At 45.6% G+C, this 113,267-nt stretch overlaps 1 protein-coding gene across 11 annotated transcripts; it reads left to right on the top strand.

The window, feature by feature from the left end:
- Positions 1–679: 679 nt before the first annotated feature.
- On the top strand, positions 680–80,968 carry LOC136629129 (zinc finger protein 585A-like). Of its 11 annotated transcripts, none has more exons than XM_066605270.1 (12): positions 795–918; positions 43,682–44,007; positions 50,477–50,580; positions 50,776–50,955; positions 51,038–51,161; positions 51,244–51,308; positions 62,046–62,148; positions 62,389–62,480; positions 62,567–62,642; positions 62,746–62,843; positions 63,870–63,972; positions 78,382–80,968. In XM_066605270.1, exons 3-12 carry the CDS (start codon positions 50,485–50,487, stop codon positions 79,644–79,646), a joined length of 2,202 nt encoding a protein of 733 aa, XP_066461367.1. In that variant the 5' UTR covers positions 795–918; positions 43,682–44,007; positions 50,477–50,484; the 3' UTR covers positions 79,647–80,968. The 11 variants fall into 11 exon arrangements, with proteins under 11 accessions (XP_066461373.1, XP_066461367.1, XP_066461370.1 ...); XM_066605273.1 differs by lacking the exon at positions 795–918 and adding an exon at positions 40,107–40,737 and having other exon boundaries at positions 63,882–63,972; XM_066605267.1 differs by lacking the exon at positions 795–918 and adding an exon at positions 40,108–40,394.
- The last annotated feature ends 32,299 nt before the right edge of the window (positions 80,969–113,267 follow it).

Below are 113,267 nucleotides of genomic sequence, written 5' to 3'. Positions count from 1 at the left end.
CCTAGGGGGGTGAAGGAACAGGACCCTCCGACCAGGAGGGGGCAGCATCCTCACACAGAGGAAGAGGAATCCTGTGTGTGAAGGACCGTAAACCTCTGACCAGGAGGGGGCAGCATCCTCACACAGAGAAATCCTGGGGGATGAAGGATCGATCACATCTGACCAGGAGGGGGCAGCATCCTCACACATAGGAAGAGAAATCCTGGGGGATGAAGGATCAAGCAAATCTGACCATGAGGGGGCAGCATTCTCAAATAGAGGAAGAGGAATCCTGGCAGCAACAAGACCAAGTCTTCCTACATTCCGTCCCAGCAGCCTTCTCTTCTTCTCTGCCCACAGAACTACATTATTAGTTAGCCCCTCCCCTTACAGTCATGTGACCGCAAATCATGTGACTTCCTGTACTCAGACTTCCTAGGAGTCCCTTCATTCCAGCACCTACCCTGATACAGGTAAAGGAGGTTTGTGAGACCTTCTGCCATCAGCAGGCCTTATGATGGGACCTCATGAAGGAGCCGGCGCCCCCTGGTGGATGATAGGACTCGCTGCTGGAAGTTACCAGCAGTAACCCTTTTACTGCCTGAGAGGTGACATGTGCTCCTCACACAGCAGGGGGGACAATTAGGAGTTTAAGGGTTAATCACTGTAGAGAACCAATAGGGGCTGTGAGGAAGGGGCCCACTGAGGGATCTCAGACAGATGGCAGCTCAGGGGCTTTCTGCAGTGACAGGAAGAAGGCAGCACGTTGTCATCTGTAGGTCGGTGTGAGTCTCCCACACAGGGAAGCGCCGTCTATGGAGAGCAGCGCCATTGTTTATTACATTCACTGCAAGTCAGAAGTTGTAGAAGAGGAGAAAAACCTGCGGAACGTCCGGAGCGAACGCAGAAATTGTAGGGAGCAACACGGAGGATCCGTCGGTGAGCGACATAACTCTATCTGCCATCTAGACCATAGAAGACGTGTGTGATGTCACCTGTCACTATTATGTCACTACTGTCACCACTATCTGATGTCACCGGTCACTATTCTGTCACTACCGTCACCACTATCTGATGTCACCGGTCACTATTATGTCACTACTGTCACCACTATCTGATGTCACCGGTCACTATTCTGTCACTACTGTCACCGCTATCTGATGTCACCTGTCACTATTATGTCACTACTGTCACCACTATCTGATGTCACCTGTCACTATTCTGTCACTACTGTCACCACTATCTGATGTCACCTGTCACTATTCTGTCACTACTGTCACCACTATCTGATGTCACCGGTCACTATTCTGTCACTACCGTTACCACTATCTGATGTCACCGGTCACTATTATGTCACTACTGTCACCACTATCTTATGTCACCTGTCACTATTCTGTCACTACTGTCCCCACTATCTTATGTCACCTGTCACTATTCTGTCATTACTGTCACCACTATCTGATGTCACCGGTCACTATTCTGTCACTACCGTCACCACTATCTGATGTCACCTGTCACTATTCTGTCACTACCGTCACCACTATCTGATGTCACTATTCTGTCACTACCGTCACTACTATCTTATGTCACCAGTCACTATTCTGTCACTACTGTCACCACTATCTGATGTCACCTGTCACTATTTTGTCACTACCGTCACCACTATCTGATGTCACCTGTCACTATTCTGTCACTACCGTCACCACTATCTGATGTCACTATTCTGTCACTACCGTCACTACTATCTTATGTCACCGGTCACTATTCTGTCACTACTGTCACCACTATCTGATGTCACCTGTCACTATTCTGTCACTACTGTCACCACTATCTGATGTCACCGGTCACTATTCTGTCACTACCGTCACCACTATCTGATGTCACCTGTCACTATTCTGTCACCACTATCTGATGTCACCGGTCACTATTCTGTCACTACCGTCACCACTATGTGATGTCACCGGTCACTATTCTGTAACTTACGTTCACCACTATCTGATGTCACCGGTCACTATTCTGTCACTACCGTCGCCACTATCTTATGTCACCTGTCACTATTCTGTAACTTACGTTCACCACTATCTGATGTCACCGGTCACTATTCTGTCACTACTGTCACCACTATCTGATGTCACCGGTCACTATTCTGTCACTACTGTCACCACTATCTGATGTCACCGGTCACTATTCTGTCACTACTGTCACCACTATCTGATGTCACTATACTGTCACTACTGTCACCACTATCTGATGTCACTGGTCACTATTCTGTCACTACTGTCACCACTATTTGATGTCACCGGTCACTATTCTGTCACTACCGTCGCCACTATCTGATGTCATCTGTCACTACTGTCACCACTATCTGATGTCACCTGTCACTATTCTGTCACTACTGTCACCACTGTCTGATGTCACCGGTCACTATTCTGTCACTACCGTCACCACTATCTTATGTCATCTGTCACTACTGTCTCTATCTTATGTCACCTGTCACTAACCTAGAGCTTTCATGTGGGGCCGCGGACAGTGACTCCCAGTCGCGTGATTTCTGTTATCTAATGGATAACAGCGATCACATCAGGGGAGCTGAAGCTACTCCCCTCCCTCCTCTATGATGTCTTGCGTCGATTTGGTCCAAAAAGAAAAAGATGATTTGGCCCGATGGACATCGGCGATCACGGAAAAGTATTGTTTTATTTTAAAAAGTGAAATAAAGTAAAAGTTTCATCTTTCCTCCCTGATCAGATCCGTGAGAGGAGATGAAAATACTCACCTAATGTCCCCTGAAACCTCCGATACTACCGGGCACCACCTCTGATCTGCGCATCCCCCAACAAAATAGCAGCGCATGCGCAGTAGAAGTGTATGCCAAAGTGACTTTGGCATAGTAACCAGCAGGGACCACAGTGGTTGGTCCTTTCCAACATGGATGGCTGTGATATACCCATCACTGCAATCCCTGTGATTTGTGTAATAACTACAGCACTGGATTAGTCCCGTGTATCTCTAGCCCATCACCAAGAGAGTTTATGAGAGGGCAGAGATAGGGGCGATTTTCCAAAAATTGGCCTGCTCATTAAGTTGCAAAAAAGCCTGGTCACTAAGAGGTTAAAAATGTTTGCACTATTTTGTCCATGAAAATGCCATCCATTATTGTTAGTGGGATCTGTCTAGTGTCGTCTACGTTTGGCACTTGCTGGATAAGCCGGTTCCATCATTTTGCTTGTTGAGCTTTGAGGTCAGAACCTGTCAGGAGGATTCTGCTGCCCGATGTCATACATACATCTTAACACGCATGTACATTGCAGATATCTATATTGTGCTCTAAAACACGGCAGAGCTTCAGAGGAAACACTGGAAAAAGCAGCTCTGAACTTCGAGAAGAGTCAGTGGGGCGGTCACTGCTGACTTCTCCTGCCTGGGTCGGCTATCAGTCCAACTGATCTGGGTGAGGAGAACCCTGTCAGGATTTTGTGCTGTCTGATTGGCTACAGCAGTCACATGTCCTGGTCAGCAGCAACCAGGAAGGACACAGGGGTTGTGAAGCAATTTTAAGTAATGCAAAAACACTTTTAAATGTTTCCCCTTATTATCTCCAGTAAACTTATTCTATAGTTTTGTTTTTTGTAGTTTTTGTATTGGTTCGTATTCCTTTCATTCAGATCCCTACATGATTGATTCATCAAAGATGGAGAAGGAGAGAAACAAGATGGTGAAGAATGTATTAAATCTCACCCTAGAGATACTCGCCCAGCTTACTGGAGAGGTGAGAGATTCTGATGATGTCACATTACATCATTCTTATCAATGGTAATAACAGATGACGTCACTGGAGAGGGGAGAGATTCTGATGATGTCACATTACATCATTCTTATCAATGGTAATAACAGATGACGCCACTGGAGAGGTGAGAGATTCTGATGATGTCACATTACATCATTCTTATCAATGATAATAACAGATGATGTCACTGGGGAGGGGAGAGATTCTGATGATGTCACATTACATCACTCTTAGCAATGGTAATAACAGATGACGTCACTGGAGGGATGATGGAAATGTCTGTAGTGATATTTATTAATGTCTCCTCATATACAGGATTACACAGCAGTGAAGAAGACCTCTAGTGATGGCTGTCGGGCCCCTGTGTGTGATGGATGGGGAAGACCCCTGAGCCCAATCAAAGGGCCCCCACCTTACTCCCTGATACATGAGGACATCAATGTCCAGAAGATTCTAGAACTCGCCAACAAGATGATTGAGCTGCTGACTGGAGAGGTGACGCTGCTGGGAATGCTGGGACATTATACAGTAACAGCACTGGAGGCTCCTGGGTAATGACTGTATATTGTGTTGTCAGGTTCCTATAAGGTGTCAGGATGTCGCTGTCTATTTTTCTATGGAGGAGTGGAAGTATTTAGAAGGACACAAGGATCTGTACGAGGACACCATGATGGAGACCCGCCAGCCGCTCACATCGCCAGGTAATAGACATATTTAGCAGGATTGTATCTGGGGAGAAGTGGGCATGTGCCCCTGGCAAGTGAAGCAAGTGTTACCAGCCGGCCATCCTGAAAACTGTTAGTTGGATTAGTGGAGCCACCCACTATACAATTTTTGATTAAAGCAATACATATCTACTGATTGCTGATATGCAAACATCCCGGTCATAGAGTGACGCTAGTCAGTAACTAATTGCAAAAGTAAGTGCACCCCTATGTAATGTAACTTCCCAATGAAATTTGGCGCAATAAGAGCACCCCTATTCAGGACCAAAAGAATGCTCGTGCCAAATTTCACGCTTTTTATGATACCGGGAAGTAACATTACATAGGGGTGCACTTACTTTTGCAAATAGCATTGAATAATCGAGTTGTGATCCCTTTACTTTTCCTATTTAGGACCTAAAGAATGCTCCTGCCAAATTTCATGTTTGTACATCGGGAAACGTACGATGTTGTACAAGTGTGAGATTTGGCGCAAGCATTCTTATTAAATTAATTTCTAATATTATATTTTATAAAGTTTTCCGTACATTTAATGGGGCCATTAAAAATCCTGCTTGTCTGTCAAATAAAACAAGCTCTCATACAGCTTTGTTAGCAGAACAAAAAGCACTTGTCCTTGGGCGGTGGGGATGAAGAATAGCTGCTGGAGTTATTAGACCCCGAACAGACTCTTTAGGATGAATAGAACCCCCAACACACAATGCCATCGCTCTCAGGCACCTAACACTAACTTTAACCACTTGATGTGGAGCTGCCCGATGGAATACCCCTGGATGGAGGTTACAGACTTCCTGGGACAACTATTAGGGTGCCACTTTAACCAACCCCACTGAATGTCTGCTAGGTATACTGGGTGAAGAACAGTGGCAATTCCATACCCGTATCCTTAGTGAGGTGCTGTTTCTGGCCATAAGGCTGTTTCGTTGCGCTGGATGAATAGGAGGCCCCCGACGCTCCCCCAATGGCAGAATCTGGTCAATTCAATTCTTGCATATGAAAAAATAGTGTAGAAAAATAGAAAGGGCCCAGATAACTCCTATAAAATCAGTGGAATTTGGTGCGGCTCGTCAACCTCGACCCACATGCAAAACACATTTGAGCGAATGGTGGACCTAATGAGGTCCTCGACCCTCCCAGGTACCATTTAGTTGTAATGTTATACTGTGTACACTGTCATACAGAACTGTAAACTCTCTGTATACTTGAACCATGTTATTCTCAGGTTTGTTAATGAGGAATATGATTTGCTATGTTCTTTTATTCCTCAATAAAATGAGTTTTAAAAAATGGCTGTAGGAAGGGGTTAAAGGGAACCTGTCAGGAGGATTCTGCTGCCCGATGTCACACATACATCACCACACGCATGTACATTGCAGACATCTATATTGTGCTCTAAAACACTGCAGCGCTTCAGAGAAAACAATGTAAAAAGCAGCTCTGAACTTGGAGGAGAGTCAGTGGGGCGGTCGCTGCCGACTTCTCCCTGCCTGGGTCGGCTATCAGTCCAACTGATCCCGGTGAGGAAAACCTTGTCAGGATTTTGTGTTGCCTGTAGTTCGCACTTCATAAAACTCTGGCAGGTTCCTTTTAATATCTCCTTAAATCGGTTTCCCCATGACATGCCTCTGTCCTTCCTGGTTGCTGCTGACCAGGACATGTGACTGCTTCAGCCAATCACTGGCCATAGCACTGACCTTTTATAGCCAGTGATTGGCTGCAGCAGTCACATGTCCTGGTCAGCAGCAATCAGGAAGGACACAGGGGTTGTAAAGCAATTTGTAAGTAACGGGAAAACCCTCTTAAATGTTTCCCCTTATTATCTCCAGTAAATTTATTCTGATGTTGTCTTTTTGTGATTTTTACATTGTCTCATATTCCTTACATTCAGGTTCCTTTATAATCGATTCATCAAAGAAGGAGCAGGACAGAAACAAGATGGCGAAGAGTGTATTAAATCTCACCCTAGAGATACTCTTCCAGCTAAATGGGGAGGTGAGGGATTCTGATGATGTCACATTACATCATTCATATCTATGGTGATAATACATGGTGTTACTGGAGAGATGATGGAATGTCTGCAGTGATATTTATTACTGCCTCTCCATATACAGCATTACACGGTAGTGAAGAAGACCTCTAGTGATGGCAGTCGGGTCCCTGCATGTGATGAAATGGAAAATCACCTGAGCCCAATCACAAGGCCTCCACCTCACCCCCTGATACATGAGGACATCAATGTACAGGAGATTCTAGAACTCACCAACAAGATGATTGAGCTGCTGACTGGAGAGGTGACGCTGCAGGGAATGCTGGGACATTATACAGTAACAGCACTGGAGGCTTCTGGGTGATGACTGTATATTGTGTTGTCAGGTTCCTATAAGGTGTCAGGATGTCGCTGTCTATTTCTCCATGGAGGAGTGGGAGTATTTAGAAGGACACAAGGATCTGTACAAGGACGCCATGATGGAGCCCCGCCAGCCGCTCCCATCACCAGGTAATAGACAGGACTAAATACACGGGTACTTTATTATCTGTATGTAAAGAATGACTTCAGTGTCCGTCTGTGTTTCCTGCAGTTCCATCCAGTAAGAGAAGCCCACCAGAGAGATGTCCCCGTCCTCTTCTTCCACAGGACCACCAGGTATGTGGAGATGTCCCTCTGATCTGTAGCAGGCTGTGAAGCTCTTGTCATCAGTCTTATTAGATGTCTTCTCCTTGTGTGATGAGGCCGGTGGAGATGGCAGGATTACCGCTGACCAAAAACATTAGATCAATTGTGTCAAATTCATTGTCAGTAAGGGCCACATCAGCATTATAGTTGCCTTCAAAGGGCTTATGGTAATTGTAAGACTGTGAATGAGGTAGCAGGCCTGATTTGGCCTGGGACCTTTAGTTTGTGTGTGCATTAAATGAATGCCTTGGGGAAAGAATGATCAAGGTCCGCTTTTGCTAAAACTTGATCATTATTTGAAAGTTTCACAACTCAACAAGCCGAAAGTAAACACTGAAATTGAAATTTCTAAAGATGAAAACATGGCTAGAAGTTATATAATTTAAAAAATGTTTTTATCTTTTCCTTAAAGGGGTTGTCCCGAGGCAGCAAGTGGGTCTATACACTTCTGCATGGCCATAATAATGCACTTTGTAATGTACATTGTGCATTAATTATGAGCCATACAGAAGTTATAAAAAGTTTTATACTTACCTGCTCCGTTGCTGGCGTCCTCGTCTCCATGGTGCCGACTAATTTACGCCCTCCGATGGCCAAATTAGCCGCGCTTGCGCAGTCCGGGTCTTCTCCTCTTCTCTATGGGGCTCCGTGTAGCTCCGTGTAGCTCCGCCCCGTCACGTGCCGATTCCAGCCAATCAGGAGGCTGGAATCGGCAATGGACCGCACAGAAGCCCTGCGGTCCATGAAGACAGAGGATCCCGGCGGCCATCTTCAGCAGGTGAGTATGAAGACGCCGGACCGCCGGGATTCAGGTAAGCGCTGTGCGGGTGGTTTTTTTAACCCCTGCATCGGGGTTGTCTCGCGCCGAACGGGGGGGGGGTTTAAAAAAAAAAAAAACCCGTTTCGGCGCGGGACATCTCCTTTAAAGCATTACTTCGGCAAAAAAAAACATTTTTCTTCCCTCTACCCCTCATCATGATGTTAATGAGGTGTCATCGAGCCGCCATCTAATATCTATATCCGGCTTTTAGACCTGCAGCTATGTGGCTGTCAGAGTAGTTAGAGCATAACTCAGTCAGACAAGAGGCTTCCCACTTTACCTTCTATGGACAGTTAGTCAAAATAATGTCACACAGATATATGTTGAGGTTAATTAAGTACTAGGTGTTTAAAGAATTGGTTTAAAATGATGTTGAGAAGGCTGAACTTTTTTTTAATTCCTATTTTTCATCTATTTTCCCTCAAGAAAGTAGATGTAACATCAACTTATCTTCCCTGTGCTATTGGAGGAATAAAATAATGCAGGCTATCCAAGTAGAGAGATGATGAGGGAACATTTAGCTAAATGAAATAAATTCAAGTCTCCAGGTTCAGATGAACTACATCCTAGGATACTAAAGGAAGCCACAGATGTAACTGCTGAACCACTCGCCGTAATATTTGAAAAATCCTGGAGAACAGGATGAGTCCCAGAAGACTGGAGAAGGGCAAATTTCGTCCCTGCCTTCAAAAAACAGAATTACATACCCCCGGGTAACTACAGGCCTGTGAGCCTAACTTACATACCAAGAAAGATCTTTGAACAAATTATTAAAAACCATATATGCAAGAACTTGGATGAGAATTAAGTAATTCACCAGAGCCAGCATGGGTTTGTAACAAACCAATCATACGAGACTAATTTAATTTCCTTCTATGACACAATCACAGACTGGGCTAATCAGGGAAATACGGTAGATAAAGTATCCTGACTTTAGCAAAGCATTTCACAAAATGACCAACTATAGAATGAACAAGGCAACTGTTAGGTGGATTCACAACTAACTGAGTGATCACACTCAAAGAGTGGTCATGAATGGGTGCACATACAATTGGAAGAATGTCTCAATTTGGGTGCCACAAAGCTCTGTCCTGGGCCTAGGGTTTTTCAACATTTTAAAAAATGATATAGAGTAGAGAATTGAGGGAAAACTGATCAAATATCTCAAAGACAAAGTTAGGAGGCATAGCTAACTGAACAGAGAGAAAGAAGATTCGAAAAGATCTAAACAAGCTTTAACAGTGAGCAGGAACTTACAGAATAGTGTTTAACAGGGAGAAATGCATAGCACAAATGAAAAAAGCACATACAGAATAGAAGTAATTGGACTAAGCAGCAGCACATGTGAAAAAGACATGGGTATACTAATAGATCACATACTGAGCATGAGTCAACAGTGTGTTGCAGCAGCAAAATAGGCAAAGACAATTCTGGGATGGATTAAGAGGAGCATAGAGTCTAGATCACTTGAGGTAATTGTACTCCTTTATACTTCCTTGGTCTGATCTCATCTGGAATCCCGTGTTCAGTTCTGGGTACCCCAATTTAAAAAAGTCATCAATAAACTGAAGCAAGTTCAGAGACGAGCTATCAGGATGGTGAGCAGTCTGGGTATGATAGAATTTCTTTGCAGTCTTCCTTAGTACCTCTAGCTGTAAACTGTAGGTCACTACTAGAAGCACACGCCCATTTTTTTCTTTCTCTGTGTATTGGAGTAGTTGATTCCTGGGTATCCTGGTGGCTCTGGTGATTTGGTCATCAATTGAGGTGGGATTGTAGCCCTGATTTTAAAATGTCTTTTTGAGATTGTGTAAGCGTTCCTCTCTGTCTGTTGAGTTGGAGGAGATCCGGTGTTATCTGATGGCCTGGCTATAGACGATGGACTATTTGATGTGCTTAGGATTGCAACTGTCCCATCTTAAGGTATATGGGCCGATCTTTTGATGTTCGGTATATGGATGTCTGTTTGAAATTTCTATGGTGGTGTCCAAAAAGTGGATCTCTGTATAAGAGTAGCTTAATGTCAGGCTTATTGGGGGGGAGGGGAATGCATTGAATCTCATGGAATTTTATTAGTTCTTGTTCAGTGTTGGTCCAGATGATTATGATGTCATCAATGTAGCAGAAGTAGGTTTGCTGAGGCAGGAGGCCAGAAAGTCACTCCCCAGTTTTGCCATGAAAAGGTTGGCATATTCTGGTGCCATTCTACTGCCCATGGCAGCTCCAATGAGTTGCAGGAATATCTCTTTGCCAAAGAAGAAATAATTATGTGTGAGGATGAATCTTGTGAGTTGTAACAACGATTCAGAGGCAACCCTATTGGCCTTAAGGTGTGCCTGGCAGGCAGGCAGTCCATCTTTGCATGGGATGTTAGAATATAAGTACTCCACATCCATGGTGACCTACAATTCACAGCTAGAGGTACTAAGAAAAACTGCTAAGAAACTCCAGGCACTTCTGAATGACTTTTAGAAGCTCCTTGCTGGCATTAGGAATCAGAGCGATTGTTCTACAGTTTCCAATCCTTGACATCGCCCTTCTTAGGCAGGGAGATGAAAACTGGTCTTTTCTAATGCTTTGGCCATATACAGGTCCTCCAGATTGTCCGGCATAGTGTTGTTAGTGCGGCTCTACAATGACTCTACTGATGCCAGATACTTTGCTGTCTGGTAGCTGCCTCCTCACCCACTTTACTTCCCAGCAGGTCTGGTTCCAGATCCTCTTCGGCCCCATGTTCCTCTGGGTGGTCACTGCGAGCATATAGTTTTTCTTTATAGTCTTTCCATCTCTTCTTGATGTTTTGCTGGTCACCGATTTCATTCCTATCGTGGTCATATTGCTGCTTGGCGGTAAGAGAAAGGCTTCTTCACCTGTTTCCCAATGGCAAATAATTCCCTGATGTGACCCTTCTTATAGGCTAATTCAAGGTTCATTTATAGGGTGTTCAGGAAATTTTTGTTGTCTTTGCTGTCTTCTCTTTGGAAGCTCTACTTGTGCTTCATTGATTACACTAAGGCTTTTGTCTGCATTGAGCATCATAAGATTTGAAAAGCACTAAGGGAGGTAGGAGTACCAGCACACCTGATCACGTTGCTCAGGTCCCTCTACAGCAATCAAAAAGCCACAGTGAGAACCAACTATGGGGATACAGAATGGTTCAAGATCAAAAAGGGCACAGGACAAGGATGCATCCTCTCTCCTTTTTTTCTTCAACCTCTATGTGAAAGTTACCATGAGGCCGTTGTATTATCAGGGTGTTGGGCTCAAAATTGATAGAAGAACCATCAGTAATCTAAGGTACGCAGATGATACAACTCTGGTAGCTGAGACAGTGAAGCATGTGAAACTCTGATTTTAAAGCTAAAATAAGAAAGTAAAAAAGCTGGGACTTCACCTGAACATCAACAAAAAAAAGATCGTGCCCACTGCCATCAAGGAAGTCCACATAAAGGTCAACAACCAGGAAATTGAAGCAGTTAATGGTTTTTTATTACTTGGGTCTCTTATTGATCATAGTGGCAGCTTGGCAGGTTAAATAAAACCTTGATTAGCACTGTGTGTCTCATTAGATTTGAGCACTATTTATATGCAGGAAACCCTAACCAGACTAATCACTAACCAGACTGTCACTTCTGCATTTCACTGGGGTTAGAACATAAGACAATTTTCTTCGACCTCTGAATGACCCAGGGTGATAATCCTAGTTCATTGCATAAGGACATACAACTTCACATTGGTAGTCACAGTGCCCAATTAGAAATGTCATTACTCGGCCTTCCCCAAGGACCCCAATCCTGTATCATAATTGAGAACCATGGACACCTGTAAGACCCTCGTGGTCAAGCCACCAGAAAGCTACTGGTTAGTCTTTGCTCTCATTGACCAGCATCATTGTGTTCAGCTTATCTCAATCAATGTCACATTCATATGTCTAAAAGAGCACATAAAGAAATAATAGGTCTCACTTTCCGGCAGGAGACGCTGCCTCCTTTCTCTGAATTCCCACCCCTGTCCAAATCTCCAAGTCTCTTGAAGAAGGGAAGAAAAATTGACCCCAGTGACAATGGCACTCACTGTCCGTTTTTCTTTCCTCTATTCCTGAGGACACATGGAACACCGCTTTGGGCAGAGAGAGATAAAGCTAAAGGAATCTCTTGGGAACCTTCAAATAATGTCATTGTAGTAAGAACATAACCCACTGGGACAAGAGGATTCCTATTGGACCTTCTGTAGACAACTAACTCTGGAACAAACCAAAATAACTTCACAGACATATGGTGGGGATAAGTAAGCTCTGAATTATATTATAATAATGTCAGAAAATAAAGAATTCCTTACCTGGTTCTTCTCATGACTAAGAATTAACTAGGAAGATATTGAAAGTGAAGGAAATGTTTACATCATTGAACGATTAAAGGGGTTATCCAGTTACAGAACAGCATCCCTTTAATAGGGCTATGTGTAATATAAAATAATAAACTGAGTGGTACTTACCCCTCCATCACCACTGGGATCCAATGCTGCAGCCCCGCTGTGGTCCTGGCATTTGTTGTGCTATCACAGGAAGTCGGGTAATCGTTGCAGCCAATCGGAGGCTGCAGAGTCACGTTCCCGAACTCCTGGCTTCATGGCACTCAGATTGCGAGTGTCTATGCTTGAAGGATGATGCTTGGACCAGCTTTTTGAAGTTTGACTTGCAGATGACCTCTAAGTCAAACTTCATGAAGCTGGTGACAGAATCCCTTGAAGGAGCTGATGTAGTCTAAAAAGGGCATCCACTGTGACATGACTGATAACTGCTGCTGTCAGGTCATTTTTGGCCATACATTTAAAGGTGATGGTAAAGCAGCATGTAGGAACCCAATAATTCTTCAAAGAATGTTCATGATAAAATCCAAGTTTTTATTTTTAGATCCAATACATCAACGCTTCAGCCGGCACACGGGGGACGGGTCAGAGTGTGTTTATTGTGGGGCAGCTGAAATTGTTTCTATTTTTGCATTAAGGTCATTTTTAGTCGTTATGATGATTAGTGATCTTTTCTGGTCATGTAAAACCTTCCACACGACTTCTCCAACCGTCTGCTGACTTTTACAATATTTGTCTCACAGCTTTTGTATCCGGATGAAGATCTGACCAATATTAATACTACAGAGACAAATGTGAGGGGCGATCAGCGGTGTAAAGAGGGGATTCCTACAGGTAACCGCCCAGGTGAGTAGTAACCACTAAATACAGCAGAGTGGAGTCACAGATTCTCCTCGGTCAGCGGCTGCAGATAGTTGTGTAGATTTATAAGCTCTGGGATCTGTCAGTTTCCGCTATATATTCCCCCATCCAGCCAGAGTACAAACTAAATATGGATGAAGTGTGATACCGTTATAGGTGATATCACAGGATGGGCATTTACGGCACGGACATGAAACACCCCTATGTGAGCGGGAACTACTATTTATTATATGAGGTCTATACTGATAAGGGAGAAATGGTTTTCCAGCTCCAGTACTAAGGGTCCTTTTACACTGACTGACTCTTAATCTGATGTAACCAGCACTGATCACAATACCGAAGATGGAGTCCAAACAAAAGTAGAGTGCCCAGCTGCACTCACACCTTGACCCAATAAGGAAGGGGGGGGGATTTTTTGGGAGAAAAGTATGCAGAGCCAACCAGGGAGCTGTGAACCTTCAACTCCTAAATTGTAGTAAAATAGAGAGTGTGCTGTGGCAGCATAAATGGTTATAGGGATTTCGTTAAAGCAAAAAAAACTTTATTGTTCCAATAGTCAAATATATAGGCAACGTTTCAACCTTCCAGATCTCTTTGCAGCGGCTATCTGTCTGTTAAATACCGAAGATGGAGACATAGACCTTGATGAATAAATAAATCGTGTTATTTGTATAGCCAACTTATTCCGCAGTGCTTTCAGGTAATTTAGTACAAGCTGGATACTATTAACATGGACATGATAAAACTCCCAGCATGTCCTATTCTGGTTTGATTCATGGACCAGAATCGGACATGCAATGTCTACTGCCTGCCAGCATGGGGCAGCACACAGTCCATATGTGTCCATGCGATGTCCAATCTGAGTTCTCGGGCACAACTCGCACTCAGCGACTATATTTCCTCTTTATATGACCAGTTTCAGACGAGCACATTAACCCCTTAGTGACCAAGCCTGTTTTCATCTTAATGACCAGGTCAAATTTTGGAAATCTGATATAGTAACATAGTATGTAAGGCTGAATGAAGACAATATCCATCTAGTCCAGCCTGTTTATCCTCCTATGTTGTTGATCCAGAGGAAGGCAAAAAAAACCCAAGAGGCAGGAGCCAATTAGCCCCTTTGGAGGAAAAATTCCTTCCCGACTCCCTAATGGCAATCAGACTAATCCCTGATCAACCTCTAATAGTTCCTATCTGCCTGTATACCCGGATTAACAAATAACCTAAGATTTATATCCTGTAATATCCTTTCCCTCCAGAAAGACATCTAGTCCCTTTTAAACTCCTCTATGGATTTTGCCATCACCACATCCTCAGGCAGAGATTTCCAGTCTTACTTCTCTTACAGTAAAGAACCCTTTTCTGTGTTGGCGATAAAATCGTCGCAGTCCTGGGTGTAAACAGATTGTGGGAGAGATCCTTGTATTGTCCCCTCATGTATTTATACATAGTTATTTGATCACCTCTTAGCCAACTTTTTTCCAGGGTAAATAATCCCAATTTTGATAGTCTCTCTGGGTATTCCAGTCCCGTCATTCCATGTATTAGTTTAGTTGCCCTTCTTTGAACCCCCTCCAGCACTGTAACATCTTTCCTGAGCACCGGTGACCAGAACTGTACACAGTATTCCATGTGAGGCCTGACAAGTGCCTTATATAGTGGAAGAATAATGTCCTTTGCCCCTATACCTCTTTTTTATTTTTTTAACTTGTATTTTATTAAGGTTTTACAATTTTACAACAAAGTGGTAGACATTTCGCTGAAAAGTGGTACAGTCATGCAGATTTACAATAAGCAGTGTCTACAATGAAATGGAGGAGACTGAGGGGATGCACACCAGAGAGCCTTTAGCATGGTGTTTTTTGTAGTATCTCAGCTCAGTCTTAATTTGCAGTATTCATTAAGAGAAACAGTGTATAGAATAATCGGCCTGGCCAGGGCCCAACTTGGTGATGTAGAAGGGGTTGGAGAACATGAGGGGTAGACAAGGTAGGGGAGGTGACGAGGGGGGGGGTGGTGACAGGGACAGCTTGGGTGTTTCCCGCGGGGCGAAGATTGCCAGAGACAGTCCTGGTCCATGTGTTTTGCTACAGTGTAGCTTTCAGTTGGTTGAGAAGGTTTTCCCCTTTTTATTGTTTTGTTTGTTTATTTCCCTCTCTATTTCGTAACTCTTATAGTGAGGGCAGGAACCTATTGTTTTGTGAGGGAAGTGAATATTCCAACCATGGGGACCATATTTTTAGGAATTTTTCGTGTTTGTCAGATAAGATGGAGGTTAGTTTTTCATTTGTTAGGTACCAGTCTAGTCTACGTTTAACTTCGGTGAAGTCTAACGAGGCTTTTTGCCATGAGTGTGCAATTACCTGCTTCGTGGCTAGGAAGAAAAAGGATATTAGTTTTCTGGAGTCAGAAGGGATGTTATTTATACGTTTGTTTAGGAGGGCCTCCCAGGGGTCCTTGCGGATGTTGTAGTTTGTAACTGAGTATATTAGAGAGTAGACTCTAATCCAAAGCCTTTTCACTCTAGGACAAGTCCACCAGATATGAAGCATGTCTCCTGAGGTTAAACATCCACGAAAGCAGTTGGGAGACCTTCCGGGGATCGCGTGGGCAACGCGATCTGGGGTTAGATACCAGCGGAATAGGACTTTAAAGGATGTTTCCATCATTAATATGTTTCTAGCGCTACTGTTGGTGGCGTCCCATATCTGGGCCCATTCCTCCTCTGAGAGGGTTTTTCCGAGATCTCTTTCCCATCGGGTTGTATATGGGAGTTGTGTTCGGAAGGAGGAATGTATTAGATCTGAGTAGATCGTTGATATGAGGCCTTTCGCATGTGGGTTTTTGTAGCAATGTCTTTCAAATGGTGTTAAGGTTAGTGGGGAGTCTACGTTTTTGAGAAGAGTGGAAATAAAGTGTTTTATTTGCAAATACCGGAAATACCGGAAGATTTCCGATGATGGTATTTTGTGCCTTTCTTGTAATGAGGGGAAAGAAATTGGTCCATTTGCCGTATATAGTTGGTATACTTTAGTGAGACCTGACATTGTCCAGTTTGCGAATGATTGTGGCGACTCCTTGCCTGGTAAGAACATAGGGTTGCGTATTAGTGGCGCAAGGGGTAAGTGGGGAGATATCAATTTCCCCGAGTATTTTATGGAGTCCCATATGTGGAGGGAGTGGTTGACTATTGGGTTAGTGATTGTTGGTCTATATTTGGGAGGGGTCCATAGCAGGGCGTCTATTGTGAGGGGGTGTATTTCCGTGGCCTCCAGGGATACCCATAGTGGGGTGTTGTGAGTAGAATGAAAAAGGGCCACTTGGGCCGCCTGGTAGTATTTTAAATAGTTTGGGACTCCCAGACCTCCTCTCCATCTGTGTCTGTATAAGGTGGATCGTGTTACTCTCGGGATCGTTCCGTTCCACACAAATCGGAGGGATATTAGTTGGAGAGTCTTTAGTAGGTGGCCAGGTACTCGAATCGGGAGTGCTCGAAAGTAGTATAGTAGTTTAGGAAGGAGTGTCATTTTCAATGCGTTAACTCTTCCTATCCAAGAAATGTGATAGCGACTCCAGCTTTCCAGAAGTATCCTCATCTTACGGAGGAGAGGGATATAGTTTTGGCCATATAGAGATGCGTAATCGTTCGTTAGTTGGATGCCCAGGTAGCCCAAGGAGCCCGTCGCCCACTGGAAGGGGAAGTTCCCCTGGAGTGTGTTTAATGTTTCGGGGGGTAAAGTAAGATTGTATACTTTTGATTTAGTTTGGTTAATGGTTAAACCCGATATTGACCCGAATCTGGATAACTCTTGCATAAGGTTAGGTAGGAAGATGTGGGGGGAAGTTATTAGCATGAGTAGGTCATCAGCAAACATTGAGAGTTTGTGATGAACTGAAGCTATTTCAATTCCTTTTATGTTTGTGTTGTTTCGAATTTTGATGGCTAATGCTTCCATGGCCATGATAAAGAGTAAGGGGGATAGTGGGCAGCCCTGGCGAGTCCCCCGGTAGATCCGGAATGTATCCGAGCAAAAGACTCGGTAGCGTTCGGAGGCTTTAGGGTGAGTATATAGTGACCGGATCCAGGAGAGGAACCCGCCCGGGAGCCCCCAGTGTTCAAGGGTCGAGAACAGAAAGTCCCAACTCAGTGTGTCAAAAGCTTTGTTGATGTCGAGGGATAAGAGCATCGCTGGGATTTTTCTAGTCCTGCAAAGGTGTGTGAGGTGAGTGATTCTTCTGATGCTGTCAGGGGCTTGTCGACCAGGGACGAAACCTACTTGGTCTCCTCCTATTATTGAGGGGAGGGCTGTGTTCAGGCGTTCCACAAGAATTTTCGTAAGGATTTTTACGTCGACATTTATTAAAGATATGGGACGATAGTTTTGAATGTTTAGTGGGTCTTTATCTGGTTTCGGTATCATAGATATTGTGGCCAGTAGAGCTGTTTGGCCGACGTGGTTACCTTCCTTTATTGCATTGAAGTAGTTTACTAGGTGGGGGGTTAGGATTGGAGAAAAAATTCTTATAGCATGGGGCGGAAAAGCCGTCTGGGCCTGGTCGTTTGCTGCTCTTAATTGTTTTGATGACGTTTATCACTTCTTCGTGGGTGATCTCAGAAGCTAAGTGTTCAAGAGTTGTTGTCTTTAGTCTGGGGAAGGATATTTCTTGTAGGTAAGAAGTAATTTCTTCTTGTGGGATGGCGTGTTGTTGGGAGTAAAGTTTCTTTAGAAATTTTTGAAACTCTTGAGTTATAGTAATTGGGTTGGCCGTTATTGTATTTTGGTTTGTGCGTAGTTTGTAGAATGATGTTGTGTCTGGTTGTGTACGTAGTCTACGTGCTAGTGGCGTAGTGGGTTTGTTGTTAAAGACGTAAAACCGTTGGCGTGACCATCGTAGTTTCCTTTCTATTATGTCTGTAAGGCAGAGGTCTAGTTCAGTTTTGGCGCGTGAGAGTGCCTGAAGGTTTTTTTTAGTTGGGTGTTTTTTGGCAGTTTCTTCTAATTGAGAGACTTGTTGTTCTAGTTTTAGTTGTAATGCTAGGCGTTCTCGTTTACGGCGTGCTGCCATTTGTATCAAATGGCCTCGTATGACTACTTTATGGGCCTCCCAGAGGGAGACAGGAGAGGAGACGGAAGGGCTATTTATTTGGAAGTATTCTTCCATTTGTGGCCTTAGTAAGTTTATTATTTCGGGCATTGAGATAAGGGAGTCGTTAAGGGTCCAAGATGTGTTTGTGGGTTTAGACTAGAGATGAGCGAACGTACTCGGATAAGCACTACTCGTCCGAGTAATGTGCTTTATCCGAGTACCGCTGTACTCGGGGCTAAAGATTCGGGGAGCGCCGCGGAGCGGGGAGCTGCAGGGAAGAGCGGGAAGGAACGGAGGGGAGATCTTTCTCTCCTTCTCTCCCGCCCGCTCTCCCCTGCTCCCCGCCGCAACTCACCTGTCAGCAGCGGCGCTCCCCGAATCTTTAGCCCCGACTACAGCGGTACTCGGATAAAGCACATTACTCGGACGAGTAGTGCTTATCCGAGTACGTTCGCTCATCTCTAGTTTAGACATTAGGGAATTGCAAGAGATGGACATTGGGCTGTGATCTGACCAGCGGACTGAAAGTATTTTTGATTGTGGTATTTGAGGCGTGAATGTGTCAGGAACCAGGATATGGTCTATTCTTCTATAAAGTGAGTGTGGGGCTGAAAAGTGTGTGTAGTCCTTTGTGGTTGGGTTTACTTCTCTCCAAATATCCACAAGGCGGTTTTGTTGGAGGAGGGATTTAAATTTTTGGGAAATGGAGTGCTGGGGTATTAGTGATTGAGTTGGAAGAGTGGTGGAGTTCCTATCCAGATCCGGGTAAACTATACAGTTTGAGTCTCCGCAGAGAATGACAGTGCCTATTTTAATGCTTTCCACTATTTCAAATAGTTTTGTGAAGAATTGAATTTGCCTCGAGTTTGGGGCGTAGTAGGAGACTAAGGTTGTTGGTACGTCTTGAATAGAGCCTGTTAAGATTAAGTAACGGCCGTCAGGGTCCGTGGTTGTTGAGGAGTGTGAGAAAGGGACTGATCTGCTGAAGCAGATAGTTACTCCTTTTGTTTTAGTAGATGCATTTGCTGAATAAAATGTTGGGTATTGGGGGGATAGGTAGCGTGGTGCTGAATTGGGGGAAAAATGGGTTTCCTGTAAGCAGACTATATCTGCTCGTTTGGTCTTATAGTATCGAAATGCCTTTGAGCGTTTCTGAGGGGAGTTAAATCCTTGGACATTATGGGATATTATTTTTAAATCCATGGCAAATAGTGAGATTTATACCTAAAAAAAGCTGTCTCAGGGTCTCCACCCCGCGGGAGAGGGGGTCGGGGGGAGGAGGGGGGGGGGAGAACATACAGGTAATGGCCAACTGTTGACATTTGTTTTAAGGGTTGTAGGCTTCGCTGTCTTAATGGCAGCATGCCGAAAGAGTCTCATATTTTCGGGTGGTTTTCAGAGGTGTAGCCACATCGACTCTGAGAACGGGTGGGTTATGAAGTAATAGTTCTTGGGGAGAGATGGTTCAAGTGGACCTAGTGGGAGGTTAGGGGGTGATGGTGTGGGAAAAGTGATATTAATAGATAAATAAAGTGGGGAGAAGGAGGAGGGGATTAATAAAAATAATTAAAAAAAAGGGGGGGGGGCAGGAGGGGTAATTCACAGATATATTACGGTTACTTGCGTCTGTGCTTCATTTTCGTGGAGTCCTTGTCGGTCAGCTGTGTTGGTCTCAAGGGATTGTTGAATTCTTTCTCTTGTTTTCGGAGGTGGGCCTTGAGGATGATGGTGAGGTTGGTGGTAAGTCTGTGGAGTTCGGTTGTGGTGGTTGTTGGATGTTAAAATCTTTAAAGCATCGTCGGGCTCCTTCTGGTGATAGTATCGGGTGTACTTTATCTTGGTAAGAGAAAGTCAATTTAAATGGAAATCCCCATCTATATTGTATTTTTTCTCTTTGTAGAATTTGTAGGTAGGGCTTAAGTGCTTTCCTTTTCGAGAGAGTTGAGGGGGCCAAATCTGGATATAGTTGGTAGTCGAATCCTTGGAAGACTAGTTTGTGGGAGGAACGAGCTGCGCGCATTATTTGTTCCTTAGTGCGGTGAAAATGGAGCTTGAGCACTACGTCTCTGGGAGGCCCGTTAGGGTTTGGTGGTCTCAGGGCTCTATGGATTCTGTCAAATTCCAGTCTGTCGATTGAAATGTTGGGGCAGAGCTCTTGGAATAGTGCAGTTATTGTTGATTGAAGATCTTTTATCGATTCAGGGACTCCACGGATCCGTATATTATCGCGACGAGCTCTGTTTTCTGCTTCTTCTAGTTTGTCATGTAGATAGTGAATTTCATCATGGAGCTGTTCTATGTCTTTTTCATGGGATTCAAGAACTACGGTGGCGTTGTCCATCCTATCTTCGAGGGCGATTGTTCTTTGGCTGAGTTCTCGAATTTCTCCAGAGAGCTTTGTTGTTATTTCTGAAGAGGTCTTGGACAGTTCTTTTTGTAGCAGTGATTCTATCTGAGTTAAAAGATTTTCTGGGATATTGGGCATAGGGCTCGTTGTAGAGCTTCGGTTCGGGTTTGGATCTCCGCTGCTTGGTTGTGATAAGTTTTGTGAATCCTCTATTGAAGAGCGGGAGTTTTCATCTGAGGAAGCAGAGATGTCTTGTGATTTTGAAGGTTTTTTTGTGCTCGTTTGTGGGGGTAGGGAATTTTTCCCCTGTCTGGTTTGTGTTTGCGTGGGGCGCATGATTGCGCTATTAATGGCTTTCTTCTCTCTCGTCTTTTTCTCTCTCCCTCCCTTTCTGTTCAGGATGTTGGTGATGATTTTTGGGTCCACTTGACGGTTTAGCCACCGTGTAGAGTCTTGTGTGGCTAAGGGTGCATTAAAAGGAGGTCATCCTTTTTGCTCCTAAGTGTCTTATTTCTTCTTTCCTCCTTTTCTTTTCTCCTACTCCCTCTTTGTCACCCCCTCCTTCCGATGGGATGTGTGCAGCGCTCTGTTTGTGTAGCGCGTGTGGCGTTTGACGTTATTGCTGGAGTTAGGGAGGTCTTTATATATAAGTTGTAGTGATTGTGTCTTTTCTTCTGGCAGTGCTGTTCACGACCACTTGGTGGCAGCAGAGTCCAAATCTTGTGCGATTCAGTATAGGACTGTTTGAGTAAAGTGGATTTGTGTTGTTGGTTGTTATCTCTGAGTTCAGGAGAGGTCGTTAATAGAGGTGGTGGGGGACTCCTACTGCTGTGGACCGTATGCAGAGTTTCTGTTGTAATAGTAAAGTCCTCTAATCAGGGGGGGGGGGGGGGGGTTGGTTGTCCCAGGAGGGAATGTGTCTCTTAGCAGTTTGCCTTCTTAGATTTGTTGTGTTGTGGGCTCTGCTGTGTGGGGTGTAGCAGAGTTGAAAAGGGCTCACCCAAGTCGTTCTAGGAGTCCTATATCAGCTTTCAGCAGAGTTTGTTGCTGTGCCTTTACTGTAAAGTGTTGCTCCTTTGTAAAGTCGGGGTATTCACACGGCTTACAGGAGCGCCTCCGCCCGCGGAGGGGGGGTTAATGGCGTCTTCGTCTCTGACAAGGGGCCAGGGGGGTCTGTGGCTTAGTTGTTATTGCTTGTAGGGTGATATTCTGTCCCCACTGATTATCTTAACCGTGAGGCTAGAGTAGTGTCCCTGGCTCTGCCGTCAGCCGAGAGTCGCGGGAGAGCAGGCTCCAGAGGCGCGCGCCGCCTCACCGGCCTTGTACAGTCGTCGGGGCTCCCGCCGCCGGTTGTATGGTAGATGCAGTGTGCAAGCGGGCGTTGTCTGCTCCGTAGAGGTCGGTAGCAGTTGCCCGGCGGACCCCGCTGTTGGTTTAGGGAGCGCGGACACTTTTTCCCGCCGTCAGCGGCGTGACGTGGTCTGCAGGCCGCAACAAGCCGCCGGCTTTTTCCTCCTCTCTGCTGGTGTCTCGTCTGCCGGTCGTCTTCTCAGACTGCTCTCCGGTGTTCCGGTGAGTAGCTGTTTGCTCTGTGGTGGGAGTTTAGTTGTCTGGGGTGACTGGATGGTTCGGGTATCTCACTTTGTGCAGGAGCTCTGGTGAAACACGTCCGCCATGAAGGAAAGTCAGGACACGCCTCCAGTTTTCTTAATTGTTTAGGGGTGATTCTTTTCTCTTTGTTGTAATACAAAGGATTGTAAAGGAGTGTAGACTTCTGTGAGCCTTGATGGATTTACTGGGGGCCTGTAGTACGTCGGGCTGCCAGTAGGTGGTGGTGTTGTTTCACAGAAGCTGCAGAGATCTGCACGGCGCAGCCCCTATGTTTACTGGAAAGCCTCGGTTTGTGGCTCACTAGCCTAGTCTCTGAGGGGGTATCTGAGTTGCTGGAAGGAGGTAGGGGTGCCTTTTTTCTCAGGCTTTGTTGTGCAGTTTATGTCCCCTGTGATCCCTCCTTTGTTATCCTCCGTGCTTGTTCTCCCTCCTCCTCCCCGTATCCTACCTCCTGCTGTCTCTGCCGGGTCTTCTCCTCCTCCACCTCGTGCAGGGGGGAGCTGGGCTTCTTTTCCAGTTGCCACAGGTCTCTTGCTGGTGGTACCTGGTGAGCAGGGGCACTTCCCGGCCGTTCTTCTCCACTTCCGGTCGCGGCCCCTCTCCACTTCCGGTCTCGGCACCTCTCCTACTCTAGCCCGCGGCTTCAGGCCTGCCTGCGGGCCGAGATTTTTTTCTACCACGGAACCGGCCGTGGGTGGGCTCAAACTGTTCCTCTCGGCGAGGTGGAGTGAATCGCCGGGTCCTCAGGTGTCTCTCGACGGTGTGTCGCCCCAAAACAGCCGCTGAAGTCGCCGGGTGCAGAGGAGTGCTGGTGTATGCGACTGCTCTCCTCTCCCGCCAGGCCACCGCCCCTATACCTCTTTTAATGCACCCCTAGACTTTATTAGCTTTTGCAGCAGCTGACTGGCATTGGTTACTCCAGTTTAATCTGCAATCCACTAGTACTCCCAGGTCTTTTTCCATCTCACTTTTCCCTAGCAGTACCCCATTTAGTGTATATTGGTGACATCCGTTTCTCCTCCCCATGTGCATAACTTTACATTTTTCAACACTGAACTTCATTTGCCATTTTTCTGCCCAAGCCCCCAGCTTATCTAGGTCCATTTGTAGCTGTACATTGTCCTTCATTGCATTGATTAAATTGTATAATTTTGTGTTATCTGCAAATATTGATATTTTACTGTGCAGCCCCTCTATCAGGTCGTTGATAAATATATTGAACAGAATGGGGCCTAATACTGAACCCTGTGGCACCCCACTAGTGACGGTAGCCCAATCAGAGTATGAACCATTTATTACCACCCTCTGCTTTCTATCTCTGAGCCAATTCTTTACCCATATACACATGTTTTCACCCAATCCGAGCTGTCTCATTTTATATATCAGCCTATTATGCGGCACAGAGTCAAATGCTTTAGAGAAGTCCAGATATACAAGTTCAATAGACTCTCCCAGGTCCAGCCTAGAGCTTACGTCATCGTAGAAGCTGATCAGATTGGTCTGACATGATCGACCCTTCATGAACCCATGCTGGTTATACCGTTGTTCTCCCTGAGGTACTCTTCGATGGCATCTCTCAGGAAGCCCTCGAATATTTTTCCAGTTACTTAAGTGAGACTTACCGGCCTGTAGATACCAGGCTCACTTTTGGACCCCTTTTTGTAAATGCGCCAATCCAATGGTACAACCCCGGTCTTGATAATATACACAAATATTAGATATAGCGGCCTAGCTAGGACATCACTTAGTTCCCTTAGTATCCTTGGGTGTATTCCATCTGGGCCTGGCGATTTTATCAATTTTAATCTTTAACCGATTCTGCACCTCCTTCTGCGTTAGGTATGAGATATTTTGTGAGGGGCTCATTTTATTCCACTGCATGTGGCATTTCCTTTTCGTTTGTGAATACGCTTGAAAATAAACTATTTAATAGGGTTGCCTTCCCTCCATCATCTTTAATGATTTCTCCTGCATTATTTGTTAAAGGGCGAGTGCTCTCAGTGCAAATCCTTTTGCTGTTAATATATTTGAAAAATAGTTTGGGGTTGTTTTTGCTCTCTTTGGCGATCAGTCTTTCTGCCTCCTCCTTACCAATTTTGATCTTATCTTTGCATATTTTGCTTTTTTCCTTGTACGATTTTAGTGCTTCTTCGCTGCCTTGTTGCTTTAGTAGTTTGAACGCTTTCTTTTTTTCATTTATTGCCCCCCTTACCGTCTTGTCGAGCCACATTAGTTTCCTTTCACTTGAAGTTCTTTTCTTTTAAAAGGGAATGAACTGCTCACATGAGGTGATTAGGATACTTTTAATCTTTCCCCATTTGTCCTCTGTACTGATATTTTTGAGGATGTTGTCCCAATTAATGTTGCTGATAGTTCTAAGCTGATCAAATTTTGCTTTACTAAAGTTTAGTTTATTTGTCGCTTCCTGATAAGGCTTCTTATTGAATGACAGCTGGAAGTTGATTATATTGTGGTCACTGTTCCTCAAGTGCCCCTCAACCTGTACCCCTTTATTCGGTCCGGTTTGTTATTATTCGGTCCAGTTTGTTAAACATGTGTCACTTTTACATAGAATAACTCCGTAAAGGTTATACATATCCAAGTGATTCTTACATTGTTTTTTCGCCACATATTGTACTTTAATTAGGCGGTAAAAATAGAGCGATAGTGCAAACATAATATAGAAGTCTTTGGTGATATAGTTTCCATCTATTTACTTTATTCTGGATGCACATTTCGGGTTTCTTTTTAACCATTTAGGATATGTACAAATTTAAAGGGGTTGTCCCGCGGCAGCAAGTGGGTCTATACACTTCTGTATGGCCATATTAATGCACTTTGTAATGTACATTGTGCATTAATTATGAGCCATACAGAAGTTATAAGAAGTTTTTCACTTACCTGCTCCGTTGCTAGCGTCCTCGTTCCCATGGAGCCGACTAATTTTCGGCAGCTAATGGCCAAATTAGCCGCGCTTGCGCAGTCCGGGTCCTCTTCTTTTCTGAATGGGGCCGCTCGTGCAGGATGCCGCCTCCGTGTAGCTCCGCCCCGTCACATGCTGATTCCAGCCAATCAGGAGGCTGGAATCGGCAATGGACCGCACAGAAGCCCTGCGGTCCACCGAGGGAGAAGATCCCGGCGGCCATCTTCCGCAGGTAAGTAAGAAGTCACCGGAGCACGGGGATTCAGGTAAGCACTATCCTGTTTTTTGTGTAAACCCCTGCATCGGGGTTGTCTCGCGCCAAACGGGGGGGGGGGGGGGGAGGGGGGTTGAAAAAAAAAAAAAACCGTTTCGGCGCGGGACAACCCCTTTAACATTAATTATTAACATTTTGAGGAATATTTTGTTTTCCCACACCAAGCAAAGCAACGGCTCATAGGTAACAGAATGATAGATACCCATTTAAAAAAATACACATCTTAATGTAGTCACTGAGGGGTGTCACGAGTATTTTGACAAAAAAAGTTACTTTACAGGAATTAATGCAATTTAAAAGGAGAAAAAATAAAATTTGATAGTTTTGCAAATATGTCATTTTAAAGACAGGATTTTTTTCTATAGTGCACATGAAAACGAGGATTTGCACCCCAAAATGGATACCTCTGTTGGTTTTGTGTTCAAAAACATACCCATTGTGGCACTCATCTTATGTCTGTATGCACAATGAGGCCCAAACTGAAAGCAGCAGCCGGTGGTTTTCAGAACAGACATTTTGCTTGAAGGGGATTTAGGCCCTATAGCATACCTGTATGGCCCTTGAGCTGCCAAAATGACAAAAGACCCCCACAAATTACCCCATTTTCAAAACCAGACCCCTTGTCGAATTCATCTAGGGGTGTACTGCATATTTTGACCACACAGTTTTTGAATGATTCGAAGCAAAGCAGAAGGAAAAAATTATGACTTTGTTTTTTTGGCAGTTGTGTCATCTTTTTTGTAGAGCACACATATGAATGACGACTTGCACCCCAAAATGGATACCCCCATTTGTCCCGTGTTCAGAAACATACCCTTTGGAGCCCAAACCGAACAGAGCATCAAAATTTAACTGTCTTTTAACTTTTACGTGATCGCCATTATCCATTGGATAATGGCAATCACGTGACCGGAAACTGCTCACCGTGGCCCTCGGTCATTGCACCAGGCTCTTGGCTACGTTTAATAGCCAGGAGCAAGGATATTTTACATTCCCCGGGCCCTCCTCGGCTTCTGCGCTTGCGCTCACCATTTTGGCGATGGGCACATGCGCCATAGCTGAAAAAAGGTCCACGGTTAAAGATACCAACGGACGGCATCGCCACAGGTAAGTAATTTCACCTCCCTTCACGGTTCGGATCCGTCACGGGAGGGGAAACTTTGTTTTTTTTTTCTTTTACGTGATTGCCGTTATCCATTAGATACCAGCAATCACATGAGCAATAACTGTGTACTGCGGACCCCCAGAACCCGGGGTAAGGTTCGCGGATAAGGCCCCCGGATTTAGGTACCTAATTTCATCTCTGTTCACGGATATGATCCATAAAGGGAGCTGAAAGAATTTTTCTATTTTTTTTAAACTTTTTTTTTTACTTTTACATGCTTGCTGTTATTCATTGGATAACAGTGATCATGAGACCGTGAACCGCTTACAGTGGCTGCCAGTGACAGCTCCATGCTCTCGGCTACTCAGACTAGCAGGGAGTTTTTACATTTCCCGGGCCTCCCGACCCTCTGCGTGTGCACATGACGTAATTACGTTTGGTGCGCATGCGCAGATGCCATTGTCAGGTTCTGCAGGACCAGAACATTACGGGAAATTATGGAGAATGGGGAGAGTATCGTCAGCTCCCCTAACGGATTCGAACCATAAGGGGAGCTGAAACTTTAACTTTTTTTTTTGTTTTAATTGACTTTAATGCGATCGCCGGTATCCACTGGATACCAGCAATCATGTGACCGAGGAGGGCTTCCCGCAGCCCCCATGACAGCTCCAGATTGTTGGCTACCTCCGGTAACCGACAGGATCGAGATATCACATCCAGAGCCTGTGGGGTTTTAAACCCCAGAGGAAGAATATTTTTACACCCTCGGGGATTAAAGCCCAGCAAAACAGGATGTAGAAAGGCAATGGGGTGGTCACTAAGGGGTTAAGGGCACATTTTTACAGATGTGTCCCAGCCCGACTGCAGGTCTACTGACCAGAACTTGCAACGTCACAGGGAACTATGAAGTGAGCAGTCTGCGAGTAGAAGCAGGGGCAGTCAAAGAACCCAAAAAGCCCCAGAGCAAAACTCCGAATGTCACCCCCCCACACACTGGGATAAATATATAATATAGTATTTTCATCTCTCTGGGCCCATACTGCCACTAAGGTTTCTTGCAGCCAAAACTTGCTTCAGCCTACTCTACCTATCAAGCTGCTGCTGCAACCACTAGTGAACTTTTCAGTGCCCCCTCCAGTAATATGCCCCTAGTCTCACTAAGTAATAGTGCCCCCCGTTGTGATTTCACCTTATGTACTGGTAATAGTGCCTCCTGCTGTGAACCCAGTTAGTAATGTGACTTCCTCTGAGGCTCTAATCAGTGGTGTAACTAAAGTCCTACGGGCCCAAGAGCAAACTTTAAACACCAAAAGATATGTTCATTCATGTCCATCTGCAAGTGGTTCCATCATCTTTCCATGTTGCAGAAATGGCTGAACTCTATCTGGATGGAATATACTATTTTTGTAGCTTTGGCTCTGAGATCTACCGGGGACAGGAACCCGGGGCTTGTGGAGAACTCTGCTGCAAGTTTTTTTTTTTAAGACCCTTTTTCAGATCCCTCAGGACACGTATATCATTGGTGGAAACCAACCAGAGTTAGTTACTTGTAAGTCCCAATTCACATCTGTAGTTTTTTGGTGATGTTTTCTGCACTGACAATTGCTTGGTCTTTAAGTGAGCTGCAAACCAAGCGACTTCAACAATTGAGCGATTCTCACTCACCTGCTCTGTCAGAACCCATGTTTACATAGGCCAACATTTATCCATAATGACTCTTTTGAATGATTACTCTGGTGACTGTCAGCCTGTGTAAAAACACCCTTAGATGATGATTACATTTTGCTACATATTTGTATAGAAATGTTATAAAATATCAGTATCATTTATAAGGTTTATAGTATTAAAGAATACTTGGCTTTCTTCCTGGCAGATAACGGTACCGAGAGCTCAGAGGGACGTCTGACATCTGCAGATTGCGAAAAAGAGGATTGTGGTATCACACCAGATACATATGAAAAACCTGCCATTATCCCAGATATCTCCTCAGCCCTTCACAGCAAAGATCCATCATCTGGTCATCCTATACAGATTTCATCTTCTGATTCATTCCAGACTAGTGAAAGTCACAGAAGGGGAGAACATCAAGGAGCTTGTACAGGAAAGAAGCCATATTCATGTAAAGAATGTGGAAAACGTTACCGTGTTAAATCACATCTTGTTAGACATCAGAGAACTCACACAGGGGAGAGGCCGTTTTCATGTTCAGAATGTGGGAAATGTTTTGCAAGGAAATCAGTCCTTAGTATTCATCAGAGAAGTCACACAGTAGAAAAGCCGTTTTCATGTTCAGAATGTGGGAAATGTTTTGCAGGGAAATCAACCCTTGTTACACATCAGAGAATTCACACAGGAGAGAAGCCGTTTGTATGTTCAGAATGTGGGAACTGTTTTACAGATAGAAAAACTCTTGTTAGACATCAGAGGGTTCACACAGGAGAGAAGCCGTTTTCTTGTTCAGAATGTGGGAAATGTTTTTCAGCGCGGTCAGCCTTTGTTAGACATCAGAGAATGCACACAGGAGTGAAGCCGTTCTCTTGTTCACAATGTGGGAAATGTTTTGTACGGAAATCACATCTTGTTACACATCAGAGAAGTCACACAGGAGAGAAACCGTTTTCTTGTTCAGTATGTGGGAAATGTTTCACAGGTAAATCAGCACTTGTTACACATCAGAGAAGTCACACAGGAGAGAAACAGTTTTCTTGTTCAGAATGTGGGAAATGTCTTTCAGGGAAAACAGCCCTTGTTTATCATCAGAGAAGTCACACAGGAGAGAAACCTTTTTCCTGTTCAGAATGTGGGAAATGTTTTTCAGGGAAAACAGCCCTTGTTACACATCAGAGAAGTCACACTGGAGAGAAGCCGTTTTCTTGTTCAGAATGTGGGAAATGTTATGCAGGGAAATCAGACCTTGTTAAACATCAGAGAAGTCACACAGGAGAGAAGCTGGTTTCTTGTTCAGAATGTGGGAAATGTTTTGCAGGTAAATCAAACCTTGTTAAACATCAGAGAAGTCACACGGGAGAGAAGCCGTTTTCTTGTTCAGAATGTGGGAAATGTTTTGCAGGTAAATCAAACCTTGTTAAACATCAGAGAAGTCACACAGGAGAGAAGCCGTTTTCTTGTTCAGAATGTGGGAAATGTTTTGTAACTAAATCAGTCCTTGTTAATCATCAGAAAAGTCACACAGGAGAGAAGCCGTTTTCTTGTTCAGAATGTGGGAAATGTTATGCAGGGAAATCAGACCTTGTTAAACATCAGAGAAGTCACACAGGAGAGAAGCCGTTTTCTTGTTCAGAATGTGGGAAATGTTATGCAGGGAAATCAGACCTTGTTAAACATCAGAGAAGTCACACAGGAGAGAAGCCGTTTTCTTGTTCAGAATGTGGGAAATGTTATGCACGTAAATCACATTTACTGCGACATCAAAAAGTTCACACAGGAGAGAAACCGTTTTTTTAGCCTGTTTTGTCAAACCAAACAAAGAAGGTAAAAAGTAATGTGACATGTCATACAGAAGAAAAGAGAAATAATTTAGAGGACTAAGGCCTCATGTCCATGGAGAAATTCTGGTCTGCACGGATTTCCCATGCAGAATCCCGCAGCGGGTCCCTCCTGCCTCGCAGGCATGAGGCCAAGTAATCCGATAGACTTACCTGTCGGGACGCTACGGGTCTCCCCTCCGTCACAGTCGGACCTTTTTTCTTCGGCCCGGTGGATGTGCTCGGCACGCCGGCAGCGTGTCACACGTAAGCACCGCGCAAATTCTTATTTACTTATACTCCTGCTTTTCCGCGGTTCCGCAGCACAGCACAAATACAACTGCAGGTGTGCTGCGGGACCAGACGGCTTCCATAAGCTTCAATGGAAGCCACACGAGACGTCCGTGCGGAAAACCCACAGAAAATGGAGCATGCTGCAGGTGCTTTACCCTACATGCGATCCGCGCGCCAGGGAAAAATTATATTCGCAGGTATTTAATTACCTGCGGGTGTCCAATGATTCCCTATGGGCGTGGATCGCGTGTACAGGACACCCGCAAAGATTTCTTAATTCTATTTTGCCCGTGGACATTAGGCCTTAGTGATGAATTTGAAATGTATGTAATTACCAATAAACATCTGTTATCCAGAAACAAATAGCATCCAGATAACCCGCCTTTATATCAGCCGTGTACATAGAATATTTCACACAGATACATATAACTGCGTCTCTAAACTTGTTTCTAACTGTTGATAAAAGTTTACTTCTATAACTTACATGTTTGTGTTTGGGCCGATCTTTCTTCTTCCTTTAGATGATGTTTCCTCAGAACTGATGGAGATGAAGGAGAGCTGGTACCCATTATGTGTATAAGTAGTGGGGGGTGGAAATCACACTGCGGATCCCGGTCTTTGTGGAATTTGTTAGGACATTTTTTTGGTTTTGAGAATGATCCTTTCATAGATAATAACCATGAGAACCGTATTCCACCACTGAGCCCAGCAAGGGCTTCTCCCCTCCATCTCATCACTATAGGGTCATATACTAGGAAGAGTCGCACACAGTAGTATACAGCTGTGATCACATGGGAAAGGTGCTACAACTTCAGTGTAACATATCAGACTTTATTTATACAGGACTATACAACTTGGGGCACACAGGCCAATAAAACAAAACCTCCACCTGTTTCACATTCAGGTGAGTTCCTAACATGCCAGATTTCAGATAAGTGGCAACTTGGGAAAGCTGGTGATATGGACTATTGTGCCGTACCGACTCTTCCAAGTTACAACTTATGTATAAAACTCTTGGCTCACTTGACATCTGACGAGCTGTGATTTAAGAGGTCACCTGAGTTTGAAAGGCATAGGTGGTTGGTCTTAATGGGTTGTGCACCCCAAGTTTTAATCCTGTATATATAAGGTCTGATATTTTAGAATGAAGCTGATTAATGTTTTCTATGTGTGTTACGTTGTCGGAGTACCGGTTTGCATTCTTGGATGGATTGAGGCCGATTACTATAATTGAGATCTTTGTATAATTTACATTACAACAGAAACTCCAGACAGGTGTGAATACCTGGATAGGACCAGATTACCAGCATTAAATCCACATCCGTATCTTTTGTCTGACATTATGATGTGGGAGTCTGCTCATTGACTACGCTTTTCTTTTTTCCTATTTTACTTTGCAAAACAGAAAAAAATTGGTCTCATTTTCCCGCATTTTAGCTGATGCTGTTTTTAGCATTTGTTATGGAACCCCAAGATGGAAATACATAGCGTGGATGAACATGCAGTGAACCTGGAAGCCTTACCCTCACTGCTCCGCCTCTTCATATGCTAATCACTTTCAGTTAGACCATGAATAGGTGATTGCTCGTTCCCCCAGGTACTGCAGTCTCAGGGCTTTTCCTAATTCACTAAACTCACCAATTGCTACACTCTTCCCTAAGCACTGTCTGGCAGTCCATCAGAGTTCCATTGGGTGAGTATAAGGATCTGATGAGTAACAGTGGTAGCCGCAGGCCTGGCAAAGCCTCTAAAGTCAGGTAGAAGCATGGCCTAATAGATTGCATGTTAGTTTTACCCTGGCAGGTAATAATGTTTTGAAATACTGTGAATTCTAAGGCATTATATAAGCAATCAAAGGAGTGCGGCTTCTAGCTCCTTAGCAGCATAAGAAAAGAAAAAGTTGGTAACATGTTGACTAACCCTGAAGAGGTAGCTCAGATTTTCTATAACTATTTTGAAGACCTCTACAGAGCAGACCCTTCTAACACCCAAGACATAGACACCTTTCAAGACAGAGTTGACTGCCTAAACTCACAACAGACCAAACACTGGTTACTGAAGTACAGGAGGAAGAGGTTCGTAGGGCAATAGCAACATCAAAAGCGAGAAAAACACCAGAACCTGGCGGCTTCTCAGGGGCATATTGCAAAGTACTTCCAATAGACCTAGTACCGACCATTACTAAGCTTTACGATGCAATATACTTGCAAGGGAAACAAATAAATGACTTTGGGACTTCCAGAACCATTTTATTCCCCAAATCACGATGCTGAGAAGGCTTTTGACAAAATGGCATGGCCTTTCCTATACACAACACTCGAATGTCGTAATTTTGGACAAACTCTTATGAATTATGTAACCTCAATGCACACAGATGCCACCACTAATCTTACCATCAATTGACTTAACACGCCGACAGTCGACTTGTTCCGGGGGGCTCATCCGGGATGCCCACTTTTGCTACTTCTTTTTGACCTGTCCATAGACCCCCTACTCTGCCACTTAACACCTACGACACTCTTAACAGGCATCCAATATGCTGAGCTAGAAATAAAAGTAGAGGCATTCGCCAATGACCTACTTTTGATTATTAGCAACCCAAAGGATGTATTGACACCGCTAATACAGGAAATAGAGAATATTGGCAAACTCCCAGACTATACTTTAAACCTAAACAAAGCTTAAGCACTGCTACTTAAAGGACCAACAAAACCTCTGTGGAAGACCCAATACCCATTTTTATGGGGAAAAAACTCCATACAATTCCTGGGAATACATGTCACTAGACACCCCTGCAGACTATATAAAACCTAGAACCTTACATAAAAAATCTGGAAACAACTTTAAGCTATTGGAAACATTTCTCACTATCCTTGGTAAGAGCTAACCTCTTAAAAATGGTGGAGTTCCCTTGATTGCTATACCTCTTCCACTCCTTACCTATGTTCTTAAAACCAGAAGATGAGAAAATAATCAATTCTCTATATAGAAATTTTATGTGGGGCGGAAAAGGGCAACACCTAACTTGTAAAATATTACAAAAACACAAGTGTAACGGAGGCATCAGTTTGCCCCACATAAGACTATAACCTTGCGTCACAAGTTCGTGTCATCTAAGAGTGGATATACTCCCAGTCAAACTTCACAAATCTAACCTTAAAACAGAAGATATCTGCCCCCACATGATTGCAGAACATCCTCCACCTCCCATATACAAAAATACCAGAAACCATTAGCAATAACCCCGATGTTTACCGCATGGAAGGCATGGAGCAGACTGCTTCATTACAACCACACATCTCGTATATCCCCCTATATGTTCCTCATAAAAAAACCAAATTTTCAAAATTACAGCCCATATAGGATTTTTCACGATTGGCACACCGGGGGAAATCGATTAAATAGACAAATTATTATACAAAAAGGAAAAATGTATCCTGTCCTACGAAGAGATAAGGCAAAAATTCCCTGAACTGCCAATGCCAATCTTTTCTTATCTACAGGCGAGGCATTATGTCCAACAACTTTTACCAGAATTCCAAGACTTTGGGATATGATGGGAAACACCTGGATCACTAAACCAATGACTACACGGGGGTTGATCTCTAGATTGTACAGATTAATTCGCAATATGCGAAAATTAAATGATGTTGATTCTGGAGTTAGGAAGTGGTCCATGGATGCTCCAGATCTGATCCCAGTGGCGATTTTAGAATCTATGTCATCTGCTCATAAGTATTTACCCTTAACCAGAAATGAGACTGCAGCTAACCCATAGATCCTACCTAACTCCTGTGAAGGGACATCATATGGCCATATATACCACCCCAAACTGCTTTAAATGTAAAGTACCAAATGCAAACTTGTACCACTTTCTATGGTCTTGCCCCCTAATACAGGCCTTCTTGTCACAGATCCATAACTATACCACAAGACACCTGACAAATATTTGCCCGCAAGAACCTCTCTGGGCGATTTTTGGCCATTTAGATAATAATTGTCGATGTTCATTGGGGGCGTGCAAACTGTTACACTTCATAGTGGCAGCAGGTCTGAAGGCTATCTTGCAGATGTGGTTGCAGCCAACAGCACCTCCTTTCAAACTATTTTTGAATTAATTGGCCTTTCAATTTCAAATGGACTGGACCGAAGCATCACTCTTTAAAGACAGAATGGTACGGTCCATTTTCATGACATGGGGCAGCTTTATTCAGATGCTTCCACAGAGAATCAGGGATAGACTGAAAAATTGTTTCTATTATACATGCTGATTTCAGGGACAACTGAGGTTGGGGGAATCACCCCTATTAGGGAGTTCTAAATGCTTGGCTGATGCCGGGAGGGGTTTCCGCGTCTATGTACCATATTTCCAGAATAAAGTCCAACAATTCAATCTTCTTTATTATTTTTGATACAAACATACCGGGATGGGACGTCTGGAAAGACAAATAGAACTGCTTCCCCTCCGTTTTATGGAAGGGAGACGCACATTAACTTTGTGGCAATAGCTGGTCTGGCTTATTGTTCGTTGTTTTTTTGTTTTTTATTTAAAAATCTGATCCTACTTCTGAAATGTCTACAGATCTCTTTATTGTATCACCCAACCAACAGCGCAAACTAAGCAAGCGCCGATGAATGGACCCTATCTACTACCATAATTTTGCAGAGACAATTATTTTAATGTCACATGTTGTTTTGATGTATGTTTTGGAAAAGTTTAATAAAAACATTTTTTAAAAAAAGGAAAAAGTTGAAGTTCAATAAAACAAAATTGTTTTTTTTTTTTTACATTTTATGAAATGTTTGGTTTTTTAAAAAGTGTGGCAACCTGGGAGTTACTCGTTTACAGTATTGCCATCTTTTCCATTCTGGATGGTTGGCACCACGTACATAAAGGCTCAGGAAACTCAAATCTCTTTAAACTCTAACTTCCACCAGCTTTATTCCACATCAGAGCAAACACTTGTGGTACATACAATGATTTCAGGTTTTACAACCCACTGGGAGTCTGTCATTATTCCTATCTGGGGATGTCTATAGGCTGTCGTCCTCTGTTCAGACCATGTGACGAGCCCAAACTGGTCCAAGCCAGACCTCAGGCTCCAAATTCCTGATGCTGCCTCAGCAGCCCCTCTCTCTGGCTAGCAGCCAGCTTTCCCCTGAGTGTGGCAGGAACTAATCCTTTTTTCCCCAGTCGTCTCCACGACAGCACCACCTGAGATAGCCTCCTCCTGGTTGGACAGGAACACACCGAGAGCTTAAAAAGCTGCCCCCTCTCCCACCTTCCTCAGTGTCTTCCTGTCCTGCCAAGAGGCAGGATCCCCAAGAGGTGCTGGTGGAAACGCCAGCATGAAGGTACTCACAGCGGATCAGAGGGCAGTGGGTCAGCCTGTCCTCCCTTCCAGACGAGCGGCTCCCGGGATGCCACACGGGGTGGTTCCCCCATGCCAGGTTCCTCCCGCGGCGGACCATGAGGGGTGCAAAGCAGGGGCTTCAGCTCTCCTCCTCCGTCGGCTGTACATAGGACCGGGAGCGGCGCTCTCAGAGTCCCTTTGACGCGCGTCGGAGGGGGCGGGGTGCCACGTCACGTGACCCGAACGCAATGTCATCGCGTAGGCGGCACCGGGTGTGAGGAGGGGGCGGGGCTTGGAGGCGCCAAATTTGAAAAGATTATAAAAAGGAACCTGAGAGAAGATAAACTCGAACAGGTAAGCCATTGCTATTAGGCTGGCTTGTATTGCTCCAAGGTGTCTGCAGAACTGGTTGACAGATGAATGCTCCAGCACTGGGCATCGCTGAGTATTCAGCTACAGCGGGGGCTGTAAGTAGCCAGTGGGGCAAAAATTTTATGCAAAAATCCAATGTATAGTGTTTGGAATGTTGCATCCTTATCCGCAAAAAAACTCGTTTGTCTGCCAGGGGGATAAAAAAAGACGCCCCTCCCAGAACAAAACCCAAAATATGTGCAAGGTGCGGATTGAGACTGCCAGCTAAGTACGAGAGGCCTCTATGCAAGGCATGCGTAGCCAGGCTGGTTAAAGAGGAATCGGGGATTTCTGGAAGATGTCAGGAAGCTGGTCAAGGAGGAAGTTCGGTCAGCTCTGACATCGCAAATAGCGCCACCAGCGGGGGCACTCAGGGCTAAGCACCAGAAAAGGGCGTATAGCCCGGAAGAATTTTCAGACTCTGAAAAGAAGCTCAATCGGAATGGAGCTGGAAGAACCAGCGCCCGAAGAGTCCTCAGATGAAGAAGATTATAAGAAATATCTATTTCATCAGGAAAACCTAGCAGAGCTCATTAAGCCGGTCAGGGCTACACTCAAAATGCACTTTTTCACTGAAGCAGGAGAATCTACTAGATAGTTTAGATATAGAATTTTCACGGTTTAGGATTCTATGCAGCTTAAAATGTAACTTTTAATAAATATCCACTCAAAGCTTAAAGTAGACTTAAGAAAGACGGTTTACAAGAGTTCTCTCTATTCTCTGCAATCGTCCATCATTCTATATGTTCAGAATATTGACAGGATTTGGTAAATATAGGGGCGCATGGCATTCATATATTTATATGCGGGCAATGGTGTTTCTATCGCCTCCGAGGTCTATTTAGGTCCTTACTAGAGATGAGCGAGCGTACTCGGAAAAGCACTACTCGCTCGAGTAATTTGCTTTATCCGAGTATCGCTGTGCTCGTCCCTGAAGATTCGGGTGCCGCTGCGGCTGACAGGTGAGTCGCAGCGGGGAGCAGGGGAGAGCGGGCGGGAGAGAGGGAGAGAAAGATCTTACCTCCGTTCCTCCCCGCTCTCCCCGCTCCGTGCCGGCACCCGAATCTTCAGGGACGAGCACAGCGATACTCGGATAAAGCCAATTACTCGAGCGAGTAGTGCTTTTCCGAGTACGCTCGCTCATCTCTAGACCTGATTTATTACTGAGCATTCCAAACTCTCTAAAGCACTAAATGCATTTGTGTATATGGGAACAGAACACGGACATTCTTGTACAGGTATATGCAGCATATTTCCGGTTTCCTGCAGCCTTTGTGGTCTATCAGTCACTCTTCTGCTACTGCACACGTGCGACTGTTGTGATGGTGTTTTTAGATACCATCCATTTGGCTGTCGCAAACATTTGCTGTGATTGGCTACGATATGTCAGAGAGAGAATTCTGAGTCACTATGACTTTATGCAAATAAGGGAGATGGAACAATACCTCTGCAGTGCCACCTATTGGAAGGCAGTATTCCTGCGAGTCATTGTTAGACTCTTTTTACAAGCCTTGTAATAACAACTGGGAATTGAAAGCCAAGCCAGAATCCATACACAGACAGCTGTTTCAGGTTATTTGCCCCTTATCAGTGTGCAGTAGGTTTATAGCTTGGCTACAGACAGGGCTGTGACGTGGGTCAGCAACGACTTGTATGCCATTTCATTGGCCACATGGTGGCTATTGCACCTGCCTTCCACCTTTATTATGTCCTGTTAGAAGCTGGACTTCAGCTATAGCTCCTGTAGGGCTTATTCCGATGACGGTATATCGGCCGGGTATTAACGCCGGCCAATATACGGCGTCCCTCTCTGCAGGGGGAGGAGGCTGGAAGAGCCAGGAGCAGGAACTGAGCTCCCCCGCCCCCTCTCTACAGCCTCTCCGCCCCTCTGCACTATTTGCAATGAGAGAAGGCGGAGCCGGGCGGAGCTAAATTCTGATGTAAACGAACGGATAATCCAGGTTCATTTGTTTAGAAGAGCGAAAGTGCGCGATAATCGTTCAGTCTGACTGCGAGGCGATGGAACGGAGAACAAGCATTGATCGCTGTTCGCTCATTTCCTGCAGGTATAAAGGGTTAATCAGCGCTCGGTCGCTCCGTCTCACTTATACGGCGAATGTGAAACACGGAACGATTCTGAAGGATTTCTGGTTGAACGGCCAGCGATGTATCTGCCGGTATAAAAGGCCCTTAGATAAGAGTCCTTTACTGCAGCCGGATCTACACTGAGGACACAGGAGGATACTAAATCCTGGGGGGTGAAGGACTGGGACCCTCCGACCAGGAGGGGGCAGCATCCTCACACAGAGGAAGAGGAATCCTGGGGAGTGAAGCATCGGGACCCTCCGACCAGGAGGGGGCAGCATCCTCACACAGAGGAAGAGAAATCCTCGGGGGTGAAGGACCGGGACCCTCCGACCAGGAGGGGGCAGCATCCTCACACAGAGGAAGAGAAATCCTGGGGGGTAAAGGACTGGGACCCTCCGACCAAGAGGGGGCAGCATCCTCACACAGAGGAAGAGGAATCCTGGGGGGTGAAGGACCGGGACCCTCCGACCAGGAGGGGGCAGCATCCTCACACAGAGGAAGAGGAATCCTGGGGGGTGAAGGACCGGGACCCTCCGACCAGGAGGGGGCAGCATCCTCACACACAGGAAGAGGAATCCTGGGGGGCGAAGGACCGGGACCCTCCGACCAGGAGGGGGCAGCATCCTCACACACAGGAAGAGGAATCCTGGGGGGGTGAAGGACCGGGACCCTCCGACTAGGAGGTGGCAGCATCCTCACACACAGGAAGAGGGATCCTGGGGGGTGAAGGACCGGGACCCTCCGACCAGGAGGGGGCAGCATCCTCACACAGAGGAAGAGGAATCCTGGGGGGTGAAGGACCGGGACCCTCCGACCAGGAGGGGGCAGCATCCTCACACACAGGAAGAGGAATCCTGGGGGGTGAAGGACCGGGACCCTCCGACCAGGAGGGGGCAGCATCCTCACACACAGGAAGAGGAATCCTGGGGGGGTGAAGGACCGGGACCCTCCGACTAGGAGGTGGCAGCATCCTCACACACAGGAAGAGGAATCCTGGGGGGTGAAGGACCGGGACCCTCCGACCAGGAGGGGGCAGCATCCTCACACACAGGAAGAGGAATCCTGGGGGGTGAAGGATTGGGACCCTCCGACCAGGAGGGGGCAGCATCCTCACACAGAGGAATCCTGGGGGTGAAGGACCGGGACCCTCCGACCAGGAGGGGGCAGCATCCTCACACAGAGGAAGAGGAATCCTGGGGGGTGAAGGACCGGGACTCTCCGATCAGGAGGGGGCAGCATCCTCACACAGAGGAAGAGGAATCCTGGGGGGTGAAGGACCGGGACCCTCCAACCAGGAGGGGGCAGCATCCTCACACAGAGGAAGAGGAATCCTGGGGGGTGAAGGACCAGGACCCTCCGACCAGGAGGGGGCAGCATCCTCAGACAGAGGAAGAGGAATCCTGGGGAATGAAGGACCAGGACCCTCCGACCAGGAGGTGGCAGCATCCTCACATAGGGGAAGAGGAATCCTGGGGGTAAAGAATCGGGACCCTCCGACCAGGAGGGGGCAGCATCCTCACACAGAGGAAGAGGAATCCTGGGTGGTGAAGGACTGGGACCATCTGACCAGGAGGGGGCAGCATCCTCACATAGAGGAAGAGGAATCCTGGGGGGTGAAGGACCGGGACCCTCCGACCAGGAGGGGGCAGCACCCTCACACACAGGAAGAGAGATCCTGGGTGTGAAGGACTGGGACCCTCTGACCAGGAGGGGGCAGCATCCTCACACAGAGGAAGAGGAATCCTGGGGGATGAAGGACCGGGACCCTCCGACCAGGAGGGGGCAGCATTCTCACACAGAAGAGGAATACTGGGGGGTGAAGAACTGGGACCCTCTGACCAGTAGGGGGCAGCATCCTCACACAGAGGAAGAGGAATCCTGGGGGCGGCAAGACCAAGTCTTCTCCCATTCCAGTCACAGCCCTCGCAGAATCCTCCTTTTCTCCTCTCTCCAGAGAACTGTATTAGTAAGCTCCTCCCCTTCTGTCATGTGACCTCAGACCATGTGACTTCCGGTCCTCAGACCTCCTAGGAGCCCCTCCATTCCAGCATCTACCCCGGTGGAGGTACAGGAGGGTTGCGAGATCTTCTGCCATCAGCAGACCGTATGATGGGACCTCATGAAGGAGCCGGCGCCCCCTGGTGGATGATGGGACTCGCTGCTGGAAGTTACCAGCTGTAACCCTTTCACTGCCTGAGAGGTGACATGTGCTCCTCACACAGCAGGGGGGACAATTAGGAGTTTAGGGGTTAATCACTGTAACCCTGTACTGGCCACTGAGTCCTATAGGGGCTGTGAGGAAGGGGCCCACTGAGGGATCTCCGACGGCAGCTCAGGGGCTTTCTGCAGTGACAGGAAGAAGGCGGCACGTTGTCATCTGTAGGTCGGTGTGAGTCTCCCACACAGGGAAGCGCCGTCTATGGAGAGCAGCGCCATTGTTTATTACAGTCACTGCAATTCAGAAGTTGTAGAAGAGGAGAAAAACCTGCGGAACGTCCGGAGCGAACGCAGAAATTGTAGGGAGAAACACGGAGGATCCGTCGGTGAGCGACATAACTCTATCCGCCATCTAGACCATAGAAGACGTGTGTGATGTCACCAGTCACTATTATGTCACTACTGTCACCACTATCTGATGTCACCGGTCACTATTATGTCACTACTGTCACCACTATCTGATGTCACCTGTCACTATTATGTCACTACTGTCACCACTATCTGATGTCACCAGTCACTATTCTGTCACTACTGTCACCGCTATCTGATGTCACCGGTCACTATTCTGTCACTACTGTCACCACTATCTGATGCCACCGGTCACTATTCTGTAACTTACGTTCACCACTATCTGATGTCACCTGTCACTATTCTGTCACTACTGTCACCACTATCTGATGTCACCGGTCACTATTATGTCACTACTGTCACCACTATCTGATGTCACCGGTCACTATTATGTCACTACTGTCACCACTATCTGATGTCACCGGTCACTATTATGTCACTACTGTCACCACTATCTGATGTCACCTGTCACTATTCTGTCACTACCGTCACCACTATCTTATGTCACCTGTCACTATTATGTCACTACTGTCACCACTATCTGATGTCACCTGTCACTATTCTGTCACCACTATCTGATGTCACCGGTCACTATTCTGTCACCACTATCTGATGTCACCGGTCACTATTCTGTCACCACTGTCTGATGTCACCTGTCACTATTATGTCACTACTGTCACCACTATCTGATGTCACCTGTCACTATTCTGTCACCACTATCTGATGTCACCTGTCACTATTCTGTCACCACTATCTGATGTCACCGGTCACTATTCTGTCACTACCGTCACCGCTATCTGATGTCACCGGTCACTATTCTGTCACCGCTATCTGATGTCACCGGTCACTATTCTGTCACCACTATCTGATGTCACCGGTCACTATTCTGTCACTACCGTCACCGCTATCTGATGTCACCGGTCACTATTCTGTCACCGCTATCTGATGTCACCGGTCACTATTCTGTCACCACTATCTGATGTCACCGGTCACTATTCTGTCACTACCGTCACCGCTATCTGATGTCACCGGTCACTATTCTGTCACTACCGTCACCACTATCTGATGTCACCGGTCACTATTCTGTCACCACTATCTGATGTCACCGGTCACTATTCTGTCACTACCGTCACTGCTATCTGATGTCACCTGTCACTATTCTGTCACTACCGTCACCGCTATCTGATGTCACCGGTCACTATTCTGTCACTACTGTCACCAATATCTGATGTCACCTGTCACTATTCTGTCACTACTGTCACCCCTATCTGATGTCACCGGTCACTATTCTGTCACTACCGTCACCGCTATCTGATGTCACCTGTCACTATTCTGTCACCACTATCTGATGTCACCGGTCACTATTCTGTCACTACTGTCACCACTATCTGATGTCACCGGGCACTATTATGTCACTACCGTCACCACTATCTGATGTCACCTGTCACTATTCTGTCACTACTGTCACCGCTATCTGATGTCACCTGTCACTATTCTGTCACTACTGTCACCAATATCTGATGTCACCAGTCACTATTCTGTCACTACTGTCACCAATATCTGATGTCACCTGTCACTATTCTGTCACTACTGTCACCCCTATCTGATGTCACCGGTCACTATTCTGTCACTACTGTCACCAATATCTGATGTCACCTGTCACTATTCTGTCACTACTGTCACCACTATCTGATGTCACCGGTCACTATTCTGTCACTACTGTCACCACTATCTTATATCACCTGTCACCACTATCCTATGTAACCTGACATACGTAACACCAACCTGCACACTTCGCTCCGCTAATACTGTGAAATTAATTGCCCCTCCAATTCGATGCTCGCCTCCAGGACCTCTCTAGAGCAGCATCAGTCCTCTGGAAAGCACTACCCCAAAACATCTGGACAATCCCCGATACATGGAATTTCACACGCACCTTAAAAACGCACCTCTTCAAGGAGGCATACCAAGTCTCCTTATCCAATCCCCTACCCCCCCCCCCCCCCCAACAACATGCCCCCTGACCCTTCCTATGGCTACCCACACTATCCACTTTGCTTCTCGCATACATATTCTGCCCCTGTACCCCCTTTTCACCTCCCCCCCGTTCTGTTTCCTAATAATTAAATGACCTATGTAATTTTCGTACTGCTTTGTGTTCCCCTATGCCTTATCTCTTATCCCTGTACTCTGTCCAAATATTTGTATACTACGTGTAATTTGTGTTCCACCACGCTGCAGCATAAGTTGGCGCTATAAAAACAAAGATTATTACTATTGATCCCAACAGGGCTGTCCTCAGATGAATTAGTTGGATATATAACCAAGCTAGGCAGAAAGAAGTCGGCAGCGACCGCCCACTGTAGAAATTGTGCAGCAATTCCGCCACATGTAAACATACCCTAAATCAGCTTGAGGTATGCTGCCACATGCAGAGCGGCCTCAGAAGTAATAGTGTCCCTGATACCAGCCCCATCAGTAATAGTGTGTCCCCCCCCCCCAAACACACACACACAGAAGCCCCATCAATAATAGTGCCCCCCCCCACAGAAGCCCCATCAATAATAGTGACCCTCCCCCTCACAGAAGCCCCATCAATAATAGTGACCCTCCCCCTCACAGAAGTCCCATCAATAATAGTGACCCTCCCCCTCACAGAAGTCCCATCAATAATAGTGACCCTCCCCCTCACAGAAGCCCCATCAATAATAGTGACTCTCCCCCTCACAGAAGCCCCATCAATAATAGTGACCCCCCCACAGAAGCCCCAGCAATAGTGACTCCCCCCCCCCCCCCCCCCCGAAGCACCAGCAATAATAGTGACCCCAACAGTAGCCCCATAGTATTAGTGCTCCCCATAAGACCCATATACTTACCTCTTCCTGGTCTTCACCGTGCTTACACTTCTGTATGTGCCCGCAGCAGCGCCTACCCCCTTCTCCACTCCAGGCAGGAAGAAACCACCCAACAGGACCGATAGCTGACCCAGAGGACAGATGCTCACCTCTCAGCGCGTGGCTTGGTAGGAGACAGAAACTAGGACTGAGCTAGCTCTGGGCTGAGGAGGAATAGGAAGTCCCTGCTTACTTAACAGAAGCAGAGCAATCATCCTGACAAGGACAGCTCCAAGCAGGAACGTGGACACAGAATAACCCTGTCAAAGCCCTACAACAGGAACAAGTCATACCAAGCAGGAACTGGTGCCAAGGATGTGAGCAGGTGCAGACTGAAGATAGGTTGCCACAGAGGTAACTGCAGGAGCAGCAACCACAAGCCATCATAGGAATAACAATAACTCAGGAGCACGGAATACCACATCTGAGGGAGCTATATAGTGGAGTGATTGACAAACAGCCTCCAGCTGGGTGGAGGGGTCAGGAAGTGTTTAGCTGTATTCTAGCAATATTTCTAAGGTGCAGGTGGCATATTCTGGTGGGGAGTGAAGGAGAGATCAGAATCCAATGGGACCTCAAGACAGCGAGGGTGCTGTTTGTGGGTTATTATGATGTCCAGAGAGCTACTGAAATGGAGATTTTGGGGGGTAAATCAGTTGGAAAGAGCAGAGGGTCAGTTTTTGAGAGTTTAAGTTTGAGAAAAAGGGAGGACATGGTGTTAGACAGTAGACAGATCAGTGATATTTTAAAGGAAGGGTGCAGAGATGTCATGGGAAGAAGTGTATAGCTGCATGTCGTCAGTTTAGAAGTGGTATTTGAGGTCAAATTTGCAGATGGTTTGTCCAATTAGGGCTGTGTAGCTAGAGAAGAGGAGGGGATCAAGGACCGAGCTCTGAGGGACCCCAAAAGTGAGAGGAAGTGGAGAGGATGTAGAGCCAGTGAAGGGAACTCTAAAAGAGTGGTCAGAAAGATAGGAGGAGAATCAAGAGAGAGCAGTGTCATTTAGGCCGATAGAGCAAAGAACAACGAGCAGGAGGTCATGGTCAACAGTGTCAAACACAGTGGAGAGGTCAAGGAGGATTAGTACGGAGTAGTCGCCCCTCAACTTTGACATCATCAGGTCATTTGACACTTTTCTGAGCGTAGCTTCGGTCAAGTGCATGGGGCGGATGCCAGATTGGAGGGGGTCAAGAGGTGGGATATCCGAGAGAAAGCATGTGAGGTGGAAATAAACCAAGAGTTCTAGTCGTTTGGAGATGTAGGGGAGGTTTGAGATCGGTTTACAGATTGGCAGCATCGTTGGGGTCAAGGATCTTTTTTTTTTTTTTTAGCAGAGGGGAAAAGATTAAGTGTTTGAATGAATAGGGGAAAATACCAGAGTTCAGAGAGAGGTTGAAGATGGCGGTGAGGTGGGTAATGACAGCCAGAGAAGGAGGGCGGAGGAAGTGTGAGGGAACAGAGTCGATGGGCTGAGCAGCGGAAAGCAGTCTGGAGACTTCTTCCTGTGTTGTTGGTTCTAGTATGGAGTAGTAAAAATTAGGAGATTATTGTAGCTACATGCTATATCGATCCTGATCCCCAGACATCACACACAGCTCTACTGCATCCATCCTGACCTCACACATCGCACAGCTCTGCCACATCCATCCTGATCCCCAGACATCACACACGGCTCTACTCCATCCATCCTGATCCCCCACACATTGCACACACACGGCTCTACTCCATCCATCCTGATCCCCCACACATTGCACACACACGGCTCTACTCCATCCATCCTGATCCCCCACACATTGCGCACACACGGCTCTACTCCATCCATCCTGATCCCCACACATCACACACAGCTCTACTCCATCCATCTTACCCCCCACACATCGCACGCAGCTCTACTCCATCCATCCTGATCACCACACATCACACACAATTCTACTCCATCCATCCTGATCCCCACACATCACACATAGCTCTACTCCATCCATCCTGATTCCCCACACATCACACACACACAGCTCTACTCCATCCATCCTGATCCCACACATTCCACACACAGCTGTACTACATCCATGCTGATTCCCACAAATGACACACACAGCTCTACTACATGCATCTTGATTTACATACATTAAACACACAGCTCTACTCCATCCACCCTGATCCCCACACATCACACACGCAACTCTACTCCATCCATCCTGACCCTCATACATCACAAACATAGCTCTACTACTTCCATCCTGATGCCCCATACATCACACACACAGCTCTACTACTTTCTTCCTGATCCCCACTCATCACACACATAGCTGTACTCCATCCATCCATCCTAATCCCCCCACATCACACACACATAGCTCTACTACATCTATCCTGATTCCCACATATCACACACAGCTCTACTACATCCATGCTGATTCCCATGCTTTATACACATAGCAGACTCCTGGATACAGTGATCAGCCCCTGGTCATCCGATCCCTGACTCCACCCACACAGGTGATCACATGATGGTGATGTAATCACAGGTACTGCTAGGAGCCTCGTGTGGTGCAGAGTGTAAGCTCTCGCCTACGACCTGGAGGTTGCAAGTTCGATTCCCACATGAATCAGGTAGCCGGCTCAAGGTTGACTCAGCCTTCCATCCTTCCGAGGTCGGTAAAATGAGAACCCAGCTTGGTGGGGGGTAATAAGTAATAATTACCTGAAAGCGCTGCGGAATAAGTTGGCGCTATACAAATACCATGATTTGATTTTTTGATTTACTGCTAGCTACTATCAGCTTATCCAGTATACAGTACTTTCTACCAAACTGGAAATTGCTCCTCCCACAGCAACGCTGGACATGTGGAAGTGACATCACTGCAGTTCCTTCAGCCTGCCAGATCTCTGTGGCGGTGGTAGGTCTGTGTCTCCTGACAGGATTGCTGGGTTGTGTCTGAGATAATAATGGCTTAGTTGTATTCTCATTTTGTTATTTTTGTCCTCCCCTTCCAAGAGCCCTAACTTTGTTTTTCCTCTGTCGGTTAGGCCCTGTGTTTCATCTATGCTGTAAGACTTGTCATGATGTCACTAGGGGTGAAGCATGAGAAGCAGCCACACATACTTATGGGCAAGTGGTTGTTAGTAGTTTGATAGTGAGTAATAAAGGTAGTACTGAAAAGACCAGGATCGGGGCTAGCCGTGAGCTTTCGGAGATTTTATTTTTTTCGGATGTTTTCGATTAATTTTTTCTTTGAAATGGGCAGCTAGCTCTCCAGCACTCAGATTTATCATGGGTCTGGTTCTTTGGGGTTAAGGAGGGAGTGGAATGTATCAAAATGTTGTTTTAGGTTGTGGGATATTGAGGAAGCGAGGGAGGTGAAATAAGCTTGTTTGGCATGGGGAGGGCGAGGTCGTAAGTTTTGAGCATGAATTTGTAGAGGAGAAAGTCTGTGGACTGCTTTGACTTTCTCTACAGACCTTCAGCACACCTAGAGCACCGTAAGATGAAGTGCATTTGGGGCTTGAGCCAAGGTTGCCGTCGTCTGCGGTCGACGACTCTGGTCATGGGGAGGAATGGAGGGAATGCTACAAACAGGGCACGTCTGAGGGTGGTGGTGTAGTGTTCGGCAGCCAGATTGGGGTAGGAGAGGAGAGAGATGGGGAACAGGGAGGACTGTAGGGTCTTGGCGAACTGTTGGGTGCTAACAGTCTGGAGGTTCCTAGAGGTGCGATAGGTGGGAAAGTCTAGGGAGATGATAGGGTGTCTGATGGAGAAGGAGAGGAGGTTGTGATCCGAGAGTGGCAGGGGGAATTTGTAAAGCAGAGTAGAGGAACATTTAGGTCGAAAGTGTTGCCATCTCTGTGAGTGGGGGAGTCTGAGGGTTGCGATAGACCAAGCTAGGAGGTGAGCGTTAAAAGCTGGGAGGCGGATGGGGAGGCAAGGTCATTAGTGGAGATGTTGAAGTCACCGAGGATGAGGGTTGGGATTTTACAGAATAGGAAATGAGGGAGCCAGGCAACGAAATGATCTAGAAACAAGCGGGTGGGACCTGGAGGCCAGTAGATAACAGCAACATGCAGGGACAGTAAACAAAAGAGTCGTAGGGTGTGGACTTTGAATGACAGTAGGGTGAGTGAATGAATGTCTTGGAAGGTATGAAAGGAGAATGCCTACTTCTCTGCTGTGCTTGTTGTCTAATCCAGGGGTCCCCAACCACCAGTCTGTGGACCAGGACCGGGCCGTTGGGGTTTTCTTGCCGGTCCGCAGCTCTGATGTTGGCTGTTCACCAAGTTAGTAGTGAATACCTGCAGGGGCCACAGCCCCCCTTCCAATATTCACTAAGCAGCGCTACTAGCAGCACTGATCCTGGCGCACATACTGACGTCAGTGTGCAACTAGGATCCTCCTTCCCCCTCCCCTGACGTCTCCTCTTAGGTTCCGCGAGAGCAGGGGGAGGAGGCATCTGGCAGCACACTGATGTCACAGTGTGCAACGGGGATCATCGCTGCTAGCAGAGTCGAGCAGAGGAACAGCGGCGCTTCCACGAGGAGGAGGTGTAACTATATGGGTCTCAGGGGGGCACTGTCACTGCAAGGGGCCGCTGTGGGATGTCACTATTACTACTGGGGGCCTCTGTGGGATGTCACTATTACTACTGGGGGCCTCTGTGGGATGTCACTATTACTACTGGGGGCCTCTGTGGGATGTCACTATTACTACTGGGGGCCTCTGTGGGATGTCACTATTACTACTGGGGGCCTCTGTGGGATGTCACTATTACTACTGGGGGCCTCTGTGGGATGTCACTATTACTACTGGGGGCCACTGTGGAATGTCACTATTACTACTGGGGGCCACGGTTGGATGCCACTATTACTACTGGGGGCCACTGTGGGATGTCACTATTACTACTGGGGCTGATATAGGGGATACTATTATTAATAGTGTCCCCTACTTTGGCCCCAGTAGTAATAGCATTACTACTGAAGCCACTGAAACCCCACTTTCATATGACAAATGCCCCGCCCCACCCCACCCCGCTCGGCCATGGAAAAATGGCCATGCTTGAAGACGCTCACTGGTGCAAAAAAGGTTTGGGACCACTGATCTAAATCTAAGGGTGTGGGAGAACTGTAAGCCAACATAGGACCGTGTAGTGGAGGTAGAATTGGACTGCTATATTCACGTTTTGATGAGAGCGAGCAGGTTGAGACGTTTGATGGTGCAGAGGTCATAGATAGTAGATAGTTTGTCGCACACCGACTGGGATTTCCATAGAGCACATTTGAATGAGGCAGTGGCGGGATGTTTGGGCTAATGGTTTGGCTAGGGGGGTGGTCTAGTATGATTAGGGTGAGATTTTGGTAGAGAGCAAGATGGGGTGGGCCAAGGTTTTGGGCTATGTCCCCCACAGATAGGACAATGAGCACCTAGGTTAGCAAGGGTGAGCGGGTGATTGGGGGATTTGTGAGATTGGCTGTGATACTTCTTAGGGACATAGGGGGGATGGAGGAATTTTAGGAAGGTGAATAGTGCATGTGAGCTATGCATGGATGAGGAGAGGAGGGAGGGGTAATGTGGATGGAGTTTGTTGGGGTGGGAGTATTAAGAGAGCGTTATGGCTGACAGTAAGGATGGTGATGAAGGCTAGTGTAGAAATGAGGTTGTAGATGTGCAGGGTGTTAGTGAAAGCTACCTGCTCCCTACCCTGTCAAGCAGCCGTTTCTAAAGGTGCGGCTTGCTCGATTAAGTAGTCGGGTAGGTAGGGCAGGGTGAGTGTGGAGCAGGCTTTTGCCAGTGATAAACAGAAAGTAAAAGAGGAGAGGAGCAGTCAATGCAGAAAAGGAAGCAACACATATGCAAGTAATGGAGTAGAGATGCAGTCTTTGTAGATGATGATGAGGCATGTGAGGATAGAGCAAGCAAAAGCATAAGCAAAAGCAGTGGAGTGTAGATGTAGCCTTTGCAAATGAAGCACAAGCAGTGGGGAGAGGAAGCAGTCTTTTTAAGGGCTGGCAGATTAGCGGTGCCTTTGTCGTCTCTTCTCCTGATGGTCAGGTGGATATGTGGTCTCAGAGCATGGACATGGGGGTCAGGTCAGCCTTGGCAGGCCGCAAGTTGGGGTTTTGGAGCTGTAGGGGCTTGGCGTTCGTCTTCAGTAGAGGTTCAGCGTGGTACAGTATGTGGGGGGGCTGCGGTGCCATTCAATGGCTGGCAGATCAGTGAAGCTGGTGTCATTTCTTCTTCTGGTGATCAGCCGGACCCTTTCAGTTAGCAGGTGAAGATGGAGGTGTCTGCAGGGCTTCGGACGGTTGGAGGGGTATCTGAGTCGGGGCGTGGGAGTCAGGTCAGGTATTTAGGCAATGAATGTGGCCTACCTGTCTCTTACCCCGTCGAACAGCCATGTATAACTGCCTGCTTCACTTAATCCATCTCACTTCATTTGGCTTATACACGTGACTGCACTCAGGATTTTGTGCGGTCTGTAGTTCGGGCTTCATGAAACTCACAAAACATATTCCCTTTAATATCTTCTTAAAGGGGTTTTCCCATGACTTGCTTCACAACCACTCTGCCCTTCTTTATTGCTGCTCACCAAGACGTGACTGCTTCAGCCAATCACTGGCCACAGCAATGATCTTTCATAGCCAGTAATTAGCTGCAGCAGTCACATGTCCCGGTCAGCAGCAACCAGGAAGGACACAGGGGCTGTGAAGGAATTTTAAGTAATGAGAAAACACTTTTAAATATTTCCCCTAATTATCTTCAGTAAATGTATTTTTATGTTGTTGTTTTTGTGCTTTTATAGCTTTTACATTGGTTCATATTCTTCCTATTTAGATCCCTAAATGATTCATTCATCAAAGATGAAGAAGGTCGGAAATAAGATGTCAGAAAGTGTAATGAATCTCACCCTAGAGATACTCTTCCAGCTTATTGGAGAGGTGAGAGATTCTGATGACATTTCATTACATCATTCTTATCTATGGTAATTACAGATGATGTCACTTGAGAGGGGAGTAATTCTGATGATGTCACATTACATCATTCTTATCTATGGTAATAGATGATGTCACTGGAGAGGTGATGGACTCTGGAAATGTCTGTAGTGATATTTATTAATGTCTCCCCATATATAGGATTACACAGTAGTGAAGAAGACCTTTAGTAATGGCTGTCGGGCCCCTGTGTGTGATGAATGGGGGAGGCCCCTTAGCCCAATCACAGGGCCCCCACCTCAACCACTGATACAGGAGGACATCAATGTACAGAAGATTCTAGAACTCACCAACAAGATGATTGAGCTGCTGACTGGAGAGGTGACACTGCAGGGAATGCTGGGACATTATACAGTAACAGCACTGGAGGCTTCTGGGTGATGACTGTATATTGTATTGTCAGGTTCCTATAAGGTGTCAGGATGTCGCTGTCTATTACTCCATGGAGGAGTGGGAGTATTTAGAAGGACACAAGGATCTGTACAAGGACGCCATGATGGAGACCCGCCAGCCAGTCACCTCACCAGGTAATAGACAGGACTAAATACATGGGAACTTTATTATCTGTATGTGAAGAATGACTTCAATATCTGTCTGTGTTTTCTCCAGTTCCATTCAGTAAGAGAAGCCCACCAGAGAGATGTCCCCGTCCTCTTCTTCCACAGGACCACCAGGTAGATGGAGATGTCCCTCTGATCTTTAGAAGGCTGTGAAGCTCTTGTCTTCAGTCTTATTAGATGTCCTCTATTTGTGTGATGAGGCCGGTGGAGATGGCAGGATTACCGCTGACCAGAGACATTACATGTTGTCGGGATCTTCTTCCAGTTTTCTGGCGGTGGAGACTGCTGGTGGGAATAAGAAGCCAACAGGTTGGATTTATATCTATCTGCTCCTTTATATCCCCCAAGACAAACAGCGGATGTGTCTGGTAGACGCTGATCTACTCCACTGAGACAACGTGCAGCATGTCTAGCCACGCCGGATATACATGTGTATGAGGTTCCTGAGGGGTCATTGAGCCGCCATCTAACATCTATATCCGGCTTCTAGACCTGCAGCTATGTGGCCATCAGAGAAGTTAGAACATAACCCACTCAGACAAGAGGTTTCCTACTGGACCTTCTATGGACAGCTAGCCAATATAACATCACCCAGATGTATGGTGGGGTTCAGTAAAAGTGTCAGGTGTTTATAGGATTTTTTATCTAGATCTTCTCAGCACTAAGCAATGAGCTAACTTTAAGGAGAACTTGAAATTGTAAGGAATATATACATCACTAGTACAATAATAAATGAGAGCTTACAAGAATATGGGGAGTATAACCATGCCAAATACATCTGGCTGTAAATTACAAATAGTTGGCAGAGACCTCAGATAACCAGAACCGTCAGAGTTATTAGGAACAGTGCCAGTTTAAAAACTGACCACATATACTGACCGCGGACAGGATACAACTCCCCAACACACAACTGGACTTTAAGATCCCGGGACATTCACATGTTCCATGTCTGATGTTGTATACCTGATCCTGTGCAGTAAATGTCCTGTTGGGGGCCTTTATGTTGGAGAAACAGGGCAAAGACTGAAAGCAAAGATGAGATTTCATCACCACACTATTAAACAGAGAAAGACAGAATTACCTGTGGCCAAGCATTTCTCTAGTCATGGACACATCATAACAGATAGGAAAGTTATAATATTGAAAGGCAATTTCAAGTCATAAAGCCATAGAAATATATAAATTCATAACAACAATTTCTTTGAATATTAGATCTTTATTAGTGATAACAGACATAATACTGATGGATATGTGTCACAGGGCAATTACATCCAAATTGACAGATCTGGAATACCATCTTTCTCGATATACCGTACAGAAAACTGCACAGAAATGTTTTTTTAGTATATAACATAAAATAAATATTATACTGATCTTTGATAATGGAAAGAAAGAAGAAAGAAAAAAAGCAAATGGCATATCGTATTATGTTTTTTGACAATCATATAAACTGAAATGGCATTGATGAAACTAACATAAATTAAACTAAACTTGGCAGTGAGTTTAAATCACCACATTTAACAAGCAATAGATTTTCTCCACACATCCCAAGATTCCCCGTATTTTTTTAAAGAATTATCCCTAAGTGCCAACCATTTTTCAAATATACTCTGCTCAGCCATACGGTCTTTAAACTCTTCAAATGTCGGAGGGTCGGGCCCCCTCCAATGCTTAGCGATAATTGACTTTACTGTCATTAGGGCATGGTGTTACGGCACTCTGACCCCCGAGCGCCAGATGGGGTGCCCTGAACTTACCGCACCCCACTGTCCCTGCCTACTTGCCTCGACCTGGCTAACCCCAGGCGGACAACTGGGCGGCGGTCCCTACTCTGGCTAGGGACCTGGCGACTACCTAGATGAACTAACTAACGGGGGACAGAGTGCCGACAAGGAAGGCAGATGGAGTTACCACACAGAAAAATGCTGAGCACAAGACAAGCTAGGGAAAGGAAGCTGACGAGCAGACTAGCGAACTGACTGGAGGGAACTGCAGACAGAACTAACTAGGAGATGACAGAACCAATAACTGGCAGTGAGCTCAGGTCACTGCCAGCCTTATAACTGCGAGACTCTACCCCGGGGCGGAGAGTGGGAGGAGCCAACTCCCCCACTCACAGTACAAGAGAGAGGAAGGGGTGTGGGCGGCGCCCTACGGGCGGACCTGCCCACGCTGCCGCACACCGGCCGCCCCACATCGCCGGGAGAGATCTGTCGTCACAGCTCCAGGACGCCGGAGCCAAAGCCAGAGCGTCGCGCGCTGACCACGGGACCCCGCGCCGTGCTGCATGGTAACACATGGCTCAACAAATATCTGGTATTCGGTGGGTATCTATCCAGTTCTACTAATAACAGGGTCAATTTTGCAACTCTCTGAACACGGATCTTCAACATATCATCTAAAAGATTAAGAATAACTAACTAGTAATCCTTTAATTTAGGGCATGCCCAGAATATATGAGTAACCGTGCCCCTCTGATTGCAATTTCTCCAACATACATCGTTGTCCTTATGGAATCTGACAGCTAGTAGACTCAGGGTGAAATACCACCTCCTATTAATTCTCATTTGTACTTCCAAGATGCCTAGCACGCTTGTCTATAAGATTTTTTCCCATACCTCAATAGGTATGACCTCCCCTAATTCTTTTTCCCAACTCAGCATATGCGTCTTTTTGGACAATCTATTGTTACCTGTCAGAATATCATAAAACAATCTAGTCTCTGACTTCCCTTTGATGGGCTCCGATATAATCTTACTGAGATTTTCAGCGGGAATCTTTACATTATATATAGTGTAAAGAAAACAAAATTATACCGATTTCATGTATTATTTCTACGAATAAATATACTCTGCTACACATTGTGGAGTTTTGATAGTTTTCTCGTTTGGACTGCAAGACCCCTAAAAGAGCGCAGAAGGAGCTTTTTTGTTTCCTTTACATTGTACTTTCCCCATTGCTGGGTCTGATACCTTCTGGGGCGATTTCCTACTGCTGCATCTCCTTGGACCAAGGATTTCAGGGATCCTGCATAAAACACCTATAGTTCTACAGGCTAACGGGGATCATCGGTGCAAGCGGGTAACTCCCCCATCTGTGGGGACCCCGCTTTGCACCAGTTGAGTAAAATCCCTAATTTGAGACTTCTTGATCTTTGTGTGGTGGCGCCGATCTATACCTTCCTGATTACATTATATATAGGAAATTTTTTAAGAAAAAAATTGACTCTAGAGTAATTAAATATATCCTTCTGGGGCAAATTACATTAGGAGCAAAAATTTTTAGAAAAGTTTTTAAGTCTCCAGATAATAAATCATCCAGCCTTATCATACTCCCCTCTTACCATCTTCTTAGTTCTACGTCTGGGATAAATAAACTTAATATTTCAAGAGGCAGGGTGGGACACTTGTAAATATCATATGTGGCAGCTTTTCTTGTGAGCTCCTTCTGAACTTGCAGGGACGCCACCACAGGGAGAAAAAGGTTTTTACCAAGAACTCTTAGCCCTGAGAATTCTGGCATTGCTTCTAATGACGCTGCATACAGTAGTAAATTCCCTGTAGGAATTTTTACAAAGCTTTTTCCATACCCACCCAGGCCATGGCACTTCCATTTTTTGCCCAGCTTCTGGTTTTCTTCTATAGAGTGGCTTTAAAATATTTTTCTAAATTGGGTATGTCCACTCCCCCATTTCTGCAGCGCATGGCTAGGATTGACAAAGCCAAACGGGGTTTGTTTCCTCCCAAAACAAGCACAGATCATCTTATAAGAGTAGTTTTAGATATTGCGATTGGCAGGGCTCTGAAAAGGTATATGGTTTTTGGCAGGACTTTCATTTCGTGCCGAGCTAAGCAAGGTTCAAATTCAACAGGTGATTAAGCTCTTTTTGGGTAGATTCAAGTAGGGACATAAAATTAACTTTCTCCAGTTTGTCGACATCCGCTAACAGAGATATACCCAAATACAGGATATTATCATCACTCCATTTGAAAAGGAAAACCCATTGAGTTGCTTGTTTTAAATCGTATGGGACATTTATGCCCAGGATCAATGATATATCTACATTAATTTTCAAAAAAGAGACGCTGCTAAATTACTTGAGAATCTGACAGGCCACCCTCAAAGGCTGAAGTGGATGTGACCGTGTTACAACAATCTTGTTTTGGCGGGAGTTCAGGGGAATTCCACTCAGGTCGGGAGAGAACCTAATTAGTTCAGCCAGTGGTTCCACCATAAGAACATACAAAATTGGAGAAAGCGGACAGCCCTGATGCGTACTGTTTGTGGGAGAAAAGTATAGGGCCCGGACGACATGAATAATTGTTGCGGACCTGGAGATTTTCAATGAATTGAGCAGTTTGAGAATTTTTCTTGTGCCGTCCGAGGCCTGCTGCCCCTTAACAAAACCAATCTGATCAGAGTGAACAATACCAGGGAGAATGTTCAACAACCTATTTGCAAGTATTTTTGCATAAATGTTGACATCTGTATTAAGCAAAGAGATTGGTCTAAAATTTGCTGGATCGTTTGGCTCCTTACCGGGTTTAGGCAATACTACTATGGTAGCCTGGAGCATTTCCTCGGGAAAGGAGCCTTTTTTCATAGCTGTACTAAAAGTTTCTACCAGATAAGGAGACAAAGACTGCAAAAACAATTTGTAGTATTCAGCAGAGAACCCATGTGGACCAGGCACCTTTTGATTTTTCATAGAGGAAGCCGTCTCTAATACTTTAGAGATTGTTATTGAACGGTCTAAATTGGCAATAAGAGAATTACTTTATTCAGAAATTTATCTATAATATCGCTATTTGGTTGCTTAAGTTGGGAATCGCTTTTCAAATTTTATAGTTTGCTGGAAAATAAACAGAACGCATCCGTTATTTGTTTTGGGTGAGTTAATTTGAATTCCTTATTTTTTTGAGTTCCACACATACAGAATATTAGTTTTAGCTGTTCTCTTTTACCAAATTGGCCATCCATTTTGAGGGTTTATTTAAAGACGAATAAACATTTGCTCAGTGAGCCCCTATCTGTATATCATAATTCCCCTGTAATACTTTGCGGAGTTCTAGTCTTGTTTTAAATAATTCATGAGATTTTTGAGTTGTAGAGCTTTGTAGTTGGCTTTTTTTAATTTATCTTTTTTGTACCTAGCTCCCAGTTTTATAAGTACTCCTCTCATATAGGCCTTATGGGCATTCCAAAGGGTAACGGGGTTAATATCAGGCATGTTATTTAGGGTGAAATATTAATCTAGCGCCAATGGAATGCCTTTACTGAATTTGGGTAATTTCATCAAATATGTATTATTTCTCCATAGACTATTCTGGTGGCGATGGCTGCCAAATGATAATGGCGTTACTACCGGGGCTTGATGCGACCATGTGACTGTACCTATTTCAGATTTAATTACTGAGGTGATAAGGAATTTGTCCACCAAACATAAATCTATGCGGAAGAAGGATTTATGGCACGGAGAATAGTAGGAGTTTGCCCTTGCAGAAGCATTGAGGCACCAAAAGTATTAAAAAACGCAACTTTACATATCCAGGTACCCAGAGAAGCTCCCCCTTTCCCACCGCGGTTGGTTGTATCAATAGATCTCTCCAGTACCAGATTAAAGTCTCCGCACACGATCACCGGACCCTTCGCCACCTTATTTATTTTTTCTTGTGAGTCTATTCAGAAAATTGATTTGTTTTGAATTTGGGACATACACATTTACCACTGTGACCTGAGTGTTTTTAAGAAATCCCACCAACACAATATAACGCCCCTTTGGATCGCAAATTTGTTTGTCAATGTTAAAAATGGCTGAATCTTTAAACGCAATCATAACTCCTGCGTCTTTCTTTTGTGCACATGCGTCAACAATCTGGAGATATTTTCTCTGAAACCTTCTCGGGCTATCTGATTCTAATAGATGGGTCTCTTGAATACATACAATATCCGTGTTGAAACGGTTTGTCTCCTTCCACACGGAACTTCTTTTATATGGAGGAATCAGACCGTTGGCATTCAGAGACATCAATTTCGCCGCCATATTCGTAGTAGTAGTGGCTGGAGCCAGGGATCAGGAGCCCAGAGAAATCTAGCGATGCCTACTAAAAAAAATAACAGTAGAAACCAACAAATACTACATTTGATACTTCAAACAAATGCTGTGATAAGCCAGATACAAAGTCCTTGCCATAAAGAACACATTTTTGTTGCAATGAGCCAGAGATAGAAAGCATAATGGAACATAGTTCTCATTCAGTCGGTCAAAATTATGCTGCGAGGGGAAAAGAAAAAAAGACAAACGCCAAAGAGAAAGTTACGACAAGCTGACGCTTGTATATTCATTTGGCCGACAAAAAGTCACCAGAGTGGGCAAGCACACATCATCGCATTCCATGGCGGACAAAAGGAATGGAACACAACCAAGAACAGTATCTTCACTTTAGAGAAGAGTCATCCCTTTGGCTTTGGATTCTGCAACTGTTTGGGCCAGCTTTAGTGGAGGAGAAGAAGATAGGACTTGGGATAGAAATACCCCATGTTTTCAGGGCCTCTCTAGCGGAATGAGGGTTATGGATAACATGGGTGGTGTACTCTTTAGTAGCGATGATTTTTGTAGGAAAGCCCCCATCTGTGAGGAATGCCCGCCTCTCTCAGGGCTGAAGATCACTCCTGCAAAGCCACGTCTCGTCTCCATAGTGGCCTGCGAAAGGTCTACAAAAAGACAGATGTCGGCATAGGGGCTTGGAAGTGACTTTAATTTCCTTGCAGTGTTCATAAGGGCTTCCTTAGTGCTGTAGAAATGTATGCGCACTATAATATCCCTGGGGGTGTTTTCTTTTGAAAGCGTGGGAGAGGCAGTCTGTGGGCACTATCGATTTTTATCTCCTGTTCTGGAAGATTCGGGAGAATTTTGCGTAAGAAACGTGTGACAAACTCCAGGATTTCAGTGTTGGAAACTTTCTTAGATACGCCTCGTCTCTAAAGATTATTATGTCTATTTCTGTCCTCCAGATCAATTAGCTTGTTTTGAAGTATAGTGACAGTTCCCTCTAGGCCATAATGAGTGTCTATCAGTTCATTGTGTGATCTGACTAATTCCTCCACTTTGTTTTCAGTTTTGTCCATACGGTTATTGACGTCCAGGACGGAGGTGTTCACATAGGATGTTAGACTCTTCATATCTGACTGGAAGATTTCTCACAGCACCATCACAATTTTTTTTATATACATTTCTGAAACAGGCTTGTTAGAGGCAGAAAGGTTTGTCAAATCCCTCTCCCTCTTTCTCATGCTCATGCCCCCATAGAGTATGCTCGTCTGCATCAGCTTCTGCAGACATTTTCTGGTGCTGCTTCTCAGGGCTGTCTGTGGGTGTTGGGTTACTTTTGAGACAGCGTGTCCAGCGTAATCTTGGATCATAGAATCATAGAATGGTAGAGTTGGAAGGGACCTCCAGGGTCATCTGGTCCAACCCACTGCTCAGTGCAGGATCACTAAATCATCCCAGACAGATATTTGTCCAGCCTTTGTTTAAACACTTCCATTGAAGGAAAACTCACCACCTCCAGTGGTAACCTGTTCCACTCATTGATCACCCTCGCCGTCAGAAAGTTTTTTTTCTTATATCAAATCTGTGTCACCTCCCTTTCAGTTTCATCCTATTGCTTCTAGTCTTTCCTTGTGCAGATGAGAATAGGGCTGATCCCTCTGCACTGTGACAGCCCTTCAGATAATTGTAGACTGCTATTAAGTCTCCTCTCAGCCTTCTCTTCTCCAAGCTAAACATTCCCAGATCCTTTAACCGTTCCTCATAGGACATGATTTGCAGACCGCTCACCATCTTGGTAACTCTTCTCTGAACTTGTTCCAGTTTGTCAATGTCTTTTTTTAAAGTGGGGTGCCCAGAACTGGACACAGTATTCCAGATGAGGTCTGACTAAGGAAGAGTAAATCACATGTGCTTTAATGTAGTGCCCCCAGCCATTGCTCCCTTCTCTGTCGCTGCCTCCCTCCCTGCTTGCATGCATTCTGCTGTTCCTCCCACTGCTGCTCTAGTGTCTCCCAGCTCACCTCCATGCACAGGGACCAAGGCTTCATTCAGTTCTCCTTCCAGGGAGCCGCTGGTGGGCGTGTCCTCCACGGCCATTTCAGATAGGGAGCCATGCGCTACAAAAACCTCCTCCAGCCTGGTCAGTTTGGCACTGGAGGTCCTTCTCCTTGATATTGCTGTGCTCCAGTTATGATCCCACAGCTTATCAAGGTGTTTTCTGTCCGCCAGCTGTCACTTACATGGTTGCAAGGTGCCTGTGCTGGATGGAGCTTAAGCAGCAGCAGCTGTCCTGATGCCTCTCCAAGCCACGCCCCCTCAGTTCATAGCAACTTTTGACACTTTTAATACAGGGTTAAATTGTTCATGAGGATTTATGCGTGAGTGGGCAGTATGAGAAATCCATAGCACAAATAACACTGCTGGCCTGGTGAACCCCAAACACTAATTCAGGGACAAGAAAACTTTCACTCCCTTATTAGTGACTTCTTACAGATGTTTGTATTTCTATGCTAATAAGGGGGATGGAATAACATTTCTGTGCTAGGATTTGTAAATTTTAAGTCAGACGCCTTCCTTTATACTAATTATCGGCTTATAGGTTATTGGGTTCTGTATATCGAATAGTGGTTCCTTCATCTTGGATTCCCCTATCACTAAATCAAATGTGTTTGTCTATGTAGCTATCTGTTTTGTGTATGTCCTGAAGTCTACGCCCTACACTTCCTGAACCCCGTGTGTGGGTACCATGTAGCTTCTGATGTGTTTCTAGCCCTAATTTTTAATAAATTTGAATAAAATTTAGTTTTAATTATGCGTATTCTGTGAAGAGATGGCTAAAAGTGGGTATTAACTGACTGTCTCACTGGAGCATTGTCCCCATCTCCCTGTGGAACATTTGTTGTATGTGTGTAGACTGGGAACTCTCTAACGCATAGGGGTGGAGGGGTGAAAGCTGAATATTGAAACTAAGAGCAAACATTGGCCAACTAGGTTTATTGTACCTACAATCTAGACATGGTCCGTTCTGCCACTCTTGATTATATCCACATCCACACCTCCATGTGAGATTTTCAATGGAAGAGTGAGGGACACAATGGTTCCCCCTGACCTTGAAACTGAATTGGACCATGGTCTAAAATTGTAAGGTTCCCAATTAGCCACATAACATTCTACTTTCAGTCTTCTGTGACTACTACACTGAGTGCATTACTTAATAGGAGATGGACTTCAAAATTTACAATTACTGCATTGCCAGTCTGGGAGGTCCCTTAAAATTGGGTCTGGTTGAGATCAATATTGATCATGGCATGTAAGGGGTTCACAGCAGAAGGGCACTTCCTCCAATGTAATCGGCCCACCACCATGTAAGGTTATGATGGTGGGCCAATGGATTGCCATGGTAATGGTCGCCAGCTTTGCTATGGACTATGATCGCTTTGTTTAGCAGTAATGTATTATAATGTTCTTTCTGTCAACAAATGGCTCATGGAGAATGTTTGGATCACCAGGCTTGATGCCAGATCTTGGAGGCCAATTCCTTTGCACCTAATGTTTTCTCACAAGCTCTGCTGTCTGTCTTCCACAGATAACAGGGATACTTGGTGTATCCGCGTTGCTGACCAAGAAGGAAGCATAACATTTTATGGTCAACACAGATGATCTAATTGTGTTGGTGACATTGCAACAACTCAATAACTCTCTTTGTGTGCCCATATTCTTCACAAAGAGGAACTGAATGGCCAATTGGGACTGCACCAAATAAACTGCCATTGTGCAGTAGGACACACTTTAAGTTCTGCTTTCAGCTATCGATAAACAGTCACCATTCAGTTGAGTAATAGATTGGATTTCCCAATCCCACCATTAAACCATGTATGTTATGGCAATACAAAAATCCACTGTCCCTTCTAAAGTATTGCAGAGATGCAATTTCTCTGGATCGTAAGTAGGATACCTTTGCTCCTTTTTCAAACACGTCGTTCTCATGCAGCCTTGACGCGAGGAGTGCTGAAGCCTTTTTTAATAGTCCTAAATCTCATGCCAAATAAATTCAGCTCAGCTCGTGATATTTGATCAGAATAAGTCATCTTAAATTTCAATATCTTCATCATTGCTGTCACTTAGTTCTTCACTATAATCCTGTTCTTCAAGAGAGGGTAGTTCAGTAAAAACTACCACTGGAGTTTCACATGGATAGCCTCAGTAGCCAATTAAAAATTTTATCACACTGCCTTTCCCAAGGACCCCAATCATGTATCAGAATTGAGAACCAGGGACATTTGCAAGGCCCTCAGTAGGGAAGCCACCAGAAGGCTTCTAGTTAGTTTTTGTTCTCAATAACCAGCCTCATTGAGTTCAGCTTATCTCAATCAACCTCACACTCATATGTCTAAAACATTACAATAGCAGCACATAAAGAAATAACATCTCACTTTCCAGTAGGAGACTCTGCCTCTTTCCTTCAAATTCCCATCCATGTCCCAATCTCCAAAGAAAGGAATAAAAATAGCCAAGAGTAACAATGGCACTCGCCATTTTTTTCTGAGGACACATGGAACACCGCTTTAGGCAGAGGAAGCTAAAGCTAGAGGAATCTCTGTGGGAACCTCAAATAATGTCAGTTAGAACATAACCCAATTGTAGCCTAAAAAGTGCATGCACTTTGACATGACTCTGACAGCTACTCCTGTCAGGTCATTTTTGGTCGTCATGATGATTAATGATCTTTTCAGGTAATGTAAAACCTTCCACGTGACTTCTCCAACCGTCTGCTGACTTTTACAATATTTGTCTCACAGCTTTTGTATCCGGATGTAGATCCAACCAATATTAATACTACAGAGACAAATGTGAGGGGTGATCAGCGGTGTAAAGAGGAGATTCCTACAGGTAACAGCCCAGGTGAGTAGTAACCGCTAAATACAGCAGAGGAGAGCTTACTATTTTTCCTTGAAAGACTGTGAGTATTTAGAGGGACATCAAGATGTGTTCGAGGACGCCACATTGAAGGACCACCAGCCACTCACATCTTGGGGTAAGAGGAGACCTCTCTTGATTATAGAGGAAAGCAGGTATGAGAATAACCTAGATTCACCCATCATCACATATATAAAGTATTCAGTCTCTGGTTATTTCCTGTAGATGGATCCAGTAGGGGAAACCCACCAGAGAGATGTTCCAGCCATCTATATTCTCAGGACTGTGGAGAGGAAAATTTCTCACAAAACCAGCAGGTAGATGACGCTGATGTCTCACAAAAATCTGACCATAAAGTGATGGAACCAAGGATCATTTTACTTCTTTTTTTTCTCTTGTTTAGTGTGAAAATCTGATTGTTATAAAAGTTGAGGTTAAAGACGAAGCAGAAGAGACGGATAAAAGGGCTGATCAGCAGTGTAAGGAGGAAGGGGGGGGGGGGGTTCACTGAAGGTCACCAAGGGCCCATCATCTGCTGATCACATGCAGATAATCTATTCTGTCACTGTGTGTTTCCTACAGATGGACTCATGGAAAGAAACCCATCAGAGGAATGTCCCAGCAGTCTATATTCCCAGAACAGTCCAGAAGAAAAGCCAAGTGTCCCAGAGAACCATCAGGTAGATAGAGCGGAGATTTCTTTAAATCCTCTATAGAGTGTAATGCAGCTATTGACTGAACGTCTTTACACTTCTCTATGGTAGGTAGAGGTTACAAATGGTGTCTGGGTTCATGAAAGATGGTAGTAAACTTCCACTTGTTTGGACATCCAGTTGGCAATTGAGATTTAGTGTGGAACAAATTAAAGTTCTGCAGTGTAAATCGTAGATTAACTGCACAATTCCAATCAGCTGCTGCTAAAGCTAACAGAATATTGTCACGTACTGAAGAAGGCATTTAGTCAGTTGTTATATTCATAGAGTTGCAATCAAAATTATTCAACACCCAAATTGGGTCTAACTTACGCACAGGACGCCACATTTGCTGTCTAATGGTTATCTCAGAATTTTTCACCCCCTGAATAGAATCCCTCACAACAGCACACATTTGGAAATCCGTTATTGTCTCAAGCACACCGGATGCAACTAATCAAGGGCTTCATTAGTTGCAACAGGTGTGCTTGAGAGAAAATACACCAAATACCTGGACTGGCAAGAGCTTTGCTGACTGTGACGTTTACACACAGTAACACTGCATGCCAGGCTGAAAAAATTACTTGTTAGAAATACGGATAAGTCAAGAGACCGGTCCAAAAGATTAAAAGAAACGATCACTGCCTTAAAACAAGGAAAATGCAAAAAAATTACAAAGCGACTGAATGTTTCTAGAGATATAGCTGGGTACAAGTTCAATGTTACAGGAACACTGGTTACACTATCTAGACATGGCAGAAAGAGTCGCCACTTGACTGGAGGAGGCAGTTGGTCAAAAACCCTTCAGTGGCTGCAAAGGACCTGCAGCAAGATCTGGTGGCAGCAGCACTGGGGTTCCTGTTTATACAGCCTAAAAAGTGCATCCACTTAGACAACTACTCCTGTCAGGTCATTTTTGGTCATCATGATGATTAATAATCCTTTCTGGTCATGTAAAACCTTCCACACGACTTCTCCAACCATCTGCTGACTTTTACAATATTTGTCTCACAGCTTTTGTATCAGGATGAAGATCTGACCAATATTAATACTACAGAGACAAATGTGAGGGGCGATCAGCGGTGTAAAGAGGAGATTCCTACAGGTATCCGCCCAGGTGAGTAGTAACCACTAAATACAGCAGAGAAGAGTCACAGATTCTCCTCGGTCAGCAGCTGCTGATAGTTATGTAGATTTATAAGCTCTGGGATCTGTCAGTTTCCGCTGTATATTCCCCCATCCAGCTGGAGTACAAATTAAATATGGATGAAGTGTGATACCATTACAGGTGATATCACATGATGGGCATTTACGGCACGGACATGAAACACCCCTATGTGAGCGGGAACTACTATTCATTATATGGTGTCTATACTGATGAGGGAGAAATGGTTTTCCAGCTCCGGTACTAAGGGTCCTTTTACACTGACCAACTCTTGATCTGATGTAACCAGCGCTGATCGGTAGGCAGGTCAGTCACTGCTGGTTTACTTTTTGTTTTACACGGGCCAAGAATTACTGCTATGGGAACGAATGATCTTTAGTCTGATGGCTGATGCACATAGGCCGGCTGGTCATCTCCTCGGTAATATGGAGAGATGTAATGCTGAAAATCATCGATCAGCTGATAAGCGAGTGTCACTAGTATGTCCGCTCAGGGATGTCCCTTTTTCATCTAAAATATAACTTTTATTAAAGGTTGATTAAAAAACAATTGTCGGGTTAGACTAACAAGACATAACAACATCCAGGGCAAATCAGTACAAAAAACTATCAGAACCAATCCATCACTCAGCAGATCGCTACCAGAACAAGTGGATGGCTCCAGCAAGGAGTATAAGGACCTATTACTGGTTCCTACAACACCAACCCTTATTGACAGATCAATCTAGGGGTGCACAAACAAGGTGTCTTTCAAATTAGAAGACCCCTTTTCAGATGTTTAGTCATACATCAATTTCTCATTGTTGTCACTTGAGTTAAGGCCCATTTAAACACAATGATTATCGCTCAAAAGCCGTCTTTTGAGCAATAATCGTTGTGTCTAACGTGCGGCCATCGTGCAGATTTCATGAACTATTCACTCATCGTTTTCGTTTAGCAAGCTGAAAGAGAATGTCAAGTCGTTCACAGCGGGATACTGCTGATACTATGGATACTTGCTGATACTACAGCCGGAGTATGAAGAAGACAAGCAGCCCCGCTTGTCTTCTGCATACCCCGCTCGGAGCGCACAGCTGCATACCAGCTGAGCGCTCCAAGAAGACAACAGCTGTATACAGAAGATAGTGGTCCCACTTGTCTTCTGCATACAGCGTGAGCCTTAATTTACACACTTATGCAAAGTGAACGCTCTAAACTGTCACACAGACTGCCGCTTGAGCGAAGTTTGAGCGATCATCTTGCTGTGTAAATGGACAAAACGATTATTGCTCAAAAGATGTCTTTTGAGCAAATTTTGAGTGATAATCGTTGTCTAAATGGGCCTTTAGGTGTAGGAAAGTGATCTATAGATCTGTTTCTTTTTAGTGTCACCTAAGATAAGTGTATAAACATGGTCCTATGCGTTTTGCTCGAGGCAAGCTCCTCAGGGACCCAAATACACCTCCCAAACGTATATACACTCTCTCCACAATCAGATACTAAATCTATCAGTATGATCACCAACATAATCAATATTACACGAATTCAAGGAAACTGCTTAGTATATCGTAGGCTCCTTCTGTTTTTCCTTAGGAACAATCACCCAGAAAAACCTCATATACTTTTCAAGTCTCGCTGTGCTTTTCTCACATAGAAGGAAATTGACGAAATGCACCCAGAATAACCTTTCAGTAAGCTCTTTCTGCTCCTCTTGGTGCATTTCTAATAATAATCTTTATTAGTATAGCTCCAACTTATTCCGCAGCGCTTTCAAGCATGGGTAAATGCAAACAATACAACAATTAGAATGTGAGGTACAATCAGTTTGAAACAAATGGGGTGGGGGTGGTACGAGTGGTACAAGGGGTGGGGGCGATGCACAGGGAACACAGGAAGTGGGGGATTTCATGTGGAAATCAGTTATTAGAAAGCAAACAGGGTGGGGCGGTAAGGAGTGCAGGGGTAGAGGTCTTTTGTGATAAGCAGGGTGGAAGGTATGGGGAGCCATAGGGAGGGGTGGAGGACAGCCTCAGGAGACTTGGTATGCCTCCCTGAAGAGGTGCGTTTTTAAGGCGCATCTGAAATTTTGTGCATCAGGAATTGTCTAGATGCCTTGGGGTAGAGCGTTCCAGAGGATGGGTGCTGCTCTGGTGAAGTCTTGGAGGTGAGCATGTGAGGTTCGTATTACAGGGGTGTTTAGTCTGAGTGTGTTAGCCGATCGTAGTGAGCGGGCTGGGTGGTGTACGGACAGGAGGGAGGTGATGTATGGTGGCGTGGCGCCATGCAGAGCTTTGTGGGTGGTGAGGAGTTTAAATTTAGTTCTGCAGTGGATGGGCAGCCAATGCAGCGACTGACATAGTGCAGAGGCGTCTGAGTAATGGCTGGGTAGAAAAATGAGCCTAGCTGCCGCTTTTGATATGAATTGGAGTAGAGCGAGTCTGGTGCGGGGGAGGCCAATGAATAGCGAGTTGCAGTAGTCGAGTCGGGAGTGGATGAGGGCAACCACGAGTGTCTTTAGCGTGTCCGTGGTGAGGAACGGATGATTTTTAGCAATATTTCTGAGGTACATGTGGCATGTTTGGGCCAGAGATTGGATGTGGGGAATAAAGGAGTTGTCAGAGTCCAGTGCAAACCCACCACCCCGGGTGTTCTGTGTGGGGATTATGATGGTGCCAGATACTGGAATGGAGATGTTGAGGGGAGGTCGGTTGGAAGGCAGAAAGATGAGAAGGTCAGTTTTAGAGAGGTTAAGTTTGAGAAAAAGGTCGGACATAGTGTTAGAGACAGCGGACAGACAGTCAGTGATATTTTGGAGGAATGGTTCAGAGATCTCACGAAAAGAGGTGTATAGTTCAGTGTCGTAAGCAAGAGGAAGTGGAGAGGAGATGGAGTCAGCAAAGGAGACACTTAAAGAGTGGTCAGAGAGGTAGGGAAAGAACCAGGAGAGAGCAGTGTCCTTTAGACCAATAGAGCGGAGCATAGTGAGAAGGACGTCATCGTCGACAGTGTCAAATGCAACAGACAGGTCAAGGAGGATTAGTAGGGAGTAATCACCTCTCGACTTTGCCGAATCAAGTCATTTGATACTTTTGTGAGGGCAGTTTCAGTTGAGTGTATAGAGCAGAAACCAGACTGGAGGGGGTTGGGGAGTGAGTTCTCAGAGAAAAAGTGTGTGAGGCGGGAGTAGACCAAGAGTTCTAGTAATTTGGAGATGAAGGGGAGGTTTGAGATGGGTCGGTAGTTGGCAGCATCAGTTGGGTCCAGGGTTGGTTTTTTTATGCAGAGGGGATATGATGGAGTGTTTAAATGAGGATGGAAAAGTGCCAGAGGTTAGGGAGAGGTTGCAGATTTTGGTGAGGTGGGTAATAAGAGCTGGGGAAAGGGACCAGAGGAGGTAAGAGAGAAGAGGTTCACTAGCACAGGTGGTGGGGCGGGCAGTGGAAAGCAGCCTGGAAATTTCTTCCTCTGTCATTGCTTCTAACATAGAAAGTGAGTAGGCACTGAATACAGTGCTGAGGAGACTGGGATCGGAGCTAGCCATGCAGTTTTTGGAGATTTCTTTTCGGATGTTGTTTTTTTAAAAATTTCTTTGAAATAGGCAGCTAATTCTCCATCAGTCAGATCTGTAACGGGGGCCTGTTCTTTGGGGCTGAGGAGGGAGTGGAAGGTCTTGAAGATTCATTGGGGTTGTGGGATAGTGAGGAGACAAGGGAGGTGAAATAAACTTGTTTGGCGCGGTGAAGGGCTAGGTTATAGGTTTTAAGCATGAATTTGAAGTGGAGGAAGTCTGCGGGCAGCTTTGATTTTCTCCACAGATGCTCAGCACACCTAGAGCACCGCCTGTTTGGGACGTGAGCCAAGGTTGCCATGGTCTGCGTTTAACGGCTCAGGTCATGGGTGGTTCCGCTTCATCCAGGACACGGCTGAGGGTGGTGTGGTAGTGTTCGGCTGCCAGATTAGGGCAGGGAAGGAGAGAGATAGGGGACAGGGAAGACTGAATGGACTTGGGGAACTGTTGGGTGCGGACGGACTGAAGGTTCCTAGAGGTGCGATATGTAGGAGGGTCAGGGGAGATGCTAGGGTACCTGATAGAGAAAGAGAGGAAATTGCGATCTGAGAGTTGAAGTGGGAAGTTATTAAAGTGAGAGGCAGAGCAGTGACTGAGGAAGATTGAATTGAGAGTGTTGCCATCTCTGTGAGTGGGGGAGTCAGAGATTAGTGATAGGCCGAGGGAGGAGGTAAGCATTAAAAGCCGGGAGGCAGATGAGGAGTTGGGGTCATTAGTAGGGTTTGGATTTCACAGGATAGGAAGTAGAGGAGCCAGGCGGCAAAGTGGTCTAGGAACAGGCGGGTGGGACCTGGGGGCCGGTAAATAACTGCAACACGCGGGGGTAGTGGGCGGAAGAGTCGCAGGGTGTGGACTTCGAATGACTGGAAGAGAAGCGAGAGAGCTGAGGGAATGACCTGGAAGGTACAGTTAGGCGAGATGATGACGCCTATTCCTCCACCGCGCCTGTTGTCCCTCTGCAGAGCAATCTAACCAGTTTCCTGCTACTAGGATTCTAATAAGCTAATACTGATATAACTAAAGTAGTCTAGCAACCAGAGATGCCTTCTAATGTGTTAGATGAAAAACAAAAATAGAAATTGAAAATAAAATGATAAACCAACAGTGCTGATGGTGGACTACTGGTGCCACTGAACTGCTCTGGAAGCATCCTTCTTATAGGTGGCTCTCAGACTTGCCTCCAAGGGGTGTGTATAGCTCTAGGCCAATGGGGAATGCCCTATCGGCAAACATCATCCGTAATCCCTTCCTACAGCTTTAATTCAAGTCCACCTCTTATCATGATAGTCATGGTAACCTAGATGCCCGTGTCTGTTGTTAATAATATGACATGTTGTATAACCCATTATTTCAGAAGGGTTGGTGATCTCACGATTATTCCGATTGCCAGATTGGAGTCATAAAGGATTTTTTCCCCCTAAAATAAGGAAAATTGGCTTGTAACTCATTGTTTTTTTTTTTGCCTCCTTCTGAATCAACATTGGGGGTAACAGGTTCAACTAGATGGTTATAGGTCTTTTTTCAGCCTAAGATACTCTGTTACTACATAATGTTTATGATGTTTTATAAGATCGGCGCCATTAATGTCACTCCCGATCATAATCCCTGACTAATTTAACTACACAGACAATACCGCGATACATTAGTCCGCTTCTAAATGGCTCACGGCTCTTGGGAAGGGAAAGTGCCGGCCTCTATATAGCCACTCCCCCACTTAGTACCACTGCTTGTAGTTAAGAGGTCTCATCTCCATTGGATCAATAGGGTGGACCGCAGCGTAAGGCATCATTACGTCAGAATGACATTGGCGCATGCGCACCATACTGCCGTCATAGATGAAACGCAACGTCCCGAGGTGCTCAGCTGTGCCTACATCAGCGGCGCATGCGTAATGGGACAGAGGTCTCAGCCTGTCATCGCCCAGTTGGGTGCTAACGTCAGATATCAACTACTGAGGGCCCTCTTAGATTCCGTTGCACCCATTGTCTGCACAACACCAGGCACCTCATATTAAACCGGGAGTATATTAGATCATGTCCCAGAGAGAGTGTACCATCCATCCAATCTCCTTTTAATGTAAATAAGTACAGCAGGAGGCATAGAAGGTAAGTAATGAAGAACAGCATCATTAGGTTTTCTATCTGTACAATAAATCAGATTAGGGCCCAATGTCCACGGGCGGATTGTAATTATATAACCCGCTGTGGCCCCCGCACGGGAGATCCGCAGCTCTACCTGCCTATAGGGATGCATTAGCATCCACAGGGCAACTTAATGCATGCAGATGTGATTTTTTTTATTCCCCCCCCCCCCCCCCCCCCAGCGTGCGGGTCAGATTCCATGTTTCAGTCTTTAGCACTGTTGTGTATTTTGATGTGGATCTGCATCAAACTTCGCTCCTTCAATTGAAATGGTGAAATCAGCTGCAGATCTGTGGTAAAATCCACAGCATATAGTGTGGATTATGATGCAGATTTTGGTGCGGACCTGCACCAAACTCTGCCATGTATGAATGCATCCTAAGAGTGACTACTAGAGATGAGCGAACCTACTCGGCCACGCCCCTTTTTCGCCCGAGCACCGCGATTTTCGAGTACTTCCGTACTCGGGCGAAAAGATTCGGGGGGCGCCGTGGGTGAGTGGGGGGTTGCAGCGGGGAGTGGGGAGGAGAGGGAGAGAGAGAGGGCTCCCCTCTGTTCCCCGGCGCCCCCCGAATCTTTTCACCCGAGTACGGAAGTACTCGAAAATCGCGGTGCTCGATCGAGTAATTACTCGAAACGACTGGGTTCGCTCATCTCTAGTGACTACCCACTACAGTTTTTTTTCACTGTGAAATTCGCAGCGTTTTTTTTCTGCAGGGGTCTATGGAACTTTTAATGTTAAAATTGTAATTTTGCGGTAAATTGTGATTTTGCACGACTGCGATTTTAACATTACAAATCCCATAGACCCCTGCAGAAAAAAAAACGCTGCGAAATTCGCTGTGAAAAAAAAAACTGTAGTGGGTAGTCACCCTTAGGGTGGAAACACGCAGTGCAGTTGGCCACACAAAATACTGGCATAATTGCGTGACTACTGCCCGCAGTCGGTGAGCACGGTCTAGTTGTGTGTGACCGGCCACAATGTGTCCTTTCATCCTTGTTTATCTATTTACCACGAAATAGAGCCCCAGAACCAACCTGAATACATAAATACAGCACCAGAGTCAAGCTCAATACATAAATTCAGCACCAGTACCAAAGCCTTAATATAGTTACAGTACCACAACCAAGCTTGGTGATCTACATAAATGCAATACCAGAGCAAGGTTCAGTACATAAATTCAGCACCATAACCAAGCTCAGTATATAGATGCAATGCCAGAACTAAGCTCATAAATAGAGCACCAGAGCCAAGCTCTATGCATGTATACAGAACCAGGAACTGTATTTCCTTTTTATATGATCAATTTTAGATGAGCGCATTAAAGGCAAATTTTACAAATGTTTCTCAGCCTGACTGCTGGTCTACTGGAGCAACACTCAGAATGTCCCTGTTTCCCATTGGTTTAATTATAATATTATATAACATTTTCTTCTCTCTGGGCCAAGACTGGCACTGAGGTTTCTTCCAGCCAAAACTTGTTTCTACCCAGTCTACCCATCAAGATGCTGCTGTAACCACTAGTGAACCTTTCAGTGCCCTTCCAATAATATGACTACTGTTGTCCCACTAAGTAACAGTACCCCCCAAAAAGTTAAGAAAGGAGGGATTGGAGAGAGAGAGACCGGGCAACGGGCAAAAGAAATATGACCCCCCCTCGAATGCAACAAAAAATCTAACCCTGAATCAATAAAAGAAAACAGCAAGAAGATAAGCAACACGAAGACCAAAGAAGAAAACAAATATACGTTACAAGAACTGTTATTATTGTTTACGACACAACACTGTGTTCATTCAGAGACAGTTTACCCAAAGAACAGAACGTTGAGAGAGAGATCTTAGGGGGGATGGGGGAGGGAGGGGGTGAGGGGAAGGGGGTGGGTGAGAGGGGGAGGGGGAGGGAGGGAAGGGAAACCAAAGATTTGTTAAAAAAAAATGTTTTAAAATATGCAAAAGGTGAAAAAGTTTAATAAAAAATACTTTAATTAAAAAAAAAAGTAACAGTACCCCCCATTGTGGTATCACTGTATGTAATAGGGCCCCCTGCTATGACCCCAGTTAGTAATATGACTTCATCTGAGGCTCTAATTAATAATATGACCCCCACTCTGTGGCCTCAATTTGTATTGTGACCTCTCTCTGTGACCCTAATCAGTGGCGTAACTAGAGTCCTATGGGCCCCAGAGCAGACTATAAACATCAAAATGTGTCATTCATGTCCAGCACAAGGTAGCTACACCATCCTGCACTGTCCCCCAAACAGCCCTCATCATCCTGCACTATCCCCCAAACAGCCCTCATCATCCTGCACTGTCCCCCAAACAGCCCTCATCATCCTGCACTGTCCCCCAAACAGCCCTCATCATCCTGCACTGTCCCCCAAACAGCCCTCATCATCCTGCACTGTCCCCCAAACAGCCCTCATCATCCTGCACTGTCCCCCAAACAGCCCTCATCATCCTGCACTGTCCCCCAAACAGCCCTCATCATCCTGCACTGTCCCCCAAACAGCCCTCATCATCCTGCACTGTCCCCCAAACAGCCCTCATCATCCTGCACTGTCCCCCAAACAGCCCTCATCATCCTGCACTGTCCCCCAAACAGCCCTCATCATCCTGCACTGTCCCCCAAACAGCCCTCATCATCCTGCACTGTCCCCCAAACAGCCCTCATCATCCTGCACTGTCCCCCAAACGGCCCTCATCATCCTGCACTGTCCCCCAAATGGCACTCATCATGCTCTACTGTCCCCCAAACCAACCTCACCATGCTCCATTGTCCCACCAACAGTCCCCATCAACCTCCGCTATCTCGTAAACAGCCCCCATCATCCTCTGTTCTCCGCCAAACAGCTCTTCTAGGCTAGGTCTTCTCTCTTGAGGCAGTTTTCCAGGTCTCCCAAATCAAAACAAGGATTTTAAATCTTCACTATGGCTTATGGCCGGATTGTTACAGTGAAGGACACCTTTTAGTCAGGAATCGGATACCTACAACATCCATGGAAATATGTTCCTTTAAACACCCAAAACGTTCTGAGTCTTTTCCCTCCTTATATAGGGGTTAAGGATGTCTTGACTAGGGAATGGAGCCTGTCCTGAACTAAAACTTCACCAAGACAAAGCTTTTGGATAATATTTATTCCTTCCTGGATGAGTTAGTTCATAAGTGGTTGTCTTTACCAACCGTAGATTGCCCAGTGTCTTGTTTATCGAAACACACTACCCTTCCGAGGGCGGATGCTTCACTTAGCAAGTCAGGACTCCCTGACCGAGACTTCTTTTTAGTTAGTGGGTTTGGTGATTTCAGACCATTTTCACTTCTACATGGGTCAGGTAGGGCCGCTACTGAATGGGCAAAGCAAGTATGCTGATCTCTTTGGTGCCAGACCAGTTGAGATTATCTCTGAAGCCACTGGTGGTAAGGGCTCGCCTCTATCCCACTATAGGTCAATTCTGTTACTGTTATTGCTCCAGCCCCACGGTCTCGCATACCAAAAAATCTGTACAGAAAAAAGAACAGAGGCCCTTCTTTAAACTGCGTACTTCCAGTCATCCCTCAGTCAGCCTCAAAGTCCTCCGTATGAAGGGTGGCTCTCACCCAAACCATCCAGGGTGGGGTGGGGAATTTTCCCTATTCAAGTAGATCTGACTAGCTCACATCTCTAACATCTAAGCTTGGGAGGCCATTTCCATGGTCTCTTTTAAAAGCCAACACTTTAGCTCAGGCATTACACAAGCTATCCACTCTTGGGGTAATCATGCCTGTTTCTTCCTCAGAACGCTTTTATCCTTTTTTTTTTTTTTAATTAAATCTTTTTATTGAACTTTATCTCCATTTTCTGTCTTTTTCCACCATCACAACACAAAACATACCTTTATATAACATAGCAAGAGTCGACCTAGCAAAGTATGGCTCTGTCCCCCGCACAGAATGTCCTTTTGGATTCAATTTCTGTTGCTGCAATCTTCAGTGTTCATTTGTAATGGCTTCTCATTTATATCTGTGTAGCAGTCCGTAGCCTCCATGACTTCCCATCTGCATCTCCCATTTAGACATCGTACCTTCTACCCTTTTCCTCCCTGCTATTCAACCGTATATTGCACACAGATATTTCTCTTTGTATTTTTGGTCGACCAGCAGGACGGACGGCGACGGCGGCAAACCAACTCCCCTCTATCTTGCTTGGAAGAGGTCCAAGACTGTCAGGCCAAATGCATGAAGCCACTTAAGCCATATTTTGTAGTATTTCTTACTAGCTTTGCGCTTGAAATATATACCTTTCTCCCATGGCAGTATCTGGTTTACTTTTTTCTGAAATTCCCTCAGTGTGGGAGGATTCTCATCCAGCCAATGTTGCGCTATAAGTTTCCTGGCTATGTACAATAGTCTCACCACCGCCAGCCATTCCTGCCCGTCCACCGGCAGATCTTCCACATATCCTAGTACACATACCATCGGGGATCGTTCCAATTGCACTCCATACACGTTTGCTATTTGGTCGCACACCTCCTCCCAATATCTGTTTAGTTTAGGACCTCTCCACATCATGTGAATGAGACCTGCAGGTTGTATCTTGTATCTAGTACACAGTGGACTATCTCTAGCCCCTATATCATATAGGAAGGCAGGGGTATGGTACACTCTATGTATCATATAGATTTGGGAGACCCTATGGGTTTAGCTTAGTGAAAGCTTCGCGGTCATTTGTAGTATTTCCTCCCACTGTGAATCCTTGATGGGTCCTATGTCAGCCTCCCATTTGTTTTTAAGTGATGTCAGATGTGTCTCATCAATGCTACTCTGTAGGTGGTAGTATATCTGTGAGATCTTTCCTTTTGTACTGGAGGATCCACCTACTATGTCCGCCACTGAAAATTTGGTGATTTTAATCTCCCTGGTACCACGTTCAGCTTGGTAAGCGTGCCGAAGCTGTAAGTACCTATAGAATTGTGAGTGTGGTAAATCGTATTCTACCCTCAATTGCAAAAATGTTTTAATCATGGTCCCATCTAAGATTTGGGGCATGCAACTAATACCCTTATCTATCCATTGCTCAAAGTCACTTAGCTAATATATCTCGGGCAGCCCAGGGTTGTCCCAAATAGGAGTATATTGAGTACAGCCCTCTATTTCCAGGAGCCCTTTTACCTTCCACCACACCCTGTGTATCATGAGTGTTGTTGGAAGTCTCCAAGTACCTACTGTGAATCTTCTCGCCTCTAAGGCCTCAAATAACTGTGCTTTTATCCTATTTTAATCTCTTTGTGATGTTTTGGATTTGAAAACATTGATCCAGTAGGTCAAGATTCGACACTTCCACATCAAGTCACAAAAATCTGTTGTTGCGTTCATGGCTTATGAGGAGTTTTCCTTCATCACTATACCTTTGACCAATCAGCGTTTTCATCCGCTTCATAATCAGATCGTCACATGATACACCCTATGATGGGGATATTCATAACCAAGTGCACGCTAGTTTTGCAGTGTTCTCCACTGTTACTTTGTACCACTTGAGTCACCGGTCAATCCTGTTTAAGAAGAAGAGATAGAAATAAATTGCTTCCTCGCAATTTTTTGTCATCAGTTACCAAGGCCAATAATAAACTCCTCTACCAGTCCATGTTCTCTCTTTTCCAGTTGGCCATGGCACCGCGAGTGTTTGCAAAGATTCTAACATCAGTGATGGCTCTTCCCCACTCTAAGGTGATAGTTCCATTCCCTTTCTGGATGACATCTTGGTGAAGGCTCCAACAAGATCAGACACTCTTTAAGAAGTCTCCACAACACGTTAGAAATGCTTCCTCAGTTCAGGTGGATCTTTAACCTCCACAAGTCACAACACCAGGAATTTTTCTGGGCCTCCCCTTTTACATGACACTGGCCTGTGTAATCCTTCCCTTGCAGAAACTGCATTCTCTACGGAGACAGGTGCTCTTTCTACAAACTTAGCAACCTTTGGTCATTCACCACTACTATGAGCACTTGGGCTTATGGTCTCCTCCTTCAAGGCAATTCCTTGGGCCATTTTCACGTTCTGCTTCTCCATTGGGCCATCCTGTTTCTGTCAGACAAATCTTTGCAGTCTCTCCACAACAAAATTTGCCTTTCATGGCAACTTTAACGTCCCCTCAAATTATTCTAGGATGCTCCTTTCTAACTCTAAACTAGCAGATACTCACCATGGATGCCATGCTCCTAAGCTGAGGGAATACACTGCAGTAACTTACAACCCAGAGCACTGGGACCGTAAGGGACTTTGCCCTAATAAATATCTTGGAACTTCGGGCCATTTTCCTGCCGCTTAAACACTTCACATCCCAGCTAACAGGCCTTCCAGTTTCCAGTTCAGGTGCATAACACGACAATGGTCACGTACATAAATCCTCAGAGAGAATCCCGCAGCACGGCGTTTACAGCAGAAGAAGCGAACACCTTAATAGGGGCCGAAGATCACCTTTCAACTGTTTAAGTGGTCCATATACCGGGGGTGGACAATAGGGTAGCTGGCTTTCTCAGCAAGAATGTTTAACCCAGAAAATGGGAAGTACAATCCCAATGTCTTTCAATCTTTTTGTCTAAGATGAAGTCATTCGGACATTGGTATGATGGTGTCCAAAATCAATTGCAAGTTACCAACCTTTGTGTCCAGGTTTCAGGAACCCCTGACTTGAACAGTGAGTGCCTCATGATTCCCTGGATTGATGTCCAGTTCTTGAGCACCCCCAACCCCAAACTAATCCCATGTCTTCCCAAAAAAATCTAAATTGAAGGCCCTTCTGGTATTTTTCATTGCTCCGGACTGGCCTTACTGCAAGTGGTTTGCGAAACTTGTTGCCCTGCTTGTCAACACTTCATAGCACCTCCTTTTAGGGAAGATCTGCTCTTACAGGGGTCCCTCTTCCACTCGAATTGTCCACGCTTTGCTTAACGGCACGGCAGTTGAATCCAAAGTTGCAAGAGTCTGTGGATTTGGGGAACCCATTATTCAAACCATGTCGAAGGCTAACAAACTCTTCCTTCCTTCGTGAGGGTCTGGATATGGGTTTGAGCCTCAGAGTCCTCAAGAGGTAGATGTAGGCACTCTCCATACTTTTCCAATGCCACCTGATTTCCATGTCTTCCGTCCGTACCTTTCTGCATGAGGTCATTCACACCACCCTACCTCTCCTTGGAACAACAATCTGGTACTGGATGCACTTCAATCTCACCCTTTCGAGCCGTTGTATGACATCCCAGCTCATCATCTGCCCTCCAGGAGGCTTTTCCAGTTAAGATCTTTTCCATATGTCAGTTTTCTTAAATAGTGGACTCTTTGGACAATCCCTCATTCAGTGTTCCATCAGGACAAGATCGTTTTGTCACCTGCCTAAGGAGGTGTGGGTTTTTCACATTAATGAAGACATTCTCTTCATCCCTTTTTGTCCCTCTGCTTCGCATCCAAGGCATCTCTATAAATTACATCTCACTTGAGTGCTGACGACGTATTTTTCTCAGACAACTGTTTTCAGACATTCTGCATCTTTGCATACATTTTTATGATCCTAGATGAACTGCAATGTGGCTTGGTGGCTTTTAAGGCTGTTAAAATGCGTTGCATTCGGTCAGCGGTAGCGGAAGCTTACGTGCCAAGGGCAGGGAGCCGCTCTTCCCTGTAATGATGGATTCTAATCAGGTAACCGATACCTCTTAGGCTGGATTTACACGGGATAAAATCTTGGTGGAATTCTCGCGGAATGACCGCACCAAAATTCTGTGGGAGAGCCGCAGCTTCAAAACCCGCGGAATTTCGACAAGGGTTTTGGAGCGGTTCGACCACCAGCATTCCACTGCGGCTTCGGCCGAAAAGAAAAAAGAATTGACACACTGCGGAATTCCATTCCGTGCCGCATGTCTGTTTTCACCCGGCTTTGCCGCAACAAATTGGCTGCCCCGTGTGGACGGGAGTTTTGCAAAAACTCATCCACATGGCTGTCCAATCCAGGGATTAAGAGCAGCGGGTGGAATTGCCACATGGAAATTCCATGGCAATTACGTCCCATCTGAAACTAGCTTTAAATGGTACGCAATGGTGTTTCCGCTCTTGAAGTATGTAAAGCCATCAAGTGGGCCTCCTTGCACATCTTTTTTGGAAGTTATACCAAATGCACGCTTTTGTATCTGCTGTTGCCTCTTGGTCAAAGAGTTCTACAGATGGCAGTAAATTGACCGTATATGCATTCTTATACTCTTCACACCCCTAGGGGACTACTGTGGTCTTCAGCTTTGTCCCCCAATGATACAGACGAGATAACAAGATTTTTATACTTACAATAAAATCTCTTTTTCGTCTCATTCATTGAGGGCACGGCAGCTGCCCAATTCGATTATAAGGCTTTTACAATGCTGCTCCTACTTTGCTGCTCCCACTGCTTGTATATAAACTGATTAGCTTTGTGTCTACACTAGGGGTACAGCTGGTAGGGGGAGCTAACACTTTTTTGCTTAGTGTCCACCTCCTAGTGGCTGCAGCTGTACCCATAATCATTAGCTGTGCCTCACAATGAACAAGGTGAGAAAGAGTTTTTACAAAAATCTTGCTTTGCTACATGAATTGGTAATTATATGGAAATGTTATAAAATATAATTTTTAAGACTTATAGTATTAAAAAAATAATCAACTTTTATTCTTGGCAGATGACGGTATTGGGAGTTCAGAAAGACATCTGGTGTCTGTAGATTGTAAAGCAGAAGATTGTGATATCACACAAGATACATATAAAAAACCTGCCCTTGTCCCAGATATCCCCTCATCTCTTTACAACAAAGATCCATTATCTGGTCATCTTATACAAGTCCAATTTTCTGATTCATCACAAGCTGATAAGCAGAAAAAATATAACAGAAGGGGAGAAGATCAAGGAGTTCACACAGAGAAGAAATCATATTCATATAAACAATCTGCAAAAAGTTACCGTGCTAAATCACATCTTCTAGTACATCAGATTACTCACACAGGGAAGAAGACCTTTCCATGTTTAGAATGTGGGAAATGTTTTGCAGAGAAAGCATTTCTTGTTCTGCATCAGAGAATTCACACAGGAGAGAAGCCGTTTTCTTGTGCAGAATGTGGGAAATGTTTTACTCAGAAATCAAATTTAATTCAACATCAGAGAAGACATACAGGTGAAAAACCATATTCATGTTCAGAATGTGGGAAACATTTTGACTTGCATGCAAATCTTCTTGTACATCGAAGAATTCATACAGGAGAGAAACCATTCTCATGTCCCGAATGTGGGAAATGTTTTACAGGAAAATCAAATCTGGTTAGACATCGGAGAACTCACACAGGAGAGAAGCCGTTTTCTTGTTCGGAATGTGGGAAATGTTTTGCAGATAAATCAATTCTTGTTAATCATCAGAGAAGTCACACTGGAGAGAAGCCATTTATATGTTCAGAATGTGGAAAATGTTTTACAGAGAAATCAAATCTTATTAGACATCAGAGAAGTCACACAGGAGAGAAACCGTTTTCTTGTTTAGAATGTGGGAAATGTTTTACAGAGAAATCACATCTTGTTACACATCAGAGAATTCACACAGGAGAGAAGCCGTTTTCTTGTTTAGAATGTGGGAAATGTTTTACCCAGAAATCATTTCTTGTTTGGCATCAGAGAAGTCACACAGGAGAGAAGCCGTTTTCTTGTTCAGGATGTGGGAAATGTTTTACAGTGAAATCAAAGCTAGTTCAGCATCAGAGAATTCACACAGGAGAAAAACCATTTTCTTGTTCAGAATGTGGGAAATGTTTTATAGTGAAATCAAAGCTAGTTCAGCATCAAAAAATTCACACAGGAGAGAAACCGTTTTCTTGTTCAGAATGTGGGAAATATTTTGCAAGGAAAACATCTCTTGTTGCACATCAAAAAGCCCACTCAGGAGATAAGCCATTTTTTTAAACTTCTTTTGTCAAACTGTACAAATAAAGGAATAAAAAAATATTACGATGAAACAAAAAGATGAATAAGAGATGTATCTAGCTACTAATTAACAACTGTTATCCAGAATATAAATATAAAGATGTGTTTTTTAGATTCAATCACCCGTGTACATAGAATATTTCACACTGATACTTATAACTGCGTCTCTAAACTTGTTTCTAACTGTTCATAAAAGTTTACTTGTACAACTTACATGTTTGTATTCAAGCTGATCTTCTTCCTTTGGTCGCTTTCACACAGCTGAGAAACATTTGTGAGATTTGTGCATTGCAAGTATTGTTACGGCATAAAATGTATGGCCATTTAAGGAAAGCTTAGTGTAACCTTGTGAGTGATGTCACACGACCCATGTTATGGCGATAGCCTGCTAGGGGACAGCAGAATGTACCCTGTAATTAAAGTCCACGTGGCCCGTGCAGTAGGGCTGCTCATACCAAGACTTCAATATGTCATATGACGGAGGAATTAAATGACAGAGCCCACACAGTTATGGATTCATCAAAGAATACCTACCTGATGGTTATCAGGCATCTTTATTTATAGCCCCCTTACATTAGGGTGTCACAACATCATTGGACAATTAACTATGCAAGTTTATTGGTTAGTTTTCAATCCAACATTTCATAGGTCAATTTAACACTTCTTCATGTCCATTGGTTACATCTCATTATTCTTAGTATAGTTTCTTAATTCCAAGAAATATCATAGTTCATTGGACAGTTCTCAATCCAACCTTTGATTGGTTACTTCTTAGACATTACATGGCATTGATTGGATACATTCTGATTCTCTTGACAAAGTTCCAAGTTGCGCAGTAGAAACTTAAAGTTCTTATCTAATCTTAGCGTATTTGTCCCTGTACATAGCTAAGAACATGATGTAGTAGTGCAGTACACAGAAGAGCCTGTAGAGGGATGCAGACAGGACTTCTGGTGCTAGGGTTAAGACCAAGGGGTGGAGCAGGAACTAGATAAAAGCTCAGTTTCTAACAAACTCAGGAGGAAGTTACAGCTCAGGTGAGCTGTAAGGGCTGAAAGTCTGAGGTCCAGTGTGGACCAGTGGAAGCGGTGGAGATGCCGTGTCAGGAACTGGGAGCCTGATCCATGCGGACCAGTTTTGGGTCAGTCGCACATCCGATAGAGGAAGACGCCCTCTAGACACCCCAGGTGGGGTAGTGATTGTGACTCAGTGGGTGGTGAACCCAGAATTGCACATGGACTGTGTTTGTGTATGCTGTTTGCTGTGAAATAAATGCTGGCAGGTGCCAGTCTTAAAGAGAATCCACAATGGTCATGTGGTTTAGCTAATACATTCCATGATTATGTTGTGGCATATGTAATAATTCAAACATATTTTTTATATATATACATTCAGTCCATGATTACTTTACATTTTATTATTACATAATTCTATCGGTTAATAAAGGCATCAACGCTGCCTATTGGTTATATCTTGATATTCTTGTACAGTACAGCTTCTAAGCCAAATGTGGAACCTTCTTGATACTCTTATCTTATCTTGACATATGTCTCTTGGTACATAAAGAAATTAGACAAGTTGTTTTCTGGTATATTCGATGGTTTATGTTATTGCGCAGTTTAAATTCATATAATATATATATATATATATATATATATATATATATATAACAATTGTCTATAATCAAATATCTTCCGTTACAGTATGTTTTCAGGTCTCCAAATAACAGTTAATGCTCGAGCATCGAGGAAGCTTACAAATCACACACACTTTGCATGTGATTGGAAGTCATTGATTGATTCCACAAACCGCAGAGATATTTTGCACAAAGACATTTGAAACAGTTATGTAATTCAAGGAAATCCAACCAAGACAGGAGTTGCGAATTTGTGTATTCTTGGACCCATGAACCATATGAAACCCACTAGATTTGGTATGAACTGAATGCAACAGCAAAGGAGTAAACAACTTACCAATACACCACGAAGTATACTGAAAAGCAGACAAATGCACTGAACCAGGAACGCCAATTAAACCATCCCTGGTTTTGCCTCAGTGTCTGTACCAACTTTTTGAATATTTTTATGAATAGATTCAGAAATATCAGTTAGGTTTAAAACCACACATACCTTCAAACTTTTCACATCCAGCATTGAATACCATTAATTGTAACTCTGTACTGTAGAGCAGCTTTTTGAGTACCTTGTACATTCAAAAGTAATAAGTTAAGAGCCTGTGAGGTAGCATTGAGGGCTCTTGCCATATCACATGATATACCATTTATTACCCTGCCATTAGTTATTGCTTATCCCCAGACCCCCATTATTGATGCTTCCTGAGCTATTACTTCAGTATTACTCAGCAGTGTAGGAGGTCCCTCACAGTAACAAAGTATGTTAGGCTGAGTGAAGACAATTTCCATCTAGTTCAGCCTGTTTCAACCCTCCACTTGTTGGTTCAGAGGAAGGCACAAAAAAAAAAAAAGCGAGCCAATTAGCTCTTCTAGAGGAAAAAAAACTTCCTGACTCCAAAATTGCAGCCACAGTAATCCCTGGATCAACGTTTGAGATCAACAACCCCGCTGGTCACCTAATGTCTATATCCTGTAATATCGTAGCCCTCTAGAACAACATCTAGTCCCTCTTAAACCCCTTTAAGGATATTGCCATCACCAGGTCCTCAGACAGAGTTCCACAGTCTAACTGCTCTTACAGTAAAGAACCCTTTTCTATGTTGGTGATGAAACCTGCTTTCTTCTAGACGTAGCGGATGCCCTCTTGTTACTGCCGCAGTCCTGGGTATAAACAGATCCTGGGAGAGATCCTTGTATTGTCCCCTCATGTATTTATAAATAGTTATTTGATCGCCCCTTAGCCGTCTTGTTTCTAGAGTAAATAGTCCCAATTTTGATAGCCTCTCTGGGTATTCCAGTCCCTTCATTCCATGTATTAGTTTAGTTGCCCTTCTTTGAACCCCCTCCAGCACTGTAACATCTTTCCTGAGCACCGGTGACCAGAACTGTGCGCAGTATTCCATGTGAGGCCTGACAAGTGCCTTATATAGTGGGGGGATAATGTTCTCATCCCTCGCCCCTATACCTCTTTTAATGCACCCCAATGCTTTATTTGCTTTTGCAGTAGCTGATTGGCATTGATTGCTCCAGTTAAGTTTACATTAGTACCACAGGTCTCTTTCCATATCACTTTTCACTAGCTGTACCCCATTTAGTGTATATTGGTGGCAATAGACAGGTTTCATCTAGCTGGCAGGATTCCCTTTTTGCTCTAATACATCACAGAAGGGGAAATATAGAAACAAAAACAATCACAGAAAACAGCCATTACTTACTGAGTGAGGAGTGCATATAGATGCATCCTCTCACCATGCAGGTAGCTGACTACCAAATGAGGGAGCTAATTCCTATATTTCCCTTTCTGTAGGGACCCACTACAACGCAAGGACCCATGAAGTGGTTAGTGGGCTCATGTATCTTGGCCAACATCCAACCAATGCCTTGCATTTATTATCTATCATTCACATGCAGCGTGGCTTTAAGACTTCAGGGGGAGCCCAGGGTGGCAGTACCAATGTGGTCCACTGATGGAAATGCAGGGCAACCCGACGAATTATCATGGCGTCATTAATAGGTTGCTGGTCTGCATAATGAACTACATGTATCAGAATGGTTTGCCACTTTGTATCCACTATGTGTGGGAGTGTACACCAAGCAGCCACCCCCCTCTATATCAAGAGGCAGTGTGAGTGGCTGTCTCATCAGTGTCCCACACAGGTGCAATTAGCTCCCTCATTTGGTAGTCCGCTACCTGCATGGTGAGAGGATGCATCTATATGCACTCCTTAGTAAGTAATGGCCGTTTTCTGTTGTCGGGGGTTAGCCTGTTCAAACAGACTGGTCAGTGATGTCCGCTTCCAAATTGACCTAGGTAGGAGCGCTCCTTTGAGAGGCAAAGCATTGACCATTACACACGGTATATGGTGAAGCAATGAACTCTGAGTTTATTATTTGCATCGTCTTGGTTTTTATAGCCAGCCCCTCTCGCAGGATGGGACTTGTGGTTAAACAGGGAAAAACTCGTGATTTTACATTTGACAAAAACTTATGACTTAACATTTGACTTAGACTTGTGATATATGACTTTTTAGAAATTGCTGATAACTCTCTGTGGTTAAGCCATCTCTTGCTAAACTGATGAACATCTGTTCTGGTGACCTTCCTGATTCCACTCAGGTCAGGCGTAGACCTTCAGTGTAGACAGAAAACCACAGGCTTCTTCCTCAAAACAGTCATGAGTTCTCTTACACATAAAATATTTTGCAGTAATCAGCCTTATTGATTCAAATGGATTGCTAAGCAACATATATTAATTTCTTTTAGCCCCTATCATTCCCCCATTTTGGACATCAGGAAGACACACGCAGGGTCCATTTCTATTTTGAAAAGTCATAGTCGAGGTAGGTCCTATTGGTCGACTAGTCCCTATAAGGCGTCTCTAGTATAATTTATAAACCACTGCTAATTATAATAAACATAATTAATCCAATCAACGTTTATTTACCATAATGACCAGGAAAATGGACTCAAATCTAGGTTTAACTTGGTCTCTATTTTTTTTAAAACTCGTCAGGTACCCCCCTTGGCTATCCTATGACGTCAATGTACACGTGTAGATCAAAACTACCACCAGGGGTCTCTCTTCTCGCTCTAGTATGATGTTACAATACTAGTAGCGTGCACAGGTACGCACGGCGTGGGACTCCCTAGTCTTCACCCACACCAATGTCCCTCCTGGAGATAGTCCTAATGGTGAACACGTCCAGGTCGCCTCACCCTGACCCTACACTACCTAGTGACAAGACTGGAAGGAACCGCCGTATGTTCTGTGTAGCTAAGTAGAGTGGGTGGTCCTTCACAGTTGCTATCCAGTCCTTCTACCTCCCTCTTTTGTCTTTTGGTGAGTTGTGGGCTGTTAGGTTTTTGGTACATTAGTATACTTAATCTAGCTAGGGAGCAGGGACCTCCGGTCAGGTTAGCTGGAAGATATGTGTAAGTCAGGTTACCGCAGGACAGGACCCAGCCTAATGGTAATTTGACGTGCCTAAAATGGCTGGGGCTTCGGACTGTGTGGTTGCAAAGCATAGGAGTCTGTACCTTTCTACATTGCTCGACTGTGCGATTACAGAGTCTCTGGGAATCACTAGTCACCCTGGTTCTCTGCGCACAACCTCCCATATGTTCTTTATTACACGTGAAGTTATAGCATACCTCAGCCGGAGCGACATTCCTGACCCGGAAACGAGTCATATTTGACCAAAGTGTATGTTCGACCGCATCACAATAGGGACAATATTCATATACATTAAGAAAGGTATTTTCCTGGACAACATTGCTCTCCTCCACATCACTATCGTTATGCACTATTGAATATATATCACGAAGTGTCTTTATTGGAGTGGGGATAGACAGTAAGCAAGTCCGTAAAATATCTTCCCCACTCCGAAGGTTGGGCATGCACATGTGGGAGATATTCAGTACGTCTTTTGCAAAGTATTCCCACATGTTGGGGTGTCCTTCCGCCCAAACAGTCCATCTTCTTCTTACATCGACAGTTGGTGAGGAGTTGTCCCGAAAAGAGAGTAGTCCAAGAAAACAAAGGGTAAATAATACACCTATCCAGACTATCAGTGCTGGTGTCCAGGTTGCCATCCCCCTCCTCCACCCTGGGTTGGGCTTATTCTCCACCCCCCTCGTGGTGCTGAGGCGTTGGAACTTTCTTGCAGTGTGAGGCATGGATCCAAGTGGGTTTGCCTTCTAGCTTGACCGAGGTGGGAGTGGTTAACAGTACTTGGTATGGTCCGTCAAAGCGAGATTCCAAAGTCTTTCTGACGTGTCTCTTTACCACCACCCAATCTCCAGGTTGCAGAGAGTGGGATCCTTCCAAACTATCAGGGTCTGGAATAGAAGAGAAAACTAGGTTGTGTGTTATTTTTAGCCTGTGGCATAAGTCCTGCACAAAGGAAGTAACTTTATCATGACCCAGGGATAGAGCTTGTGGGTGATACAGTCCTAGCCTGGGCACGGAGCCAAAGAGAATCTCATAAGGAGACAGTCCTGTTTTCCTATTTGGCGTGGTCCGTACTGAGTAGAGGGCCAGAGGTAGGCACTCGGGCCAAGGTTTTCCTGTTTCAACCATGGATTTCTGTATCTTAAGTTTGAGGGTGCCATTGAGTCTTTCCACTTTTCCGGAGCTCTGCGGATGATAGGGGGTGTGAAACGCCTACTCTACTCCTAAGGCGGACATGACTTCCTTCATTACCTCACCAGTGAAGTGAGTACCACGGTCGCTCTCAATGGTCTCTGGTACCCCAAATCTGCACACTAACTCTGACACAAGTTTTTTTGCAGTGGCCTGTGCCGTTGCTCTGGGAACCGGGTATGCCTCAGCCCACCCAGAAAACAGATCAACGCACACTAGGACATACTCATACCTTCCTGACCTGGGCAGCTGGATGTAATCTATCTGCAGTCTCTGGAAGGGGTACAAAGGTCGCGGAGTGCACTTCCGAGGGGTCTTTACTACTTGACCGGGGTTGTGTAGTGCACAGATTTCACAAGCCTTGACATATGCCTTTGCCATCCTGTCAAATCCCGGAGCGTACCACATTTTCTCCACCAGGGCTACCATAGCATTGCGAGAAGCGTGCACCTTTCCATGAGCCAAAAGGGCCATACTAGGATAGGCAGCCGCAGGTAAACACATACGGGAACCCATTATCCAACCTTCATTTCCTTTTACTGCCCCTGCACTTGCCCAGCGCTCCTGCTCTTGCCCTGAGGGGAGTAGGTCCACCTCCTTCTGTGGTGGGACAGAGGGAGTCTGGTCCTTGGCAGGGGGATCAGGATCCTCCTCTGCTGGGCAGGACCTGGTCTGAACTCTGCACACGGGTGTCCTCCAGTCCAGCAGGGCTGCAGCCTTAGCTGCTCCGTCTGCCTTCTCGTTGCCTCTGCTTTCCAAGGAGTCCCCTTGGGTGTGTGCTTTTACCTTTATTATGGCTACCTGCTTTGGGAGCATGATAGCTGACATTAAACTACTTACTGCCTCACCTTTCTTTATCGGTCTGCCTTGAGCTGTTAAGAAGCTCCGCGCGCGCCAAATCGGCCCATAGTCATGCGCAACGCCAAACGCGTACCTGGAGTCCGTATAGATATTAGCAGTGACTCCCCGGGCTAATTTGCAGGCCTTGGTCAGAGCGCACAGCTCCGCTTCCTGTGCTGACATGTGGGGGCAAGGCGCGGCCTATCAGTACTTCATTCATTGATACTACAGCAAACCCTGTCACAAATCTGCCCATCTCATTCTGGTATCGTGATCCATCCACAAACATTTCAAGGTGGGGGTTTAGGAGAGGTTTATCAGTGACATGTGCGAACCCAGCTGTCTCCTGCTCCATGAGTGCTGCACAGTCGTGCTGGTGTTCTGCGTCAAAGGCCTCCTCCTCATCAGTCAGGGAATTCGCAAAAAGCTGGTCCCCTGTACTTACTCCCCCATTTGAATCAGTGTCACCTAATGGCAGTAAGGTGGCCGGATTCAAAGTTGTGAAATGTTGAAATGAGACATTGGATGAAGAGTGTACTGCAAGTTCCATTTTGATCTGTCTAGCAAGAGACAGATGTCTACGGCTCACCTGTGTCAGAATTCCATGTACGTCATGGGGCGTGAGGACCACAAGAGGGTAGTCTAGGACCACCTCAGAAGCTTTCTCAAGTAGTGCTTGTACGGCCAGAACTGCTCGTACACAGGAGGGTGAACCCCTGGCTACTGCGTCAAGATGTGCACTGTAGTATGCTACAGGGCGCTTTTTGTCACCATGCTCTTGTGTGAGGACGGCAGTAGCATGTCCCGCCATCTCAGTCACGAACATCTGGAAGGGTTTATCATAGTCTGGCAGACCCAGTGCCGGAGCGCTGGTGATCTGTATTTTCAGCTGATGAAAAGCTGACTCGGCTTCCGGAGACAAAGCAAATGGCTTAGAACTCAGGCAGTCGTACAGAGGCTGCATGGTCATGGAGGCAGAGCGAATCCACGGCCGACAATATGAAACTAACCCCAGAAATGTCCGCAACTGAGCATGGGAGGCGGGGAGTGGCATGTCCTCCACCACCTTGGTACGTTCTGGCGTGAGGTGTTTTGTACCAGGACCTAGGCAGTGACCAAGAAACACAACATGAGATTTGCAAAACTGTAATTTGTCTTTACTGGCTTTACACCCGCTGTCTGCAAGAAAACAAAGGAGGCTGAGTGAGGCCGCAACGCAGGCAGGTCTGTCCGGTGCACAGAGTAGGAGATCATCAACATACTGAAGCAGGGCCACACCCGGTGGGACCGTCCATGTATCAAGTACAAGCATCATACATCGGGTGAATTGATTTGGGCTGTTTTGTGCCCCTTGTGGTAGGACAGTCCAGCAGTACTGTTTTCCTCGGAACGTGAAGGCAAACAGGTACTGGCAATCGGGGTGTAGCGGGACAGAAAAGAAGGCATTGGTAAGATCGACCAGGGTGTACCAACAGGTTCCGGAGGGTATGGTGGACAACAGAGTGTAGGGATTGGGAACTAGAGGTGTCTCTAGGATGGTCACCTTATTAATTTCTCTTAGATCGTGAACCATCCGGTAGGTATCAGGTTCGCCTTTCTTGCCTTTCTTTTTAACCGGGAAGAGTGGCGTGTTAGCGGGTGAGACGCAAGGTTTTAAAGCATTCAAGGCACATAACTCTGTAATAGTGGAGGCTATTGCATCTTCCTGTGCCATGGCTAGGGGATACTGGCGGATCATGGGGGCTTTTTCCCCATCTTTGAGATATACCATGACTGGGGGTACGTGGAGATGGCCCAAGTCTGTCTTCCCTTTTGCCCATAGGGTCTCTGGTACTGCCGAGAGAACCTGTGTATCTTCTGGGGTCAACACATATACAGTACAAGAAGGAGGCGGAGTGACCAAGTCTGCTGCCATGAGACAGAATACCTGGTGGTCGGCCGCAGAGGTACTGACATGAGCCTCACCGGAAGGATGGAGCTGAATACAGCACCCCAGGGGTCCCATCACATCGGTTCCCATGATGCAATCCCCAGCGGGTGACACCAGGAAGCGAGTGAGGACTCGTGACCCTTGAAAGGAGACTTCTATGGGTTCAGTCTCACGCATGGGTGTTGGTTCACCGGACACTCCAACGGCTATGGCTATGGAGTCTGAGAGGGGAATACTAAGGTCATTGACTTGTGAAGTACTGACACATGATTTAGTGGCCCCTGTGTCAATTAAAAAGGGCACCTCCTTCCCCTGGATTTTTAGAGGCTGAAAAATTTGTGGCCCACGTGTGTCAGTAACTATAAGGGACACGGGGGAAGGAGTGCCAGACCTTCATTGGTAATTGGTATACCCGTTGTTTCCCTGTGGGCGGGATGATGTGGTATTGGCCGTACTTCCCTGTTGCCCCCTTTCGTCTGACATGTTCTGTCTAGGGCGTTTAGGGGCCCTACAATTACGGGCCAAGTGTCCAGTCTTCCCGCAGTTATAACACTTAACGGTCTCCCGCCTGGGGTCGTTAAGTCGGGCTGTGTCCCCCTCCATGGTGTAATGTTTAACCATAACACCCTTTGCGTGGTCTTCTGTGTCCATGACAAATCCTACAGCTTTCTTATATTGATCACGCGGTTTGGCCTGTCGCCAATCGGGGGTACATGCTTTAACGCGGTCAGACAGGCGCTTATCTATTCCTTGCATAAAGGCTTCACAAAAAGCAGCATTACGTATGGCTTTTGGACAATCATATAAACCCAGATCTCTGCCTACTTCCTCTAAACGGCCAAAGTAACATTCAATAGACTCGCCCTTGTTCTGTCTACACTGGGTTAGGGCTGTACGTCTCTCTTGGGCTTTATCCTTAAACCAGGCCTTAACCTTGTCCACATATTGAGTACCACTAAGTAATGTCTGGGGGTCATCTGGGCGATCTTCAAGACCACAAAATTGGGCAATACTATTGTAAAGGCCCAGAGGACATTTTACATTCATAAGACATTCCATGTCTGTCCAAGTGGCAGAGTAGTTTTTCTGTATGACTTCCAACTTTCTATGGAAAGCTGCTGGCTCTGTCTGGGGATCGGGCAGTTGCTGACACAGTGCCATCTGGTCTGTGGCGCTCCAGGGTCGCCATGTAGTGACTGTAGACCCGGGAGTTGGTCTATGTGCGTCCGTGGGTCTGTCATTAGAAGACGATGGTCTGTCGGTGTCCTCTTGTCTGACTGTGCCCAATGGTGGACTCGGTCTGTTTGTTTCTCTATAATGGGTAGTGGAGGTTGTAACGGGGAACAAGGGAACCGGTTGTCTACACTGGTCCCTGGGACGTGGAGTCCCACATACCGTACAGAGTTCTCTAAAACAGGCATTCTGTTGACCACAACGTGGACAATCCCAAGCCGGACCTCTATTTACTTCAGGGCCCGGGGATCCTGATTGAGGGCTGTAGGGAGGTGTATCCATCTGGGCAGTAGCCTGTGGATACGTAGGGGGCAGGGGCGGCAAATTGGGATACAGAGAATTAAAGGGATTATTTGGAGACATTGGTGGAGCGGCCGGGACGACAGGAGGGGCTAATGGAACCGTAGGGGTTTCCATGGGAACGTCTATTGGTGGCCGGGCCATAGGACAATAAACTAAGATGCCCTCGCCTCGGGACTCGGAGTCCCAGTGTTCGTCTTCTGCTGTTTTAGAGCAGTCCAGGATGGCCTTCATGCCCTTTTCCAAACCCTTATTTCTTATTTCCTTTCTATGCTTATCCTCATATTGTGACCAAAATTCATAATTGAATGTTCCCGCCTTCTTGAGGCCTATACGTTTGTAAACTTTATAGGCTTGTCTGCAAATGTCCTCCCCTTCTCTATCTTTAATTATTTCAATAGGAGTCTGATATGTCTTAGTTTGTTCAGACCCCATGTTTGACCACTTCCAACTATTCTTCACTAAGTATACAGGACGTATATTTCAAACAGTAAACTAAGATAATCACTGAGATTATCTGGGAACACACAGTTCCCTGCCCCGGAATAGATTTACAGAACTAAAACGTGGTCAACTTCAAACACTAGGATTCAGGGGAGACCAGACTTCGCCTCTTAGGGAACTTTTAGTAATATTATAACAGATCCAGAGTAACAATATGACTGCCAGAAATGAGACTATAACAATAACAATTATTTCAATCTCCAATACAGACAACATGACTCTTTAAGTCCCAATGAGTGAGTTCTTCCGTCTAGGACAGTTAAATGAACTTATTCACTCTAAAATATGGACGGGGCAGAAAATATATTGAAACAGGCAACAACTAACCTCTAGTCCGTTAGAGACACACAGATCTAAAGAATCCAGACTGTATAATAGTAAGACAAGCTCTTACCTTTACACCGGTGTTTTCAGTCTGGGGTCTCAGGATCCAGTGTCCACGTCAACGGGCCAGGAGTTTGTTTCAGTCTACTGGTTGCGATGTCCTGCAAAGATAAGCCCCGCCCCATGTTGGGCGCCAAAAACTGTCGGGGGTTAGCCTGTTCAAACAGACTGGTCAGTGATGTTGTCCGCTTCCAAATTGACCTAGGTAGGAGCGCTCCTTTGAGAGGCAAAGCATTGACCATTACACACGGTATATGGTGAAGCAATGAACTCTGAGTTTATTATTTGCATCGTCTTGGTTTTTATAGCCAGCCCCTCTCGCAGGATGGGACTTGTGGTTAAACAGGGAAAAACTCGTGATTTTACATTTGACAAAAACTTATGACTTAACATTTGACTTAGACTTGTGATATATGACTTTTTAGAAATTGCTGATAACTCTCTGTGGTTAAGCCATCTCTTGCTAAACTGATGAACATCTGTTCTGGTGACCTTCCTGATTCCACTCAGGTCAGGCGTAGACCTTCAGTGTAGACAGAAAACCACAGGCTTCTTCCTCAAAACAGTCATGAGTCCTCTTACACATAAAATATTTTGCAGTAATCAGCCTTATTGATTCAAATGGATTGCTAAGCAACATATATTAATTTCTTTTAGCCCCTATCATTGTAATTGCCTTTTTGCTCTAAATTGTAGCCAGGTGTTTGATGCACATGAATACCTAAGTGTGACAAAGTACAAAACACACTGGCATATGCCACTCTTGGGCAGCTGTAAGGTATCTAGCACTATTGTGTGTTGTTTAGTAATAATTAAGCTTGAATTGAATTAGTTTGATTAACCAGCCCCCCTACTCCCCCATACAGTAAAACTTTGATAAACAGTCTGTAGCTTTCACTAACTAATCCCCATTCATAGTATACGTGGGCAAATAAACCGATCCTGTTAGCCATGCCCATAGACCCTACCTAAGGCTTACCATTTGTCATCGGCCAATTATCTGCAGCTCTCTCGAAGTGTTTGTGTTCAGGAATTACTGTTTATGACAGACCATCATAAGGTAACACAAAATTGGCATGGCCACTACCATGTGATCTAGGACACCAGACAATCTGTCATCTACAGAGCATGACATCCTACATTCTGGCCCAATATTCTACCATCTTACTACTATGTTCTCCCACACATTGTACACATTTATTAGATAACTCATTGCAATCGCCATAGGGGGTGTGATTCGAAAACTGAGTTGCGACATTATTTTCGACCTCCACACATGGACATTTTGCCCAGGAGGGATCACAGTCTATGGTGCATTTTCCTGGATAAATGAGATGGCATGATGATTCCCAGTCCAGGAGCAATTAAGGACCAACCAGGAGTCACCGAGCCATTCTCCAAATAATTACTGGGGCAGTTGTGCCCTGATGTTTTTTTGTGACAACATAGGGGTACCAAGAATTTTATTAAATCATGATCTGATCTCCTTCACAGTGAGGGGTATAGCCACAAAGGTCATTATGGAGGATGCTGTAAGGGCTTAAGTACACATTCAACAATTATGTAGTTTTTCTGCATCATCAAATACTTCATGATTTTTAACAAACGTATTGCCCCAATCACATTTTAACACATTGTGTCCGTGTGTGTACTGCAGTACATAACAGTCTTTTTCTGGTTCAGGAGTGAGAACTCTTGTAGCGACTGACATGTATCCAGTTGTTTTTTTCTTCCAATTTGAAGTGATCGTGATCAACTGGATCTGGTATGGTCCATCAAATCTGAGTTTCAAACTTTTTTTTCCTGATTATGTCCTTTTGAGGACAACCTAGTTACTGGAAAGCAAGGCTACGTGAATCCTCTTTTGAGTCTGGATCTGGAATCAAGGAAAATAAACATTTATGATAGTTAACACATTATGACAGTTAACTCCTGACATAAAGCACTCACGTAGGAAGTGAGATCCTCATGCCGAGACTGGAAAAAGAATAGGCCTATTATGGGGGCTTTACCAAACAAAAGTTCATAGGGGCTCAACTCAGTCTTACAATTAGGCACAGGTCTGACTGAGTAGAGGGCTACTAAAATGTGTTCCTCTATTATTTTATATGACTTCTGGTACACCATGTATATACAAATTACTTTATTTGACAATCTCTTAGCCGTAGCTTTGGCATTGGCATTTTTTAGTTATTATATTCTACAAGTCACGCCTCTAGCTAGAGTGAGAAGAGGTCTAAGCAAACCAACAAACTCCAAAATGACTACGTTCAGTAGCTGTATGTAGTCATTAAAACAGCTAGTCTGGCTTTGAAGTAACAGCGAGGAGGGACCTTGACCAATTGGCCTGGACTATGACAGGCACATACCATGCAGCCCTGTACAAACTGGGTCACAGCAGCGTTGAGCCCTGGGGCAAGCCAAGTAGAAGCACTAGACCACACAGTACCTCTTTGGATTGATGGCTCAGCTCATAGCTCAGATGTGACATCATGGAGTAGAGTTCTGTTTTCTCCTCTTTTGCCACTCTTCCTTTTCTCCCTTTGAGGCCTGTTCCTGCAATTTAAGCAACGGAGAGATATCCACACCTGTTACAGGCATTACCTCCGTTAAGGAGAGTTGGGCTGCTGCGTCTACTCTCCAGTTCTATGGAGCCTCAGGAGTTACATCCTTGGTGTGAGCATGGACCTTGATGACAACTACCTGTTTGGGAAGAGACAAAGCCTTATACAACAAAGGTATTGCTTCTGCGTTCGGGATTGGTTTACCCGATGATCCAACAAAATGTCCACTGCGCCACAAGGGTGTGAAAATGAATGCAGTTCCAAGAGCGTACCTCGAGTCGTAGCAGACACCAAGTCTTATCTTCAAGGAAATCAACACATTGTAGTGAGCGCCATCATTTCCGGTCTCCTGAGCATAATCCCAGAAAGGGAATGTTTTTTTTTCCCCCCTACAATTACCAATATTGGTTAGAACTGGTTAGAACTGCATAACCTGTTCTGCTTATCTGTCTGCATTAGCAATTCATTCATCTTCAACATGCCCAAATGTAATCATGTTGACATAGGACATCTTGTTGTTCTGTAGGTTCTAGTGATTTAAAATACTACATATTTTCAGGCTGCTCAGTGGTTACTGTGTCCATTTTACCCACTTTTTTTGAACAACACACTGTTCCCCTCCATTTCCCGTTGCGTTTCCCATAACTCATTATCATTGAGCATTCCACAACCTGCTCTTACGGCACGGTCCTGTCCACAGAGATATTTCTCTCTAACAGTCCGTTTGCTGCAACAGCAGGTGTGCATTGGGACAGCGCCCCCCACTGTTAACCCCTTACCTGCCAGGATCTATGTAGATTGTGGCATGTAAAGGGTTCACAGAAGGAGTTCAAAGAGGGGGTTCACATTGATGATGTAATTGCAGAGAGCCTGATGATGTAATTGCAGAGTGACAACAGGATGCCAGATTTACAGCATACACATGAATGAAGACTTTCACCCCAAAATGGAACCCCCTGTTTGTCCTATGTTCAGAAACATTCCCATTGTGGTCCTAATCTTATGTCTGGATGCACAATGGGGCCAGAGCCGAAAGGAGCATTACACTTCAACTGTTTTTAACTTTTACGTGATCGCCTCTTTTACGTATCTCTTAGAAAACTGTGATCACGTGAGCTGGGAAAGCTCTACGCAGCCCTCAGTCACTGCTCCAAGCTTTTGGCTAGCTTTAGCAGCCAGGAGCAAGGGGATTTTAAATTTCCCGGGCCTTCTTTAGCTTCTGCACTTACATCCATTTTGCAGACGGGCGCATGCGCCGAAGTTAAGGAAAGGTCCGCGGATAAAGATCTCATCGGGGGACATTGCCGGAGGCCTTAGGTAAGTGACTTCACCTCCCCTCACAGATTGGATCCATGACGGGAGTTGAAATTTTAACTTTTTTAAAAACTTTTATGTGATCGTTATTATCCATTGGATAACAGTGATCATGTGACCGGGAACCGCATACCGTTGCCCCCTGTGAAATCTCCAGGCTCTCGGCTACATTTGATAGCCAGGAGCAGGGAAATTTTAAATTAGCCCGTCAATCCACGGCTTTTGTGTATGCGTCCACTATCTTGATGATGGGCGCGTGCACAGAAACCGGGGTAAGGTCCACAGATAAATCCAGGGGTATTAGTGACATAATTTCAGCCTCCCTCACAGATATAATAGGAGACACAAGATGAAACGTGAGCTTTTTTAACTTTTCTAACTTTTTTTTTTTTTTACACTTTTTAAAACTTTTTTAAATTTTAAATGATCACTGTTTTCCAATGGATAACAGTGATTACATTACTGGGAACCACATACAGCAGTCCCCAGTGCCATCAGGTCCTGGAAGACCAGGACATTGTGGAGGATAGAGGTGAGTATTTTCACCTCCCCTCATGGATTCGATCCGATTTTACTTTTCTGTGATCGAAGCTATCCATTGGATAGCGATCCGTGAGGGGAGCTGAAACTCTAACATTTTTAAACTTTTTATTTACTTTAATGTGATTGGGGCTATCCATTGGATAGTGTAGATTGCATGACCGGGGGGGGGGCTACCCGCGGCACCCCATGACAGCTCCATGTTGTCGGCTACCTCCGCTAACCGACAGCATGGAGCTGTCACGTCCTCAGCACACGTGGCTTTAATCCTCAGAGGATGCATATTTTTACGTCCTCTAGGATTAAAGCCCACTTAGCTAGGATGTAAAAACACTATTGGGCCGTCACTAAGGAGTTAATTGTGATAACAATTGAAAACAACAGAAGGCCCACTAAAGGTTTCCTAGATCAGAAATTGTGCCAAGGAAGACATCAGGTGTGCTGCATGTTTTAAAAGCAATGTCATCAATTTAACAAGGACAAATTATTCCAAGTGAACACAACACTCAAGCACGGGCCTGCTCCAAGGAACAGCTGCAGAGCTATCAAAAATTACACAGCAGGCTTTCTGCTTGTTTTAAAAACAATGTAATTATGTTTGCAAATAACAAATTCTACCAGGTGAATAGAACAGCCAAGCACGGGCCTTCTCAAAGAAAAAGCTGTAGAACTACAGCTGCTTCTTGTGCTTCAAAAATTGTTCATTTTGGGAGGAGGAGGAAACATGGCGGAAGCAGAAAGAGAGCAGCAACAGTTCCATCAGCAGCAATATCATTTTGAAGGCAGAGTGTGCTCCTCGTGGAAATATTAGAGCTGTAGTTCTGTATTTTCATATTGACATATTTTTCAGTTGGGAAGTAGCAGGATAAGGAAACATGATGGAAGCAAGAGAATAAGAGCAGCTGCAGCAGCACCACGAGCAGTAGCAACAGCAACTTGGGGCCACAGTGTGGTCTTTGATATAAATCTATGTGAGTAACAATTGCCAGCATGCTAACTAAGCAGTGAAATCTGCCATGGGAGCCAGAAGTCAGGTGAAATCCATGCCTGCTTCATTTCTATAAATGTCAGACAATCCATATTACCTGTGGACAGGCAGATATGTCTGTCATTTATCACACCCCCAGCTGTGCTGAACACTCTTTCTGATAGTACACTGGCAGCGGGGCAGGCAAGCACCTCTAAAGAATGTTGTGCAAGCTCCGGACACTTGTCTAACTTAGACACCCAGAAGTCAAAGGGACCAAGGCCATGTTTGAGTACATCCACACGAGAACTGACATACTCTTGGACCATCATGGATAAGTACTGCCTATGATTAAATTTTACCCTTTGCTGCAGGCTGCAACAGGCTGAAAAAACTATGTCACACCCCTGTTAGACTTCCCCTGCCACCAGTGGTGGTGCTGCTTGTCCACTATGAGCCGCAGAGCTACAATCCATAGCAGATGCACCTCCTCAGCCATGAAGAAATGCTGTGCTGAAGTCTGCCCTGAAAGTGTCGCATTGAGGTCCCTTTCCACTGCTGAAATTAGATTTGTCATTTTGGCCTTGTAGCGGGGATCAAGGAGAGTGCCACCAAACAATGATCTGATGTGGGCTATGTGATGATCCTTCTACAAACACTGCAGTGTAAAAATATTTGAGATGCCTCAATGTGCCCAAGGTTGATGGCCCACATTTCTTGAGGTCCGGCCTAAGAGTGTCCTCTGGCTGGTCTTGCCATCCACATACAAGAGCTGGGGATAGTAATGGATGGAAGGAATGTTGTATAGCCACCTATCCTGCCTCTGGACCTATATTATCCCCCTCCTATTCCTCCTGCTGCTCTTCTTCCTCTATACTTCTCCCATGAATTGAGAAACGTGTTGGAGAAGACGCCCCTCTTTCTTGCCCATAGCCACCACTCTTGCAGTGTTTAGTAATGGTGGACTGGACAGACAGTTGGGAGATTTGTATCCCCTTCTCTTCCTCATATGACAACAGCACATCATTGTCCCTGAGACCCTGTAGCATCTGTTCCAGCAGGCAGACAATATGGATGGACATATTGATCGGTGATGATCATAACTGTCGATTTTGGTAGCTTCCTCAAAGCAGGCTAAAACAACACAAGTCTTTGATCTGTAGCTACTCTACAGCCGTCATGAAACACCTCTATACAGTGCCTGCTAATGGAATACAGCATCCGCACAATGCTATTTGCTCAAGGCAAAAAATACCCATAGGTAATATCCCCTAAAATGTAATCGAAATACCTAATTATTAAAAAAAAACAAAGGCCCCATCTAGAGATGAGCGAACGTACTTGGTTTGGGTGCTTTTGCACTTGAGCACCGCTTTTTCCGAGTAACTGACTACTCAGACGAAATGATTCGGGGGGCGCCGGGGGTGAGCGAGGGATTGCAGAGGGGAGTGTGGGGGTGGAGGGGGTGGGAGAGAGCTACCACCTGTTCCCCACTGCTACCCCCCGCTCCACCACACTGCCCCCCGCCCCCCGAATCTTTTCGTCCGAGTAGTCAGTTACTCTGAAAAAGCGGTGCTCGAGTGGAAAAACACCCGAACAGAGTACGTTCGCTCATCTCTAACCCCATCAAATAATATTTAAAATAAAGGGGCAAAGGGTGGTAGCAAATGAAATGTGACCAGCAGTCATCAGTTAGTATCATGTGTGTAATTGTGTATATACACACTAAAACATAGGCCTGGATGGCCAACTTCCAAAAGCCTATGTAGAGATTAGTAAGTCAGTCAGCACCACCAAAACTCTATTAAAATCTGCATACAGCATCCGGTACTCCGTGATCGCTCTCTGCTGTTGGCTTAGCCTCTCCAACACATGTAACATGGAATCCCACCGTGTTACAGATGAGACGGTTGGGTGGTAGCCTAAACTTTCGCTGAACCTCTGTCAGACGAAAGATAGCTGGGTGTGAACGCTGAAAGTGTGAGCACAGTTTCCTGGCCTTTTCCAGCATTGAATGTAAACCTGGGTAACTATTTAGGAAGTGCTGCACTAGCAGTTTCATCACATGGGCAATGCAAGGTACGTATCTGAGATTGCTGAGGCAAAGGGCTGCCAGCAGGTTGGCCCCATGGTCAAACACATCTTTGCCTGGCTTCAGATTGTGCAGGGTCATCCATGTCAGACTTGAATGTCAACAGGGATTCGATCATGTGGCTGCACCCCCCTAGGCATATAAGTTTTATGACAGCATTTTGACATTCACCATGTGCACTGCTGTATGGAAGTTGGATTTTCTCACATGCAGATAACTGTGGGGGGTGTTAAAAGGTGGTATGAAGAGGAGGAGGAGAGTGAAGAGTGGACAGACATGGAAAAATGTCCCACAACTCTTGGGGGTACCATGAAACATGGACAAGCACTTTCAGCTTTATTTCCCACCTGCAGGGCATTGACCCAGTGAGCTGTTAAAGATATGTATGCCCCATGGTCATGATTGCTGGACCACGTGTCTGTGAGTTGCACCCTGCCACCGACAGCGTTTTTCAACCGCAGGGACAGGTCATCATTTGCATGTTGGTGCAGGGCAGAAATGGATTTTTGGGCGAAGAAATTGTGACTGGGCATCTAGTACTGTGGGTTAGCATGGAGCATCACATTGTGAATGGTGTTTGTGTCCACTAGCCTGAAGGGCAGTATTTCCATGACCAGCAGCTGTGCAATGCTTCCATTCAGGCTCTGTGCTTGTGGATGGTTGGGGTGGTACTGTTTTTAAGCCGCAAAAGCTGAGAGCTGGCTTCTGACCTGGGACATTCTGCAATACGGAGTAGATGTGAATGTTGGGGAAGGTGGCGGTAATGCTGCCAACTCCATGTCTGCTCTACGTTACCCACTCCTGGATCTGAAGCTTGCAGCTTGATTGTCAATTGCGTATTAGAGGCCTGAAGTCAACGTGCTGCTTTTCAATTAAACTATATAGCTTGGTATCCTACTTTCCCTGATTTCATTTGTAGGCCTAGGCCCAGAGACAGGTGTCTACTAAGCGTAGAGAAGTTTGGGTGTTGTTAGGTGGTCCTACAAAGTTTTTGCCATGCCTTCCATGTGGACATTAACAAGGGGTGTTCTTTTGAGATAGATTGGTATGTTAAGTGTAGGAAATTGGGAAGGGCGATCTGAGGGCTGAGTTTCTGTTCTATTTGTATATCCATGAAAAACTATGTTTGTTGTAACCAATCCAAAATTATCCTGGTTATCGCCGTGACATTGTAAGTTCTTATGTTGGGGAGATTTATTCTACCGTTTTGTTTTGATTGTCTTAAAATATTAAACGGGATTCTACTTCCACCCTTCCCAATAAACGCGTGCAAGAGGTAGTTTATTCTTTTCTTATCTGTGAGAGTGAGATATATTGGGAGAGTGTGTAAGATGTGGGATTTGAACTATTTTGAATAAATGGCATCTGCCTATATATAAAAGGGGGAGCCTCCGCCATTTTAGGAGCGTTTGTTCTAGAGCTGTTATACATGGTTTTACATTGGCCCGATATATTTCGTGGTTATCCCTTGGCACGCAGACCCCCAGATATGTAATGAACCGTGAGCGCCATTTGGAAGGTACTGGTGAGTCCAACTTGGAATACATGAGCCCTTCAATGGTAATGCTTCCGTTTTACACAAGTAAGAGTGTATCCTGAGAGCAGGCCTAGTTCCTCCAGGTCTTGAAGAATTTCTAGAAGTACATTAGCTGGGTTTTTGATGCAGATGAGTACATCATCAGCAAAGGCATTTACCGAGATGTTTGGGCGGTATATATGAGGGGATGTTAAAGGGGTTGTCCCGCGCCGAAACAGGTTGTTTTTTTTTCAACCCCCCCCCCCCCCCCCGTTCGGCGCGAGACAACCCCGATGCAGGGGTTAAAAAAGAACACCAGAGAGTGCTTACCTGAATCCCCGCGCTCCGGTGACTTCTTACTTACCTGCTGAAGATGGCCGCCGGGATCTTCTCTCTCCGTGGACCGCAGGGCTTCTGTGCGGTCCATTGCCGATTCCAGCCTCCTGATTGGCTGGAATCGGCACGTGACGGGGCGGAGCTACACGGAGCCCCATTGAGAACAGAAGAAGACCCGGACTGCGCAAGCGCGGCTAATTTGGCCATTAGACGGCGAAAATTAGTCGGCTCCATGGGAACGAGGACGCTAGCAACGGAGCAGGTAAGTGAAAACCTTCTTATAACTTCTGTATGGCTCATAATTAATGAACAATGTACATTACAAAGTGCATTAATATGGCCATACAGAAGTGTATAGACCCACTTGCTGCCGCGGGACAACCCCTTTAAAGATGTGCATGGTTGTAGGTGGAATAGTAAGGGGTCTAAGGATAAGTTGAAGAGAAGGGGCGAGAGTGGGCAACCCTGTCTGGTTCCCCGAAACATGTCTATCGGTTGTGTGTTGTGTCCATTTATTGTCAGGGTAGTTTAGGTGTCATTTTGTATGTATGCAATGAAATTACAAAACTTTGGGCCAAAAAGTCTCTTCCGTAAGGTAGATTAAAGGAAAGGCCATGACACTTTGTCAAATGCCTTTTCTGCATCTAGACTAGAGATGAGCGAACGTACTCGTCCGAGCTTGATACTCGTTCGAGTATTAGCGTGTTCGAGATGCTCGTAACTCGAGACGAGTACCATGCGATGTTCAAGTTACTTTCACTTTCATCTCTGAGATGTTAGCGCGCTTTTCTGGCCAATTGAAAGACAGGGAAGGCATTACAACTTCCCCCTGCGACGTTCAAGCCCTATACCACCCCCCTGCAGTGAGTGGCTGGCGAGATCAGGTGTCACCCGAGTATATAAATCGGCCCCTCCCGTGGCTCGCCACAGATGCATTCTGACAGAGATCAGGGAAAGTGCTGCTGGTGCCGGAGCTGCTATAGGGAGAGTGTTAGGAGTTATTTTAGGCTTCAAGAACCCCAACGGTCCTTCTTAGGGCCACATCTGACCGTGCGCAGTACTGCAGAGGCTGCTTTTAGCAGTGTTGCACAATTTTTTTTTGTATATCGGGCGTGCAGAGCATTGCGTCTGCAGTTTGCAGTCATTGTACAGAGTATAGGGCCAGTACTGGTGAGGCAGGGAAAGAGATATTCAGGCTATATAGGCAGTGGGCTTTTTCCAAAAAATTGGGGAAAAATACTATATTTGGGCTGCCTGTGACCGTCTTCAGTTTACTGCGTGTCTGCTGGGGGTAGTAGTCCTGATTAATACGCAGCTAAGCGTTACAGCAGGCTTGCGCAAAATTGTTTCCTGGATCTGCTGTCTCTGTTACATCAGCGCCGTCATCCCGCCAGAGGGAAACAGTATACATAATATTATACGCTGCCTACAGTATCTATCTGCTGGGGGTAGTAGTCCTAATTAATACGCAGCTAAGCATTACAGCAGGCTTGCGCAAAATTGTTTCCTGGATCTGCTGTCTCTGTTACATCAGCGCCGTCATCCCGCCAGAGGGAAACAGTATACATAATATTATACGCTGCCTACAGTATCTATCTGCTGGGGGTAGTAGTCCTAATTAATACGCAGCTAAGCATTACAGCAGGCTTGCGCAAAATTGTTTCCTGGATCTGCTGTCTCTGTTACATGATCGCCGTCATCCCGCCAGAGGGAAAGAGTATACATAATATTATACGCTGCCTACAGTATCTATCTGCTGGGGGTAGTAGTCCTAATTAATACGCAGCTAAGCGTTACAGCAGGCTTGCGCAAAATTGTTTCCTGGATCTGCTGTCTCTGTTACTTCAGTGCTGTCATCCAGCCAGAGGGAAACAGTATGCATAATATTATACGCTGCCTACAGTATCTATCTGCTGGGGTAGTAGTCCTAATTAATACGCAGCTAAGCGTTACAGCAGGCTTGCACAAAATTGTTTCCTGGATCTGCTGTCTCTGTTACATGATCGCCATCATCCCGCCAGAGGGAAAGAGTATACATAATATTATACGCTGCCTACAGTATCTGTCTGCTGTATCAGCTCAGCATTTTAAAAATATAGAAGCAAAATACTTAAGGCCTACTACTGGCCTTTGGCCACTTGACTGCTTCTGCGCTGTGAATTCCACTAGCTCAGTCATACGCACCTACGTCTCACTACAGGCGTGCGCAAAATTGTTTCCTGGCTCTGCTGTGCGTTCCGTAAGGGAAGTCAGCCTCCAACCACAGGCCAATAAGCGGCACATTTTATTACAGCGATCTGTTTCTGCACTACTGGTAATACAGCATGCTGAGGGGTAGGGGTAGGCCTAGAGGACGTGGACGCGGGCGAGGACGCGGAGGCCCAAGTCAGGGTGTGGGCACAGGCCGAGCTCCTGATCCAGGTGTATCGCAGCCGACTGCTGCGGGATTAGGAGAGAGGCACGTTTCTGGCGTCCCCACATTCATCTCACAATAAATGGGTCCACGCGGTAGACCTTTATTAGAAAATGAACAGTGTGAGCAGGTCCTGTCGTGGATGGCAGAAAGTGCATCCAGCAATTTAACGACCACCCAGAATTCTGCGCCGTCCACTGCTGCAACTCTGAATCCTCTGGCTGCTGCTCCTCCTTCCTCCCAGCCTCCTCACTCCATTACAATGACACATTCTGAGGAGCAGGCAGACTCCCAGGAACTGTTCTAGGGCCCCTGCCCAGAATGGGCAGCAATGGTTCCGAATCCTCTCCCACCTGAGGAGTTTGTCGTGACCGATGCCCAACCTTTGGAAAGTTCCCGGGGTCCGGGGGATGAGGCTGGGGACTTCCGGCAACTGTCTCAAGAGCTTTCAGTGGGTGAGGAGGACGATGACGATGAGACACAGTTGTCTATCACTCAGGTAATAGTAATTGGAGTAAGTCCGATGGAGGAGCGCACAGAGGATTCAGAGGAAGAGCAGCAGGACGATGAGGTGACTGACCCCACCTGGTTTGCTACGCCTACTGAGGACAGGTCTTCAGAGGGGGAGGCAAGTGCAGCAGCAGGGCAGGTTGGAAGAGCAGTGCGGTGGCCAGGGGTAGAGGCAGGGCCAGACCGAATAATCCAGAGGCCGAGGTGCTCAAAGGTCTGGCAGTTTTTCACTGAGAGTGCAGACGACCGACGAACAGTGGTGTGCAACCTTTGTCGCGCCAAGATCAGCCGGGGAGTCACCACCACCAGCCTCACCACCACCAGCATGCGCAGACATATGATGGCCAAGCACCCCACAAGGTGGGACGAAGGCCGTTCACCGCCTCCGGTTTGCACCGCTGCCTCTCCCCCTGTGCCCCAACCTGCCACTGAGATCCAACCCCCCTCTCAGGACACAGGCACTACCATCTCCTGGCCTGCACCCACACCCTCACCTCCGCTGTGCTCGGCCCCATCCACCAATGTCTTTCAGCGCACCGTCCAGCCGTCGCTAGCGCAAGTGTTGGAGCGCAAGCGCAAGTACGCCGCCACGCACCTGCACGCTCAAGCGTTAAACATGCACATAGCCAAATTGATCAGCCTGGAGATGCTGCCGTATAGGGTTGTGGAAACTGAGGCTTTCAAAGGTATGATGGCGGCGGCGGCCCCGCGCTACTCAGTTCCCAGTCGCCACTACTTTTCCCGATGTGCCGTCCCAGCCCTGCACGACCACGCCTCCCGCAACATTGTACGCGCCCTCACCAACGCGGTTACTGGCAAGGTCCACTTAACAACGGACACGTGGACAAGCACAGGCGGGCAGGGCCACTATATCTCCCTGATGGCACATTTAGTGGAGGCTGGGACAGAGTCAGAGCCTGGGACCGCTCACGTCCTACCCACCCCCAGAATTGCGGGCCCCAGCTCGGTGGTGGTATCTGCGCCGGTGTATGCTTCCTCCACTCAACCACCCTCCTCCTCCTCCTCCTCCGCAACCTCTGTCTCGCAATCAAGATGTGTCAGCAGCAGCACGTCGGCAGCAGTCGGTGTCGCGCGTCGTGGCAGCACAGCGGTGGGCAAGCGTCAGCAGGCCGTGCTGAAACTACTCAGCTTAGGAGAGAAGAGGCACACGGCCCACGAACTGCTGCAGGGTCTGACAGAGCAGACCGACCGCTGGCTTTCGCCGCTGAGCCTCCAACCAGGCATGGTCGTGTGTGACAACGGCCATAACCTGGTGGCGGCTCTGCAGCTCGGCAGCCTCACGCACGTGCCATGCCTGGCCCACGTCTTTAATTTGGTGGTTCAGCGCTTTCTGAAAAGCTACCCACGCTTGTCAGACCTGCTCGGAAAGGTGCGCCGGCTCTGCGCACATTTCCGCAAGTCCCACACGGACGCTGCCACCCTGCGCACCCTGCAACATCGGTTTCATCTGCCAGTGCACCGACTGCTGTGCGCCGTGCCCACACGGTAGAATTCTACGCTCCACATGTTGGCCAGGCTCTATGAGCAGCGTAGAGCTATAGTGGAATACCAACTCCAACATGGGCGGCGCAGTGGGAGTCAGCCTCCTCAATTCTTTACAGAAGAGTGGGCCTGGTTGGCAGACATCTGCCAGGTCCTTGGAAACTTTGAGGAGTCTACCCAGATGGTGAGCGGCGATGCTGCAATCATTAGCGTCACCATTCCTCTGCTATGCCTCTTGAGAAGTTCCCTGCAAAGCATAAAGGCAGACGCTTTGCGCTCGGAAACAGAGGCGGGGGAAGACAGTATGTCGCTGGATAGTCAGAGCACCCTCCTGTCTATATCTCAGCGCGTTGAGGAGGAGGAGCATGAGGAGGATGAGGAGGAGGGGGAAGAGACAGCTTGGCCCACTGCTGAGGGTACCCATGCTGCTTGCCTGTCATCCTTTCAGCGTGTATGGCCTGAGGAGGAGGAGGATCCTGAAAATGATCTTCCTAGTGAGGACAGCCATGTGTTGCGTACAGGTACCCTGGCACACATGGCTGACTTCATGTTAGGATGCCTTTCTCGTGACCCTCGCGTTACACGCATTCTGGCCACTACGGATTACTGGGTGTACACACTGCTCGACCCACGGTATAAGGAGAACCTTTCCACTCTCATACCCGAAGAGGAAAGGGGTTCGAGAGTGATGCTATAGCACAGGACCCTGGCGGACAAACTGATGGTAAAATTCCCATCCGACAGCGCTAGTGGCCGAAGGCGCAGTTCCGAGGGCCAGGTAGCAGGGGAGGCGCAGAGATCAGGCAGCATGTACAGCACAGGCAGGGGAACACTCTCTAAGGCCTTTGACAGCTTTCTGGCTCCCCAGCAAGACTGTGTCACTGCTCGCCAGTCAAGGCTGAGTCGGCGGGAGCACTGTAAAAGGATGGTGAGGGAGTACGTAGCCGATCGCACGACCGTCCTCCATGACACCTCTGCCCCCTACAACTACTGGCTGTCAAAGCTGGACACGTGGCCTGAACTCGCGCTGTATGCCCTGGAGGTGCTTGCTTGTCCTGCGGCTAGCGTCTTGTCAGAGAGGGTGTTTAGTGCGGCTGGGGGAATCATCACAGATAAGCGTACCCGCCTCTCAACCGACAGTGCCGATAGGCTTACACTCATCAAGATGAACAAAGCATGGATTTCCCCAGACTTCTCTTCTCCACCAGTGGACAGCAGCGATACCTAAACAATACGTAGGCTGCACCCGCGGATGGAAGCATTGTTCTCTATCACCATCAAAAACGTGGACCTTTTAGCTTCATCAATCTGTGTATAATATTCATCCTCCTCCTCCTGCTCCTCCTCCTGAAACCTGACGTAATCACGCCGAACGGGCAATTTTTCTTAGGCCCACAAGGCTCAGTCATATAATTTTTGTAAACAATTTTTATACGTTTCAATGCTCATTAAAGCGTTGAAACTTGCACCTGAACCAATCTTTATTTTAACTGGGCTGCCTCTAGGCCTAGTTACAAATTAAGCCACATTAACCAAAGCGATTAATGGGTTTCACCTGCCCTCTTGGTTGGGCATGGGCAATTTTTCTGAGGTACATTAGTACTGTTGGTACACCAATTTTTTGGGGCCCTCGCCTACAGTGTAATCCAATTAATTTTTTGCCCACCTGCATTAAAGCTGGCGTTACATCAGCTGTGTTGGGCACTGCAATGGGATATATTTATGTACCGCCGGTGGGTTCCAGGGAGCCATCCATGCTGTGGGTCCACAGGGAGTTGTAACTGCATGTGTCCACTTCTAAAGAACCCCAGTCTGACTGGGGCATGCAGTGTGGGCCGAAGCCCACCTGCATTTAATTGGACGTTACCTCAGCTGTGATGGGCACTGCAATGGGATACATTTATGTACAGCCAGTGGGTTCCAGGGAGCCACCCATGCTGTGGGTGCACACGGAATTCCCATTGCGGAGTTGTACCTGCCTGTGACTATTTATAAAAAACCGCGGTCTGACTGGGGCATGCAGACACCTTGACAGACTGAATAGTGTGTGGCACATAGGTTCCCCATTGCTATGCCCACGTGTGCAGCTCCTGATGGCGGTGGCACAGGATTATATTTCTCATTGCTTCTGTACAGCATTGTGGGCTATCGCCCCGCCCCTTTTAAAGAGGGTCGCTGCCTAGCCGTGCCAACCCTCTGCAGTGTGCCTGCGGTTCCTCCTCATGGCAGACGCACTTATAAATAGACATGAGGGTGGTGTGGCATGAGTGCAGCTGAAGGCTGCGCAGGGACACTTTGGTGTGCGCTGTGGACACTGCGTCGTGCGGGGGGGGGGGGGGGGGGTGTTGGGCAGCATGTAACCCAGGAGAAGTGGCAGCGGAGTGTCATACAGGCAGTGATTGTGCTTTGTTGGAGGTAGTGTGGTGCTTAGCTAAGGTATGCATTGCTAATGAGGGCTTTTCAGAAGTAAAAGTTGTTGGGAGGGGGGGGGGCCACTCTTGCCGCTATTGTGGTTTAATAGTGGGACCTGGGAACTTGAGATGCAGCCCAACATGTAGCCCCTCGCCTGCCCTATCCGTTGCTGTGTTGTTCCCATCACTTTCTTGAATTGCCCAGATTTTCACAAATGGAAACCTTAGCGAGCATCGGCGATATACAAAAATGCTCGAGTCGCCCATTGACTTCAATGGGGTTCGTTACTTGAAACGAACCCTCGAGCATCGCGAAAATTTCGTCCCGAGTAACGAGCACCCAAGCATTTTGGTGCTCGCTAATCTCTAGTCTAGACTCAGCAAAACCGTTTGAGGGCATGCAAATGGCTAGCCTCAATCGTCACTGCTATCACTGATCGGATATTTTTGGAGGCTTGTCTACTGTTTACAAAGCCTCTTTGCGATGGGTGTATGATATGCGGGCATATTGTTTGCCAGCGGTTGGCCAGTAGCTTTGTTAGGAGCTTGTAGTCACTGTTCAGTAAAGATATTGGGCGGTATGATTGAGTCAGCGTCGGGTCTTTATCTGGCTTTAGTATTAAGACAGTTCTGGAATCTACTAGTGTGTCTACCTGGATATTTTGGGCAAAGATTTCATTATATAGCCTAATGAGTGTCGTTCCCATATCCATCAGGGTTTGGGGTTTTGTTATTCTGCGGTGCCATAACCGCCTCCCTCACCTCCATCTCCGAGAATGTCTCTTCCGAGCCACTCTCTGTTCGTCAGTAAGTGTAGGTAGCATCAGAGATTTTTGGCAGTCCTCAATTCTAGTCATGTCTGCTGGGGGCGCTCGATAAAGGTCCTCGAAGTAGTCAACGAGGATATTTTCTATTTCCTCTTGTCTTGAGGTTTTAGTGTTTGTTCTCGGGTCAAGTATGGATAATATGGGGCCTCTTTTAGATTGCATGCTTGCCAGGCGTGCCAGAAGAGTACCCGGCCTATTGGCTTGTCGGTAAATTTTATTTTGATCCATTTTTGTGAGCCAGAGGGCTTGGCTTTGGACATAAGACTCAAGAATTTGTTTTGTTTGATTGTATATATTTTTGTTTTGCTGGGATGGGGATTGTGCAAAGTTTCTTTGTGCCAGTGATAAATTATGTTGTAATTTGGAGAATTGTTCTCTTGATTGTTTCCGTTTATATGAGGTATAGTTTATTATATGGCCTCGCATTACAGTTTTTGATGTCATCCAAAAGAGGGAGGTGTCTTCTATATGCTCTATAATGTCGTCAAGGAAATTCGCCGAATGCACTTTGAGGTAATTTCCAAATTCCAAAGACTGGTATAGGCATGCTGGGAAAGACCACATTCTTGTTTTCTTTTGAATGTTGCTACCCTGAAGGGATATGGTGATTGGAGCATGATTTATTATTTCAATAGGCAGTATAGTAGTGTCTACAAGTTTTTCGAAGAGCGACGCCGATAGCAAAAGGTAGTCTATCCTGGAAAAACTTCGATGGGCCAAGGAATACTGTTTGTATTCCCTAAAGTCTGCGGTTATTATGCACCAGGGATCATAGAGTGATTGTGTCTCCACAAAGTGAAGTATATCCCTGGAAACCTGTGTATGGGTGCTGTTTTGTGTTGACTTGTCCAGGGGAGGGTGCATAGCAGTATTTAGGTCTCCATCCAGTATCAGGTTGGGATTTTGGCTCTGCAACAGTAAAGAGTTTAATTTAGCAAAAAAATTGGTGTTTGTTTGATTGGGGGTATAGATGTTCAGTAGAGTGTAGTCTATGTTGTGTTTTCGTGCTCTGAGTAGTAAGAATCTGCCTTCCTTATCTGTCAATTCTTCCTCTATTGAGTATGTCAAGCCCTTTCAGAAAAGGATGGCTACCCCCAGTTCTTGGATGTGTAATTTGCTCTGTAGCAGGAGTCTAGCCAGGGGGCTTTTAAGGTGGCCTCAGAGTTTTGTTTCTAATGTGTCTCTTGTAAATATATGATATCAGGATGAAGACGCCTCAGGTGTGTTAGAATTTTTTTCCCTCTTGATTGGAGTGTTGAGGCCTGCCACGTTCCATGACACTACTTTGATGAGTGTGGTTGTAAGGTATTCCTGCCGTATCTCAATGTTTGTGTCTGTCATGGTGGGGAACTTCCTGTCATGTGAGTTGTGTGGTTTTGCTGTACCTTTCTCTTTCGCCGTCCCAGCAAGTGGCCAGGGGTCAGGTGGGGCATACCAAGAGGTTCGCGCACCGACGCAGCAGGTCTAAGTGTCGAAACAGGAGAGAAGCATAGTGGTGTCAACTTCAATCGTTTAGCTGAAAAATCAAAAAACATAATTAAACAGTGTCCCTTCAAGGAAATTTAAGTTCTCACAAAACAGCATTGTAACCCATGTGCTTCCACACGGCGGCACATCAAAGCCTTCTGATGTTGTTTGCTACATCTTCTCATTGGCTCCAAGATGAAAGTGTTGGGCTGCCGTGTGAGGGTCATCAAAAAATAGTTGTCGACCATTTTCCTGTACCCTCAGTTTCGTTGGGAATAGTAACTGAAATCTAATAGAATTTTCATGGAGGTGGCGATAGACTTGAGTAAAGGCCTTCCGTTTCTGGGTAACTGATGCAGAGAAATCCTGGAATATGAGAATTCTGAATCCTCTGACTTTTAGGGTCTGCTGGTGTTGATATTGTCGTAGGATACTTCCTTTCACTGCCCAGTTTAGGTATTTAGTGATCACTTGTCTGGGTTGTTGGTCTGGACCTGATGGTCTGTTGGGTCCCACTCTGTGTGCCCGCTCTATACACAGTCTGTCGGTTGGTGTTTCTGAGGATAGCTCGTTGGGAAGGTCTACCATTAGCAGGGTCATTAGGTCTTCTCCCGTCACATTTTCCGGAATGCCCATGAATCTGAGGTTATTCCTGCGGTCACAGTTTTCCAAGTCCTCTAATTTTTCTCTGAGGGCCTGTTCATTCTCCTGGCACCTGGTTATGCTGTGCTGCATGTTGGAGATTGTTGTTTCTTGGGAGGTTAGTTTGTTTTCCAGGTCTGCCATCCTTTGGGCATTCGTGGTGATAAGAGTTAGAGTGGAGTTGATTGAAGTGTGTAGAACTTCCAATCTCCTGTCTATTTAACAACTATGATCTAGATTTTAGGTCTTTTCCTCCCCAGTCTCTGGTGAGCAGCATTTCTGCCAGTAGGCACAAAACTTCTAATCTCTAAAGTATCTTCTGGCTCTACACTCCATGCTCTTTACTATGTCATCAAGAATCCATGTATCCATGTTCTATATTCAATTTTCTGTGTCTATGCCTCTATGTTCTATATTCTGTTATCTAGGTCTAGGTCTTCATGTTCTGTATTGTCTTATCTGGGTCTAGGTCTCCACATTCTATTATCTGGGTCTGTCTGCATGTTCTGTAATCTGGGTTTAGGTCTCCACATTCTGTTACCTGGGTTTATGTCTCCATATATCTAATTAGGATTCACCATATGCTGCAGTTGGCTATTTAGGTATATTTCTCTATTTGCTGGATTTTGTTACCGTATATACCGGCGTATAAGGCGACGGGGCGTATAAGACGACCCCCCAACTGTCACCTTATACGCCGGTAATACAGTGGAGAAAAAAAAAATCATTACTTACCTCCCCCAGCGTTCTGTGGCGCAGCTGCAGGCTGTCGCTCCCTCCTGGTCCCCGGCAGAGCATTGCTTTCTGAATGCGGGGCTTGAAATCCCCGCCTCCAGAAAGCTAATACACACGCCGTCAGCCAGTTACAGCCATTCAATGGCATTATTGAATGGCTGTGATTGGCTAAAACACACGTGACTTCAGCCAATCACACTATTCAATGACATCATTGAATGGGTGTGATTGCTAACACACGTGCGCCTTCAGCCAATCACAGCCATTCAATGATGTCATTGAATGGCTGTAACTGGCTGACGGCGTGTGTATTAGCTTTCTGGAGGCGGGGATTTCAAGCCCCGCATTCAGAAAGCAATGCTCTGCCGGGGACCAGGAGGGAGCGACAGCCTGCAGCAGCGCCGCAGAACGCCGGGGGAGGTGAGTACTGATTTTTTTTTTTTTTACACTTTTTTTTTGTATTACCGGCGTATAAGACGACCCCCGACTTCAGAGCAGATTTTTCGGGGGTTCAAAAGTCGTCTTATACGCCGGTATATACGGTACTTGAGTATACTTCTCCGCATTCTGTTATCTGGGTCTATGTCTCTGTGTTCTGTATTCTATTATCCAGGTCTATGTCTCCTGGTTCATAGTATGTAAAGCCGAAAAAACACATATGTCCATTCAGTTCAGCCTATTACCCCCAATGTTGATCTAGAAGAAGGCAAAAAAACTCAATGAGGTAGAAGCCAATTTTCCCCATTTAAGGGAAATATTCCTTCCTGACTCCAATCTGGTAATCGGAATAATCCCTGGATCAACAATCCTTTTGAAGTCATTAATGATTATAACATAATATTATATCATTCAAGAAAGACATCCAGGCCTCTCTTGAACTCTTTTATCAAATGTTGTGATCACCACGACCTCATAGTCTCAAAGCCCTTACAGTAAAGAATCCTCTTCTATGTCAGTGCAGAAACCTTCTTTCCTCAGAGGATGACCCCTTTTTATAGTCACAGTCCTGGGTATAAACAGAAGATGGAAGAGATCTCTGTATTGTCCCCTGATATATTTATACAGTTATTAGGTCGCCCCATCTTTTTTCTAAACTAAATAATCCCAATTTTGATAACATCTCTGGGTATTGTAGTTCATACATTTTATTACTTTAGTTGCCTGCATTTGTACCCGCTCATTCTCTGATATGTCCTTCTTGAGTACTGGTGCCCAAAGCTGTACACAATATTCCATGTGTGGTCTGACCAGTGACTTGTAAAGAGGAAGAACAATGTTCTTGTCATGTGCCCCTAGATCTCTTTTGAAGCATCCCATGATTCTATATGCCTTGGCTGATGGTGCCTGGCACTGGTTGCTTATAGTTAACTAAACTTCCCAAGTCTTTTCCATGTCAGCGTTTCCCTTTTAGTGTGTAATGGTGACATGCATTTCTTCGGTCTATGTGCATAATTTTACATTTATCAGTGTTAAATGTGCCATTTTCTGCCCCCAAATTATCCAGTTCCCCTTGCAATCTCCTTGCATCTTCTTGTGTTAATATCTTTACATAAATTTGTGTCATCTGCAAACATCGATATTTTACTGCACAATCCTTCAGATCATACATATAATAAAAAGAATAGGGCACAAAACTGACTCCTGTAGTACCCCACCAGTAACGGTGACCCAATCAGAGTATGTACCATGTATAACCACCCTCTCCTTTCTATCGCTGAGCCCGTTGCTTACTCACTTGCAGCACAGTATCAAACACTTTGGAAAAGTCCAGGTACACAAGATCCAATGACTCTCCCCGGTCAAGTCTAGAAGTTACTTCCTCGTAGAAGCTGATCAGGTTCGTTTGACAGGAGCAATATCTCATAAATTCATGCTGATACGGCGATATACAGCTATTTTCCTTAAGGTATTCCAGGATAGCATCTCTTAGAAACCCTTCAAACATTTTACCCACAATGGAAGTAAAACTTAGCCTGTAATTTCCAGGTTTACTTTTTGACCCCTTTTTGATTATTGGCACCACATTGGCTGTGCATCAATCCAGTGGAACAGACCCCGTCACTATAGAGCCCTTAAATATAAGAAACAAGGGTCTGTCTATCACATTATGTAATTCCCTTAAAACCCAGGGGTGTATGCCATCAGGACCCAGCGAATCGTCTTTTTTAATTTTTTTATGGCGGCTCTGCACTCCTTCATGGGGTTAGACTGGTGACATTTAGTGGAGAATTTACATTATCACTCTGCATCTCACCTGAATATACTGGAAAACTGGCTATTTAATAAATTTGTTTTCT

The sequence above is a fragment of the Eleutherodactylus coqui genome, chromosome 5 (assembly GCF_035609145.1).
Source record: "Eleutherodactylus coqui strain aEleCoq1 chromosome 5, aEleCoq1.hap1, whole genome shotgun sequence".
NCBI classification, from domain to species: Eukaryota; Metazoa; Chordata; class Amphibia; order Anura; family Eleutherodactylidae; genus Eleutherodactylus; species Eleutherodactylus coqui.
The sequence above is the reverse complement of the archived record's forward strand: the minus strand, read 5'-3'. Positions and strand labels throughout refer to the sequence as shown.

Bases quoted from the DNA above. Each gene is read 5' to 3' on its own strand.
- LOC136629129 (XM_066605276.1), top strand. From the start codon at position 795: ATGGAGAGCAGCGCCATTGTTTATTACATTCACTGCAAGTCAGAAGTT. The intron at 4,262-4,343 runs GTGACGCTGCTG...TTGTGTTGTCAG, and splicing joins TTGAGCTGCTGACTGGAGAG to GTTCCTATAAGGTGTCAGGA. The intron at 6,989-7,070 runs GTAATAGACAGG...TGTTTCCTGCAG, and splicing joins CCAGCCGCTCCCATCACCAG to TTCCATCCAGTAAGAGAAGC.